Source organism: Psittacula echo, assembly GCF_963264785.1.
Source record: "Psittacula echo genome assembly, chromosome: 5".
Classification (NCBI taxonomy): Eukaryota; Metazoa; Chordata; class Aves; order Psittaciformes; family Psittacidae; genus Psittacula; species Psittacula echo.
Genome location: NC_137739.1, coordinates 69,293,782 through 69,437,960, shown reverse-complemented (window position 1 = coordinate 69,437,960; position 144,179 = coordinate 69,293,782). Strand labels below are relative to the sequence as shown.

General features: G+C 42.8%; 4 protein-coding genes across 15 annotated transcripts; 3 read left to right on the top strand and 1 right to left on the bottom strand.

The window, feature by feature from the left end:
• Positions 1–68,135: 68,135 nt before the first annotated feature.
• Positions 68,136–69,230, top strand: GPR132 (G protein-coupled receptor 132; the record flags this gene model as incomplete). Its single annotated transcript, XM_080618779.1, has 1 exon — positions 68,136–69,230. The coding sequence occupies one exon, from the start codon at positions 68,136–68,138 to the stop codon at positions 69,228–69,230; it is 1,095 nt and encodes a 364-aa protein (XP_080474905.1).
• Positions 69,231–83,391: 14,161 nt separating this feature from the next.
• Positions 83,392–94,432, top strand: CDCA4 (cell division cycle associated 4). 7 transcript variants are annotated; one of them, XM_080617514.1, is made up of 4 exons: positions 83,392–83,515; positions 87,982–88,062; positions 90,367–91,066; positions 92,864–94,432. In XM_080617514.1, the coding sequence occupies exons 2-4, from the start codon at positions 88,024–88,026 to the stop codon at positions 92,869–92,871; spliced, it is 747 nt and encodes a 248-aa protein (XP_080473640.1). In that variant the 5' UTR covers positions 83,392–83,515; positions 87,982–88,023; the 3' UTR covers positions 92,872–94,432. The 7 variants fall into 7 exon arrangements, with proteins under 7 accessions (XP_080473640.1, XP_080473634.1, XP_080473639.1 ...); XM_080617511.1 differs by lacking the exon at positions 92,864–94,432 and adding an exon at positions 90,045–90,213 and having other exon boundaries at positions 83,473–83,515; positions 90,367–92,648; XM_080617509.1 differs by lacking the exon at positions 92,864–94,432 and adding an exon at positions 89,945–90,213 and having other exon boundaries at positions 83,496–83,515; positions 90,367–92,648.
• Positions 94,433–101,584: 7,152 nt separating this feature from the next.
• Positions 101,585–115,781, top strand: LOC308222071 (SERTA domain-containing protein 2-like). 6 transcript variants are annotated; one of them, XM_080619599.1, is made up of 4 exons: positions 101,585–101,735; positions 104,018–104,172; positions 104,410–104,506; positions 112,166–115,781. In XM_080619599.1, exon 4 carries the CDS (start codon positions 112,170–112,172, stop codon positions 113,019–113,021), a length of 852 nt encoding a protein of 283 aa, XP_080475725.1. In that variant the 5' UTR covers positions 101,585–101,735; positions 104,018–104,172; positions 104,410–104,506; positions 112,166–112,169; the 3' UTR covers positions 113,022–115,781. The 6 variants fall into 6 exon arrangements, with proteins under 6 accessions (XP_080475725.1, XP_080475723.1, XP_080475724.1 ...); XM_080619597.1 differs by having other exon boundaries at positions 104,388–104,516; XM_080619598.1 differs by lacking the exon at positions 104,018–104,172 and having other exon boundaries at positions 104,410–104,516.
• A 5,678-nt stretch (positions 115,782–121,459) lies between these two features.
• CLBA1 (clathrin binding box of aftiphilin containing 1) lies at positions 121,460–130,448 on the bottom strand (the record flags this gene model as incomplete). The annotated part of the gene is made up of 5 exons (XM_080618229.1): positions 121,460–121,615; positions 123,046–123,156; positions 124,426–124,555; positions 126,417–126,565; positions 129,990–130,448. 5 exons carry the CDS (start codon positions 130,446–130,448, stop codon positions 121,460–121,462), a joined length of 1,005 nt encoding a protein of 334 aa, XP_080474355.1.
• Positions 130,449–144,179: the final 13,731 nt, after the last annotated feature.

The following is a 144,179-nucleotide window of genomic DNA, read 5'->3' as shown; positions in this document are numbered from 1 at the left end:
ATGACAATGGGTGTCCAGTAAGATGTGAAGCAATATGAATAACATTTAAATTATAATTTTGCTGTCCATGGGACATAGATACAAGTTAATACACCTTCTTTGACACTACAGTAGGATATATTTTGTCTTCAGAATATCCTAAGTGGAGTGTCTTCCTAGAATCTCTGCTGTTCCCATATGTTGGTTTTAAATATCAGATGAGATTTTCCAATTGGTTTCAACATCTTATGCTGTGCCCAGCTGATACAAATTGTCATAAGTCCATTATAGTATTGGAAACATGTCAGTCTATACCAGCTAAGATTACGGAACAGTTTTAGTTTAAAATATACTTAATGTCTTTTTAATCTTTTCTTGAACAATGCTAGTCACCTGTTTCATCTCAGTTTCTGTCCCCACTAAGGTGTATGGGTAAAAGTTAGCATCTTGGGGAAGACAAGAGAGAACAGGACCAGTTTCCACCCAATTTTTAAGGCAAATATCCTTTACACAGTCATGATAGTAGGGAGTAGGTTTCTGTAAGAACCTGTGGGATAGAAGAACATAATTTACCATGTTAAGTAGTTCTGAAAACAGCTAAATTCAAAGCATTGAAGCAAATCTTTTTGGCTTCAGCTCTGGTGCTGCTTAAATTATTCACTGTAAATATATGACCATACTGATTTAACACTTCTGCTGTTCTTTGTGATTTTGTTGAATGAGATGACCTTGATTTGCTGCCTGTTCAAAGCAGAGTTTTGCCTATTAAGCAATTTCTGATTGTTCACCTTGGGCTGCATAAAGATATTACTGATACACTCACATAATTCTTCCATTTGAAGTGCCAGTCTAGTTATATCAAAAAGAAGTACATGTACACACTGCTCTCATGCCCCCATGTAAAGTAGTGTTTTGGCAGGGCTTTGTACTTGCCTGCAGAAACCATGTGCTGGTGGTCCCTTCTATGTTTTCTTACTTCCACGCTCTGATGTTCCCCATGGGATGGGGGCCAGGGGACTGTCAGGGAATAACGATGTTTTGGGATGGAGCAGCTAACTGCCATGTGTTCTCCCCCACTATGGCTTCATTTTGCCCTGATGTCTTTGGGGTGGCTGCTGGTACCATGAATGAAACCAAGCATTATGAGCAGGGCTCTCAATGGGGACTGCAAGCTGGCCTAAACAGAGGCTGGAATGGAGCTTTCCCAAATGTGTGCCAGCTGCAGGAGTGGTCTTCCAGTATGGCAAAAAAACCACTTTCCACTTTCCCAGCTGAGCTCACCCCACCACTAGCCACTGCAGTATAAACTCACAGTGGGCTATATCCTGACATGCCACCAAGCTTGGCACTGCAGATATTTCCTATAGATTTGATGGGAAAGCGCAGCTCAGCTTCATGGGAGCTGCTCTTGTGTGCTCTGGTAACTTACAGATATCCATCACTGCTCTTTGGCTCCACAGCCAGCCACAGCCTGGACTGGAGCGAACATGCTCATCTGAGCTCTTCCTTAATATATTTATTAATTTAACAGGAAACACGGATAGTAACTGGCTATCTCTATAAAACCAGAAGGACTGAACATAAGGCAAATGTCAGGTGATTAAGCTGAAGCATGGATAAAGACAGGTGTTGTCAAAGTGGAAGGTGATTTACTCAACTAAATGTACCTCCTCCTCAGAGTTCAGTCATTGTGGGAAGGCTTCCATTTAGGTTGATTGTAATGGTTGTCCCCGGGTGGTATGATCCCTGAGCTTCAGCTGTGCAGCAGAAGGGGTTTATCACAGCTGTTGTTCACAGGGTCAACACTGGCCCCTTTCCTGAGGAAAATAATTACCCTTTTGGATGATTTCAGAGCGGTTCAGGGATCTGTGTTTGTCATAAACCCGCCTCGTGTACCCAGGCATCACCTTAGGCTTTCATGGAGCATCTTACTTCTTCCTTCTCCCATCTGGAGAAGTGCCTGCCACTTTGGGACTTTCCCTGCCTTCAGAAGGAAAAAAGTTGGACATTTTTTTGGTATTTTTTGTAAGTCAGAAAGCTTTAAATCTTTATCCCATTCTTGATATCTTTTAAAGCCTGGTTTGGACCATTCAGCTCAAGTCTGGGGTTTGTGTTAAGTGTGCTACTGAAACAGCTGACACACATCTCTGTCTCTATCTTTCAATACCCTCAGCTTGTCTGCCAAGCAGTGCACTTGCTGCTTTTCAGATTCGCTAGTGATATCTGAAATCATCTGAAGTGTGAGTGGGGAAGCAAAAAGGATGCCATTTGGAAACTGGTGATTTCAACACGAGCACATTACTGTGTTGCTTTTATGCAGCAACAAAATAAAGCTTAAAGGTCTCTGTGCGTGCCATTTTCAGTATGTTTGGGAAAATACATTTTTACATACATAAAGCAAAGCAAGCTCTAGAAGGATGCCAGCTCCCACCAGATAATATAGAAATGCTAATACCTGGAAAGAATAAGTTAAAACCCCAGAGCTGTGTGCAATAGTAAAATGCAGAGCACAAATTTGAGTAGTAAAACTCCAAAGCAGCTTGAGGATGCCAGTGTGCAAGGTCACGCTGCTTTTAGCTGTCCAATTAAATGTCCTTCTTGTCAAAGTCAAGCTTTGGTAAGTTTTGGGCTGATTATCATGTCCAGAGGGTGCTTAGGCATGCTCCTTTTGACCTGAAGGAAGCATTGCTTGACAAGGGAAATTAAATATCAACCCAGACTCAAGTATGAGTGGTACCATTGGCATCTGTAACCCTGAAGATCAATGAAACTTCGAGCACTAACTGCATAAAATGCTCTTCCTCAAGGCCTGAATTGAGTCTATGAGACATTTAATCTTGATCCTATTTTGGTTTAAGACAGTTTGGTTGTGTTGCAGTCCTTGGCAATTCTGCCAGTTTCCACTAGTGGACACATCTCCTTGGCCATCGGTCTTCACAGTGTGTTGCACTCAGCAGCTGGCAAATATTCAGTGGTTTTGCTGTTGCTTGTGTTTCTCCTAATGGAACTCCTAAGTAAAGTAATTGCTAATTCACATTTTAATGAGCTCCTTATTATGGAGCTAATAGCCTGCATTATTTTGTGTGGTTCTAGCCATTAGCAGCTTGATGTTAAATGGCTTTAATTTGTTTTGATGCACATCTATTGACTTAGCACCTCAAAAAGTAAATAGTTCAGTGAAGATCTGATCAGGAACAAATTTGGGATATGCCCTTGAGGTCCTAAATGCAGGCAGCAACCCTCCCACTATCTGCTGTCTTTCAATTTGGCCTATTAAGACTTTCCTGAGACCCAGCAGGATGCATTTTTCCAATATGATGCTCCACAAAGTTGTCTCACCACTACCATAATTGGTGGCATGCTATCATAACTCAAAGGGCTGTTTTCAAAGCATCTCACTAGGTGTTCAACTCAAGGAATGAACTGATACTGGCACCTTGGGGAAAAAAAAAAAACAAATGAGATAAATCTGAAAAGGGACCTGAATGGGTGGGAGAGGAGAAGGACTAGTTCGCAGGGATTTCACACATAACTTCTGTTGCTATGTCAATCGCTCTGTCTGTCTGTACTTGCTCAGAGCAACAGCTTCATTCAGAGCTGCACACTTAGGCAATTTCGATACTTTTCATTTGGGAGTGTGGGGAACAAGCAACACAGATGTTTTCTCAAAAAAAAAAAAAGTGGTGTGTGGAGTGTGTGTTACAGAGAGAAGAAGAGTTTGCAAATATGCATTAGCTTTGTCCCTGCTCTCGCCAGGGTGTCATCTGGGGTGCGTTTGTGAATGCCACCCAGCACAGCCACAACCTGAATTTCAGCTAGAGCTTCTAGGAAGAGCCACGGTACAAATAAGCAAAAACGTTTGGGTCAGGAAAGCGAGAATTCAGGAATCACACCTTTCAGCATGTGGAAGAACTGCAAAAAATGTCTCTTTTATGTGCTTTCCAACTAGCAGGGTGGAAGAAAGTGTTGAATCACAGATATTGTCCTTGGTAAAACACCATCTCACCCACAAATTGCTTATAACACTAATAGAAACATGGCACGGATAAGAATCTGTGGAAAGAGTGAATAACTGGAAATGACATATTTATATATAGAATCATAGAGCAGTTAGGGTTGGAAAGGACCTTAAGATCATCCAGTTCCAACCCCCCGGCCATGGGCAGGGACACCTCACACTAAACCATGCCACCCAAGGCCTCATCCAACCTGGCCTTGAACACCGCCAAGGATGGAGCATTCACAACCTCCCTGGGCAACCCATTCCAGTGCCTCACCACCCTCTCAGTAAAGAATTTCTTCCTTGTATCCAATCTAAACTTCCCCTGTTTATGTTTAACCTGTTACCCCTTGTCCTGTCACTACAGTCACTAATATAGAGTCCCTCTCCAGCATCCTTGTAGGCCCCCTGCAGATACTGGAAGGCTGCTATGAGGTCTCCACGCAGCCTTCTCTTCTCCAGGCTGAACAGCCCCAACTTTCTCAGCCTATCTTCATATGGGAGGTGCTCCAGTCCCCTGATCATCCTCGTGGCCCTCCTCTGGACTTGTTCCAACAGTTCCATGTCCTTTTTATGTTGAGGACACCAGAACTGCACACAATACTCCAAGTGAGGTCTCACGAGAGCAGAGTAGAGGGGCAGGATCACCTCCTTCGACCTGCTGGTCACACTCCTCTTGATGCAGCCCAGCATACGGTTGGCTTTCTGGGCTGCGAGTGCACACTGAAGCTGGCTCATGTTTATTTTGTCATTAACCAACACCCCCAAGTCCTTCTCTGCAGGGCTGCTCTGAATCTCTTCTCTGCCCAACCTGTAGCCGTGCCTGGGATTGCTCCATCCCAGGTGTAGGACCTTGCACTTGGCATGGTGAAACTTCATCAGGTTGGCATCAGCCCACCTCACAAGCATGTCGAGGTCCCTCTGGATGGCATCCCTTCCCTCCAGCGTATCAACCGAACCACACAGCTTGGTGTCATCACCAAACTTGCTGAGGGTGCACTCAATCCCACTGTCCATGTCACCGACAAAGATGTTGAACAAGACCGGTCCCAACACCGGTCCCTGAGGGACACCACTCGTTACCGGTCTCCAGCCGGACATCGAGCCATTGACCACAACTCTTTGCGTGCAGCCATCCAGCCAGTTCCTTATCCACTGAGTGGTCCATCTATCAAATTGATGTCTCTCCAATTTAGAGACAAGGATGTCATGTGGGACAGTGTCGAACACTTTGCACAAGTCCAGGTAGATGACGTCAACTGCTCTACCCCTGTCCATCAGTTTCATAGCCCCATCATAGAAGGCCACCAAATTGGTCAGGCAGGATTTGCCCTTAGTGAAGCCATGCTAGCTGTCACCAACCACCTCCTTGTTTTTCATGTGTACATATATACATTCCATACTCTTGGCATTATATTATGGCAGCTCTGCTTCTGTGAGATCTGATTCTAGAGATCATGCTGTGCTCTAAACCTTGAGGATGTAGTCAGCCTGCAAGCTCTGCTTAATCATGGCCTTTCCAAATGTGGGAGCTGGTCAACATGTTCCCTCCAATAGGGTACCAGGTGCCTGACTTCCACTGACCTTGAGACAGGCCAAACTTCAGCTGTTTTTCATGATGCTGCATGCCCACAGAACAAGAGGGGTGCAGAGTTAAAGTCTAACCTGCAAGCAAGTAATATTGCTTCTGCAGAAAGTATTTTCACTGGAGTAGAACTGAAGAAAAGCTCCATACCTTTCCACACTCTTTTCACCGTGTGATTTCAGGAAACTGCTCCCTCGTGATGAAAAGTTCCTGCAATAATGCACCCTGCGGTGTTGGGTTTTAAGCTTTTACAGTGAACAAGATGTGTCCTGCTTAGAGAAGTGTACTCGCCAGGGCGCAGCTTGCCAAGTGCTAGGGTTCAGAGAACTGATTTTTTTTTTTTTTCTTTTCTAAATTGAGCTGGATCAAGTCTTTGTAAGAAAAGAGTATCTTGGCACAGACTGGATAGAAAACAGAGTTAATGCCAGTTGCGTGTTAACTTTTCAACTGGCATGTATTTTGTTGTTTAGAGCTGGTATTAGTGGGATGTGATCTCCCTGATGCCAGAGAGGTTAATGTAACTGTCACTACAATCATTTGGGTTAGGCAACACATATCTCAGTTTAAATCATGCTTCACATGTGGACTTAGAGTATTGAAAGTATTTAGGATTTCAATCCACACTTCCTCTTTCAAGTCAAGGCTTCTTTCAGGTTCTCTGAATACTTTTAAAGAAAATGAACTAAGTGGATGGAATGCTCGGTACAATTTCCAGCATGTAGAGCAGTGCAATCTCTACACGGCTCTGAGCATCACAACCAGCAAGCCTTGCTCTGAGCATGGACTGAGTGCTGTCATTCCCTAAATCCTCAGTGCCACAAGCTATGGTCTGGAGGATCTTCTGCTCCATTTCACTGCATCTTGTAGAAACGTTTTCTGGCCCCAGGTGCCCTGTAGTCTACTTTGATCTGAAAAAATATGAGGTGGATTCTCATGTTGCGGTTGCTGGTGTATGAAACACCATCAGGAAAGGAGCATCTCACTGGGGAAAGCTCCTATCGGAAAGCCCTGCTCAGAAAAACACCAGGCAATGCAGAGAAAGGTCCATTTTGTTGGGCCACATGGTTCTCCTGGTTTCTGCTGGATGGAGTCATGTGAATCTCCCACATTTTCAGCATCAGGATAGGCTTTTTTCCCAGCTATTGAAATGTTCCACTTAAATAAATGGGCTTCTGAGAGGGTTGCCTCCCCACTACAAGAGTGAGAAGTAGTAGGGCCTTTCTGAAGTGAACTGCCTGCAGTCATGTTTCTCTTTGAGAAAAATCTCACTTTTTCCAGAGGGCTCCCCCAGCCTGGAAGCCTGGAGATAAGGAAGTGAAGATAAAAACTGCACTGTGGGGCTGTTTGCATTGGAAGAGACAATAAAGTTGACGATAGTAAATGCTGAGTGTATGAGACTGAATGGATGGATGGAAAATCACTGAGATATTATATGCTGCTTTATCTTGAGAACTCAGCAAGCAAACGTGATTTCTAGCCCAGCATGATATGATACTAGCTGTGCTGCATCCTAAGATATATGGGAGAATGGCTGGCCTCTCCTGCATGTCACCCCATTGCTCTTCCTGGGGCTCTTTTCTGAGTGCTTCATGCCATGGACAGCGTGTGGCCTGGGGACTGGTGCATCCTCCATGGATCACCAGGCTGTCAGGAATCGTATCCTACCAGTGCCACCCCTGGGAAAGTCTCACAGCCTTGTTCCTCACCTCCCTTTGATTTTTATCTCAGCTCCTTTGGGGTTCTGAGCCTTCATCTGCCTGTCAGTCACTCAACATTAATTTATTTTCTTTAAGGCCTAGCAGCACTTCCCTTCCCACAGCCCTGTTGTGTAGATAAATAGGTAGTGCCTGAGGGTGTATACTACAAGCCTTTCTGACAAAGTAAACCTGAGGCCAGCACTGGGAGTTGGCCGCTGGGGCAGCAGAAAAGGAGACCGTGACGGTCTTAAAACAACATCCAAACCAACCAACAAATAAGTGAGACGCTCACCTACCCTCTGAAGCCTTCCTGATCGTCACCCAGTGCTCATGGCTGCCAGAGAAAGTCTTCAGGGAGCACTGAACTTATTGAATGGAGGTATAGGACTTTCTTTCCTCCAGCTTGTGGGTTGCTGTGTTGCACGAGTAATCTCTGAGACAGAGAGGAATTCTTAGATTCAGGATCCATTAAAACAGAAGGCTGTTGTAGCTGAGCTGGAATTAGGGTGGAGACTTCATCATTCTTTATTGTTTTAATCTTTCCCTTCTTGTCTCCTCCCCCCATTTCAGTGATTCCAAGCAGACTGTAGGGCAGGAGTGGGACCAGTTTGCATGTGAGGAGGCACATGCAAAGTCCAAAGAATGCACCCAGGGCCTTTCCAGGGAACTGATTGCAGCCTGTGGGTCATCTTTACCCAACCAAGGAGCCAGATCTCCTCTCAGCCCCCATGCAGGGCTCAGATCAGAAATGGAGAAACGGTTTGTGACCAGCTCAACAACAACCTGCATGCTTCTTTCCAAATTTCCTGCAGAAACATGTCAAGCACTACAGGGACTACAGTTTTGGTTTGCTCTAGACATGATACTTCAAAAGGAAAGATATTAGCCTTTGCAGGGCAGGGAGAATAGGAAGGGTGGAAATACACGCATGGGCTACATTCCGTTTGAATATAAAGCAACTGGGCCACCAGGAATTAACTTGCCCTACTGCCTTCTAATTTGAATCAGAATCTTTTCATTATTCTTTTTTTTTTTTTTCCACAGAAAGGCGCATGCTTTCCAGAGGTAAGAGCAGAGGTTTTCAGATGTGAGCCTCGTAGATTCAGGTGGGATTCCCAGTTTAACCTCTGGGGCTGGAGAAAAAAAGCCCCTGTTTCCAGGCTGCACTGAAAAATGGAGACAATTTAGTGTCTCCCAGCAGCATGCTGACCCTCTCTTTGCGTTGGTCGATGATGCAGAGCTTTCCTGTCCAACATGCTGTTTCTTCACAAGCCTGGAATCTGACAGGGCTTAAAAAAGGACAAACATTATACAGATGTGCCTTCCAGGCAGCATTCCCACATGAACTAGTGGAGCCCAAATTAGCCTGGATTTACACCAGCACAGTAGGTCAGCCCAGATGTGGGAACAGAGCTAAGCGTACACCCAGGAGCCCAGCTCCACTGCCCCAGTGTCTCTGCATGTCTTGGACCATCTCGGTATGAAAGGGATGTGGAAGGGTCCTGGACAGACCCTGTTGACACAGTCTTTCTGCAGCAGCTGCTGCCTCAGTTTCCCCATTCCCAGGGCAGTCTGCAAGGAGGCTTTGGCAGGGGTTGGTTAGTCCAGTGGTGTGTCCATGGGGAGGCTATCCTGCCACATCTCCCAGGTAACTGGAAGGCTGGGAGAGGGTCCCAAAACTTTGGCTATTACCCAAGGAGCAGTACTTGTACTCTAACATCTCACACCAGAGTTTCATGACCCATACGAGGGTGCTTGTCATTACAGGCTGCCCTGCATATTGATCCTGCACACTGGAGATATGCCTAACAGCTTTGTGATTGATATTCATATATGCACATAAATCTGACAGAGGTTACTGGGCTAGAGCCTTATCAGGCCAATGAGGCCAGCTGGTGTATGCCAGAAAATATGGCTATGTGTGACTAAGGCTGAAAATGTTACTGAGATCAAATTGTCTGTGACATTTTGTTGCATGTCACATTGTTCCTAATGCTGAGCAAACAACTGACTCTAAACCACCCAATCAACAGATGCAGCCACACTGTTGCTAACAAAGTCAACATGGGAATGGCAAGTGCTCTCCTGCTGGGTCCCAAATTAGTGCCAGGACAAGGACTGGCCATGCACAATTCACCTTGGGGAAGGACTCCCTCCACGAGGCTGGAGAGGAGACAAGCTCTGCCTTGCAGTTCACATACCCCCTAGTCTGGGCACGGCCAAATTATCCAGGAGCAATGTCCAGTACTCACAGATTAATTTCCTGTGACTCACGATACAATAATTCCTGCCGTAATTCATGGTATGACTCCTAGTGTTGTGCTTCTAGGATTCACCATCTGAAATCTGAGGAGAAATGCGAGGGCTTGATTGGATGTGTGGATTACAAGGTGTTTCCCAGGAATCTCATGGCCCAAGCAAGCATAGAAAGCGCCCAGTTCTCAACTACAAATGTTCTCAGCCCAGAAGTGTGGTGGGTTTCCTGTTCGTAGAGATCCCAGATGTTCGCTTTAAAATTCACTCCAGCCCAAATGTTCACACTGGTGAACTTGTTCACTGGACTGTTTCCAGAAAATGGATGCAAAAATGGGGCTGGAACACATGGAGGAAGTGACAGGCGATGGTGTGTTAGTTCACCACGGGTGAAACAAATGCACACAGACACTGTCTGGGACTTGAGCAGCCATGACTGGAAAACTTGTAGGAATCGAGTAATGGAGATGGTAGAGGAAATCCTGTCATTCATTGTTTTAGTCTTACTGATGTCACTTTTATGTCCCTTTTATCCCTTGTCTCATCCAAGGCTTCCAGAGGGAAAGTTGTGACTGACAGTCTTGGTCAGACAACCAGACATGACGTGCAAGAGGTCAATTCATTCTCTGTTTGTCAGAGAGGAAGAGATTTATTTGCTGTAGGTACATCCGGCTTTGACTTCTTTGCGATGCTCTTTGTTTATGCAAACCAGTCGGCTGAGGGCATGGAGGTCAAGATCTACATCCCAAGTAGGAAATTGGTGCTCAGAAATAGCAGCTCTGGGAGTTCACAAGATGAAGGTCCCTCCAGGCTCCCTCTCAAATGCACCCTGTGGAAGAGAAAACAAAACCCCTGTATAGAAATACAGGAGGGTGTATTTATGGCTTTAAATTGCAAAGCCAAGCTTTATCGTAACGCAACCAAATGATTTCAGGGCAGATACACAGAGGAGTTGATTGGGAACTATTAGTTACCCACATTTTTCAAATGGAAATTCCAAGCACTTTAGAACATATTGTGTGTTTTGATAAATTTTGCCATACCAGCCCCTTTTGCAAAAACATTTGGGGATCAACATGAGTCCCTGTTTGCTACTTAAACACAGAATAAAGGTCAGGTTTGTGCCCAAATGAACACAGACTCTTAATAAATCTTTTCAGGTGGCTTTCTTCTCTTGATCTGCAGTTATGTGGTAACCATCGGAGGTTTTTATGAGATGAAGGCTATCTCTGCGTCACATAGGACTGCTCTTTCTTTGCAAGTTACTTTCACTAGTTGTTTGCAGCCGTGGCTTCTTTCTTGTTTTCCTAACCCATTGCTGTTAAAAATTGAAAGTGGTTCAAGTCTCAGGTGAAATAACTCCCTCCGTTGACCCTGTTAATGACAGATCCATGTACTTGCCTTGCACTGAGTTCACGATTGGTTTCCTCGTGCTGCCACCTACAGAGCAAGCAACAGGTAGTGCCTGGGGATTATTAGCAGCCAGTTAATTCCAAATCCTCCTCTTAAATCTTCATGATCAGTACGTTCTCCAGCTCTGATAAACACTGGTGGCAGCTGGGACTGCTGATTTTCTGTCCCAAGACTGTCCTTCAAGTCATCACCGTAGGACTGTCAACCAAGATGGCTTTGCTGCAGGTCTGTGTCATGGGCTGCCTCAAAGTCAGGGAGGTTCAAGTCTCCAGCCATCTGACCAGAGATCAAGAGACAGGTCTAAGCTCTAGGAGCTTCAGGCCATCCAGCAAGTGATCTCCTCCTGCCTCATTCTCACATCATACTTTGATTCTTCATCCTTGTCGGCACCAGAGTTCTATCTCTCCTTCAGCCCCATGAGGCTCTGAAATACTCATGTGGCATCAGCAGTGATGATCTGTCTGGGATATTTTTATGCACATCAGTACTCCCATTGTACAGGGCACAAGGGAACTAGAGTCTCTGCACCTGAGCTGCTTCATGGCCTTAGTCACATCACTTTACCTCAGTGGCTGTCTAAGGCAGGGCAGAGCTGTGACGTACTCCTTTAAGGGAGGAAAAGGTTGCCTGGGGTGATCCTAAATCTTTCTGTTGATTTCAGTAGGTTCAGGGTTAAGTGTCCAGAGCCAAGTACTGTTCCTGCCAGAGCTCAAGAAATGGACAAAGAAATACCTTGAAACAACCAGGCTGACGGGAACCCATTTGCTTCTGGTGATACAGACATCGTGAAAAAAGTCCTTTAACTAATCCTGATGGTACTTAAACTGTCTGGAACCTCAAGATGCTGGGTGGGCCTTCTCTTTCAACAGAGGAGAAGAAAGTAGGCAGGGAATGTATTGATTTATAATGTGCTAACATCTTTAAAAACCTGATCCATCCTGAATGCTCTGAGGGTCCTTGTACAAAACCCTACACCGGATGACTCCATTTAGGTTAAAAATAAATGCTGTGTTTCTGTATGTGGTGCAAGCAAACTGCAGTTGGAAAGTCTGCATGCAAAGTGTATGCATTGGCCTGCAGAGGGGATTGCAGAGCAGGAAGCTTGTCACTGAGATGGCGCTGGTGCCGGGTGTTCCCCTGTGGCAGTGAGAAGGAAGCGCTCCAGCGTGATCGCCTTCTCCTTCCTGTTGTGTTTGCTCCCTGGGATGGCAGTGGGCAGGAAAGACCAAGGTCTTGTGCAAGGTTATAGGTTCAGCATGCACACCAGCCGCAGGGCACACAGTAAAGACTTCTGCAGACACGGAAAAGCCAGACTCTTTGGAAACTGCAGCAAGCACTGCCCATGATTTCTCCAGACCTGTGGGAAACAGGGGGATTAACATGTGCCAGCCCTCCTGGGGGTCCACATGGGTCTGGAGAACAGCTACACACTGCAGAGACAAGAGAAACATGCTGCTCCTGATGATTTGCATCATGCTGGAGGATCCTGTCCCTCTTCATGACTCTCCTGCACAAAGTGGCAGCCAGCAGCCTTCCTGCACCGTGGCCTTTCAGGAACCAAAGAGGGGTAGGGTTGAGCTACAGCTCATGGAACTGCATTGGGAAAAAATCCTACATGTCAGCATGCACAGACCAGGCACTGCCTGGGCCAGACGTAGCTCCTGGGACCTGCTGTGAGGCAGAGCTTTCACCCAGCTAATGGCCAAGCTGAGCTTGCCAAAGCAGGCAAAGATACAACCTGCAGCTCCCTCAACATGTTTGTGCAGTTCTTTGTGTTTCAGAGAGGAAAGAGGGCACTAGGCAATAACTCACATACCTGCACTGGATTGTGTAAAATGTGGCTGTGAGCACCCGCCTGCCATGTTGCTGCATGTGCATTGGTTTTATTACTCTCTGCCCCAACAGCGTGTACGCTGGTATTTTCAGGGTGGGGTTCATCAGAGGTTTCCATGATTTATTTCCTTTGTCTTTGCTGGGGTTTCTGAAGCTTCTGAAGAGGCTTTTGAGACTGTTAGAAGGAATCGTATTTTTGTGCCTCTGCCTGTTTTTCTAGATGAGGCTGTGTCCTAAGAGTCTTTGGCTTCAGAATAACTCTACCCACAAGGAAGAGAACTGTGAACACAGAATTTTTATGCTGATGAGGCAAGGTCTGTATGCCCTGTATTAGATCAGAAGCTACACTTGAATAGGACAGGAATTTGTTTTATTCCCAGTGGCTGACATCTAGTACTCTGCAGCAGCGAGCACTGGCCAAGGACTTATGGCCATCACGCAGGTTTTGCTGAAAGCCTTACTTGCACTGCATAGACAGCCAGCTGGCCTCTTGTATGGGATCCAGATCCATTGCAAAGGAGAGCCTAATGAGTTACAAAAGCCACTCTGACTCTTCAGTCTCAGTTACCAGAGTGCTTGCTCCTCCCTACACATCCCACATAGTGCCTTAATTCCCCTGTGCCACCTCCACTTCCCCGGGGTGATGGGGAGGCACCAAATCGCCTGCGACACTGAGTCAGCAACAGGCACTCATTGCTGCCTGTGGCTGGGGATAAAGGCAAACACTCCCCTTCTCCTGCAGAGGACATTCAGATTTACTGAAAAGGCGTGATTAACATTAACAGCGTGCACAGCTACCTGGAGGCTGCAAAAACCTGTAGGAAAAGATGCGATGAGAAGTGGCCTGCAGTGGAGGAAGCATCGCGTTGAGCTACTGCCCTCTGCTGCTGCACGGCCCGACCGAGGGAGATAGTCGGGGTGTGCATCCATTTCCAGCAAAACTCCTCACTGGAGGCGCCCAGGGGCTGCGGAGCCGATGCTGTTGGAGTCTGCCACCCTGCCTTGCCTAAGGACTGGGAAGTTTCTCCCAGGTTTTTACTCAGGATCAAAGTAAACAGATTTGTTTAGCTTGTCCTGAACACTCATTGTCAATGTAAGTAGCCTACGAGGAAGTAACTGCCATTTACCAAGATAAAAGGTTGCAATTTAATCCTAATTATCTCTTATCATGCTTTGCTGGCCTGACACGGGGCAAAATGAGTGCAGTGCTGCCAACAGGTGCTGTGCTGGTGCCCAGGGAGAGGAAGCATCTGGGCTCATCTGCAGTGTGGGCAGCCAGGGTCTGGTGTTTCAGTGTCCTCAAAGCCTTGTCATATGCATGGTACACCTGCACACTACACACCATCTCCATCAGTCATATATTAGTGTAACACGAAATTTTAAACAGATCTTTGATCTGTTCTGTTGTACTGATGAGTGTCTAAATGCTGCTTAAAAGCAGGAGGTATTTGTGAGAAGTAGTAGCATGAGGAATGAACTGCTTGATGAACACACAGAACAGGCAAGTGAGGTCCCACTTGGGTGCCTTCAGGCCAAAGTATGTACAAATGCATGGAGACAGATGACACAGAGAAGCCATTTCAGGGTGGGGATATAGGCAGTCCTGAATGACAGCAGGGTCTAGAGAGCAGTGTTGAGAACAAAAGTCTGGGAGGCACCTGAAGCACAACCTGGCTCCCTGGCTCCTGATTTTGTCCCTGATGATGGTAGGAAGTAGCATTCGTTTGGTTATACCCAGTTCCAGCTGAGCCGATTGAAACACAGAAAGCAACATTATAAAAGTAGGTGGCAAATAGATGTCACTTCCCTGCTGCCACAGCTTATCCTACCGCTGTCCATACCAAGGGGTGTGATGACACTTTATACCCTTCCTTCCTTGAGTAAACAAAATAGGACATGAGACCAGCTCAAGAAAATAAAGCTAATGCAGTCTCTCATATTTGACAATGTGCTTTAAGAGAAACGGTCTCTGCTCTGCCTCGTTCTAAACTGCACATCCACCTTTATAGACAAAATGATTTTTCATATGTTTTTGAGTAAGCTATAACCCTAGGTTCACATTTTCCTCTCTTTCTTGAAAGAAATGCTTAGGAATTTTACAAGCCATCTGTAAAAATGTGTCATCTTCAATGAGAATAACCTACTGAAATAGCAAACAGGTTTCGTAGAATAGAATAATTCAATTGGAAGGGACCAACAACAATCATCTAGTCCAACTACGTGTTAGATAGATAAGCAAGTGTTTTTACAGAGTTGTGTATAAATTCTTAAAATTACACAAAAATACATAAAATAGGATGGTTCTTTAGCAATACTGGGTGAAATTCCTGTCACTGCATCTTGAACAGAGTGTACGATTATGATCAGCACCCAAAAACAAAGATCACAGACTACATGCCTGATGCTGCTGCTCTTTTCACTCCAGAAACATTATGTCATAGATATACCATAATATTTTTTCAGCAAATTAGAAAAAAAGAAGGTTTTTTTAGTTAGCATATGAAATGCATTCTGTGCACTGCTACTATCAAAATTGTAACTGCATAATGAAACATAATGTGGGATGTAAAAATGGCGTTATGCTCTACGCAGGGAGCAGAATTTGATATGTCATGCTGGCTTACTAGGAATATCTATTTCACATTGGGCAAATTAAGAGGCAAGTAGTCATGTTATCCAGAAAGGTGTCAAGTCATACCCTGTCAAGAATATGCTTTTTAGGCCATACAGAAAAATGTTATATTTTGCAGTACATGTTTTAATTCAGAGAAGATAACAGCAGTCACATGCTTTAGACTAAAATGACAGGAGTTGGATGATTGCTAGAGGAGGCAGTCACAATCACACCAAATTGTAAACAAGCAGAAATTACCTGGCATTACACAGCCTAAATCTTGCTCTGCTCTGCTGCTTGGGGTGCTTCAATTCAGGGGTTAGGCTTGGCCAAAGGCTGGTGTTGCAGCCAGGTATAGTAACTGGAGTTGCCCAAGGTGTGAGATGTTTGGAGCTGCAGTTCCTGACTGATAGCTTTAACCAGCTTCCCTTTTGGCTAAAAACTGGGGAAATGGTTTCTCAGATATATGACTTAAAACCAGAACTTCCGTTGACCACTGCACAGAAGAACACACTAGTTAAACCTCAGAGCACCTGCCAAAAAAGACCAAAAGATCTGAGCTGGTGATTAAAAAACTATTTCCATTAAAAATAGTCTAGTTTCTGAATCAGGACGCTCCTGCTTTAGAAAAGAGATGCTGTGCATGGTGACAGATGTGCAGAGGAGCCTGCAGACCCAGTCACTGCCATCACCATCCACAACAACAAGCTGCAGGAAAGGGGTTTTTCCCATGGAGAGCAGGAATCTGAAAGTGGAGCTGCTCTGCACCCAGAAATGCCCCTTCACCTTCTGCAGTGACCCCAAGCACAGTGACATGCCTGAGCCTCCGTTCGGCAATACATCAAGCACCTGAGGAAGTCAAGGTGCAAGCTGGGACTTGTCTGTGCCAACAGCAGCCACCACAAACCCCACACCCTGGACACCAGAGATGCCTCCTACCCACAGTGCAGGCCACCTTCGGTGGTGGAGTTTCCAATGCCAAAATCCACTTGTAGTGCTTCATCCTGATTGCTCCTTGACCAATTAGCGAGCTTCCCAACAGGATGTCATGTCACATTATCTTTATTTGCACAGTGCTTCAAGTGCCAGAGAGCTAGCTGGGCAAAGCCAGACGCTGACTTCAAGGAACATTGGACAGTTTATCATCTGTTCTCTTAATATCCAGTTGCCTCATGAGTCATCACCTGACCTCTCTTCTCAGAGCCTGGACTCACAGGCAATCCCGTCACACCTCCTTTTTTGCATTTTTTTTTTTATATAGGGTTTTTTTTTTCCCCTCTTTCTTTTTTATTTTTGTGTGAGGGGCAAAAAAAGCCCAGCCCTTCCTATAGCTCTAACTACATCAGGCCAGGTTCATCCTGAATGTCCAAGCGGAAGTGCTTCCCAGGCTCTTGGACCCACCCTTCTAGTTCCACAGTGGTGGAGGAGATTTCTGCCAAGGGAAAGAAACTTTCAAATCTCATGAGAGCATCTTGCTTGGAAAAAGGGAGTCTCTGAGTCACAACACAGCTCCTTCTTCCCCTTTCCACAATATCCCAGCAAAAATGTTTCTCACAGCTTGCACCAGGCAACGTCAGTAAGGAGGCACAAGTACTGCAGTAACTGGCTCCCACCATCCACCAGTATAAAGTTGCTGGCCAGCAAGTGGAGTTTGTCCATTGGCTGCTCTGTAGAGCCCAGTATCCAGTGCTGTAGAACCAGCAGACCAGGAAACCTGCCCTAGGATGAGCTCACCTTGTCTCTGACTTAGCCCAGCCACAAACAGACAATAATGCACACAATAGTATACAATCTTGCTTTCGGAAGCAGCATGTGAACAGTCAGTGTCTTGTTATACTGATTGGTTTAGCATTGCATTTTGGCTGGTGCACAAAAGCCTTAGAGTCACACAAAGGAGCCAGTGTCACACTAGCTGCAGCTGAGCAACATTATGTAAGGCTAACGAAAGTAGAAGAGAGCATGGATTTCCATGAAGGCTGGGGCTGTCATCCCAGGGAGTCTATTAATGCTGCAGCTTCACTTTAACATCGTGAACGATTTGGGATCATTTTCTTGGCCCAACAGTCTCCACAAACTACAGTGTCTGCGGAAGGATGGTCCACATGACTGACAGGGTGTTACAAGCATGGGGAAATGGCATGCACACCAAGTATGTAATGAAATGTGTGTGTGTACATTCATTAAAGACACAGAAAAAGGGGTGAGACTCAGAAGTCAGGACAAAATGGAAGAGACTTTTGGAACTGGTGACCCTTGCTCACCTATTTCTGCACTGCAGTAGGGTAGTGTCGTGGTTTAAGCCCAGGCCGTAAATTAGAACCACGAAGTCCACTTGCCCCCCACACCTTTCTTCCCTCCGCTTCTGGAGGGATGGGGAGGAGAAGCGAAAGAATGCAACTCCCATGGGTTGAGATAAGAACAGTTTAATAACTAAGGTATAACACAAACCACTACTGCTACCACTAATAGTAATAATGATAAAGGAAATAACAAGGAAGAGAATACAACCGCTCACCAACCGGTACCTCGCCCCCCACCCCGCAGTGATCCAGCCCTTCCGGGCACTCTCAGTTCTACATCCTGGGCATGATGTGCTATGGTATGGAATACCTCTTTGGCTAGTTTGGGTCAGGTGTCCTGTCCCTGCTTCCTCCCGGCTTCTCCTCCTCCCTGGCAGAGCACGAGACTCACAAAGTCCTTGCTCAGGGTAAACATTCTGACCAGCAACTGAAAACATCGGCTTTATCAGTATTATTCCCAGGCCAAAAGTCAAAACACAGCACTGCACCAGTAGAAAAAATGACTGCTACTGCTAAACCAGGACAGGTAGATATAATTGTAGCAGCCAGCTCCAGCTCCATCAGCATTTGAATTATCTGGGATTCCCTGGTGTACCATCTCCACTAAAGCCTTTCCTTATCATTCCTGTTCACACTGGCTGTACTCTTCGAAGTCAATTTAACTGACCATTTGTTGAACTTCATCTTCTCCAACTGGACCAGAAACATTGTGTGTAGGTGCAGGAAACATGGAGAAGCAGTTCAAATTGCATTGTTTAACTCTGCTGAAGAAAGGAACCTGGCTGGTGATTACATGGAGCAAAACAATGCAGATGAGGCTTTCTAATTCTCTAGGAGTATAATTTCAGAGACACCAATCCTGGCCCTGAGTTGGTGTCCAGAGTTGGGAGAAGCAGAGAAGCATCTTGCAAGCATCCTGTACTCCTCTTCCAGGCTTTCTGCAGAGTACGAGGGTTTCCATGCAGTTTTCCTGGAGACCAGGTTCAAGCCAATGCATCAGTGCTCAGTGAAAAGATTTATTCACAAGCACGTGTCTTTCTCTACACTTCAATTCCTGGAACCTGACAGCAAATTGTGAAACAACTGCATATAAAACAGGTCACATCTGGGAAGAGAAGGAGAAATGAATTGTCACAAAATATATGTGAGAAAAGGAAGTCATTGCTCTTAGAAAATGGGGTATGTTGTCCCTCTGCAAACCCAAATGTGCTCTTTCCAGTTAAGGCACTTTAATAGCAATGGGGAATTGTCCTGTCTCATCTGCAGAGCAGCACCTTTGGACTTCTTTGTTAATGGAGCTGAGATTTCCTCATCCCCCAGTGATGACTGGAGTAGGTGGCCTGAGGAAAAATTCTTTATTCATGTGAAGACAACCCATCAGGTTCATTAAACTGCAGATTACATAGGCTGATGACAGAAAGAAATTAAATAAGGTTTTGTCTCTTTACTTCCTTATTTTTAATTGAATAATAGACAATTAATTTGATTGAAGCTAGTGATGTTACACAGTTTCCTAGGATATCATATTGAGAAATGTCTCATCCTGCAGGTTGTCCTGTCACTTCCTTGGCAATGATTTTGTGGCAGTGATTTTGAGGTGCATGAGGTGTTGCTCCTAGATTGCTACATCTTTTATTTTTTTGGAGGAGGTGGTGGAAAGTAAGCTTCTTATCATTATTCTGTATTTAAACCAGACCCAAGGGTGGTGAAAAAGCAAGCTAGTGTGAAACTGGGACAACTCCAGTGGAAGCAGGAAGGCAGACCTGGGCTGTTGAAATGAAGAAGGTTCAGGATGAGCATTGGCCTGTTCCTTGCACTCATGTCTATGTCAGCACTTGTGCATCTGTTGGGAAGTTTTCCTGGAGATATCAACTTGAAGGAAAACAGGCTGAGTGCTTTCCAGCCCACATCTGCAAAGCCCATGGGGGTGGGCAGATCCTCAAGGAAGACTGCCCAGTAAGTTACGGATGGGCAAAGCCACTTCCTTACCTCAGTGGCTCTGCCAGCACCATGCAGATGCCCAGGCTGATCAAATCTGGTGTGGAAATGAAGCACGAGCTCAGTGGAGAAGAAGCGTGGCAAGGTAGCTGCCCTCAACAAGTCTGGGTCCCTCCCCACCGCAGAATGTGGAATACTGTTTTGCTCCAAGCACACATAGTTTGTGTGGGTGTAGATTTACATTTTGTTAAGGAAAATGAAATAAGGGGACCAGTTTCAACTAGCCTGCAGTTTTATTATTTGCAAGAGCCCTTGCCTTCATGTGATGCTTTACGTAACAGCCTTAACACATCTGCAAAGTATGTAAAGCATTTCCACTGTTGGGGAAAAAGAAAAAAGGGGAGGAGATTTCTGAAAGGTACTGTATCTTCTGGGAGGACTTGAGGAGGAATTCTTAGCTCCCACCAGGCCAGAAAACAGCAAGGATCATGAGTCTGCTCTCTAGAGCCAACTTTTCCCAGGTTTATGAGACAGTAGACTGTATTTCTAGGGATGACCACAAAGCATACTTGGGAACATATTTGATAATAGCTTCAGTTCAGAAATAAAGTGCTAAAATAATGTGGCTGAGTAGGAATAAAAGGAAACTGGGACATGCATCCTGACCTCAGGGAGAAACAATGGTACCAGGAAGAACATGAAATTAAGAAACAGATAAGAGCTCAGGGAGCAGGAGAGATGTTGCCATGGGCAGTCTCTGAGAGGCTGCAGAGCCACAGAGAGCTGAGGGCTACACTTCTGTCTTACATCACCTCAAAGACGTGAACAAGCACACTCCTTTAATGCTTATTAGCACCCCATCTGATAGTGCAATGTATATACATGTAAGGCTGTGGGAAAAAAAAAAAAGGCAAAAAATGTTATGAATGCCTCCAAGGAGAATTGGAATGAATGAAAAATGTCTGAAGCTGTTCAAGTGCAAAGTCTAGTGAATCAGCCCATCCACTTTCTTTGGCTTCTGAGCCTGGGTGGACCCAAACCACAAAGAAAAGAGGAAACAAAGGTGGAGTAGACATCGAGAAAGATCTTTCTGAAACTTGGCATTAAAATGTAAGAGCTCCCAATCACTGCTCAGCCCACGCAATGTGAAGCAATTGGAAAGGACTGGAAAATCACTGCACAGTGACCTGAGATACAGGAGGTGTTTGTTTGTTTTTTTTCCCCAGGGGCTGCTTAAGACTTATATGACTTCTGAGGAACTGTTCCTCTTCCACTGAGATCTCTCTTAAAATGACCTAGAAAAAACACAAGAAACATAAAAGTTTGGTTCAATTCAGTAGTTCTTCTTCTGCTTGGCATTTAGTTGTCCTCATTTGAAGGTGTGTCACCAACAGTCTTCCCCATTTTTATGGAGTAAGTCTCAGGCTGCTAGACTCCTTCAAAACAGAAACTTGTAACCATGGTATACGGTTTCTATGTGCCCATCTTTTGGGCAGAATTCTGCAGGTACTTCTTACAATCAGCATGGCTTACAGCTGAAAGCAGATCACCATATGGGTCTATCTTGGTTCACCAGGTTGCAGGAGCATAAGACCGTCCAGCACCTTTCTGCCGGCTGCCGTTCTAAAATCCTAGTATAAATGTTAAAAAAGCAGTGTTATTCATGCCATGTATCACCTACATCCACAATCCCACTTGGAGCTCACCTTAGAAAAGTCAGACAGACAAATATGAAGTTGTAAATTAGCTTAGTTAGACATTCCTGCCTTCAAAAAAAAGGATTGGATACAGTATAGTCCTAGCTCCTTTACCAAATCAGCAGAAGGCAAGAAAAATTGGTACACTATTTCTTGTAGGCCCTTTGCTATAGCTCTGCTGCTGTGCCATTAGCCTGTTGTGCATAAGCCAGTAGTGGGGTGAAAGAAACCTGTTTGAAGAGATGGGAGGACAGCTGCCATCCTCTGAAATTCCTGCCAAGGGAACCATAGAACAGAATCATAGAATCATAGAATAGTTAGGGTTGGAAAGGACCTTAATATCATCTAGTTCCAACCCCCCTGCCATGGGCAGGGACACCTCACACTAAACCATGCCACCCAAGGCTTTGTCCAACCTGGCTTTGAACACCGCCAGGGATGGAGCATTCACAGCTTCCCTGGGCAACCCATTCCAGTGCCTCACCACCCTAACAGTAAAGAACTTGCTTGTTATATCCAATCTAAACTTCCTCTGTTTAATTTCTAACCCATTAGTTAAAACTTAATCCCATAAACCTCTCAGATGTGGTGCAGATGGAAGAGTTTATTCCCCTGCTCCCTACCAGGGTTGTAGCCGTTTGAAGAGGACAGACATTGCATTTTCCAGCAAATGAAGAGGGTGATACTTCCTCAATGGATTTCTTTAGATCCTCAATTCTGTCATATAAAACGCACGCCAAAACACCTTGCACTGCTGCCCCTATGACTGAATGTTGCTCTCTTCCTTTGTTTGCTTGAACATCTTCTTGGCGGGGATTCATTTACCAGGACCCTATCCTTCTCTTAGTTGTGTACTTGATTCATTCTCCTGTTTTATACTCTCCTTCTTCCTTCTGAAAAGTTTACCACTCAATAGAAACATTTCAGGTCTTTTTACTGTTGCACATTCCCACAGCATCTGATCCTCTTCCTTATCACTTTTCATTACTTATTGATATTTTTATACAATTCAGGACTCAGAGACCACTGCCAGAATCATATCCCAGTTGTGCCAGGCCCACAGGGAAAACTGCTCCATTCCTGGAAGTTTTCAAGGCCAGACTGGACAGGGCTTTGAGCAACCTGGTCTAGTGGAAGGTGTCCCTGCCTGTGGCAGGGGGTTAGAACTGGATGATCTTTAAAGTCCTTTCCAAACCAAACCATTCTATCATTCTATTGCTCTATCTGAGGGGTTTACAATTGAAATGGCCAAGACAAAAGGACACCTGGGGTGCAGAAGGACTGACCACTATGCTTGCACCCCTCATCAGGACCACACGAGTGTCTTCCTTGCCCCTGACTGTGGTTTCCCCTGCTTGCCGCAGTGTAATGAAGTGTGACATGAGCAATACCTCTTGATTCACAAGCAAGAACCAAGGAGCTGGCAGGAGTTCTCCCCCTCCACTGAACCACCATGCAGTACTGTCCTGGCCTGGAACTGGGTCAGGTCCTTCTCCATGGGAGCTCCATCCCAGCATGACGGTGGTGCCACCTATCCAGCTTTTGAAAATGATTTGCAGGACACGGTTTTTACCATTTGACCCCTGAGTTGCAGCCTTTCCCCACTGTGTTTATATATTATTCTTTTGCCAAACAAATGTCTATTTTTCTTCACTGAAAGGATAAAGACAAAAATTTGCCCCCAGAGAGAAAGGGGAACTTTTCTTGTCCTTTTTTTGCCCCTTCCTGTAATGCTGGCTCCAAGCCTGTTCTCTGTGTTTTACTTTCTTTCCTCTATATGTGTGAATTTTTTTTGATTTTTATTTCTTTTTTGCACAGTTCCAGAGGAAAAGGATTTCTCAGACTTAACATCCTGTTCACTTCTGCATACTTTTGAATGCATGTTAATAAAAGCTAGTTATTTATACACAGGAACAAAGTACATTCCTCTAAACCCTTGTGGCATAACTCTGCATGCTAACTTTTAAACTCTAGCAAGGTGAATCAAATGTATAATAGAGAGCTTTTATAGGGATTGAATACCCACTGTACATCAACACAGTCATACCCTTTCAAAATTCTCTTTGCTATCATGTCTTTGGGAATATGAAAGGAAAACCTTTCAACAGCCTCATTCCCTCTGACTCTAATCTTGATTGTGTTGAGAGGGATAGGTGCCAGATAACTGCATCGGTGGAAACAAAGATAAGAAAGCTGTGCATACCATAAACAGTTATATTGCTTGAATTATGTTCTTGGACAGATGCAGTGACAATAGCAGGACAGCTTTAATAGGGTGAGTGGTTAATTTACCTGCCTGGTGTCTTTCAAAGAGATCACGTTTCATTTCATTACTGGAAAATTCCTAAGGACCTAAAATGAATGAAGAATAAGTGCATTATCTTAAAATCACCCGTCTGACAATACAACACAGTGGGGATCTCACAAGGAAAGTTTAATTTAAATGATGCCTCTATGCAGCTGACAAAAGGGACTGGGGTTGAAAACAAGATGTCAAAGCAACCTCTCACCTGAAGAACAGAAGGATCCTTCAGAGAGGGTTTGGATGGTTTGGATCTATCTACTCTAGGAATATCTTTAAGACAAAAGATTGGTGCCCGAAGTGTAATTCAGTATATTTACTTTGATTTTCATCTTTTTTATATTCCCATCAAAGGACACATGGTGCTCCTCCAGTTCACAGCTGGTACATTGGTTTCAAAACCCACTCAACTACACTTTTAATCTTGATGGAAGCTTCTTCCACCTGCATGCCCCAAAAGTGCTTTACTGTATGCACAGCTGTGACTGCAGTTCCATCTGCTGTTCACCCACCTAAATGTTTGCTCTGGGCCTTCAGAAGAAAAAATCTACCCACAGAACAGTGTCTTCAGAGAGCACCAAGCCCCAGGTTTCCTGGAGCACATTCTGGTGAGACCATGTCATGGCTTCCAACTAGTATATTGTGGGAATGGAGCAAATACAGCACTTCAAAGTCCCAGCCTCTCAAGAGGACAGAGTCTGTAATGCCATCCCACCTCATTTGTAGACTTTCTGATCACTCAGTTTTTTTGTAGATCCTCTTTCTTTTACTATGCTGGTACAAATTGTGTCAGAAAGCCCTGGCAAAAGAGAGCAAAAAAAGTAGCCCTTCTTAACCTAGTTTACTTGACAGTTTCCATAACAACTTGACATAGCTATTTATATAGCAGGATAATATAATTTGTGTTTCATCATTTTAGAGCCTTTGTTGCCATATCAACCTCAGTGTCATGTAGCAGAGCACAGCCCCATTCAATTCTCTCTTGCTTGCTCAGAAAGAAACGTACCTCTCTATGAATTGAAATTCAGTTGGTTTCACAAGGACCCATGAGAGGCCTACATGTCACTTAAAGTACTGTTCCAGTCCTAATTTAAATGGGCTTGTGCCTATTGATCTATCTGCACCAGATGGGTGAGATCATCTGCAGTGAGAAACAAAGATGAGGACAGGGTGGGCAAGCAGACCAGCAGTGCCAGCAGATTGCTAATCTTTCTTGGGAAGAGAATAATCAGAGGGACATAGCAGCTACTGACTCTCTCTGTAATGGCTGCAGAAGCAAAAGCTTAATTTGCAATGTCAGAATTTCAAAAGCTTCCTGTTAGCATTCCTGGGTGTGCATTTTGGGAGAGAGATTTGTCAAGGAGTTCCAGCAAAAAGCAAGGTTAGGGTGCAGTGAAAGTCAAGATGGGCAGAAGACAACTGCCAGCGGAAAGACTGTGTTCCGAAAGGAAGGGAGGAACCTTCCATGTGCAGTCTCATGTTCTGCTCAGTCCTGGATTGATTCCCTGCAGTGCCAAACATTAAAAGGCAACCCGGAAGGAGACAGACATCATCAAAGGACAGCTCAGATGGGGATTAGGTGTCTCCCAATACCTCTGTTTGGAGGAAGCCACAGTGCTTGGACACCTGGTAAAGTCCTTACATCCAGGTGAAATGAATCTGGGCCTCAGTTCTCACTGATGCTTTTTTTCTGGTTCCTTGCTGGCTGGTCCAGCAAATACTCATCAATTGCATAGCTACTGTCTGTCTGGAGGATTTCAGCCTTGCAGACTCATGGCACCAAACCTTCCCTTCCAAGACAGAATATAATTAATTTTGAAATACTCACACAACGTGCAATCACAAGTATCTATAATCCACCTGACACCTTTGGCTGACTAAACAGCATCCAAATTACCTTTTAGCTGCTCTGCACTTTGTCACTCACACTTCCTCCTCCTGCTGGCAGTTGGCAGGGCTGTTGTCCATGCCCTGACATCCCACTGTCTCAATGTGCTGTGGTTTCTACTTTCCCAAGACACTCCTGTTCAAAATAGGTGTCCCCCGTCTCTCTTCCTTCTGAGAGCTGAAGGTGTCTACATATTCCCTGGAGCAGGCATCCATGTGGTGTAGCAAATTTCATACAGATAAGGAGACCAGTTGACAGAGTGCCAGTGATTTAACCTGGCTTTCACCAGCAGAAATGTACACAACAGCATTTCTAAGAAGCAGCATCAGTTCCAGATTTGCGTAAGTTGTATTGTTGTACTAGTTGTATTGTTCTATCTTGTCTTAATCATCTAACTATTTCTACAGGGTCTCCAGTGAGACTGAGAAGCGTGTTCACAGCTCCAGCATGGCTGGCTTTAGCTGCCCATGTCAGCAGATGAAAACCTCTGCCTCATGAACGTGTTTTGTCGAGCAGCTGTGCTGAATACAGACTCTTCCAGCTTTGTTAGTAGCAGACCTGTTATTTTAACTTGATGTTATACCAACCCCTTGGACTGGGGACAATGGAACTTACATGTTTAAATCTGCAGCACACTGAACTGTTTGGATCTGTATGATTCATTGTCAGACAGTACTATATCAGGCACTGCAGGCAAAATAAAATAGGCTGCATATGCATGATATATAAGTGTTTTACACATAAGCTGTATGAAATGCATCCTGCCCAACCACTGCTTGCAGAAGCCATAAATGAACACCATATATCATTTAAAGCATTATTGGTAGGATCTTGGGAAGTGCCAACCTGGTGCTTTTATCCACAACCCCAAATGGTACTAGGAACTCTCCTCTTGTCTGCAGGCTCTTGAAGGATGTCTGGCCGGCTACTGAAAGGAAATAGCTTTAGGTATGTTCTGGAAGAGGTCATTTGTATTAGTTTAGCTCTGAGAAACCTGGGAAGCCCTCGAAGTTTGAAACTTGCACTGCTCATATTCCTCCAGCATCTGCCTTGACTGGCTGGTGTTTCTGGGTTTCATTTCACTCCCCTGTCCCCTAACCCCTGCTTGATTTGCAGAATTCAAGAGGAAACTTCACATTTGGAAAACTGTATCCTGAAAACACCAGTCTTTGCAAGAAAATAATAATTCTGAAAGCTGTGACATATCCTAAAAGCTTGTGTCTCACCATACAAATGGACAATGTAAGACTTTCCTAGAATTATTTGCATTATTCAGACTGCATCTCCAGTCCTGGAACAGAAATAGCCCTAAGCAACACGTATGTGATTCTTCCTTTAGGATTCTCAGCCCAAACCAAATACCTCTTTCTTGAGACCAACCTGTCCTAGGAAAAGACTGAAGCAGTGACAAGCTACACTGCTAACACCCCTTTGAAATACTGAAATTCTCATTTCCATAATAGGATTTCTTCAAATTTCTTCTGCAAACTAAACAGAAGATGTCTGATAAAACCTTTAAGAGTTCCCTGATAATTCCCAGCCCATAAACAGGCTCCATCTCTACTACTGTTAAAATAGCATCTTTCTATCTGCAGGTTGCTTTGAGTATGAAATTGGAACTTACACTTGGTACCTCTTTTTGCACTTGTCTGCAGAAAATAATTCTCAATTTGCATTCGTATGACAGTGGTAGTCACCATTTTAAAGAGAAACCCATTTGTCTGAAAGCTGCAGCGAAATCACTGCATTACCCAGTCCCTCAAAGACAGACAGGTTTCTGCTCTGAGCATCTCTCATCACCACTATTTAATCCAGCTTCTCCCTTCTCCCAGCACTGCTCCAGCAGCTGTCCAACCTGACCTGCCTGGCCCTGACAGGAACTAAAAACCACCCCAGAGAAACTTTTCTTTGAAATCTAGCAGGACTGTAGCCCCTCTAACACCACAGACATACACAGCATGTGTTGTGCCACCTTTGCTGTGATAAGCCACTATATAGGGCTTTCCAGAGATATCAAGCCCTCCTTCTGTTGCTGATCCAAAATCTTGTGCATAAACCTCCCAGAGCTTGTGACAACCAAGGCAATTTTCTCACTGTCCTCCTTGGCCCTTTGATGTCTGTCCTCCTGCTGCACATCATCCCCAGCCCATGCAACAGGCAGAGATCTGTGGGCATCATCTCCCAGTGAGATCTGCACAGCTTTCACCAGCCAAAAGCGTAACCTGCTCTTTGCCCTTTGTATGTCAGGTGGAATCTATGTCTTTGGTTTTTCTACACCGAAAATAAAAAGGAAAATAAAATCCACACTCCAAATGCTGAGCCAGGGTCTGGTACTCTATAATGTGATCCATCCCATTTATTTTATAACACTTTAATGCCTCTCTCAGTTGTCTCACTGCACAGACTTCAGGCAGAGTGGAGCCATGTTACTTAGCAACTCACAGTACACATGACAAAATTAACCCAAACAGTTTTGTTTATTAACTCTTAATAAGGAGCAAACAAAACAGCAACCTGAGAGTTTCACAACAAGAATGTTTTCCATTTTGGGTGCATTATTAATATTACAGACAACAATGTTATCTTGGGTGCTCTGTGGGATTTTTCTTAGCCCTTTTGTAAAAACCTATTTGAAGCACAAAAGTCTTCCCCACCCTCTCTGATGCCTGATGTTTCTATAATGGAAAAAGTATATGTAATAATAGAAAAAATAAAAGACTACTGGAGCTAACGAGCTCTAGCTGGTGCCTGCTTGGCCCTATGAATTCCAGGTTTGGAGGCTGGAGATGTGAATGTACCCCCAGACTCTCTCCCAGAGTTTGGACAAATTGCAGGGGTGGGATTTTCAAACTGCTGTGATTTACTCCAGGCTCTTCAGAAAGTGTCAGCACATGTTTTGCTGCCCCTGTACCCCAACCCTTGAAATACAGTCCTGCTTCATAGAGATTTCATGAGGATACATGTATTAATGTGTGCAAGGCAGTACAGTCTTGATTTGAAAAGATATTTAAGTAGTTAATTCACACTGATTTCTGCAGCAATTAGGCATCTAAAGATCTGGTCTTCAGGTGCTCTGGAGATGTAAGCTAAACCTGTTCCTATGACGAATATTGAGGATGCCACTTGTGGAATATATTGGTTTATGTTCACCATAAAAAGGGACTTGATGTATTCTTTCTATGGTTCCTTTTATATGTAGTTAAAAAACAAACAAACAAACCAAACAAAAATAAAAAACTCACAAAAAACCTTTACTCTTCAAAACCATGTAAAACTTGCCAGGCTTTGCCAAAGGACGAGAGCCCATTGCCTTGCTGTCTCAGGGGATTTGAATGAAAGGCTCCTGCCAAGAATTTCAGCCCTAGGAGAGACTTCTGCAAGATTATTTCCAGATATGAAACCCTTTTCCTGCTGTGCTGCTGAGCCCTCCCTGTCCAACACTTCATGGTGACTGCTGATAATGAAAGTGCAGTGGCCTCCCTCGCAACCATTAATCACAACAGCTGATCCAGGCAGTCTTTTCCGGCTTTTATGGAAAAGAATGAGTGACTTGTATGTTCTTGTGAGAAACTACTTAGACACAAGATACAGCATCTATAGGGTTTTATGGAAGCAGAATGCAGATTCTTATCAGACTCCATTTATTTCACAAGCAATGACAAATGAATTCCTTGGAAACTTACTACCAGTAATCCCAGGGCACTGAGTGCTCGGCATTGAAACAACCTAGAGGCAGGATGGTCGGAGGCACGTACTCTAAGGGTCATGCTCTGCCTGGTGCCAACTGGTGGAAGAGTGGCAGGGAGGTGAGAGGAGAAGGGGGGGACTGGAAGGGAGCAGGAGGTGAGGGAGGAGGTTCATGTGTGCTTTTAGCTCTGCAGCTGAGCTCAGCCTCTTTGATGGGTTTCTGCCCAGATGCAAGTGAGGAGGTATGGGCTGAAAAGATGCCAATATACTCTCGCTTGATGCAATATAGTGTGAGTAAACAGAAAGGCTCTGAGAGCCTGACAAGATCTTTTATCTTATCCAGGCCATCCTCTGTCCTACACAAGAATTCTTCTTTTTTTTTTTTTTTTTGTACATTTTCCAGTATGCTAAACCTCAGTTAATGTAAGCATTTCCCTTAGGAAGTCTTTCACATGCGACTTACTTTGCCTGCCAGGAGGTCTTGCACAGACTGCAGCCAGAGCCCTGTTGCCAGGGGTTATTGGCAGAAAAAGAAAAGGAGGGAGGTTCAAATATATAGGGGATTCCTGCTAAAACTAGCTTGCAGCCTTGTTCCCCTCCCCACCCAAAAGTTTGGCTATCATCTTCTGAGGTTCCCTGAGCATAGTATATTCCCCCTTACATGAGCAATCAGTGCAGAGGGGAAATAGTCTGAGAAGACATGGAAGCAGTAAGTCAGCCTATGCATGCATATCAAGAGTAAGGCACATTCCCTTTCCTGCTGCCTACTCAGATTCTTTTGCTACACAGCCCATGGGCTCTTCACACTCTGCCTCAGCCTTTTCTGTGCACCCCCTTATAATGTTATTACTTGTAGATAGCCTAGAGCATATCAGGAAAAATCATCCTATCCTGCCACAAGGAATGGGCAAGGGCTTCCCCATTCCCCCCCCTAATCTGCCATCTTTATTCCACTATGGCCTTGGCACAGTCTTGTGCTTTGTTTTTAACTCCATTGAAAGCCAGGCCAGCTTTGTTCCTACACCTCAGGTGAGAACACAACCCTTCTTTCCCCCCGTCTTCTATCTAAGCTCCACAGCCTCTGTGGTCCTTGACATCAGAATGAAGACAGTCAAGTCTTCATAGTCAGGTCTGCTGCCTTTCGATAATAAAATGTTGGTAAAATCATTGAACCTCAAAAATCAAAAAGTGGGAGAATTCCAGCTTCTTCTTTCTAGGATTGACATGACAATGATGGCACAACATAGCACTGGTGACAACTGAAGAGTACACACTGACTTATCAAGAAGGTTGAGATTTTGACTCTGCTAAGGACACCAAGCAGACATCTCAACTGGTAGCCACTTAGCATACAGTGCTGATGCTGGAACATAGCAGGAACATCAAATCCTAGGAACTGTGGACCAAACCAATGACTGAAATTCCAACATCTCCTGGCCTCCATGACATATAAATGTGACCAACTGAGCCTTATGGAGCTATCCATCCATCCATTGCTAAAACTCTAGGAACAAGAAAGAGGCAAGCATGAGGCTCAGGACCTCAGCCCTGAGATCTGCTTCTGCTGGCTCTAGTGGGAACAGACTCCGAGAAGAGAAAGCTGAGTGAATAATTCATACCTGGTCCCCTTAATACACCTGGTCTGTTTTCTTGCTCATCTCCCTCACCATCCCCAGCAGAGAGGAGGAGGAGCAAGAGCAAAATATCCAGCTGCTGTTCTGCCACCCAATCAGTATCTGAGAAACGGAGAGGCAAGCTTTATCTAAAGTGTTGCTGAAGAAAGGGACAGAAAGGAGAGGAATTTCCCCAGGGTCCAAAATGCCTTGCCCCCTTCTAGTCACCAAGGTTTCTTTCCTTTCTATGCTTATTTTTTCCCTTTTCTCTGTGCACTTTCTCCAAAAGGAAATCTGAAAGCTGACATTACCTCAAAACCTCATTTTAAGCCTTCCTCATTCCCTGTTTCTACTGTTTTTCATCCACAGCTCCCTCAGTCACACCCATCTAACTCTGTGCCTTGCAGCAAGAAGACTTGGATAAACATGAAGGTAGATTTGAACTATTGCCTTTGATAGTTACAGGGTCTGCTTGTGAAAATAAGGCTTAATAAAAAGGTTTCCAAAGAAAGTTCATACAATCCAGGTCTCTCAAGGCTTAGACAGCAGCTACAGATGTGCCTCTCAGCCCAGCTCAGAGGGACGTTTGCAAGTGTGGTTCACATTCTTCTATCAAACCTGTCTTATAGAATTTGAGGACTGCTCGGATATTCAAGCCACCCTGAGCCCTTTTATGCTTCTGTTCATCACAAAACTGTTCAGGTGAAAGTGCCCTAGTGAAAAAGGCACCCCAGGAGACTGGGTAGATTATTCTCCTTCACCCCTTCCCCTTATTTTCCGTTCTTTGTTCCAGGGCACTGGTCAGCTCCAGGCTTACCATCCTCAGCCACGTGCACACTCAGCTGGGCCAAGATGGGGAATGAATCATTTGCAGTGGGAGATCATGATTGCAGGATTCTTATCTTGAAAACGAATGTGCACATCTTCAGGAGCCTGGTGGAGCAAAAAAATCTTGGCCAACTCAAGGACTCCCAAACAAGATTTCCACAGGTTCAAGTTTAGTTTCTTATTCATCATGATCTTCTTCACCAAAAAACCCCAACCCGAACAGTCTATATACCAATCTTTTCAACTGCAAAATATGCACACTGGGAATAGGGAGATGGGAAAATCCCTACCAGATCAGTAGCTCCAGGCAGGATGTCCTCTTTGTTGTGAGCTTCAAGGGTCATTCAGATTCCCCAGAGCTGGCAGGCCGCAGCCATTGGTATGAAACTGGATTACATGGGTAAGAATTCCTGATCTGGATGTCATTTGGCTGTGGCTGTTGCATACAAGCTAATGTTATGTAGACAACACTGAAAATCCAACTGGTTCTCTGAGAACTTAGAGCTTCTCAAGGCAAAATTAATTAAGAAGTAATGAACTGAGCTTTTGATACCACAGTGGAAGTGTTGCTGCAGGCATGAACATGAAGAGAAGGGTGCTTCTGACTGATTTTTAATTAGAATTTAATAGTGCCCTGAAGTCACATCTGTCATTAAAAGAAAAAGAAAGCTTACCTATGTGATGAACAACTCAAATTAGATTATATGCAAATAACTGGTCTGAGAGGTCTTTGGGGGGGGTAATAGAGACAGGACAGGTTAAATCCTTGACCCTTTACAGTTGATTTTTCTTTAACTGATCCATCAGTCAGTTTGTTTGCAATTAAACATTAGAATTAATAGAGTTTAAAGGAAGTACTGAAAAACCATGTGAAATGCAGACACCAAGGTCTTCAGCTGAGATAAATTAGCACAGCCCATTGATTTTAACTGCATTAACTACATTAACTATCTCACTGGAGTGTGCAGATCTTAACTGTATGCAGTATTTCCAAGTCACGCCCAGTCTCAAGTCCTTACAGTGAATAGCCTCTTACTCTCCAAGTTGTCCCATTAATTACATACAGCTCAGCATGCATAAGCCTGAGGAAATCTGCTTGTAGAGTCATCCATATTGCTCAAAAGACCTAGCTGGAAGACGGTGTGTGCTAGGGTAACTCTAAGGGTTCCTAGGGTGGCTTAGCCAAGGAGGTTTGTGTCTTTGAAACCTTTGCAGGTATGTTGCCACTATTGATAGCATCAAGAAACCCTGCTGAGAGTGAGCCCACAGGGTCTGGTCTAAGTTGCCATTAGAGGAGGCCAGCAAAAACTTTAGCTCACCCTGAGAAACAGCTTTTTTTTTTGCATGTAATAGAATATTTGTATAATGTAAATATAACTCACCTTCTTTGTCTGGAATGCTGTGCTTTTGCTGCACTTCTTTTAATGTCCACCTCAGGATGAACATCATGCAATGTCAAATAATAAAATTAAATAATGAATAAGATACTCTTCAAACAATCCTGCCTACCAGAGATTACCACTTAGCTGCTTTTCAAATGCATCTCAAACTCATCTCATTCAGAGGCACGATAAAGCTGCTAAGCTATTTAAAAAAAAAAGACAAGACTCCATCCTCATCCTATGTCTGGTGGTGATGGAGCTTTTCACACAGTTAAGCAGAAGGGAAAGCACCTGACAAGACACACAAAATCACACCTTCTGCTCAAGAAAAAGGGCACTTTAGTACCTAATGTAGGTGCCACACGTTGCTTTTCTCCACTCACTGTAGCAGAGCCTTGCAGTCCTGGATAATAAGTGACCTGAATCACTTACAGATCTCTTGCAGTCGTATGCTACAGCAGTTAGCTGTGAGTAGTGCCAGCAACAGGCTGGATACAGCCCATAAGCTCTGGTCTGCCATGCTCAGGAGTCTTGTCTGTACAGTTCTCTAGTCTTTACGACTTCATTGAGCATAGGGGAACAATAAAGAATTGGTTCTTTTTGTGGTTTGGGTTTTTTCCTTGCTTCTTTTTAATTACACAAGAATTTAAAGCTAGTGTAGAAAGACCACGCCAAGAAACTATATCTTTCCTTGCCATGTTAGTTAAGCCCTGATTCTGTGACTACTGAAAAGCAAGTTTGCACCTTCTCTTTGATACGACCATGACTTTCTGGGAAGTCATATTTACACACAGGAGGAAACTTTTTATTGCCATCCTGCCTGTCTATGGGACACAGCACAGGGAGAGTGAATTATGTAGCCTCAAATTCTAGGCCACAATAACCTGTTCACGTGACCCATAGCAGGTTGTGTTCAAAAAGACAATGGCTATCAAGGAGTGATGGAATGGGCAGGAAGAGAGTTTCAGGTCATAGGCAGGTAATCCATGCAGCACTGGGGAAGGTGCTAAAGGTTTACTATGTTTGATGGGATGCTGTGCATTTGGTTTGCTTCTGAAGCAGTGTGGTAGTAGGGTATCGTGCTTCATCTGGATGTGCAATATATGAAGTCTTTCTCCACTTTGAGTCCTATTGTACCATTTACCATCTGTAGTGAACACCCTACAAATGCATCTCTAGAGACACATTTTGCTATTGCAGCCATGGAATTTTCCACTCTGCCTTCAGATTTGGTGCCAAAATAGAGGCACTGACTTTCCTTCAGACCAACTCTGTCATCTCATAGAATAACAGAATCATAGAATCAACTAGGTTGGAAGAGAACTTTAAGGTCATCAAGTCCAACCATTACCCCAATGCCTGATCACCCTCTGTGTGAAGAAATTTTTCCTAATATCCAACCTAAACCTCCCCTGGCACAACTTGAGGCTGTTACCTCTTGTCCTATCACTTGTTTCTTGGGACAAGAGATCGACCCCCACCTCACTACAACCTCCTTTCAGGCAGTGGTAGAGAGCAACAAGGTCCCCCCTGAGCCTTCTCTTCTCCAGACTAAACAGCCCCAGTTCCCTCAGCCGTTCCTCATTTTACTTGTTCTCCAGACCCTTCACCAGCTTTGTTGACCTTTTCTGGGTTCACTCCAGAACCTCAGTGTCTTGTAGTGGAGGGCCCAGAACTGACGGATTTAAGGTGCCGCCTCACCAGTGCTTAAATTGTCTCCTATCAGCCCCAAACTTTCCTTGGTTGGCTGTTCATCTTAACCTTTGAGATCCCAGATCACTCCTACAACACTTCTCCCAGAAGTCTTTGACTGTTTTGTTCCTTATTCATGTAGCCTCACAAACCCTGCTATTTACCAAGGAAATATAGGGCATCTCAGCAAGCAGCACTGAGAGCAGCAGCATCTAAATGCCCAGGGTAGCTGAACTATCAAAGTGAGCCCTTTGGGTATGTAGGACACAGGTATAAATTTATGGGCTTTTTTTGTGTGGCAAGAACAGGTGGGAAAGCTCATGGGTAAATCATTCTCTTTTGGTGTTTATTGAGACCTCTCATCACTGGTTCGTACTTTCTCCTTAGCTCAGACATGATCCCAGAGAGAATGTATGGGGGCTTGATGAGTAGATAATGATAACAGTTCCTTGGCAATTACTCTGGTTTACCCCCAACATGATGCGTTTAGAGAGTGTCTAAAGTGGGTGCTGTTTCCAAGGGACAAATCAGCTCCTCAAGCAGTTTTATGGCTTTGTAATTTATTTACCAAGGCAAGCTAAGGTCAATCACACTATCTATTTCTTTTTTAATGAGGTGCTGTTTATATTTCACTCTCATGTTCTGGATGGATTGAGACACAAGGAGGTCAAATGACTTCTCCCTGAAGTCTCCAGGGCTTCCTTCGCTAAGTCATTCCACCTTTTGATGTGTTAAGCATCGGGCTTGACTTTAGGTCAGGAGAACTGCAAACACATTTATAGATGCTTAAAAACCTTCATAACAAGGAGGCTACATGACAGGCTTGGTCTTCTGTGTACTAGTGAGTTTTAACACCCGTGCAGCTCCATTTGCTTCAGCTGAATCTCACTACCAACTGAGGTGAAGTAAGGATATCCTTTTGGAAAGGTCTGCAGAGGAATATTCTTCATTAGCCCTATACTGACCTAGAAAAGTTCAGATACTCCCACTGGTTTCCAGGTCTGAAACAGAAGCTTCTAAACTTAGTCTGAAGTTTTCTGGTTTAGACCAGTCAAGGCCTGGCCATTTGCCTTTCTATCCAAATATACCAGAAGGGCTTATAAAAGATACTGACTCTCTTTCCACATGTTACCTCCACTTTAAAATTGGTCCAACAAAGTGGGGAATTGAGAGAGCCTTTGATGATGCATGGAAGTTAACTATTAAATATTCAGAGGCTTTTTTCAAAAAGATGCCCTTTTTCTTCTACCCTTTCCTTTTGCAAAATAAGCAAACCCAATCTAAGACTAAATAAAATCATCTCAGATGCTCTTGCACAACCAGGTCACTAAAACAGAGCATCAGGTGAAAAATAATAGAGGATGGTGTCAGTTATGGTTGTAAAACACAAAACCAGCACTCAGTGTGTGCTCTGGTGGTGCCTGTGGCCTTCAGACATGCATGATGCTCAGTGCTGCACAACAATAAACCAGCACAGCTCAGAGGCACACAGCACTTCAGGGATCTCCCAGCTCAGATTTGGGTGTCCAGCCCTCTGCCATAGGGTATAATTAAAATGAGGGGCTTAAGGTCATAAGAAATGAGCTAAGGCACAAGAAAAACCCATGGGAAACCCAGAAGATGTGACTATGTGTTTATATGCACTTGGGAAAGACATCACTTCTGGTGTCCCAGTGTGTGTCCTGGGAAGGTATCATGAAGGACTTACCCCAAGGCTTTGCTCTTTCACCAGCACCTGCCTTCAGCCAAGGCTGGAAACAGACATGGGCCTGGATGGACCCTTCTAACCCAGCTCATATTTCAGACTTTCTGTGAGGTAGCTCAGGTTCTTCCCACAAAGACGTCTCTGCTCTTACATCAGCAGTTAAGATGCTCGCAGGTTTTGCAGGTGGCTCTTTCCTTTCTCCTCTATTTCAAGGAAATGCTTAAATGAGCAGGCCCTGGATGGTCTTTGGGAAGGGGGGACTCAGTCTCTCCTGCTGGAGCTGGTCCAGTTTGTTCTGCTGGTTAGCTGTTCACTGGCGCAGAAACCTATAATGTGATTTTCCCACATCACACACATGAGTGTCCTGACTTTAGGGCTGGAGAGTCCATCTTCTTCTCTTGGTCCAGTGAATATTTAATTATTTATACAATATGGAACACTTTCAGCAGGAGACTTTGGGACCAAACCCCAGAGGATCTGTCAGTTGGATGCTCACAGCACTTTTTCAGGACGTGGGAGCTTCTTTATAAACCATAGTAAACAGACATTCAGTCAGTCATTTCCAACAGCCTGGGAGAGGGCTTAAACCAGTGGCATCTGTTTTCAGTGCAGATTACTGGCGCACTAGGAAAGCTTATGGGATATAGCCATTTACAGAGCTTCTTGTGCCCTGTAAATTCAGAGGATGAACTCTTAGTCAAATCAGGAGACAGGATGGGCTTCCTGATTGTTTCCATGGGCTGGGAAGTCATCAAGCAGGATTCAGGCATGATCATTTCAGCCAAGCCAAGATTTAGGCAGGTTTGCATATATCAGCATGTCAGAAATGTAAACACTGCAGTTAGGTGGGGCAGATGTCCCTGTGTGAAGAGTTAGGCTCAAAGAGGAAACTAGCTACCTACCTACCTTTATGGAGTTAATCTGCAATAACTTCCCAACATAAAGCTGCAGAAATGCTATTTAAGTGATTGAGAAAGTATAGTTAAAACAGAGAAGATGGAAAGATACAGAGGCATACACAATTATGACCTTCCTGCAGCACAGCCTTTGCTTAGGCTGTGTATCACAGGGAGAGATTTTATTAGAGCTCATTAAATTTTAAAGTCTTAATGGTCCCTTCTGTACCGAGTGGTTGGTACGAAAAGGAGAGCTTGACAAAGCATTAATGCAGCAGGAGGAAAGGCATCTTCCACTGCAGTAGTGTCTGTGGCTGGGAGGTAAGCGCCCACCAGCAGAGCATCTGCGGGATTAGCATGACATCGTCTGGTGAAAGCTGGTATGAGTCCTCCAGCTCAAGGCCGGAGCATCCGTGGGCTGGCAGGAGCAGAAGAGGGAAGAAGGAAAGGTTTGTAAGATGAATGAGCTGGTCCTGATGCCTTTCAGGAGAGTGTGGGAGTGTGATGGTCAGGAGCATAGGCAGGGCTGCAACTCAAATGGCCAGATCTACACTTTGTGTTAGTTGGTTCTGCCTGTTAGTCTAAACCTGCCTAATGCATCTAATGTTGCTTTTTCTTATTTCTTTTCCCTCATTTTCCCCACTCCTGGCTTTTTTTTTTAAACTTCAAAACTTTAGCAACTAGTTGACACGTTTTCTCTTTCCACTCATCTGACACCTCCAGCCATACTACACAGACCAGATGGAACATACACTGTCACGGGACAGTCCTGCTGGCTGTAAAAGGAATGGCCAGGAGCATGAGGAGTGAGTCACAGCAGAGCAATAAGGTTACTTTCAGGTGGATGCTCTGTGCATGACTTGAACTTTTGCATTTAGAAACAAAGAATGCATCTATATTATAGGGTCCTGCTATATTATAGCGGCACCAGGACTGAAATTTTCATAAAAACCCTAAGAATGTTGCATATCTGAACCTCAGCCTCCTTGGATGCTTAAGGCCTGAACACACTTGGGTCTCTGCCTCTCTGAGCTGTACACCCACAGCAGTAATCTGAAACTGTGTATGTTTGTATCCAGGTCAGGGAGATGGCATAAGAGCTCTTTTGCCTGACTCACCAACTTCCTTGCCAAGTGAGCATAAAATTTTCATGACACTGCAAAGTAGCTGATCCACAGCCTCCTAAATGTTGCTTCTCCAGAGATTTTATACCCAGGAAGCATCCTGAATAATTGATTTGTTTTTGGGATGTAGGATTATTTATTTATTCGTTAATTTGTGGTGGTGGTAGTGCTGGTGGTATAGGAAAAACATATTGACTGAGTTGAGGAGAACAAAATCTTGTGTGGGACAAGACCACCTACCAGTACGGTATAGAAAAAAACAGGAAAAAGCATGGGAATATGATCGAGGGTTGTGATTTTAAGCTTGTGCCTGGGCCAGGGGAGCAGTCTCCTACCTTGGAGATGGAGTCCCCACCAGTCCAAATTTGGTATAGGACTAGTGTCAATCACTCAGATGATGCTACTGTTCTTCAGGGATGCTGAAGATCTGTCTGAAAACCTTTTAATGGCATCTGAAAGTGACCTCCCAGAATCATTCATGGCTTTGTGGGGCTTTTTAAGTTTCTGTCCAGAATGTTCTTCCATCCTCCAAAGGCTAATAGGAAAGGCAAATGTCCCAAGCAGTGAATCTGAGTGTTATCTATCATTTTCAATGCACCTGGGGAGAATAACAAATGGCCTCAAAGTCCAAATGCTGGCACTGCTCTTTCCAATATTTTTTCACCATTGTCTCAAGCGACAGCCACAAAGCACACAAAACCTTTCTCTGTATCTCACTTTTGTCCTAATGCTAACAGGAGCCTTCCTGGCTTTGCTAATTGTACCCACAGTGTTTCAGGCATTTTCCCTGCCAAGACTGAGCAGTTACCAAGACCAAGGTCATCCAGCCCGGCGTTGCCAAGAGGAGCTCTAGCTGTGGGGAGTGGAGCAGGGAGACAGACTGACAACTTAGTGAGAACAGAGTCATGTCCCATGTCCTAAGGATGATGTCCATTCTGCGGAACCAGAACTCTACAAAGAGTCAGCCTGGGCCATTCCTGAATTCCTCTGGTATGAAATGTTCAGACGAAAAATCACCTATCAGTTAGAAGTACAAGGTACTTCAAAGCCACACGTTACAAGCTGAGTCTTGCTTTAACAGTCAGTGGGGCCCAGACTGGGTTGCTTTATTATTCAAATGCACTACATCTTAGTCACATTATTTTTTCAACATGGAAACAGTTACATTCCTTCTGCAAGCGAAGAGGTTGGATGTGCAGCCTGCACAGCCGAGGCATGTCTGAATTTGCCTCTTTTAAAGTCTTTGATAATTTTCCCTATCCCTGAGTAGCTCAAATAGTTTTACAATGAGTGACCCAGGAGAAAAAAAAGAAGCTATCTCTGCTTTGAAATGTTCCCTCCAGATGACTGAATTGTGCCACCTCTGAGTCCTCAGCATGAAAGTGTGCGAGCTCCCTTCAGTCATGCAAGAACAAGATCTCTGCATGAGCAGCAGGCATTTATCGAGGCAGCCAGCCTAACACAATACAGGCAAAACATAAATGAGCACCATCTAAGTGCTCTCACCCTGAGAGCATGCACGGGCTCCTCACCACCTCTGCAGGGTCTCTTTAGTAAACATTCAAGTAGAAAATTAAAAGCAGCCTGGTGTCAGCAGCAGGCAGCTCTGCTGAGCTGCTCCTGGCCCAGCGTGAGGCTTCCTCCCCAGTGGCTTCCTGGGTAAAGTTGTGCTCCTCCAACGGTGAGGGTCCGGGCTCTGGCCTTTGGACACATGGAAACAAATACAAGCCCATGAGGAAAGAAAGCACCTACATCTGAGAGGGGCTGCGGTCATTGTCCACTATCAGTAAAGAAGTGAAGTAGCAAAGCAGTAGAAAAGCAAAATTTTTACTTTTAGGAAGTAAAAATTAAATTTTTTACATTTAAGAATTAGAAGTTACGTTTCCTGTCAAACAAAGTGCTGCATTCAGAGCATCTCTCATGTAGCCTTTCGGACCTGGAGCTGTGACCCTGGTGAGGTGGCCAGGTAGTGACAGCCCTGGCTGTAGCAGTTAGGGTTCTGCACCTCCAGCCATCCAGGAGGTCCTGCCTGGGGACAGACAGACAGACACTTTCCCCGTAACGTGTGCTTTCCCAGTGACTTACTCTCTTTCCGGGTAGACAGACAGTCAGAGAAGAGCTAAAAAGCTTTATTTGCATTTTAGCGCTCCCCAAAAAGCCACCACAAAGCAGTGTTGATGTGTGCAGAGAGAGGACTTTCATCATGGCCTCAGGAAATTTCCTGAGTCAGGGGAAGGCACTGAAGTGCCATCAGGCAGAGAGGCAGAAAACCCTCAATGCCTCTGGCCATCACTAGGTCCCTCCTGGCTCGTTCCTGGTGGGGAACTCCTGGGTTCTCTCCCTTAAATCCCTGGAGTAGCTCCCCAGTGCCTTTTCTCACTTTGGGCAGTTGTTTTCAGCTCTCTAGTAACCATATCTTGTTTCAGAAAATTAGTGGCTTTGTGCTTCACCTCTCAGGACAACCTGCCTGCTCATCTGCCCATCACTCCTCCTGAGCTCCTCCCCACCGCTGTCATCTCCAAGGAGAAACTAGCAAAGCTGACAGTGAGTACAACTGACTTCATCCAGATCTTTCATGGTGAACCTTCAGCTCTGTATGCTGCAGGAGCTGGAATTTAATCCCTTGGTGTCTGTCTCACAAGTCATCTCTGCAGCCCTTACTAGTGAAGGTGTCACCACCATTTCCAGTCCCTCCCTGGCAAACTTGTTCCTGTTCCTTATCAGAGCAACCATTTCTCTGAGAAGAATATTTTCATCTGCATTGTTAGTCTGAGCTCTTTGTTACCGTGAACTCTGACATGTCCCACCACCAGCTCAAAGACTGAGATTCCTACAATAAACATCTCTTTCAGATCCATTCCCATTCCTGCTAATTCCCTCCTCCACCTCCATGCCAAATTCACTCTTCTTTTCTCCTTCAGTCTTATTCTCTCCCTGCACTCAGATTCAGTAACTTCTTTGTTTATAGCATCATCAAACTCTGGGGCTTTTCTCATCTTGCTCATAGTAAAATCTGCCCACATCTTTCTCACCATCCCCACCTTCAGTAGCATAAATCCCTCTCCCCTGACTTCCCATTCAAAATGCCACTGCTACAGAAAACCCCCTTGCCCTCCCTGCATCATCCCACTCTTCCTGTCTTTCTTTTTTGTGCCTCCTGTGACTGCAATACCTTCAAGTCTTGTCCTGATTTTCTAGACTTGGCAAAATGACAACTCTTTCCCATCCTTAGATTCCTTACTGCTCTCAGGAGGCTCCCTCCAGCCCACTACACTACCTAATGCAGCATTCATACTATGGGTCATGGGGTCTTAGCATCCATCTGCCTTGGCAGCACCTCTGCCTTTAAGCAGAAGGTGCCTTCATCTGGCTCAAGATTTCCATTATGTCCCTCCAGCCCATTCTAAGCTCTGCAACTGGGAGCAAGGTCATCTCCTCTACCTGGACAAGTTTTGGGTGGATTTATCTCCCTTACTATGGTGTGGGAGCTGGGAGACAGAAGCTGGGACTGTGCTGCTGGGCACTGTGCTGCAGCACAGTGCTGCTTGTAGCAGCTTGCAGCAGCTCTCAAAGTGGGTGGCTGTCTGGCTCGCATGTTTCTCACTTTCTTGAATACACATTCACTTGCTGTTACTGTCTCACACCCTCTTCCTTTCCTCCTCCTTGAAAGACAATCCCACCCCAACAGCTTGTCTTACAAGCACCTGCCCTTGACCTAGATACTACAGATGACATTTCATCTTTTATTACTGTAATAGTGATGCGACTCATGAGAGATTTAAAGTCAGTCTCAGAACTTGTCGATGTTTGTGTGAATATTGACAGATCAGCAAAACTGATACTGAAACCTCTTAAAACTGAATACTTTCTCATAAGCATTCAGGTCTTTCTTGTTCTCCAGCTACAGCTGTCATGAACTAACAGCCTTAACACAAGAAAAGATTTGTATGACTGATATTCTGATGCACCAAGGCAAAACAGAACACTTGGGAATATGCTGTATGCTGCCAGCACAATGGGAATGAGGCAGCCAGCTTTGCTTTTGCTTGTCTCCTGATCTTGAGGAAGAGGAGTAACATCAGAAACAGAAAAAGAAGTTACTGTCACACGCAGGTACCTCAGTTTTAGAGGGGGCCATACAGGGCTGGATAGACCAGCAACACTAATGACCTTGTTGAGAAAGCGTGCCCCACACAACTGTGCATGCAAACAGCAACTTGGCAAGACTGAACCATAAAAACCAGTAACCTGTAGTCATTTATATTGGTGTTAAAAAGGTCAGTAACAAATGAGAAGACCAAGGAGCTATGTTACATATGAAGGAATCTGACATAACTGATGCCATGAAAGCCTGGTGTGATAACTTTTCTGGTTACCGTAACAAAACTGTTGATTATGAAGGGCAGACTGAGGGTGGGTTTCTGTATCATCACTATGAGCCTGTGAGTTGCTGAGTCAAATTTACAAGATGCTGAGTAAAAGAGAGAGAATATCTGCAGAATGATCTCCTACAGACCGTCAAAGTCAGAAAGTAAAAAAAATTGGTTGTTCCTTAAACTCGTTATTCATTAAACCCTATCCAATCTGCGGAAAGAAAAGTTCTGTATGCATGGAGGACTTCAAAGTAGGAGACATATGCTAACGATGTACGCAGCCAATAGAAAAATAGCATTTAGGTGATCCAGGTGGCTTCTCTAACCTATCAGGTACTACACCCAAGGTGAGATCATTCATTATAACACACCATGGTGAACTCATTGTTGGTTACTCTCTGAAGACCAGCAATCATGATTGTGACCTGATTATTTGTAGTATAGACTGCCTTAAGCACTCAGCATTAAAAAAGTAAGCTCTCTAACTCAAGGAAAGTTATTATTCAGATTCATTGGTAGAAAAAATGTGGGTAGAAGAATCTGAATGAAAGTTCAGTCCTTTGGTGAAGTTATCAGATTTATCAGGTGGTCAAAAAGTCAGGATTTCCAAGTCAAGAGGTCAAACAAATCATGCCAAAAATCTCATCCTGGTCCAGTGAAAAAGTGAAGTAAACAATGTGGAATAGAAAAGCAATCTATCACAAAGGTGAAAAAGGGAAATGACTGACAATTAGTAAAAGATAGAAGTAACCAAGTATGAGAAATGAGTAAGTGAAATTAGAACCATCTGGAAATACTTTATAACAGAGCAAAAAGTATTTTAACATTTACCAAGAACAAAAGTAGCTTAATGATAGTGCAGGAATATCACTCAAGAGATAGTAAAATTAATAGCAATGTAAAAAAGAGAGTAATTAACTAATTGCCTGTATTCAGGAATAAGTCAGACTGCGTACATGTATAACATGGGGCTGTTGATGGATGTTTTTGCTTAGTAACATCAAGTGGATGATAAAAAAAGTTCTAGTAGGAAAAATATTTAAGGTGAGCACTCTGGCTAATCAGCACTCCTGAAAGACATGACAGAATGTCTCTCCTGCTCCCATTTGAAGAAGTGCTCATAGTGTTAATACTTCAAAAGGGTAAAGAGGATGAACTGGGTAAATACAGTTAAATAGAAGTCACAGATGCAAAAACTGTGACCTAAGGGTGGGAGTATAGCAAATGCTAATAGGTATCTCTCACAGAACAACATGGTTTATCTGCCAAACTGAGTTCCAGCTTTTGTGACCACCTTTCCACCATGTCTGGCCCAGACATGATGGATTCAGAATTTTCCAAGGCATTGGATGCTGTACCAGGAAACAAAAATGTGTCCTGTAGAACACTTGAAGTTATCCTATAACTGATGTGAGAGCTGGAGAAGTGAGAGATTTCAAATACAAATGAATGACCACAGCATGGGCTCCAAGTACAGCACTATAATGTAAGGAAATACAGCAGCTATGAGTGTGTATAGGGTGCTACATGTAGGCAGAGAAGCAGAGAAATTATTTAATCTTCGCATGTTCGTGCATAGCAGCAGAAAGATCAATGCTGAAATAGTCCCTGACCTGCTGACTCATGGAATCAGGGAGAGGTTTTGGGGGGAGGATATTGTGTGCTGCCTCTGTTACACTTCTTTTCCACAGGGACTGTTTTTAGCCACCATGGGAGCCTGGATCTTGAGCTAGACAGACCTTTGATCTCCCAGTAAAGCCACTGTTGTTATCTTATGTTGTCCACACACTTCCCATGTGTGCATTCTTCAGAGCAATCTCAGAAAAGGAAACCGTGAACTATCTGCAACAGCAACCTATAAAGACCAGAGCAAACACCATCCTGTGTGGAGCTCAGGACTCGCTCTGCTTTTTGGTCTTTTACTTGCTTTAGCTGTTATTCATCACGTTAAATCACTCCTCAGTCTCCTGTGACCTTGTGCAGGTTAATTGCACAAACAAACCATTTTGGTGAGTCCCTAGCTATCACCACAGCTTTTTGGCCTTGCCAGCTACTCTGTGGCCTTGAGCATGACCTGTGGCAGGGTGTGTGGCAGCAGTTGTGTGCTGGGCCCTGTGTCAGGATTTTCTCTCTGTTTGACCCACTATAGCTGTCAGTTAAAAGACAAAAATAGCCCTGGCACCGGGGACTGGGACTTCCTGCTGAGACCCAAGTTCCCCATGGCCAGCCCAGTTCCTCAATTGCTTTCCTTTTGAGATGTAACTGTATTTTCCATACAGTTCCACTCAGCTTGCTTTCAGTGGGAGTACAGACCTCACCCTCTTCCACCCCTCCTCTCTTTATCACATCTTTTCTCCAAAGCAACCAAGATGCTCATGGGAACTGACGAGGACAGACTGTTACCTGCCACCAGCTGGGGAGTCAAGGACTACGGCTGATGGATTGACATCTAATAGTGAAAAAGATAACAGCAAAGATAAAAAAAAAAAAAAGATAAAAGCAAATCTTGGGTACAGCAGCACTTTCTGGAAGGACCTGTTGATGTGAGGTGGCTGCACCCAGTATAGATCTGCTGTGCTGAGACTCTTGGGAGCATCTCCATGGGGGACCATGGTTTTAGCACATTTTCTTAGCCACACCAGTATTAGGTGCCTTGCTGCTCAGCACTAGGCACGTGGGAAGACTCTGCTGAAGATATGTATGGGCCACAGATGATAAAAATCATGATTTCTAAGGGAAGGAAACAGATTGTGGGTTAGATGTGGGCTAAATAGAAAGGGGGATTCATATTATGTGTCTGTTATTTCATGTTATGTGTCTGTTATTCTACTAAGAATGGCTTCCTGGAGTTACGCCTTTTTTGTGCCCTGAATTTACATGGAAAAAAAAATACCAGGAACTAAAGATTGCTTTACTTTAGGTGAGAAGGTTGAAATAGGTGTTTCTTATGTATTAAATAGGTGTATTCCCTGTATATAAATGATGCATTGGCTTCTGCTGAGTCCAGACACACTGAGCGTGGAAGAAAGGAGACAGTTTTCAGCAGTGCTCTCTGATAACTGGGACAGAATACCGTGGGAAGTGACCAAACACAGCTGGTGGGGTCTCGGTTCCTTGCATCTCTGGAGCGAGTCTGTGCATCTCCGCAGGATGTGCTTTAACCAGGTGAGATCTCTTCAGACTCAGTGCAGAGCAATGGGGTGAAAAGACAGTGAGACGCAGGGCTCAGTCTCAGCAACCATACACCAATGCCATCAGAAACCTCCCCAGCCAAAGACCTGGCCCACTTTTACACTTACTGGAAATCTAGAGGAGGTTTTGGGAGAAGGGGTTTCTTTAGGCTGGTTTTTCTTTTGAACCGTATAATAACACTACCCATGTCTAGTTGTGCACGCTCTTTAAAGATCTGGGATTCCCCCTCCTGATAGAAGTTACACAGCAGTCATACTTCCTTTAATCTCTATCAAGCTATTATTTCAACATACCACCTACACAGCCAGATGAAAAAGCACCAGTAAATGGGAACGGTTGTTGTTTTGGGGTTTTTTCCTTCTCAGAAAAAAAAACAACCACCCAAAAACAAAACTTAAAAACAAAGCTCAGAGTCCAGCTTCGCACGTAATAACTTTTCCATCTGGAAATTCCCTTAGGTAGACCGTAAACCCCCCTCAATTATGCTATAATAAAGTGAACTGAAATTCAGTAGCAGACATGGAAGTAGGGACTATTTGCAATCTGGTGGTTAACAAAAAAAAGGCCAAGAGCAGATAGAATCTGATTTTTCATTTTAGACTATTTAGAATTTCTTATTCAATGAAGTAATAATTCACCTTATAAAGTAAGTTGCATTTGAATATAGTTTTCATTTGATTTTGTGATTGAGCTTGATAAGGTTTTTAACTACAAGAGGTTCCTTCTCTTCATTCCAAATTAATGGATTAAATTTTGAAGAGTAAATACCACCTTTCTTCAAAAGGATTTTGGCATCAGAAGGTTATTATTTATTGTTTTCTTGTCCTACGAGCAGTGCTTCTAGTAAGACCTTCTCTAACAAGGAGATAAAAGATGGTGTCCTAACAGAAAACATTGTTTCTAGGAATAAGTGCCCAAATTTTAGATTACCATGGCACATAATTTGTTACAACAAGCCACTATCAGGGAACCATAGAACAATCAGAAAACACCAGATGTCTCTTTCAGAAATAATACTTCCACCTCCTCCTGTTTTTATACCTTTGGGTTGCTAAGAAGCTTTCTAAGGAAAGAGGCCCGGTATGCACCGTGTCCTTTTTTTTATTTTTTCTTTTTCTTTTAATATAATTTCAAAGCAAAAGAATAACCTGACACATCCCCAGCTGTCGTTCCAGCAGCCAGCAGACAGAAGCAAAGCACTTTTTAAATTGTGTTGCCATGTGCTAATAGGAACAGCTACTGGGAGCCTGATGCTGTTCTAACAGAGATCCACTTACTAAAGCGGGCCAGATGTAAATCCAAAGCTGTGCTCCAGTAATAAGATCTTGATTCATAAAGCATTTTAAGCACATGCTTCAGACTGGTACAAGCTGCAGTTCCGCAGGCAGCTGAGCCAACAAAGCAATTTGCTGCCAACCGCCTTTGTACCATCTCTGGCATTTGTTAGAGCCTTGGTTGGGCCAATTTTTCTCACTAAAGTGGCAGAAATGTATCACATTGTTTGTTTTTCAAAGGGAGTTACACCTTCCCCTCTGGATAGAAGCAGACTGAGATGCTGGCTAGCCCTACCTCCTGGAGCAGTGCCCTCAAGCAGTTATTGAGATGCCATGTTAAAAATTGCAGCTCACAGTGCTCTGGTTTCCCTTCCTGCTGCTTTTGCACAGTGCTTATGAGAAAGTGGGTCTGGTCCACACAGCAAGTGCCAATTGCAACAGTACAAATAGGAAATACTGCAAACTGGACTCAATAGAAACTGCTGGGGAGCAAACTGAGAGCACAAGTGGCTGTTTTCATATGGAACAAAATGTATGGAGCGTGAATAGGCTGAGGTGGGTAACAGGAGGCTAACGACCAACCCTGTGATTGCTGCTTTCTTGGTCTTTAAAGAAGTCCTGAGCAAAGGGACTGCCTGGCTGTATGTAGTTTATAAAATGTCATAGAGTCATAGATTCATAGATTCATACAATGGTTTGGGTTGGAAAGGACCTTAAAAGTCATGTAGTTCCAACCCCCCCACCTAGTCAAGGCAGTAGGAGTCTTGGCATTTATTTCTGTAGAATTGTGTGAATTTCACTATGTTGATTACATGTAGGTATCTCTAACTATATTTAATTTGTAATAATGCCTGAGTCTCATACAGTATGTTTTTGCCACTTCATCTCAAAATATCTTTAAAGGAAGCAGACATCACAGATGTCTTTTTAAATGGTGAACACAAAGATCAAGGCAGAAATGAAATTAATGAAAAGAGCCCACATGATCAGTCCAGAACTGAGTTGTATCTGTTTCCTTCCCATTATTTGGCCACATACCTTACCAAAGCTGGGGGAGAATTATCAAATATTTGCATTTCTCAAAGTGTTGAAGCCTGCAGGTTTGCCTGCCCTGAAGTTTCATTCAAAAACACCCTACATCCGGGTAACCTGGAGTACACAGAACTTTGTTGTGTCAAGGTCCACCTGCTTCCACTCAGCAAACTCACTCTAGAAAAGCTATCACTCTCACGCACTACAGACTGCAGGGCAAACAGACTTCCCATATATAGTCTCACATGTTAAAATGTGCCTGTACTACATCAGCACCAGGTGAAGCTACAATATTTTTCTTTCCATGGGTAGCTCTGTTTACAAAACGATCAAAGCTGCTAATGTCAGGAGGAAAGACAATGGAAGGGATGTCTTTTAATGTTAAAGAACCTTTCCAATTCATATGGTTGCTTCAAAAATGTATCTTCAAAAAATACATTCCTGGCACCAAGTAGGGCATGGAAATACTGTTTGGAAAATGAGGCTGCAAATGCATTGTTTAAGTGAATGGAAACTGCTGAACATAAGCCAAAATCCCAGGTGTCTATAGGAAGACCAATTTATAGGAAGATTTATTTATATTGAGAAAATTGTGCCAGAGCTCAAAAGTCAAGTGTTTTCACGGTGATTTCCAGTAGATTTTTCTGTTGTCTGTCCCATCTTTATGCTGCAGTAAGAGGATCTGAAAAACTGGCAGGAAGGCGGGGGGGGGGAAAGCTTGGATTTTTTCCCTTCAGTGTGTATACATACCTGGAAATCTCAAGGAGCTCCATACTTCAGTTTTCAGAGTGTATCAGGGAATTTATTTGAAAAAAGGTGAAGCAAAAAGGTGCCTACTAAATATTTCACTTTAATTGGAGGCTGAATGTCATGCCTTCATCAGGCACTTTCCTTTCCCCAAAACATTAAGCTGCTTGTGACAATACAACAGCAGAGACTGGAAGGGGCCTTTTACACCTACCAGCATCCCTCAAGACTCAGAGAAGATGCTTCAAGAAAGGTATTAGAGGTAACCATCTAACTCTGCAGAAGGTGGTTCCGTGGCCTGGCCACTGCAGAGTGGTATCATCACCCAGATCATCACCCACATATGAACCTCAGTTTCCCCAGTAGAGGCTAGCAACACAAGGAAAGTGGAGCAGAATGAAGAAATACGTAATTGTAAAGTAGAGCTGGTGTAGCTCTGTGAGCTCCCCCATTGAGGTACAGTCAGGTAGATCACAGAATGTCTAGCAAGGGTTCAAAAACTCAGCTGTGCAGAGAGGTTCTCCCTGATGTTCTTATAGAGACACATCCTGCTGGCAGGAGGTGCATCTCCCCTTGCTTGCTGAGGTTCATATCATGGCTGGGGTTCGCCTCATGTGATGTCATGCAGACCTCTGAGACCTTCTTGCAAAAGGAGCTTTTGAGAAAACCTGAGAAATGGAGCACAGGGGTGACAACTCTATCATCACACACCTGCTCTGCAGGCACTTCATTACATAGAGATATTGAAGTTCAGATCAGTGACTCAGGGTCCAGTTTGCTCTAGATTAGGTCTAGCATGCCCAGGATGATTCCAGCTGCATACAAGAGGGAATTCCCAGTGCAGGAGAACCTCAAGATCACGCAAGTTGCCCATCTTGTTAAAAAAATACAGGCATTCTGTTTTGAATCAGAGAACTCACATCCTAAGCGTCCATCTGTGATCACAGATCTCTACAACACAGAAAACCCAGGACATTGTGTCCTGTCCCAAATAAAATCTGCCAACCTGTTTTCTTGTCCTGTTGCCTTTTTCCTCCCCCTCCTCCTCCAACCTATTTCCTTTTCCTGAGATGCTTACATGGCAGGTCCTGTTCATGCACATCAGTAAATCAAACCATTTACAGAGTATTATTTTCAATGTTATCTCTGCTTTGCAAAACATTTCCTGCTTTCCTGTCTGCAGCATTTCTCTAAGGTGCCCCTCAGCAATGAAGTCCCAGCACAGATGTGCCAGGGCGCCTGCCAGTTCAGCAGCAGTTTCCCTTAGCAGCATACAAGCTTCCTAACACCACTCACCCTCCAACGACTTGATGCAGCTCTCCAAAGCAGAGTGTCAGAGTCTCTGCTGCTAAGACGTGTCAATGAGGCTCCCTGATTACAGCAGGAACTCATACAATGTAACCACCAGAGCCCCTTGAACCTCTGCTGCATCAGCTTGGCCAAGCATAGTGGCAGGGCAAACTGTTAGAGGTTAAAGGGAAAAAAAACAGGAATAAAAATCTATTTTGGATACATCGCAGAGGTCTTTGGGTGAGATTCGGTTGGTCAGAAATCCAGGTTTGTCCAAGGCACGCACTCTGTGCATGCCAATTCCCTATCATTCAGCCACTCACCTTACTGGGGATTTTGAACAGGAGGACAAATTTAATGCCTTTGTTTCCATGGTTTGACACAGTTTTTGTATTAATCTGAGATATAGTAACCAAAAAATAGAAGAGCAATGCAGTAGCATGGAGGTCTGGGTAGCCATATTAAAAAGTCATGCCTCCTCAGTAAATCATCCCCTTAATGCGTATGAAATACTGAACTTCATCACCTTTTGGCTCTCTCACAGAAGCCTCCCCAGTTAAAAATGAAGTGAGGCTTGAAATTACAGCGCTGTGTGTAGAAGGTGCAAAACCAGCTTAAATTCCTGTATGTTTGCACCATAGGAGAAACCTTGCTGCTCAGGAGCATAGAGCATGCTATAGATGTGTAATTGGTTCTTCCTTATGAGTTTGCTAAGGTTAAACCACTTTAGGTGTTGGCCCAGCACTGCTGCTACTTTTGAAGTTGGTAAAAAAAATCAGAAACGGGTATTCTTCGAACCACACCTTTTCTTCCACTGCGCACTAACAACTGTAACCTCTGTAACAATGTGGGTGTTAGTTTCCTAGTATAAGGAGGGGTATTTATAAAAAGAAAGCCAGACTTATCTGTCAAAAGGCTGTGACTGGGGCAAGCGTGGCACAAGTGCCAGAGAGGTTCCAGGAGTGCAGAGTGGCAGCCGGGGAGCCAGGCAGTGATTGGCATCTGCCATCCAACTCTAATCACGGTTTTCAATCACCTTTTATTCTGACTGTTCAGGAGGATCAAAAGAAAGACGTGGATGGGCTGGGATGTTTAGGGGCTGTGCATGTGCAGAGATGGAGTTTGAAGCACAGAGCCAAATCCGCTGTGGCTGCAGCACTCTCCCTCAGCTTCAGCTGTGGGTGTATTGCTGGCAGCAGGCCTCCTAGAAAGGCTGTTGGATATGACATAGATGTGTATTCCAATTTGCCCCAGGGACCCCAGCATACAGACTGGCACCTTGCTATACAGACTGTTACCATACAGAAGACAAATCTGTTGTTGCCCCACAGAAGTCAAGTAGAGTCAGAGATCTCTCAGATGCACTGTGTGAACAACGGCTGTGCTATGCCAGGGAGTTCCTGACAAGACACATATTAATCCCAGTGCATGAAGCGGTAGGACTGTCACACGATAGGACTTTTCTCTTTGGGGTGAGAGACCTTTCTCTGAAGAGGGCATGATCAGTCACATATTTGACTTAACAGCTTTCCATCCCTGAGCAGACAGAACATCACCGGATAGTAAAAACTGAGGATGACCAGATTTCTACACACTACTCACAAACGCAGGCACATCAAAAGCAGGACTTTAAAGCACAGATGTGAGATGCAGGCATCTATGCAGCCTGACAAGCCAGAAGGAATCTGTGTCATCCTGCCCAGCACAGCATGCATCACATGTAGAAAAGCCGGTGCATCAAAAATCTTAGCAGCTGCATTTCTGCATTTGATTTCCAGCAGCAGAACAGGAAAGTTTCTGCATTCTCTGCAGACTGTGTGCTGTAAACTTGATATGCATGTGAAGCCAGAAAGCTGTGTGAGCTCTGTACTGGGTTCAGCTCAATGGTTTTGCCACCCAGCTGGCCTAAATGCCAGGGTGAGGTGGAACTACACTGCATGTGTAGGGGGAAGACTCTGCAGGTAAGCAGTTGCTGAGAGGAAGCTGAGCTCTGGTTTTAGCACAGAGTTCATCCCACACTATCTTGCTTGAGGGATCTAACCTGTGACTGATCCTGATATCAACTGCAAAAAACACCATGGGTGGTTTTTGTCCTTGTCCCAAATCAACATCATCACAGCCAGTCACAGATAAACCAAGTCTGAACCACAAGCTACTGAGACTCTCTCTTAGCCACAGTTGTGTATCATATCAGTGCAGGGGCACTTGTATAGTGCTCGGCCAGAAAAGTGCAGAGCTGAGTGGACTCCAGCCCTCAACACTTCTTAGCTGCTGGTCACTGCTGTCCTAGACAAACTCTTCAGCACTTTCCTGCCTTGCTTTTATCATTAAGCATCCTATACATGCAGCATAGAATCATAGAATCATAGAATAGTTAGGGTTGGAAAGGACCTTAAGATCATCCAGTTCCAACCCCCCTGCCATGGGCAGGGACACCCCACACTAAACCATGCCACCCAAGGCCTCATCCAACCTGGCCTTGAACACCGCCAGGGATGAAGCATTCCCCAGACATGTCTGCAGCTCAGTCCCGTTCAGTGTGCTGACAGGTAACAAGAGAAGAGCCAGATATTTGACTTTTTCCTACCAAACCCCATACTTTCAAGGACCTCATTTCATTTCCTCATTTTCCACACTGCAAAACTTAAAGCCCATACTTTTCCAAGAAGAATGGGCTTTAGTTGCTTACAAAAAAAAAGACACACAATTGTGCAAAAATTGTCTTCTTGGATAATCTTTTGCAGAGCTATTATGTGAGTGTGACTTTGTTCATTTGTACATGGACATAGAAGAGGCAGATGATCTGAGGTTTCTGCCATTCACAGGTTCTTGTTGGTCATGACCAGAGGAAGACAGCATTAATGGTATTTTCATGTGCAGTGGAACAGAGAAATGCCAAATATCCTACCAACTTTTCCCTTGACAGTTTTTAAATTAAAAAGGGGAGTGAAAAACTCAGTCTGAAAGTCTTTCAAAGACATTGGACCCCATCAGTCTTCCACAGGTATTTCTGTTTACTGGCCAGTAGTGCACAGGCATTTTCTCTCTCATAGTGCTGTGAAAATCCCCCCCAAAAGGTGTGTGTTATGCAGCAGTGAGCTAAAGAAATTTGGACTCTTTCCTCCCCTATTCTTTGGATGGTCTCTGAACCCCAGTAGGAAAATGATAACGAGTGCAGAGAATACATCTCATACGCAGCTTACCTTACTTAAATGTGCCACACTGAAGGTGACTATCTAAACAGAACCCAGCAGTTAAAAAGCAGAGGGAAAAATGTTCAAAATTACCCGATCTAAACTCATGGATGCTCAAAGAAACATTTCCATTTACTTCAATTGGATTTAGACAGAGGCCAGAGGGTTTCTGCCTTCTGCTATAAATGGTTCTTTATCTGATCTTTTTTTCTCCCTGGACATGACATCAGTGCAATACAACTCAGGCCAAAATTTATATTGCTGTACTGCTTGTATTATCTCTACTGAATGCAGACTAAACTTACTTGAAATGTTTGGTTTATTTTTGCCACCCACGGAAGCACTAACTCTGTTTTCATCTCCAGTCACAGAAGATCTTGTCAAAAGTTTCTGAAAGCATCTTCCAATGTGAAATCTTGGCATCAGTCTTCAGCTTGCTAGGGCAATGATTGTGGGTGATGCTGACTGGGGTGGTATTACTGACAGAAGCATGAAGCAGCAGTGACTCTAACTAGTAATGTTTTTCAGGTCTGTCTGGAAGATTCAAGGGCACAGAGATGTGTTGTCTTCCATTTCTCTATGGGGACCACACAGTTTTCAGTATTTCATCACAAAATCTAGTTGCAAACGCATACGTGTCTCTGAATAACCTAAACCCTATGTGAGTGTGTGCAAGTAAGCATCCCAGACAGCATAATCTGGCAGGTATTTCACTGTACAACTGACTACACCCAAATGGGAACTGTGGTCTGGTATATTAGAAATACCACAGAGGAGCCCACTGGTCTCTATGAAAACTCCAGTTCTACAGGATGGACAGCACTCTCCTCTTCTGTCCCACATCTCTGAATGAAGATTGGCCATCTACACAGAGAAATAGATCCTATCCATCTCAGAAACATTATTCTCACCCTTGTTTACAGTTTCCTTTTAGTTTTATGTTGATGCAGAGGAGTATAATGATGAAATCATGAGTTTGGAGCAGTGCACAGACTGGGTCCAGCACTATGTCCAGCCAGGCTGAGCTTGTACAAACAAAAATTTTACCTGTTCTTCTCTGCAAATGGAGGCTACTAAAGCTGCCTCCAGCCTCTTCTTTCCCAGTTCCTTATGGCTCTGAGAATGATTTTCTCTTCACAGACTCTTCCCCAGAAACCCTCTCCACCAGAACCGCACCAAAGTGACTTTTTCACCCCAGAATGAAAGTACACACTAAGCATTTCTTTAATTTTACAAAAGAAATATTTCACTTTCGATACAATTATCAAAAGTAAATTAAGTTTTCTGCTTGCTTTAGATTGCCACCAAGTTCCTCCCTGTCCTACCTCAGCTCCCAGCAACCTGCGAGCACTGACAGACCCTCATGGGGTGCTGCAAGCAACTCACCAGAGATGGAATTAGTAGAAGTTGACCAGGAAGTTGCCTTCATAAACCTGTTCATAACTGACTTTCAGAGTCATACATAGCATCTGCAATGACACACAAAACAGGTCTCACTAGCAACTTCTAGGCTGGCAATACAACATTGGGATCTTCTTCCTCCTTTGCCTAAAGCATGAGCTAGGGCACTTGCTAAAGCTCACAGGCTCCTTCATATCAGTGCTCTTTGCCATTAAGAAGCTCCTGCAAATGAACTCTTCTTCTCAAAGCTGCTCAAAACACTGTTTTATCTTCTTTAGCATTCTCAGCCTTTTCTGGCACGACTGGCACCAGAAGGTCTTTCCTTCATATCACCACCCCCTTCTATTGGGCTTTAATACAGTTCTTCATCCATTTAAATACCTAGCCATTTCATACATATTCAAGTGAATATATATGTAGCACCCAGAGCGGGTATTATCTCCACTGTACAAAGAACAAATAAGCATCTAAGGTGGGCATCCTGTTCTTGACAGGGCCTAGCAGCCCAAGTTCATTGGTCTTCTGTCCCTCCAGAGCACATTAACACAATGATGAAGGAGTATACCTGGAATAGGAGTCCAAGGGATGAAACTCCTGGTCACAAATGGCGTCTGGCAGTTACAACAGCTAAACCTACATTTTCTCACCCCTGCCACAAGTGACAGAATTTGAAATTAATCAATTCCCTTGTTAAGGCTTTCTTTTCTCTTAGCTAATCTTCTGACTGCACTGGTCAGCCTCGGCGTCCTCCATCAGCCATGGCTACGCCCTCCCAGCAAATAGCTCAAGCATACCTATGCATGTCTCCCACCTCTGCTGGCACAGCAAGAAAGATAGATTAAACGGAAGCTGAAGTCAAACAGCAACAGCCCAAAGTCCCCCCAGCCAGGCTGTGTTGTCTGATTTGGCACAGGGGGGCAGGAAGCATTGCCCTTCTCACGGGGCCACCTCCTAAAATGCAGCTGTGGTTGCTGAGCCACTGACTTGTGAAAAGCGGCAGCCACGTATGGCTGCTCAAGCCCACTGTGCAGGAGCATGGGTGCTATTTCATATCTGAAAGCAATACAGGGGACAGCATGAGAACAGGCTTGACTTTGCAGAACTGTTGAATAAACTCTGATACCCTGCATGCTCTGCTTGGTAGTAACATCTCAGTGCCTGGTTTGCATTTACACACAGATCCACCATCACAATGCATTTCTTTCTTCTGTCTTGCCGGTAATTCCACATTTTCCTGTTCTGACCATTTGGTTTTTCACCTTTCTTACTATCCTTCACTTCAAGAAACTAGTAAATAATTTCTTCTGCCTCTTTTCACTCTTTCAGTATATTTTCAGGTGCACATCTTCCCCAAAGACATTCCTTATCATAGATGTCTTTTTCCAGTCACTTTCTCAAATGATGGCAGGACTAAGATTTTCAAGGCTGGGGCATTCCAATCGCCCCTCTATCTATAACTGTGCACCTAACCACAAGTGACACACTTTGGGAACCTGATGAAGTCATCAGCAGACTACTTTCTTTCAGCTCACACTGCTTATGACTGTTCACGGTATCATTAGCAACTTCCTGCAGTGTTTACAGAGCAGCCTGTGGGTACAGCACGAGTTGGAGCCCTTCATCGACTCCTCTGCAAAACCCAGATTAAAAATAGGTAAGCAATTTCTGTCCCTGAGGCAAGGCATTATTTCTACTAAGCATTATTCTGCTTTGTTCTGCTTGATTACTACTTCTCTGTGCTGTGCTTTTGTGCTTCAGAAATGCAGGTTCTGTTGATATTTCACCATAGCCTAAACCTCCTGTGATTGATACAACAGACGTAAAGTGTTGTTGGGTCTGTATTAATTAGAGTTCATTGCAGTTGATGGAATCCTTGCTACCTGTTTTCCTTACGAATTCCCTTTCCTATAAAAAACGTGTTTCTCTCTTACAAATCAATTTTAGTTCCAGTTAGGGATAGATGATAATTAGGACTGAAGGATTTTGGCAGGATACAGGTGGCTGTTAGGTCAGATTTAACCACCCCTGCAAAGCATGAGACATGCTATGTTAGAAAAACAAATGCTGGGCTTCCTTTGGTAGACCATAAGGAGAATTCACAACCAGCCTTTCCTCTCATCCTTACTCTGCTGGAAAAGCAAGACAGATACTTTACTATGATGTTTACCTGCTGGTCTATAGTGACTAATTGGATACACTACATTTCTTCTTTTTCTCAGTCTTTTATTTACACACCAGTGCTTATCTTTGGCACTCATAAATGTGGAGTCTTTATTTAAGATTATTCTTTTTTTGTCAAATGTTTTGGGAGTCAACTTGTTCCTCTGAGACTTCAAAATACTGGGACCATGCTTGATGCTCTCCTCTGTAATCCAAAGACCTTGCTTTTAAATGAAAGCTAATACTTCTTTGCATTTAATGTAGCTGTTATTTCATGTAGTAGCTGCAGCTTTAAGGAGACCACAAATCTTGTCGTAAAGTCACAGACTAGTAACAATAATCATACCACACTGATAGGTAGCGAAAATGAATTAGTTTGGGTTCTTTCATTTGAGACTTTAAAGAAGCCTACTTTTGCTTTGAGATGTTCTGAGATCGGAGAGGATCCTTCCTATACCAAATAAGATTTAGCAAAGGGTGAACAGCCAGGCTGACCAGTTGGCTTGATCAAACTGAATTGTTTTCTCAATTTAGTTTTTCAAAGGGTCTTGTTGGTTGGTTTTCTTTTCCTTGTTACCTTCCCCATTTGTTTGAGTTTGTGTTGCAATAGAAAGCACTACAGATCATGGCTACTGACTTCTCTTGAATTTTTAACATAAAGTTTGCTACTCTGGCAAAGACCAAGGAGCATCTAGGCTTGGTTTTAACCCCCTCTTCCCATAATCCCATTTATATCGGCTGCTGCCCTTAAACCAGCAGTTCCTTAACTTCCAGCAACCTCATATGGGGAGGGGGGAGGGGAGGGAAAAAAAAACCCCACACACTAGCTCTGCTCTTTAGCACTCAATGGGCAAGGCTAATTTTCCTCTGAGGACTCTTCCACAGTTCTGTACACAGGACACTACCTTTAAACAGGTACTCAGTCTGAATTGAGCACCCCCTCTGTACAGCTTTCTGCCTGAATCTGCGACAGCTCTTTCAAGCTTAGCATTTCCCATGTCTCTTTGGGAGACGCTGATCTTCTAGCCTCATCATGATCACATAAACAGCATTGCTATCAAACTAGAAGTGCCTGAAGGCAGCGTTTCATCTATCTCAGGCTGCCCTGACAAAGCTCAGTCCCACTTCAGAACAGAAATGGAAATTTCACAGCTCTGTACAGAATGTTTTTGCCATCCCAGCCAGGCTTCTTTAATTTTGTATGCAAGAGGCTACAAAAGTGCATGTAAGCCAGTGGTTTTCAAACCAGAAAAGCTGGGAGTGCGGAAGTGGAGAGCAGTATTGTTGCAGTTACAAAGAGGGTCATGCCACTGTTCACATTAGCAGTTGTTGCTCCCAGTGCAGCAGAAATGTGGCTGGAGTGGCAGCTGCAGTAACTGCTGTGCCAAACAACATGACGACAGGTTTCTGTGGCTGCTTTATGACTTACTGCCTGTGCCTCTGGCCTGAGTTCAGCATAAGCTCAGGTTTTGCTTGCTTCTTCTTGATCCTCAGTGCAAACCTAATGTGCTTTCAGTGTGCCATGGGTTACAATTAGCAATGAGCAGTTCAGTGTAGTTCCACCTGGCATTTGTTTTATCTCTTTGACCCTTTTCCATCACTGCATAGACTCAACTGCCTGTTCAAAAGCTGCTGTCCTTACTGCTGCTGGCTCCAGGGTTGCTGTGCATGTCTCACATGTAGAGCTAGGACAGGTCTGGCAAGGTTTAGGAGACAGGACACCTCCTCACATCCTTCTGCCACGTTATTGCCTCCTGAGTGAAGATGTGACTCCCTGGGTGAAAATCACTGCTTTAAACTGAACCCCTGAAGGAATACTATTTTGACTTAGCCCTCCCTCTTGTACTGGACCTACAACAGAGCACTGGAAGAGGAGGGGGTGGTCAAGGATCCTCCCATACTGACAGAAATCCCATCATCTGTACAGCTACCTTCTGTAGAGCACATCAGACTTGACAGTCTGTCTCAGACTACAGCTACTTTGATCTCATCTGCCTTCATGAATCGAGGCTATTTTTAAAGCAGGATATTTAGTGCAGATAGATACTACCCAACACATCTAAGGTTCAGACATACAGCTGGCTGCTGCTGTTGGTGGAGCAGAGCATGTGACAAAAACATTCTACAAGAAACAAATATCTTGCTGTGGATCTGGAGTCCATAAACACCAAAGATTCAGTATTAAAACTGAAGTGGAAAGTGAAGTGGGTTGTATCAGTGCACAGTCGAGCAGAGGCTGACTGTAGCAAAAAGGTTTGACAGGAGTGAGAAATTCAGAAGAGGGTCTATCAGAAACAACACATGATTTTGGTATTCCTAAAGAAACACTCCTTGTAGAATATCTGATAGCTGGGATTTTTACATTAATGTCTTCCAGGCTAGACTCTAAGAGTACCAATGAAGAACGAGATGCCCATTGAGATAGACGTACTAATAGCTGAACGAGATTGCAGCTGAGGATTCAGACAAGACACTACAGGAGACTTAGCATTTATGAGTGGGCTTACAGAGACGTTAGAAACATGTAAGTGCAAAGAGGAATCTTTGAGCATCACAGTTTTTGTTGGTGTAACTAAGATCTTGAGGGGAAAACCCTACCACTATGTGAGCTGGCTAGCTATAGGAGGTGACCTAGAGGGCAAAAAAGGAAAACTTTTAGTTCTTATTTCTCCAACTGAGAACAAAACATAGGACAAGAAGGAACAAAGAAGTTTACTTTCATTTCATGGCAAATGGAAAAGGAGGAAACATTGGTGTCTGAGTTCAGAGCACTTACAAAGACTATCTTTAACTGCTCTGTTAAAAGTAGGGTTCTTTCACGTGCAGAAGTGTCATGGGTGCATTGTGGTTTTCACAAGTCTGCAGATCTCACCTGCTGAGACACATTCACTTTAGACAGAACAATTCTGAGGCAAAACTAGCTAGACCTCTCAGTGACAAACAATATGCCAGCGAGGCCAAGTCTGGCAGGTCACAAAATTATTTTGGCCATCTTTTTGCTCTGCTTTTCCTCAGCAATCTCTTTAGTATTGACGATGCTACCAGCAGCCGTGCAGCTCCATTGTCACAGGTGCTCCTGCACAGATTCACAAAGGCAGTGCCGAGACTAGTAGGTCCCCTGTAGGAGAGAGATCTTTAAGGTTCCTTCCAACCCAAGCCATCCTATGAACCTATGATTTGTGGATCTCTGGGACAGCAATGGTTTGGAAAACACTGATTGACTTGGGACAGAGGGAGAGAAAGCGTCAGTAGGAAGGTGAAAGGTAGGAGTGAACCATGGCAATGCAGAGACCACATATTGGGAAAGACAGGAGGTGACGGACTGGCAAGATGTGACCAAGCCAGCAATGGAGGACAGAGCCTGGGCAGGGCTCAGTAGCAGCAGGCCAACCACATGCAGGACACAACCCTTGACCATTAATAAAAACAAACCAATATAGGGACACAAACAGAACCATTCGCCAGTCACAATCCACAGCCAACTTAGAAATGAGTGAAGAAACTTACCACGAGGTAGGATAACTGCATGTTCACTAAAATATATACTCTTAACCCAGCTCTGCTACAATGACATTGCTCTGTTCATGTGTGGCAGCGATCAACTGAGATCTCCAGAGCTTCTGTGGGTCCAGGAGCACAGAGGTGCTGGGTGCCACTGAAGGGCTACCGTGAGCCATAGGTACATGGCTGTGCCATTCCCACGCTGACCATCTGGCTTACCTGAGAGGTGATGAGACCAAATGTTCACACCTCTGGACATGACATTCCTCCTAGCAGGAACAAGTCTCTCGCTTGGATATAGGGTGGCTGTGGCTATCCTTCACCCGCTCATACACGGACTTGAAGGCTTTACTTAGGCCTTGCATTGGTTCAAGTGTCACATGTGGCCAGCTGCTGACATCCACCAAAGGGAGGGAAGAGATATATGGCCTCAGTCCAGAAATCTCTAGCAACCCCAGGTGGACAGTTGCTGCCCTAGAGATGCTTTTGAGTCATGACTCGAAACAACTCTAGTACAGGCCATTCTGTGGCTCCAAGTGTGTTTCTAACTGCAGGTGCCAGAGGTTTGGCAGGAGTCTCTTGTCTGAAGGCCTGGATGGCTAAAGCCAAGAAGAAGGAGGAAACATGTCCATAAGTAGGTGCTGGGGAGATCCTGATCCTAAAGTCTAAAGGATTACTTTTTAAGGGTTACACCTGTGGGTTTGAATATAGGTCTTGGCGCTTCTTTGTTTAGCCACTTGAGGTCAGATTTCCCTTAAATCTAGCAGTTAGACACACACAGATCTAGCAGTGTGCCAGCATGGCCAGACCTCCTTGCTTTGTAAAAACAGCCTGCTCCCTGATACCCCATCATGCTCTTTCAGGAGTTCAGAGCAGTGCCAAACCTTGGTGTCAAATCTGCTGGCTCTCAGTTGTGCTCTGACCTCCAGAAGCATCCTGGGATGGGTCAGAGAAAATGTGCATCAGAATCCCTCCTCTCATCTCCTGCTTCCAAGACTTCATAGTTCCAACACAAGCCAGCAAGAAAGTCTTAGGTTTCCAAATGACCCAATCAAGTAACAGAAGACTTATTTTAATAGCCTCCACTGCCAAAGCTGCCAATCAAGCTGTGACAGCTTTAGGGAGGCATCAAGCATGAAGGCCTGTTGGTTGTGTGTGTGAAGGAGTGTGAAGAAGAGGAAGTGAATCAGCAGCACAGAAGTCTCCAGTCTTGGGGCTGCTCTTAGCTGTTCACTTTCACTGCTGCTGCTCCAAACCCTATGCTTTCCTCAGCCTCAGACTTGACAGGCTTAATAGTTAGCCCCTGATAGCTTCCTGGCCATGAAGCCATTCCTCTGTCTCCACGACCTTTTCTAGACAAGCTGGTAGGTACCAGGGAGTAAATCTGCCCTACAACAGCCACTCTCTGATGCTCTCAGGGAAGACTGAAAAACTTCGCTATGTCCAGAAGTCCCAAAATCATGAGTCATAGCCTCTGAAGCATAAGATTAAGGGAAAAAGTCCACCGGTACAGGGTGATTTTGCAGTCTATTTTTCACCTGTGAATTTCCCTTATCTACTGTATCTGACAGGTAGTTTACCTACTTCTAGATGTGTTGAATAAGATTGTTTTAAACCCTGCAGCAGGAGCTTTCTTTTACACATTTCTCTCTTATCCATCTGTCATTCTTGTCTCCTGTGCAGTCTCTCACCAGGTACTATAACACACATAATTTATGGAAGGACCACTATTTTAAGTCAGGTCCTTCGTCAACCCTGAATTATAACAATTCATTGCTCATTTTAGCAAAATAGTACCTTTAGTTGTACAATGTGGGAAGGGTGAAGTGGATGTGTGGATCTACACAAATGCCCACACATGGGTATTTAAAATCTCTAGTTGCTGAGAGTTCTCTATGAATCAGAAGATTAATCAAACACCTTCCTCTCATCAGAAATGATTGCTGACTTCCCCTTCTGAAAGGCAGACAAATATTTTTTTATGTAAAATTTCTTATGTCTGCAGTATAGAGTTAAATATTAAAGCTGTATAACTAATCCCAAGGTCTTGCCGCTTCCTTACAGCAGCTAATTTCAGCCTACAAATGCTCCATAACTTGTTTTAAGCAGGAGGCTGCCTAGATGTCTTTCTTGTTTCTCGAGAGTCTTCTCCACTGCTGCAGCAGCCAGGGAGCATTCAAAAGAGGGTAAAACTCAGGCAGAAGTCTAGCAAATACAAGAAAATTGTCACTCTCAGGAATCACATGTAATTTTTGTTTTTCCTGACTAGGCATTAAATCTGCTTTGTGCCATGTTTATTTGTCTCTACATTCAAATCCCATCAGTGTTTTCTTTACAATCAAGCTAGCATGAAGATAGATATTTTAAGATGGAGTTGTGCTCAGGCTGGATTCCCAGTATAGTTCTGTAACTTTAATCTACCCTTTTTTCTTTACAGAGTTTCAAAACAAAATAGTTTCAAAATACATATATTGTATTCTATTGTATTCTATTATTCAAATTTCAAAATGCATTGCTTCAAATCCCACTATCTTGTGTGTGTCTGCTGGGTAGACTAGGAAGAGCCATTGTTGCTTTTCCTTTGTATGCTGAGACTTGCTTATAGGAGTCGCCTTATCTACTAATTTGCTTATTTCTAATGGAAAACCAAAAATTTCAATCACAAAAACGAAAAAGCCAATTCTCTGACTTGCTGGGCTAATGGGTCATAATCTATTTTTATCCACAAAGATACCACAAATATTTTTCATACATTCAAGAGCAGCAGAACAAATAATCCACAGCAAATTTCTTACTTTTTATTAAAGTTAACAGACACAATTGCCAGTCGCCAGAAAGTTTAATTGTCCAAAAAGTTCACAGGCAAGTAACGTAGGTTCTGCATGAGAAGAGAATCCCAGGTTCATAAAAGGTGTGATATTACTGGTGATGAGTATTTTGTAGATGCTGTATCTCTCATATGTGGGAATCGATGTCTTACAGTACTAGATTTCAGTGGTCAGACCGACATCATGTTAGCACTCGTGTCAAATACTTACAGTGCTACATGCTACTAAGGAAAGCACACAAAACCCAAACACAAAAAAGTTTCGGGAGAAACTCAGATCCTGTCTCATTGAAGGTTAATTTATGCTTTAAAATATGTAGGTTGTTACCCTTTCCAAACAGCAGCGCTGGAAGGAAGGCGTGAAAGTATGGTTCATTTTCATATTAACCATTATAAGCATGGAGCTTTTAAAAATTATTCCTAATACCCACACAAACCCCTCAAAACTTTCAACTCTAACAATAATCCTTGGCATAGAAGGATGATCAGACAATTATTGGAGGATGAAAAATATATTAAATAATGTGTTGCGCTGATCTAATTACGCTCATGTTATGGCCCATTTAGAATTAAACTTGTCTAGGGATGTTAAGGATAACAGGAAGGGATTCTATAGGTACGCAGCAAATAAAAGACAGACTAGGGACAACGTAGGCCCCCCTGGAAGCTATCAGGAGAGCTGACTACCCTGGATTTGGAGAAGGCTGAGGTTCTTAATGACTTCTTTGCCTCGGTTTTCACTGGGAAAGGCTCTGACCGCACCACCCAAGTCTTGGAAGGCAGACACAGGTACTGTGAGAATGAAGACCTTGGGCCCACTGTAGGAGAGGATCTGGTTCAAGACCATCTTAAAAACCTAAATGTACACAAGTCCATGGGATCTGATGAAATCCATCCGTGGGTCCTGAAGGAGCTGGCGAATGAAGTTGCTAAGCCACTGGCCATCATATTTGAAAAATCATGGCAGTCAGGTGAAGTTCCCAACGACTGGAAAAAGGGAAATATAACCCCCATTTTCAAGAAGGGGAAAATGGATGACCTGGGGAATTACAGACCAATCAGTCTCATCTCTGTGCCTGGCAAAATCATGGAGCAGATACTTCTGGAAGGCATGCTAAGGCACATGAAAAACAAGGAGGTGGTTGGTGACAGCCAGCATGGCTTCACTAACGGCAAATCCTGCCTGACCAATTTGGTGGCCTTCTATGATGGGGCTACGAAATTGATGGACAGGGGCAGAGCAGTTGACGTCATCTACCTGGACTTGTGCAAAGCGTTTGACACTGTCCCACATGACATCCTTGTCTCTAAATTGGAGAGACATCAATTTGATGGGTGGACCACTCGGTGGATAAAGAACTGGCTGGATGGCTGCACGCAAAGAGTTGTGGTCAATGGCTCAATTTTTGGCTGGAGACCGGTAACGAGTGGTGTCTCTCAGGGATCGGTGTTGGGACCGGTCTTGTTCAACATCTTTGTCGGTGACATGGACAGTGGGATTGAGTGCACCCTCAGCAAGTTTGCCGATGACACCAACCTGTGTGGTTCGGTTGATACGCCGGAGGGAAGGGATGCCATCCAGAGGGACCTCGACATGCTTGTGAGGTGGGCTGATGCCAACCTGATGAAGTTTAACCATACCAAGTGCAAGGTCCTACACCTGGGTCGCAGCAATCCCAGGCACGGCTACAGGTTGGGCAGAGAAGAGATTCAGAGCAGCCCTGCAGAGAAGGACTTGGGGGTGTTGGTTGATGAGAAAATGAACATGAGCTGGCTTCAGTGTGCGCTCGCAGCCAAGAAAGCCAACTGTATCCTGGGCTGCTTCAAAAGGAACGTGACCAGCAGGTCGAAGGAGGTGATCCTGCCCCTCTACTCTGCTCTCGTGAGACCTCACTTGGAGTATTGTGTGCAGTTCTGGTGTCCTCAACATAAAAACAACATGGAACTGTTGGAACAAGTCCAGAGGAGGGTCATGAGGATGATCAGGGGACTGGAGCACCTTCCGTATGGAGACAGGCTGAGAAAGTTGGGGCTGCTCAGCGTGGAGAAGAGAGGGGTGCGTGGAGACCTCATAGCAGCCTTCCAGTATCTCAAGGGGGCCTACAAGGATGCTGGGGATGGACTCTTCATCAGGGACTGTAGTGACAGGACAAGGGGTAACAGGTTCAAACTTAAACAGGGGAAGTTTAGATTGGATATAAGGAAGAAATTCTTTACTGTGAGGGTGGTGAGGCACTGGAATGGGTTGCTCAGGGATGTTGTGAATGCTCCATCCTTGGTGGTGTTCAAGGCCAGGTTGGATGAGGCCTTGGGTGGCATGGTTTAGTGTGGGGTGTCCCTGCCCATGGCAGGGGGGTTGGAACTAGATGATCTTAAGGTCCTTTCCAACCCTAACTATTCTATGATTCTATGATTTCACTGTGTCTTTTTTCTTTTCTGTCCCCCCGTATCTCAGGTGAATCCACCCAAAGACTTTCAACCAGTTCTCTATTCAGATACTGTTCTTTTTTTGATTTCTCCCTCTTTTCCGTGTAACTATATCTTCAATTTTCTTTTCTACTTCTCCTAATAGGGGTACTTTTGTCACTGCAACTTCTCTATTGGAAATTGAAACAGTTTTTCATTAGCAGCTAATAGACTTATGGAGGAAAAAAAAAAAAAGAAAAAACAAACAAAAAAAATGCCTTTTGCTTTCCCCCTTGTTTTCATTTCCCTTTTTACCCCTCAGTGTTAGTGAAAACACTTCAGCTTCTTTGAGGAAGACCAGATATTATTGCAATTGGCCCAAATGAGCAGCAAGACCCATCACTCAAGTCTCTGCACCTGCCAGGACTCTTTCCTGCTTCATTCAGGGACCAAACTCCAGGAAAGATCTTTACATTCACTCTGAAGTTATAAGCTTAAGCTAACAGACTCACAAAAGCCACAGACTTTTCAGGCTTAGCAGTGGCATTTCAAGGCAAAAGAACTGAAGAGAGTGATGTGGCTAGAGCTGCTGCCCACCTCCATGTGACCCAAATGGCCAGATGCTTCAGCCAATCACTAAAACTGCTCATCACAAATATTAGCAGAAAATGAACCCTGAAATTGTGGGTTGGTGGTGGTGGTTGTTTTGGTTTTTTAATTAGCTGTGTAATTATTATTTATTTGAATGAGTATCTTGGATGCAGGATAGCCTGCTCCAGTCCCACACCAGTGTGGGTGCAACCCAGCAACAGAGTGCTCACAGATAACCAGCTGCCTCTTTAGATAAAGCAGTTATAAATGTTTAGATAAAACAGTCACAAATGCTCTATTTGAGAGGTGTGGGAATACATCCATCACGGCCCAGCCACCACAGAAGAAGACAGAACTTGCAATTTTCTGCTCTGAGCCAAATATCAAAACAGCAAACTCTAAAGGCCTGAGAAGATAAAAGTGTGTGTTCAGTCACAGAGCAGTAGTGTTACAGGGAGAAGTTTCATAAACGGTCATCTCAGTGCTGCTTTCTGGTATTCAGTTTGACAAGGAAACGTCTTGCAGGCCTCAGGAGCTGAGCAGAGAGAAGTGAAGCTCAGAAGTCGGGATGGATGCAGTGGCCAGGGCCAGAAGACTCTTCCCTGGGCAGGGAGAGAGCTAGGAGAAGGTGAGGTAGGGGAGCAAATGGATACCCCCCTCTCCTCCTTCCAGATATGAGGCTGGGACATGTTCCTGGATCCTTCCCAGGCTCCTGAGCTGACAGGCCAGACCTTCAGGAGAGTCATTCAGCTCATGCTTTTTCTCTCCAAGTGTAAATTCACACCTATGGCTGCACTTTGTCAGCTGGGGTTTTGAGCTTGGCAGCCAACAGTCATTTAAGCATGAAGGTCTCTGCAGATCAGCCTCCGCCCTGTGCCTTAGGCTGTATGCCAAAAGCCAAGGAAAGAAAAGCATGCTCCATGCAGGCAGCTTAAAAAGTCACAGGCATCTCCTTCCTGAGGCTCACTCATGGGTGCCAAGCACAGGAAGAAGACTTGGAGCAAAGCAGGAAGGAAGGAGGTAACAGGAGTCAAGAGAAACATTGGGAACCATGTGTCTACAGAAAAACTCTGCCACTTCCTTCCTGCCCTGCACCATTGTCAGCTGCACTGGGGGAAGCATGCCTTCACACAACAAGCACAAACAGCAGGCATAGGCAGTATGAGAGGCATAGGCAGAAAACAGAATATGCAGACAAACACAGGGTTAAGAGACATATGCAAAGTCTGGGAGAGGGGGAAAGAGTGAACCTTCAACCACTCTTGAAGGCTTTTTTCTTAAGGTGTCTGGCATAGACAGCCGCTGAGATGGCGTGTAACTGTGCAGTGTCCCTGCCACCATCTGCCTCATGTACGAGTTGTGGTCACCTGCTGTGCTTTACCATCGAAGAGGTCTTCAAGACTTCTATGGCATGCAGGTGTACAGCAGTTCTCACACTGGTCAAGCTCCACATGCCACATCCCAGGAGATGTCTGGGCAGAGAACTACTGATGACCCTGAAATCAAGCACCCTTTTTTATCCCCTCTACATAGCAGCTCAGTAGGTGGCCTGGAGTGCCTGTCTTAGATGCTTCCCCAAGACAAGCATCCCACTTGCTCCCCTGATGCCCTGTTGGCACCTAAGGGACTGTAACCTTTACTGACATACTTTTACGTGATGCAAATGCTAACTTTCCAACTTGTCTTCTGATTCTCAGGAAACACCAGCCGGAAAAATAATAATGGAAAACTGTACAGACACAAATAAGACATCCATTTGCACAGGAGTTCCCTACAAAGACAGCAAGACGCTTCTGGTTGCTGTTTACAGCATTGTTTTTGCCATAGGCCTTCCAGCGAATTGCTTAACTTCCCTGCTTACGTTCATACAAATCCAAAGGAATAAAGTCATTGCCATCTACATTTTCAGTTTATCATTGTGTGAGCTGACGTATTTAAGTACCTTGCCTCTCTGGATTCTCTACGTGCAAGATGACCACCAGTGGACTATGGGTGAAAAAGCTTGCAGAGTAACAGGATTCATCTTTTTCTGCAACATATACATCAGCATTCTGCTTTTGTGCTGCATTTCTGTGGATCGTTACGTGGCACTGGTGTATGCTCTGGAATCAAGGGGAAGAAGAGGACAGAAAAAGGCAATCATAATAGTGTTTTTTCTCTTTGCTGTGGTTGCAATAATCTATGTTCCAGTATTTTACATGGAAGATAATCCAGGTAGTAAGACCTGCTTTGAGACTTTGCCCCTTGACATAAAATTGGCTTCTTTCAGCTTTGCTAGATTCTTATTTGGATTTGCCATACCTTTCACAATCCTCATTTTCACAAACTATAAAATTTTCCAAAGTACTAAAACAAGCAGCAGTTTGACTTGTCGTCAAAAAGCCAAAGTGAAGTATCTGGCTATTGCCATCATTATAATTTTCCTAATGTGCTTTGCTCCCTACCATGTGGTACTCATAATAAGATCCATATACTTCATGTTTCATCAAAATTGCTCATGTCCATTTGAAGAAGACATCTATTCAGTTTTTACAGTGTTTCTGTGTTTAGCCACTGCAAACAGCATTGCTGATCCAATCATCTATGTGCTGGTTAGTGAAAACGTCAGAAAGGACTTTTATAGGAGTCTGAGAAGATGGAGATTGAACTCATCCAGGCTAAATTCATCCATTAATCACAAGAGTGACAGCATAAAATGGAAAATGTCAAGAGAATCACAGGAAGGAGGAGTAAGAGAAGAAAACAAAGAAACAACAGATTCATCTGACATTCAGAAAACCTGTAATAGCGGCCAAGACCAAGAAGGTGGAAGCTAGCAGTTAGCTGCTGGCACAAATAAGTTGTTCCCAACACCAGCTGCAGGATGCACACTGCAACATGCTACTTATATGCTGATGTCCGTAGGAAGTTTTGCCACAGCACATGGACTAGCAGCTCCTTGAGGATGCTATGGAAGAGATGCTTCTTATTTCTGCTTGTCTCCTACAATAAGGTTTGCCCACCAGTATCATTGGTGAAAACATTGCTTAGCTAAGGACATGTGGAATAAACAACATAATTTACTTTGACTCACACTGAAATCTTAAAAACTTATTTTGGGTCTGGTTCTTATTCATATGAATTCAGAACCAGTTTTCTCTTCTGAGCTGGACAAAAAAATATACCTGCTGAGGAGAACATGTAAGGCCCATTCTTGTGGTTGAAATGTTTAGTTCTTGAGGAGGTACATGTTCAGATTCTCATACACATACTCTGTTGTTAACGTTTGTGGTTAACCAGTGGAAAATATTAAAAATGAGGAAGTCTTTCAACACAAGCCTTGAAAACGTTCCTGAATACTTTAGTATGCAGCTTTATCTACCTTGCACATTCTGGGAAGAATTAGAGGGCAAAACAGTGGCCTGGTAACACAGAGCAACAGTACTTCTGTATTAGTCAAGATCTTGCACTGTCCTTAAAGTCTTAAAATGTACAGTTCTAATGCTTGATATTTTATAATTAGTAAATTTTTTGCAGTTAAACCTAGAATGCACAGAAGTATATAGAAAATTTTCACATTTCTAAGTGGAGTCAAGCACTTCTTATGCCATCTCCAAACATTTGTTGAACTTGTGTTTCATTTCTGCTTAATCTTTCATTTCTGGCTTCCCTTTTGGTATTGATCCAACTTTTGCTGTGTAGGAGTCTGCACAGAGTTAAGTGCCTTACTGACAAGGAAGGGCTGGCAGCATGGAGGACTGTCCCATTGCCCCACAGAGGGAACTCCCTCAAACCCACTGCTGGTGCACACAGCACTGTGCTGGGGCAGACTGTGTTGGTGCTGCTGCCACTTTCACTATGAATAAATTATCGATAGTAGTTTCCTGTGCCTTGAAACCAGCATTTAAAAAATAGGAATGATACAAAACTGGCAAGATTTATCTAAACAGCTTCTTCATATTTTCATGCCATCAAAGTAAAACAGATGAAAATCATGAATCAATTGCATGTGTATTTGAGTACGTTTGTAAAGTGTTTTACAGTATCATTCTACCTGTAATGTTTTATTTCTGTAATATTTTAAAATTCTTATTAATGTTCAAATTTCTGAATTGAATTAATATTAACCAATGTTAATGTAAATAGAATACTTGTTAATATGTTAAAATTTTCATAGATATTTCTATAGATTATGCTTTATTCTTATACACTTCAGGAAAAAGCATTGTGCTAAAATGGCATTTCCTCAGGTCATTATATTTATGACATATTTAATTTTTGTATTATTTAATTACTCCTCCGGTATCTACCTATGAAATGCTTGTGTCTGCAAAAGTAGTTCACATAATACTTACTAAGAGATTGTTTCTTGGAAAAATGTGAAATTCTGTTGTTATGCTAATTAACAAGTTCTGGTTTTCTATTTTCACATGCACCCCAGAAATCAAACTCTGCAAAGTGTCAAGGAGAGATCTACAAAGTGCTGAATACCTGTAACTTTGCTGAAAATCAAACTTTCCGTTGCTAAAAAATTCAGCAGCAGGCATTGCTTGTAACAGCGCCAGTGAGCGCTGGTGATTAATCTCTGGAGACGCATATGCAAACTGCCTTAACCTCTAGATTTTCATAGTCTAAATGTAAACTTTGATGAATAATAATGGTGAATTTACAAGAAACCAAAGGTACAGACTTCTGAACTGATCGAAATGATGCACATTGGATGTTCACCTCGATTCATTTAGAAATCTCTCTGATGTTTTTCCTCTGATAAAAAGTGAGTGTCTTCAGAGTAATCACTATTGGAGCCCCGGGCCATAGATGCAGGGGACAGGGATTAGAAGGGCCTGATGCAGAGTCTGTAATTCTTTTGCCTTGCCTAATTTATATGCTGTTCTAAATTACTATATCATTATGCATCTTAATGAAAATCCTTGGAGCTTGTTTGTTCAGATGCACTCTGAAACAAAATTCTTAGAAGTGACAAAGCCCTGAGCAGCCTAATCTAACTTGGATCATCTAATTAGATGATCTCTGGAGGTGCTGTCTGAACTAAAATATTCTGTGCCAGATTACTGCAGGGATTAGGGGTCAGGTACCAAGCAATGTATCCACATGGGAAAACTCCAAATTCTGACGTTTTTGGATAGACAGAAAAGCAGCTTTACATCTGAGTGGGGACATTGAGAAATGCTATTGCCACATTGTTAAAATATCCCATCAGATGAACCAACTGTTTCTCATCTGATGAATTCAAGCATGTGACCTGTTCTGTCACACAGTATCTGACTGCCTTACAGGCAAAAGAAAGGCCTCAGCACAGGGACACATGCTCGAGACGTAGCAAAGGACACTAACTCAGGTCTTAGCAGATCTGAAGGGTGGGTTGATTGTATGAGTCTTTCCATCCTTTTCTCCTGCAAAACATTACCAGTGAGAATGCAGAGGCTGCTTTGCGCTGTGAAGAAAGGTTCACCTACTACATCATATCTACAGTTCTCAACACAGCTATTTGGATCTGTTCCCTGGCTTCCTCAACTCAGCTTAAGCTATAAAATGACTTGGAGAGAGTACAGAACCAAGCCTAGGCCATGCTTCTCAATTTAGTCTTTAGACAGCCAGGTTTCCACACGTCAGGTTCAGGATGAGTAAAATCACTCACCAGTATCAGGGGGTGAGATTCGAAAATTTCACTCTCTTCCATATTTTATCATTTTCTCAGTTATGACTTCCATAATTTGATTTAAAGAATAGTGGGCTACTCAATAAATAAAACATTCTTTTCTTTTTACATGTGTCAGACATTCATAACATACCTGGGATATAACTGGATTGCTGATTATTTTGAGTGTGACTGTGAAGCATAAAGTGAATAATTTCTGCCTATGAACTACAGCTGGCCAAACTAGGTTTTGCAGACAATACATCTGTTTCATTTGTTTATTCATCAATTTTACATTATTTCTAAAGACTGCATTTTTTAAGTAATTGTTTTGGGTAACTCACTTATAAAACTCTATTCCTGCCTAAGAAATGCTTTCATGTTCAGCACTGAATTGTACTTCAGGAGGACAGTTACACAAAACAGGCAAAACCAGATACAAATGAACTCAGACTCTCTATGCATGACAAAGTTTCCTCTGCAGTTGGTGGCCCTGTAGCTGATCTCATTTATTCTCTGATATCATGTACAACTCAATGCCAAATTTCTGTTGGCTAGTGAGTGATGAAACCTAACTCAGAACGAGGCTTTCAAAAAACATCCACAATCTAAAGGCTTTTCTTCGTGAGCATGCTGTCATCCTACAGATCACACTGGGGGATAATCTTTTAGGAAACATCCTTTATACAATGAAATGATGCCAAAGTTGTATCACAGGCCAGAATATGTGTCTTGTTTTCAAATCAGCACAAGCTAAAGGTAGCAAATAAGGGTAGGGGGGATTGCATCAGAGAGGTGCAATCATTTTTTTAACCTCTTTGCTGTGCAGGCAAGCATACAGGTGGCAGCATCCCCAAAGCTGGATCTTCCAGCATGCCTTCTGCAACTAGTGTCTAGAGGATGTGATACCTACCAGTGCTCTCCATCTCACCCCGCTGTGCCTCCTTTCCCCTGCACAATTAACTTGTGCACAGGAGAGGAAGCTTCTCACGATGTATTCGCACCAGGGATGTAGCATGGCCTCATCATGCAATCTTCAAGTGAAAGGAAAGTGAGCCATAAAAAAGAGAAATCTGTTATCCCAGATTAGACTATTATTAATAACAGATGTTAGTTGCTGCCATCATGAGCTATTGGTAAGAAAAAGTAGGACTCTAAATTCACTGTCTCATCAGTAATTCAGATCACTGAAAAAACTTTTAGGGTTTTAACCCTCCTACTCCTGTAAGAAATGCTCAGAGACAACAAATCAAAAACCAGCCTTGCAGACTGCTGCAGTCTGCTGAGGATAGATGATAAGCTGTGTGGTAAGAAATTCACAAAACATCACATGAAAATCATCTACATGAGGAGCCTCAAAATAAGCCTTCTCGGTATGCCATGAAATGATCCATCCTGTTCTGCAGTCTCAGTCTGTGACAGGGCCCACGCATTTCAGCCCATGATCACAGAGAATCCCCTGCATGTTCAAAGGTCTGTCTTGAAATAGTTTCATGAGGGAAGTGAAGAATCAAATTGAAGAGAGATACTGTGGGAAAGAGTGCTGTGTGATACACAAAGTTCTGAAAAGCCTTGTAAACTTAAAGTCACAGATGTTCTGAATGAGTATGCAAATATCCAAGTGTCCAGAAAGTTACTTAGAAATGCCTCAGCTGTATCACAGTCCCCCATCTGTAAAATGGGACACTTCTTCCCTTGAGCATTGTCTGTCTTCTTGGTTTAAAATACAAGCCTTTGCAGGAGATACTAGAAAGAGTGAGCAGTGTGTCATGTGCATATTCAGAGCTTACTGCAATGGAGCAATGAAAGGCATGGAGGCAAATAGAAAGTATGAAACCTCAAATTCTAATGATTCCGCACTTTCAGGGGCAGATTCAAAGCACCTTAATTTTTTCCCCTTAAGCCTGGGGCATCACAAAAGAAAAAAAAAAAAAAGGCAAATTTTCATTTTAACTTTGGGTCTCCTTTTGGTAACATGAGCACTAAGCCTCTGTGGACTTCACTGGGATTTTTCCTCACTGGGATATTTTGGTGTTTGGAGGTGTTCTTGTGCTTACAAAAGGTAAAAGTTAGTTCAGACTAGAAATGCTCAGGGCCAAGTGCGCACAAGGTTCGTAGTACATCTCCAGGTACGGGAGAGGCTACAGTCAGTAACACTAACAGCATTTGGTGTTGCAACTTGGGTATACAGTAAGCCACCAGTAATAATCTCTAAAATCCTTAGTGCTTTGAGATCTATCAATGCAGACACTGTCTTTCAAGCTCCTCACTTCCTGGCACTATTCACATGTGCTGGGAAGCACTTTCTTAGCACCAGGTTTCTGGAATGGTTTTCTGACAGTGTGAGCCTGATATGCTTGAGGCAGCAGCACTATTGCTTGCTTATTTGATTAATTTCAGGGGGTAGGGGTACTTTTCTCAAATGTAATCAAGAAGAGTAGGTTCACACTACCTACTACACGTAGTTTTCATTATTGTATGTTTGACATTTATAGGTGACTTGACAAAATGCTGGGTAAAGGACATTTAATGAGGTAATAAAAAAAACCCTGTAATTTTCCATTTAGCTGCATGTATGGTTCCTATCTACCTCTAATTCTTTCATTCAAATCTTTCCTAAAATAAGGCTTAGGCAAACAGACAGTCTATAGCTGTCAGTGGAATGGTGCACTTAACTGCACTGTTCGCAGTGATAGCTGTGTCTGGAAGATAACAAATGCACAACCCTCAAACTAAACTCAAAACTAGATGCAGCAATATGTAAAACAGAAAGAAAATGTACATTAAATAACAAGGGAACTCAGGAGTATGACTAACTTCCTGCTGTCTTGACTATTACTGCGGGAATGGCCTGTCAACAAAAGGCAGGAGATTCTACACAGGCAAAGTACAAATCTGAAGTTTCTATCAGAAACAAGTAAAAAGGGGGCGAATGTGGAACTTCCTTTGTACACACCAGTATGAAGCAGATACTGACAGAATGTAATGTAATAATAGAAAGGGAAACTAAAAGTCAGCAGGTAACTTCAGTATTCACAAAAGCAGAATTCAAACACGTGTGATTTTACAACTCAGCAAGGGGCTTTCCCTAATAGGAGGCTGAGTAGACTCTGCTTGCTTCATTCAAGGATGATTCACTCCCTCTTCTGACCTCTTCTGACCAGAAATGATCCCTTCTAATGAGAGGTGAAAAGCTGGAAATTATATTAAATATTTGTCTTTTTGCTTTCTTAGCATTCAATTTCAGATACTAGAACAGTTTCTTAGTCAAATCCCAAGATTAAAAATAACACTCTGCAAAGAAAAAAAAACTCTCTGGAGTTACTGAATACCATTACAAAGAAATCTACGTGAAGTTAAACCAGAGCTGTGAAACTAGCTGTGGAAAATGAAATGCGAATCTGAACTTTTTTTGCTGGTCCATAGTTTCAGATCATAATGACTTCAAACCTTCACAATTTGGAGAAAAAAATCTCTTGTATTTTTATGTAGAAATGTAGCTTGGACATATTCTTCCATGATGTAAAGCAATACTAATGTATCATCCTGACTTGTCCATGCTTCAGTATCATGTCTAATTGACTAGCATGAAGAAAAGCTTTCATGAAAGCAACAAATCAATGAAACATTCAACACATCAGTCAACTATGGGTTGTGAGTCTTCTGCCTCTATTCTGAATCATGCAGCAGAAGTTTCATTTCAGAAATTATCCTGAGAGATCAATTCCCTTTTGCTATACTTCCAGCTTTTGTTTTGGATAAATTTCTTTGTGCTTTCCAGTGTAATTCAATCTTGATCACATTTAAGTCAGGGGATGACGTTTTTCCCACGAGTTTAATGTAGTCACAAGAGGGCACCAGACTCTACCGTATTTCTCCTGCTGCCAATGGACTTCACAATGGAAGAAAAAAAATCAGTCTCTCTTGTATCTCTTAAGTGCACAGCCTGTAATCATAAATTTGTAAGACATTGTGCTGCTAGGTAAATCAGTCTGTACAGATGATTTGTGTGTATTTATGCTCATGCTTACCATACAAGCAGCTGCTGAGGCAGACACAAGGCTGGGTTTTAATATCTATCCAGCTATGACAGAAATATGCAACTTTTTTCAAAAGCTGGCTACAAACACAGAAAAACAAGAAGCAAAAAAAAAAAACAGAAGTGAAAGCAAGCAAGAAGAATCATGGAAGGAAAAGGAGAAAGAGAATACCCTTGCATTACACAATAAAAAATAGAGGATGATGGAACTTGCAGGGATCTGTTCATGATTCCCTGGAAAGGATGCAAGTGTCAGGGCTGCATAAACATACCATTTAAGGCATTCAGCCCCTGTGGTAACTAAACACCCAGCAAATTCTAACCAATTCTTTCAGGAGTCCCACTTTGCCTCCCTGTCTCAGCTAACCACTCTCCACATGGTCCTACACCACTGCTCACTGCAGCACAGGGGACTTTCTCCCAAGTCTATTGGCATTTAGTGCTATTTGTTAGCCAGATAAAGTAAGGCCAATTAAACATTTATTATTCCATTAACATTAGACATGTTGAAATGATTGCTGGGAAACCACTGGCTACTGACAGAGCACCAGGAGGCATGAGTTAACATTCCCTTATTGCTCTAAAAGTCAAAGCTGTCATTCCCATCATGGTACAGGATGAGAACAAGAACAAGAACAGTTCACAGCCTGTTACGTATGTTCGTATTCATGCTTCTAATTGGGCTAACCCTTTAACCAGATCAGGCAGGCAAGCATTAGCAATCATTCTCTTAGGAAAAAATACAGTAAAAAAATCACATTTTTAATATTCTTTTTTGCATCTTAGTTTACCTAATTATGCTCACTTTTGGATACAGTACGTTTTCCAGTTTAACCTATCAATTCACCAGACTCTAAAACATAATTTGGAAACAACCCAAACAGTCCAACAAGCCATCACAGCCTTCACTTATTCTTCCAGGGAGCACAGAGGGTCATTTTAACTTGCAGATAAAGAGTTAACTTCTATAACCAGCATATTTCTCTAACCAATGCTTAATTTTATTCAATAGAAAATCACATTTCTCTTTTGGAAAATGTAGAACAACTAATGCTGTCAACAGCTGTTACCAAAGTCACAACCACCAGAATTAAACTACTGCATAAGAAACTCAGTGTTCTTATTTTTCTACTTTTTCCTTCTATTTTTCATGGTCCAAATGCTTAACAACTTTAAGGCAAGCCTAAAAATAAATAACTGATCTACATACTCCTAAAAGTTTTGGTAGCTTTAACTGTGCTTTTGAACTATAACTCTCCAGTTTGCCACTACAGCAGAGATTTGTTTCCCACTGGTATTGTAATTTTCAGTGACACGGCTTCTAGAAAAAGCACAGTGCCTTCCAAAAAGCTGGTTTCAAGACTCAAACACTGTAATATGAAAAGATGCAGAACAGCAGAGGTGTAAGCCTCAAATCTGGCCTAAAAAATCTGAAAGCCACACTCTAATGTATGTTCAAGGATATCTGAAAAAGGAATTATTCATTAACTTCTTCAGCTTGCAACCGCTTCAGGCTATTTTGTTCTTCCAGTATCTGCAGTTTTCAAAGAAAGGTAGAGCTGGTGGGGGGAAAAGGATCTTCACATGTAGAGCACAAACACATTCATCAGAAACAGACTATGCTGAGACGAAAATATGGTACTTAGCTTGCTGCAAAGAAAGGAATACCTCATGTAGTGACAGGTTGCACATGTTTTTTGAGCTTGTGGGTGCTATTTAACAGTAGATGCTTAGTTGCTATAGCAACTGTCATACCCTATGGTATTTATGCTTAGATATGGAACACATTTTAAGCAGCAACAGACAACATGGCATTCAAGTGTCCAAAATGTATGTTTAGAAGAAAATCCTTGTTATGAAGGAAGCAGGTGTGTTCCTGTAGTTATTATAAAACCTTTGTAATAATGCAACACTTCTGCAACAACAAAACAATCCTGCCCCTTATAAACATAAACGCAACTACCATGATGATCCAGAAGAGGGCTTAGAAGCCTTAAAATAAAACCTCAAACAACATTCAGCACTTTAAAATCCCTCTTAGCTGACTGCTACTGCATAATCTGAAGACTTCTGCTGCCTGGTATAGTGCATGGTGCTTTGCCACTAGAGGTTTCTATTGTGGTTTAGCATCTCACTAGGTACCGCTTTTAAAGTCTTCCTCTCATCTGGGCTTTGTTCCTACTACAGATGTCCACTACCAACACAAACGCACGTACTGGCTGTTGGCCCCTGCCTGCCAGCACACATACACATTATGTGGCTTCATGACTGGAATTTCTCAAGCATGCTTTGTGTCCCTTTGGCTTTTTCAGCTTTGTATATCAACCACCATGGAGAACACTTACTCCAAATTATCTGGCAACAGTAAATCTTGCTGAAAACACTCCTATTTTTATTTTGCACATCTAAGTGGTTGAGGAGCATAAATAAATATTGTAATATGAGAGCACTCTTTCTTTCTGGTTCTTTCCACCATAAGAGGAAATACGGTCAACAACTTCTACAGCTGCCTGTGAAGAGTCCTTAACTCCAATACATCCACTTTAGCCAGGTAGGCTAAAAGTTTGAGGACTAGTACAAGTCTAATAGCTTTCCTGTGTCTTTTTTCCACTCTATTTCCTTCAGTCAAAACGTATTAATACCTCTTCTTAGCAATTTATTATCGGTTCCATAAAGTTAGTAACTGACTTGGATAAACACCATGTTGGTGGTTTTAGCTCACAGAGTTTCTTAATTTGTGCGAGTTCTTAAAAAAGACTTGTTTCTTAGTTCATGTCACTTTCAATCCCTTTGGCCTCCTAGCAGATAGATCAGATGACCACAGCCATAAAACCTAAGGCCTGAGGCTGGTGGCCTGAGGCAGACAGATTTCTGCCTAAGAACAGATTTTCTTTGCCATTGCTGTATTGACAGCCACATACCCTCCCTCCCATCACCTGTTTATTGCTGCTTTTAGGTTTTTCGCTAGCACAAACACCCAGCTCAGCCAATATAGCCAGCCAACTGCTGCCATATTCAGACATGTATTATCTGGTGTGGATTAGTTGGAGTAATGAGTGCTCTGACTATGCTATTCTCATTTTGTAAGCCACTAACATCTGATGCCAGCATCATTATCATCCAACATCAAGCTACAGTTAGCCCACAAATGCTCACTCTCTTACTATGAATGCTTCGGTTTGTTTTACACGCATCAGATGCCTGCTGTTCTTTGTTCAACCCCCTCCTACAGGTAGAGCAACAGCCTTACCAGGCTCAGAACAGTGAAGGAGAAGCTTATCCTCACTGAAGGCTGAGCAGAACTTCCAGCTATCATTGGTGGTCCACACATTAACAAGCTGTAACAATATAAAACCACTTTCTCTTCAATTCAGTGCACCATGACTGCAGACCTCACACAATTAAGTTGTATCCTGTACCTGCCTTACAGGGCCCACCTGAGCTGCTACAACAGGCTTACTTCTTAGGGAACAGCCACATTTAATTACCCTCCTTAGCTTTTCTTCCATCTGCTCCTGGATTTTTTTAGGCTAGCTCTGCAGCAGGAATGTGCTTGTCTGCAGAAGCACTCAGGCCTGTTTCATAATGCTGCCTATCTCACAAGTAATCAGAATTTGCCAGGTTGGGCTCAAAGGAAATGCTACATTATGAGTGGGCCTCCTGCCCTACTCTGGAGCCAAATTAAAAAGACAAACATATCTTAAGTACTTTAATCAAACAGTAATTACCAGAGAAACAATACAGACTCAGAGCAAGTCCACGTTGCCTTTAGCAGGCAGAGGCAAGCAAGCTCTGTCCCCGTTCTGAACCAGCAGGATCAGAGCCAAAACTTCCAAATCTCACGCAGTCCCGCCAGTACAGCACAGAGCTTGAGCTAACACACCTTGTCTCTCAATAAGATTCACTAGCCAGAGTACAACACTGCACTGACGACAGCTCATGGCTTCCAGTTCAGGGCTGAGTCATGCCTAGTTCCTAGTTCTTTATTTTTGTCTTTCAAAAGCACAGTTCCAGCCCTGCTCCTGGGCCATTGTGTTTGTATTAATTTCTGTGGTTTTATAAACACTGTCCAACTCTGAACCTGCCTTCCCGGCACTGCTGATGTGCGAAAGTCTGGCCAGCTCAGCAGGGGCTGAGCAGCTCTGAGAAAGGAGCAGCAAAGCTCCAGAGGCATCAAGCACAGCCCAGTACAGGCTTGCTCCAGAAGGGAAGGAAGGGGGCTGGGAGCACTGGCTGCTTTCCAATGAGCATGGCACGCAGGTCACACCACCCAGTACCAGCCACTGCCGGAGGAAGAGGCAGGCCGCGGCTCCCGGCGAGGAGGCTCTGCCAGCACAGGCAGGCTGTGGGATGGGGAGAGCCCGAGCTGGCTGCCAGCACAGCTTGCGCAGCCGCTGCTGCTCAGCTGTGGCGAAGGCAGCATGGCTGGAGCCTGGGTGAACATGCAGCTCTCACAGATTGAAGCTGGATCTGTCCCTCATCCACCCCGAGCACAAGCTAACCATGGCCCTGCCAAGGGAAAGGGCTCAGGGTAGCTGCTCCACCTGACTCAGTCCTCTAGCTATGCAGCAGAGGCTTCATTCAGCTCAAATAAGCCCCACCATGTGCTAAGGATGGATCTGCACCTAGGACCCTCTCAGAGAGGTCAAGGCAATGCCTGCTCCTGTTAAACTAGCCCTGTACCTCCTGTTTTCAGACAACAAGGACATCCCATTCACCCCTCTTTGACAATCACACTTTTATAAAGGCTGCCAGTTCTTTTGAATCCCCTTGGGATTGCCACTTGCTCTGGAGATTTTGCTGGGTGCCACTAGTGATCCATCTTCCTATGAGAGATCTGCTGAGCTGATTTACATCATTTTCTTCCCCATCACCTGTATTACTCATTTCATCAGCAAGCAGGTTGCTCTGCACTGTCTCACTAGGTGCAGTGCCTCTCAGTTGTCTAGGAGCTTTGAATAAACATTCTGAATCACTTTTTGATTTAAAAGTCTCCTGCCATTTCTGACCAGTAATTTCCCTTTTTGTGTGTGTGTGTGAGTGTGTGTGCAGCTATTGTCTTCATTTCAGTTTCCCCTATCAAGTTGCTTGGCAGACGTTTCTTTTTAGTTCTGCTCCATGCTTTGCCTCTAGAACTTCAACACAGGCATTGGTTCTGCTTTTGCTTGCAGATTATCTTAGCTGTGAGAGTTTCATGCACTGAGGTAGCTTTCTCAAAATATATGCTTAGGAAATTACCAGGTTTTCACCTGTTTTAACTCTGGTGTTAAAATTGTTTACCAAAATCAGTAGGAGGATGAAAAATTTTAGTGCATAGCTAAAATTTGATCTTTGTCACATTGTGTTTACAATTAGATTAAATTATTTATAACACTTTTAGTCTTACAAGAGATTGTTTGCTTTCTAGGGCTGCATTGTTTTGCATAGGTCTGCCCAGATTTTTCCATTTTGACTTTTCAAGTTTTGTTTCTCACATGTGAGATGTGGGAGGTTTTTTCCTCCTGAGAATAATCAAATCTTATCATACCTCGACAAGACAGTTTCGCAGCTTTTCAAAGAAGACAGAGTGCTGAGAACCTTTCACAATTTTTCTTTCAATGGTTGAATCAGAAACGTAGATGATACAGGTTTTAAGCCATCAGAGATCCTCTTGTTTCACTGGAGAATTTATTGTGAGAAAAAAAAAATCCAACAACCCACAACAAAAACAAAAATTACAAGACCCCCTCACTCTGTGTGTGTGTGTATATATATGTATATAAAGGTAAAGAAAGGGTAATTATATACCTTACTATATAGATGATGCTATCACTAGAAAGAGCAATACCAATGAATTCTTCTAGCTGAGCACCTCCAGGGAACACCCCACGCACTGCTTCAAAAGGGAAGTCCAGAAAGGCTAAAGTTTCTTGCAGGAGCTGTTGTGGGATTACCTCTTTGTACTCTTTGCAACGAAACTAGAAGCCAATGTCAAGCTGAATAGAGCATGAGAACATCTCTCTTTGTGGTATTGTTCTTTCAAAGTTTTGACTCATATTTTTGCACCATGATGGCATAGGCCCACTGCAAGAAACTGTGAGGGGAACTTACCCAAGGGGAAAACACTGCAGTTCACAACCTGTACTGTCCCAAAAGCAGATCGCGCTTTGCTATGGAAGTGTTAATCCCCTCCTGCTTTCCCGTATCACGCTACTGCTCGGTTGTTTTACAGCCTTTCCTACTGAACTTCACCCACAAGACCAGCTGATCCCTTTTCCCCATTTTCTTTCCCTCCCCGCCCCACCGCTAACAGCACACACCTCCCACCGGCCTGAGGCTGCTGCAGCAGCTGCCGTGTTCCTGCGGCTACGTCCTGGCCCCACTCCTTTCTGGCTACTTCGGAGACAGCGGCACGTAGCTGCAAGAGCGGGAATGCGACTGAGGAACGCTCGCTCAGACTAAGTACTTGCAGATGTGCAGCAGCATCGAGCTGGAGGTCACAACAGCGTCCAAAGCATTTGGGGGGTGGAGAAGGTGTTCTGGCCTTTTTTTGTTTTGGTTGGGTTTGTTGTTATGTTTGATTGGGTTTTTTTCGTTCAGCAGGGCGGTTGGAGAGGCAGATTCCTGAAGGGTGGAAAGCCTTAGCCTTTCCCTTTGCCCCAAGGAAGCGGCTTCCCCGTGCTCTGGCTCTGAGACCTGGGAGGCCAGGCCCAAACAGGAAATGCCACAAGCCTTGCTAATGGAGTCATGAGGCTTGGCACCCCCCGCGGGGCGGGAGCTCCAGGGGAGGAGGCGGCCGTGTTTGGAGCTGGGGGCTCTCGGCCTGGAAGGAAGTGGCACCCGACAGCAGAAAACAGCCAGGCCCAGCGGGAAAGACGGCGCCCCCCCGCCCTCACGTCACGCCTGCAGCTCCCTAGGCGCCCCGTGGGCTGCAGCAGGGCAAGGCCTAAACCTGTTCCCGCCGGAGCCCGTGGCCTGCAGCCCAGACACGCCGCAGGGCCTTGGCCGCAGTTTGAAATCAGGGCTGCTCCGCCTCGCCCCCCGCCTCCGCCTGCCGCCAGCCTCTCACGGCCGAGGGGAAGAGCTCGGGCGCCATGGCAACCCGAGCCTCCCGTAGGCGGGGCCTGGGGGCGGGAAAGCCCGGGAGCCATGGCAACCGCGCCGCCAATCGCAGTGCCGACCGGCGGCTGCATGGTTTGGCGACAGCCAATAGCAACCGCCGTTTCCTTGCAGGCTTGGCTTCCGGGGAGGGCCCGCCTCTCAGAGAGTAGACGGGGGAGGAAACGAGTTCCTTTGTGGGCTTTGACAATAAAATGGCGGGCGGGGGGAGGCGGGGCCAACCGTGGAGTTCAGCCACGCCTCCCCCCCTGAAGCGCGCAGCGGTCGGTGAGGCGAGAGCGGGGGTTTCTGCGCTGGTAGGCGGCGGCGACAGCAGTGGCGAGGCGGTGAGTAGGTAGGCTAGGCTGGGTAGGGCGCGGCGCGGTGTCCTGGGCCCACCTGCCTTACCCGGGGCTCAGTGTGGGGCCGGCACGGGCGGGGAGCCGGTGCCGGCGGAACCCGCGGAGGAGGGAGTCGATTCAAAATGGCGGCGGGCCGTTTGCCGGGAGCGCGGGACGATGAGTAACCGCCGCCTGGGGCCGTTCCCGGCCGGGGCTGGGACTGGTGAGCCAAGGGAGCCTGTTTCCTTTCGGACGCCGGGCACTCCTCTTCTCTACTCGGAATCTTCCTAAGCTGGTGCACACGCACCGCCCGCGTTTCCACCTTCGGGCGCCTGTCCGGCGCCGCTGCCCGCCACCGCTGGTGTGCTGTGATTGCGGACCTCCCCCCGCACCCCGGGCGAACGCATCGCGGCTTGATCCCGCCTCGTCCGCTGCCGCGTTCCCTCCTCAGCCAGCGTGCGCTGGGGCTCGCTGCCCGTCTCGGCCGCGCCCGGCGGCACGCCTTTCCCCTCCGGCTCTGGCGGGCCGGCCTCCCCCACCACCCCCCCCAGCGTCCCGGCCTCGGGCGCCTGCATTTCGACGAAGTTTCTGCCCCTCGCACCGTCTGCCGTCGCCCTAGTTTCCTAGCCTGCCCTTCCTCTGGAGCTAGTGCTCCTTCCCGAAGCCGTCGTGTCCTGCATAGGTACCTGCTAGCCCCCTATACTGGGGTTGGAGAGAGACACCCAACCCCCGTGCTTTATAGGAGCTCTAGGTGCTTTTGTTCAAGTCCGAATATGGATGTTTCTGACCCTATTAGCCCTCTGCTGTGTCTGTAGCCCAGCTTAGAACTGAACATCACCATACATACACATGCCTAAAGAGGAGTACCTGGCCTTCCATCTTCTTTTCACTATTACACGTAGCTTTGACTTCTTCGCACAATCATTATAAAGGCTCAGTTTTGGACTGACGATTAGAGTGGTAGAAAGAACACCTTCTTATATTCCCTTGCTAACTATCATCACAGTATTTGTGGCTGTACAAAAAGAAACAGCACTCTGCTTAAGTGAACCTCCAGCACTAGCCGAGGTATCTCTTGTCTGCTTTCTCATAAAGATGAACATTGTAAAATTTCCTCGTACTCCAACTCTTGGGAAATTACTTTTTCTATTAAGCGCTCAAGTGTATCTTTGGCAGCATATTAGCACACGACTCTGAACTGAGTGCAAATCTGGAATGTTTAAGTTGATGCTTTAGTAAGAATTGGATCCAATTTCAAGCAGCTTCTTTGTAAAGCAGACTGGGAAATTGTCAATCGCAAAAGCAAAGCTTTTAATGAATTCCATAATACTGCGCTTCTAATACTCATTTTTCCCTACTGTATTATGCTTCGGATAGCTGTTGTCTCCTTGACAGCTTTTTTTGTACAGCTATTTCAAACAGTGGTTAAGTTTAACACACTTGGTTTGGGCTCTTGACACTCTGATAACAGTGGAAGAAGGGAGATGATACAGCTAGTCTAGATATTGCCTCTTGGACAGAGACAGATGCTGCTTGAAATTAGCGGTGGATTTTGAATACCATGACTCTAAAGCAGCAGCAGCAGTCTTGCTGTCATGTACCAAGAAGCTTTACACAATGGCTAATGCCTTTTTGAGTATGTTAATACGTAAATCAATAGAGAAATGTACTTACATTTTAATTAATTAGGCTTTAAATTTAGCATTCTCTTGAGATGAGTGCTTATTGGCGATAGTGCAGCAAAGTCTGGGGGAGGTCATTTATTTGCAAGATTTTAATTGCATCTTATAATGGCTATGAAGTTAATTTATTTTTTTTTTTTTTAACTGTGAACTTGGGTTCTGAGGTACACTGGTATGCCAGTTAATAGAATCTGAGGAGATAATTGCTGTGATGGGAATAATCTTTAAGTTTATGCTAACAGAAGTCCACATGGTTTATTTATTGCTCTAGGGAAGAACCTCGAATCATATGCAGCAGGCCTTACATGTTATTAAATTCCATGGGAAAACTGTTTCCTTCTTTAATGTGTTAATAGACTACACACTGATCTGGACTGCCAACATCCGCTGTCTTCAAGTTTATGGATGTGATAATGGCTCTTTTACCAATAACTTGTGCTTTCCATCAACAGTCCCCTCCTGTCTCAGTCTCCTATTCTGGGAGGTGAACAGCTAAAGCGTCTTCCTCTAAAATCGTCAGATATACAAAATAGCATCAGAAGATATTTTTAAGTTATTTTTCTCATGACTGCATCATCTTTATCTGTAGTTGTTGACGGGAGGGGAGGTTGTTCAGTTGAGGTTTTTAAACAAAGCTTATTCCCATGTCACCTACCCTAAAGTAGAAATTTCGGGATTCAGTTACCATGTAAAGGCTCTCAAAGAGATTGCACTTCAGGTCTAGAATGTTCTGAAAGCATAACCACAACTTTTATACCATCATCAAGGTGAAATACGTTTATTGATTTGATATCTTGGTGTCTCACTGGAGAGTGGTGGTTCAGATGCCTCATGACCCTGTCTTGAATATTGCTGTGAGTTTCTTTGCAGATGAGGATGAGACTATGGGTTGGTTAAAATACAGTTTCCATGACATAACAGCATTTCAGTCTGAATATTTTGGGATTAAATAAAAGTATTTTGGCTGGTTTGGGTTATTTTATGAGGGTTTGTTTGTTTGTTTTGTGGGGGTGTCCTCGTTGTGGTATTTTAACAAGTGTGCAGCTTCTTGAAGAAAACATGTTTTCTGTGCCTCCTCACCCCCGACCAAGCCCCTTGTCAACCATTTACTCACCTCAGATCTGAGAGCACTCACTCTTCAAAAACAATTTACTACTAGAAAACAAAAACAAGTGCAAGGCCCTACACCTGGGTCAGAGCAATCCCAGGCACAGCTACAGATTGGACAGAGAAGAGATTCAGAGCAGCCCTATGGAGAAGGACTTGGGGGTGCTGGTTGATGAGAAATATAACATGAGCCAGCAGTGTATGCTTGCAGCCAAGAAAGCCAATCATATCCTGGGCTGCATCAAAAGGAGCATGACCAGCAGGTCGAAGGAGGTGATCCTGCCCCCCTACTTTGCTCTCGTGAGACCTCATTTGGAGTATTGTGTACAGTTCTGGTGTCCTCACATAAAAAGGACATGGAGCTGTTGGAACAAGTCCAGAGGAGGGTCATGAGGATGATCAGGGGACTGGAGCACCTCCCGTATGAAGATAGGCTGAGAAAGTTGGGGCTGTTCAGCCTGAAGAAGAGAAGGCTGCGTGGAGACCTCATAGCAGCTTTCCAGTATCTGAAGGGGGGTTATAAGGATGCTGGGGAGGGACTCTTCATTAGGGACTGTAGTGATAGGACAGGGGGTAATGGGATAAAACTTAAACAGGGGAAGTTTAGATTGGATGTAAGGAAGAAGTTCTTTACTGTGAGGGTGGTGAGGCACTGGAATGGGTTGCTCAGGGCGGTTGTGAATGCTCCATCCCTGGTGGTGTTCAAGGCCAGGTTGGATGAGGCATGGGTGACATGGTTTAGTGTGAGGTGTCCCTGCCCATGGCAGGGGGGTTGGAACTGGATGATCTTAAGGTCCTTTCCAACCCTAACTGTTCTATAATTCTATGTCCATGTGCATCCTCTTTACTTGTTTCTTTTCTAGGTATGTACTTCAGTTGCAGACACTGAACTGTCTTGTACTGTACAGACATATCTAGAGAAGTATCTGAATTGCTTTCATATTTTATTGTATAAGCTTTTGTAGCCTGTTGAAACAGTTTTGTTTTTTTTTTTTTGTTTGTTTCACTATTTAAAGGAATTGTTGCATGTGTTTGGTAATTGTACTTGGTATATCAAATCTTATTTTGTCTTAAATGTGTTTTAAAAACTCAGCCTTCATAGTTACAATATTTTAATTACTGTCAGTACTTTCATTATTGTCATATTTCAACGTAAAACTTAGTCATAAAGTTTCTGTGCTGGTAAAGGAAAATTCTCCCTGGTTTTGCTATGTTTCAGTTTTGTATTTGTGTGTTCTTGCTCTTTTTCTTTAGATGCTACAGAGAGACATAGGTTTGTACAACAGAGGTGAATACTGCATAGTTTTGTGATGAAAGTAATGAGGACTTGCTTTCAGTATGCGTTTGAGTGTGTTTAAATTTTTCAGATGATCGCTAAAGATTTTGTTTGCTCTTTAAATAGCAAAGATGTAGGGATAAGGAAGAGGCTGGTCTGAAGGTCAGGGTAATAACCTGGGACTAGACAAGCAGTTTCTTTCTCCTATTGCAAATTTTTGGGATATTGTTGGGTGAACCACCTTTGTGCTGTAGCTGTAAATTTGGTTTAATAGTACTACTCAAGTTTGTAGGAGTGTTGTGAAGGTAGTGCAGTTGAAGGGAGGTGTGTAAGATCTGGAAATGGGAAACTATTTTCTCCTGCATCTCCTATACTTGCCTGACATCTTGCTTCCTGGTACTTGGTAGGTGGTGCTCTGACTTTTACTGTATGGACTCTTGCTCAGTAGCATGGGAGAAGAGGAAGGACTACATCAAACGCAATTACTGGTATGTAATACTTGCTTCTTAAATGAAGCTGTAATCTAATATTTTGTGTGGTCTCAGGAACAGGGTGACAACTGTTTTTATGATGAGAGTTACTGATTGCAGGTGTTACAGCAAAAAATTCCAGTGAGTCCTGTGGAAGGAGTATCTTTCAGAATCCATAAACATTTTTTTCCCCTGCTTGTACACACACCCAAGTGTGTGTGATGTATTAGGTTTTCAGGTTTTCTGCTGTGTTCTGTTCTTCTGTTGGTGTGTCTTAGAAGGCATTTAAATGCCAAACGGTAGATGTATGAGAACCAGCTTAATATTCAAAGTGTTAATTATTCTTCACAAGAATATAAGTTGTAATAAAAGAAGCTTCAAACTCTGCACAAAGTGTTTAATTTTTGATGACATAATCATACAGTCAATTAGTAGTGCCAAAAGATGTCTCTAGAGGTGAAGTTTTACATGGGGGGAGGTCTGTGTGTTTAGAAATTACTGTATGTATGACTTTGGGAAAATTAAATGGGATGTCCTCCAGTAGGAGGGTAGCTGGAAAAGGCACTATCAAGTAAAAATTTGGGCTGTATTTAATGGGAGTAATGCAAATAGGTTAGGTTACAGAATAAAAAAGGAAAAGAAATTTCCAAAGCATTTAATGTATTGGTAAATCAGGGATAGGTTTTGAGAAGTCTATGAAAAATGACCGTAAGACCAAGTCTATATTGTAGTCTCTGCATATTATGATGTCTGCATATTATGATTTCTAAGAAGTTTTGTACCTTTAGTAGAAAGAATCTTCAAGAGTCAGAAGATCCAAAAAAGGTTTATCCATGGATATATACAGCAATATAAGAAGCATTGTACAGAGTCAGAACAAATGTTTATCTAGCTGCTGTGCTATCACCAGGTTTTCAGAGTAGATAAGTATTTAATGTATTTTGAAAGGAACGATGTTGTTGCACTTCGGTGGATTTTTAGTGACTGAAAAAGCTGAAAGAGCTCTCTGAAAATATGTGGAACATACCATAGCAACCAGAAAAGCAAGGCAGAGGTTAGGGCTTACCAAGGGAAATGGAAAATTATACAGAAAGACACTGCAATAGTATTTTGGGTTTATCAGCTTTTAGTTGAAAAACTTTGGCTTGTTTGGGTCACTGCATTTAAAAAAAAAAAAAAAATCCCCAAATACTGGCCAAAGAGGAATTCTAAGCAGTGAAGACTTAGAAGGAACATAACAAAGGTGAATAAATGTAAAGATCAACTCCTAGCTTCATTTTCAGCCTAATTTTTAGAAGACTAAAAGAAGTGAGGTCTACTACATTAAAAAAAAAAATAAATTAAAAAACACTGTATTTCAAGAGATCATCTGCTGTATGTGCATGGGGTAGTGTTGTCAAAATTAGTGCAGATCAGAACAAGACCTGGAGGCTAGGGCTTCACAGTCATACCTTGGGAAATTCAGCAAGTGATTTTTAGGTGAGGTGTAAATAATGAGAAGCCTGCGTGCACCCCACTTTCTAGCTGGTGAACTTAAAACTAGGAATACAGGATTTTTGCTTTATTATAGTCGACTGTGAAAGAAGTACCGAAGTCCATAGAGAGGATGGCTGTGCCTGTCCCTATCCATTTGCACAATTCATGTCAGAATTACACAGTTAATTTACTCACCTGAGTAAGGGAACCAGAAGGACTGCTTTAGGCACCTCAGTTGAATGTCTCAAGTTCTGTGGAACAAACCTAGATCTTACTCTCTCTGTAGAGAAAATAAGTTAACCTTTTCAAGTATGCTGCACATGCTGTTTTTTTCCATGTTCCTCTGTTAGGCATGTTGATGTTCTGGAGAGGTCAAATATTTTGAAGATGGTGTGCCAGGCTGTATTTTTATTTCCAAAATTAGAGGTTATGCATGCCAGTAGAAACTCAGGAGGAGTGAGGAAAAGCTGCCTCTCCAATAAGTGAAATACAGCCGTTGAGATGTTTGCTTCTGTGCGAAGCAGTGGCTCCTGAGTTCCATGAAGTGTGGAGCTTAATGGGAGCCAGGAGCTGGGAGCCCCTGCCACTCTCTGATGCCATGACTTGTGGACCTGCTCACCCCTGGTTCCCGAGTGCCGTCTTTGGGACCCAGTCCTGACCCCTCTTGTACCACACTGGCCATTCTGTAACCTGGTATGACAATTCTCATGTTTCTATCTTAACAAAATTTGCTGTTTAAGATAAGTTTTTTATGTTTTGTTTTTCAGTCCTTCCTTACCCCCTCTTGAGCTGTTCGCTTTGTACAAGAATATTTTATTTTTTTTTTTTTTTTTTTTTTTTTGACAGGACACGATGTTTGTGCGAGGATTAAAGAGAAAATGTTTTGATGGTGAAGAAGACATTGAAGGAACTCTGGCTGGTATTAAGGCTATTCCTTCATATAATCTTCAGCGGCAGTCACTTTTAGATATGTCCTTGGTTAAACTTCAGCTGTGTCACATGCTGGTTGAACCTAACCTTTGTCGTTCGGTACTTATAGCCAACACGGTACGGCAGATCCAAGAGGAAATGACTCAAGATGGGACTTGGCAGATGATAAACACACAGAGTACAGGGCAGGCATCCTTGGATCGTCTTGTTTCAACAGATATCCTTTGTCGTTCATCTAGGGAACAAGCTGAGGGAAAGCATGTTCCAGGCTATAGTACTTTCAATAAAGACTTTGAGGGTGATCAGGCACAAGATAATTCAGAAACTATGTCAACAGTCTCTTCAGTGCAAGCTCCGAGAAACCTGCAGAGCAATGTGTGGGAAATGGAGAACCCACAAGAAAATAAAGGAAACTTTCAAAAATCATTAGATCAAATATTTGAGACACTGGAGAATAAAAGTCCTAATTCTGTTGAAGATCTGTTTTCAGAAGTTGACAACTCTTACTATGATCTTGATACTATGTTAACAGGCATGATGAGCAACACAAAAATGGGACACTGTGATGGGCTGGAAACATTTTCTTCTCCAACAACTACAGCTTCTAACTCTAATTGTAAATCTGATCTTAATGAGCTTGATCATATTGTGGAAATCCTTGTTGAATCCTGAAACTCCTTATCTAGGAGATAAAAGTCTGTTAATGGGAAGAAAAGACATGAAAGCTGTTTCCACAGTTCTATCAAATCTGCACGTGTATTTTACAAATATCTATATATTATATAGATATATATATTAAAAAGCACTTCATATTGCAAAATAGTGTTAACTCTTAAAGTTAACTTGCAACTTGTAGTGTAATAAGCCAATCTATTGTCCATTGAACTGTAAGTACATACGGTAAATGTGTTTTAAGTTTTTGGTCCAAGGCTCTTGAAATTGGGATCCTTTTACCAATCATTTTAGCCTTTGATGGAGGATATGCTCAGTGAGAGGGATTCTCACATCTTTTTCTTACACTTTGTCCAGTAAAAATGGTAATAAATGGAGACAAGTTGGATAACTGGTTTCCTATTTTCTGCCAGTCTCCACTTTGTTATATCACAAAACTCCTACCATATCTGCTGCTTCTGTTCTAAGTTGCTACATGGCTCTTAAAGAGCAGTATGCAATAGTTCCTGTTATCCTAGCTAGCTTATTCTGGGTTTTGCTACAATTTTTACTTCAAAAATAGTTTTAAAGTGTTTATTGGTGTTTAGATTTTTTCAGGTATTTTCCTAAAATATATTTTTACTACAGATGTTATGTCAGCTGCTAACTTAGTAACTTTTGATCATACCTGCAGTTGATGTATTTTTTGAAAGGTTTTCAAAAAGGGATTTTTTTTTTTACTGTGAGCTACTCAGTGTAGTTCAGTTAAGTGTATATAACTGTAAATACATGATTTTATACTTTACATTAAAATGTAAGAGCTGTTTTCATTATTCTGTTTTATAGAGTAGTACTTTACTAAATTGAGAATTGTACAATTATGCTTTTCACACCCCATATACGTCAGTATCATTAGAAGAGCTTTGATCCAGCTGGGTACAGTTAATTCACTTCAGACCATTCTTTTTGTTAGCTGTAAACCTAAATTACATAGGTTTTTATTTATGTATATTTATATGTAAATGTCATCAAGTGAATTGTTTTATCAATGAGGTCTACCGTCAAATATTTGCTCATATGGGTTAGCTCTCTTGCACTACTTACTACAAAAAGTATTACTAATGGCCTTTAACTCTCAACTGATGTCATGATGTCTTGTCGTAATTAATATGCTTCACTCTTACCAAGGGTTTCCTCTTGACTTATTTTAATAACAAAAGATAATGCAACATGGGACAGTATTTTTTCTTCAAGTACTCACATTCATTGTAAAGTATATATAATTAAGCTAAAGCTTATGAGACATTTTCAGGGAAAAGGGATAGGTCATGCACAGTGTATGGTTTTGTTCTAGAATGACAAATGTTTACCTTCACAAACTGGTACGGGGGAAGATCCCCAAAATAAAAGTGAGGTAGACAAGAAGGGGTGAAAAAGGTTCTTTTTTTCTGGAATGTGTTAGTGTTCACTGTGCTAACACAGGGGAAGACAACTGCTAGTAACTTAGTAGTTTTCTGTAGTCTTGAACTAAGCAAGTTGCAGAACATGGAGGGTAACTTTCTGCATCTGACAGACTTTTCCTTCTAACAAGTGACCTTACTTCCTACACATGATCCTCTTCCTATTCTCAAACCCCTAAAAAGGGGAGGGTGGGGGCAAGGGGCATGAAGGACATTTGGGGCCCCTAACATGAGAAGGATGTAGACGTGTTGGAACATCTCCAAAGGAGGGTCATAAAAATGTGAGAGATATATATGTTTAGTATCCTAGGCTGCATCCAACGAGGCGTGACCAGCAGGTCCAAGGAGGTGATCCTGCCTCTCTGCTCTCATGAGACCCCACTTGGAGTACTGTGTACAGTTCTACACATTCCTCAATCTAAGAAGGACATGGAGCTGTTGCACAAGTCCAGAGGAGGGCCATAAGCATGATCGGGGACTGCAGCACCTCCCATATGAAGACAGACTGAGAAAGTTGGGACTGATCAGCCTGGAGAAGAGAAGGCTGTGTGGAGACCTCATAGCAGCTTTCCAGTATCTGAAGGGGGCCTACAGGGATGCTGGAGAGGGATTCTATCAGGGACTGTAGTGACAGGACAAGGGGTAATGGGTTCAAACTTAAACAGGGGAAATTTAGGTTGGATATAAGAAAATTCTTTATTGTGAGGGTGGTGAGACACTGGATAGGTTGCCCAGGGAAGTTGTAAATGCTCCATCCCTGGCAGTGTTCAAGGCCAGGTTGGACAGGGCTTTGAGCAACCTGGTCTAATGGCAGGTTGGAACAAGATGATCTTAAGATCCCTTCCAACTCAGACCATTCTATGACTCTATGACATTTCAGTGTCACCTCCACAAAAGGAGACTGCTGAACGTACAGTTTCAACAAGAACTGTAGAAGCATCTGGTTTGGGAAAAAATGGTATCACTTTGCTAAATGTTTCAGACTTGCTAGTTGAATGCATATTGACTCAGTCGAATGACACCACACAACTGGTGTGAGTCTTCAGTGAATTTGAACATGTTTCTTGTGTTACATCAGATCATCTGTAGTTGCTGTAGTAGTTGAATGTTGCTTCCTCAATTAAAGCTTGATTAATAACTTCATATTAAAGGATGAAATACCATATAGACACTTGCCAGTTCAGTCCATGTGATGTGGCTGGGACCAAAGAAGCAAGACTATATTACATGTTTTAATTAATAGAGATACCACTCAACTGAAAGGTGCTGCATTCATACATGCTGCTTCAGGATGACACAAATATTAATGTGAACTGTCATATCTCACAGTGAAATAACAGTCTGTTTTATTTGGCAGTGTTTGTTGCAGCAATAGATATTCCTTCAAAATATTTTTCTTGATGCTTCTCTGTGTGTGAATAGGTCCATTGAATCGGGCAGCAGATGCCTTAAGGTAAAGCAGAAAGCCAGGCAGTTTCAAGGTTTGTAAAGGGAACATCAGTATTGAGTTGAATAACTAAATATCTTGTCCTTCTGGGAAAGTTCCCAAAATCTGCTCTGAACTGTGGTTGAAAATGCATAGGTCTGAACAGCTGTGGATGTTGCTCTCTGTCCCTCCTCACTCTCTTTTTTCATTCAATGAGCAATTGCATGGTAAGGAATTTAAAAAGATGCTCTCCCCTGCTTTCTTAGCGTGCATCAATCTCATGTTACAGGTAGGAATTTGTTTAATTTATCTGTAACTTTTAAATTATGTGGGAAATGCACGTGGGGGTGTGTGTATAAGTACATATCATGTATCTTGCTGTATGACGCATCTAGCCAGTTGCATTTCTTTGCTGAGGAAGCTGTCCCTGGTTAGGGCAATTTGTAGAGACTACTTGGCTTAACAGGAAAAGGATTAGGTAAGTATGCATTTATGTAGTTCAGCATTTAAACAGAAATATATATCCTGTTTTATTATGTTCTTAAAACTTATGCCAAACCTCATGTGCTTTCACATGCCTGGTATCTTGGCTCAGGCCGTCAGCAGGTATAATAATTTGTATTGCTGAAACTTGCAGTGTCACTGTTCAGAACTGATGTGTGCCTGGAACTGGTCTGACTTTGCAAGGACTGGTCAGTGCAAAATTGGCTTGTCTCCCTACAGCTTTCTTGGCATGCTTCAGTCTAATTCAGCTGCTCATGCTGGGTAGCTGCACTTCTGTGTTAGTTTGGGGTTTTGTGTGTGCTTTGTGTGGGTTTTTTTGGGGGAGGGAGGAGGAGGGAGTAGGATGTTTGTTCATTTAAAAAAAAACAACCCACTTTATTTTTCTACCTTGCATTGTCGTTTTTTTTTTGCTAGTCCAAAGAGGTCTTAGTTACATATGCATCACTTAAAGGTTAATATACTATACTTCCCCTCTATGTATTCCTCTAAGGTGCTGAGAGACATCAGAAATAATAGGATGTCTGTAAGATGGTGAATTTTAAATTACTTATTTTGTGAACTGTTACTACAAATGGTGAGAGATACTTGCTGGTGGTGATATAATTAACTTCTACATATAAATGGGCAATAATGTAACCTCTGCTAAATTAGGAAAGGCTTCTGTCAGATTTTGCTACCACTTCTAGCATCCTTTTTTCTTTTATGTTCTCCTAGGGAAAAGAATCATGAAACTTGCAGGGCATTTAACACTGTGTCTGAAACAAGGCTGTTGGTCTGAATGACGGAACTCAGCTGCAGACTTGCACAAAAGAAAGTACTTTAAAGCAAATAGCTAACATCAAATCTGCTTCCTTTTCAGGTAACCTTGAATATTTGTCCCTTCTGCCTCTGTGCCTGTGGGTTTATTTCTCCTTCTCCTTTGCCAGAATATGCAGAATACATCAAGCTTCTGAAGCTTGGGCTTTCTGCAAATGCGAAAACCGTGAGAACCAGGCTGCATTAACACTTGTGCACATGAAAGCTTGTCTGCTTATTGCTTCCCTGTTTCTTTGGTGTTTGCTGGTTGGCTTTTTTTAATCCCTACTCTCTTCCATAGCTCTGTAAGTTTATCTAGCAGATGTTGCCTGTGTCTATGAATGTAGCCTTATTTGCTTAAAGGACAGATTTGGTAAATGAGAAGAGGGAGTTCTTTCTCTGGATGAAAAGCTCCATTCCAGACTGCCTCAGAGGTGCAGCAGTGAGGGGGTCCAGCCTTGAGCAGGTTAGGAATTCATGTGTGAGCCTTACACCCAAGCCAGGAATTACCTGTTTTCAAAGCTGTACTTAGACTGTTTTTGAAGTCTCAGGTATGTCTAAACTTCTTTAGTAGGCATTTTAAAAAACACTATTCCAAATTGACTGATAGTATAGTTTTATATTGTAATTATCCAACTACTACAGATGTCTTGTGCGTCAGATTATTGATTTGAGTGTATGACTGCTTTACAGTTATGCAACTTATTACATGTTCCCATCTAACAAAACAAACTTGTGTAAAAAGCTAGGATGAAAAAAAGAATCCACTTATTTACTGACATCTAGGACAAGACAAATAAAAATGCTTTCAAAAGTGACATCTGTTCAAAGTGAAAGTATGATTATGTCTTAGGCCTACGATGTATAGTCCCTTATGCAAAAAATCATGACCGATCATGACAAAGTTTGATTGCTCATCAACTCAAATGAGTGTGATTTCACACTATGTGACTAATACTAAAAGTACAAAAACACCGAGTTCCAAAGAAATTAAATACACATTTTAGGAACATATGTATTTTTGTTAATTTGGCTTATTCAGCTATAAGCTTTCACAAGGACTGTCTAAACTCCTTTTGGTTTCTCTTGCAAAGCTGACAGTTAGTTAAGATAAATTTTCCTGTTTTTTCAAGGAACTTACACAAAGAGATGAAATCCTGCTGAATTATTTAAATTGTCAGAAAAGAGATTTACTTCAGATGCAGTGATTTGAGGGGTTTTTTAAGCCAGTGAAAAATACTAAAAATTTCATTTTCTGATATGGTTCTCTTAATTTTGTATGGTAGATTTTTTTAAAAAACAATTACTCCTTTGCTTAACCAAGATTCCCCCAAAATGAGTGGTTTATGACCTGAAGAGTTACTGTGTTGATGCACAACCAGTGTTGTCAGCAGGAAAATATAATGGTAGAGGCAACTTTCCATTGCAGGGAGAACATTCAGTAATTTCAATGGTTATCTTTTTAGGGAAAAACAATTAAAGATGCAGGTGATTACGTGACTTCTTGCAAAAACAGAAATAAAAAGAAATGGTATCCACGTGTGCTTTTTGGAAGTCCCCTAAGAGCATGTGGGAACTGGCAAGTACATACAAAAGTACATGCAATAGTAAAATCCTACAACAAAGAAGCAGTATATTGTATTTTTCTTGCGCCAATTATAGATGAGGTTTTGAGATCAAGACAGTGTAATGTAACTTTAACCTCAGGTTGTGAAAGTTTTCAGAGCAGGACTTCTGAAGGGAAAAGCAGGTATGTTGCCAAAACCAAAAAAAAACCAACAAGAAAACCCCAAAACAATCCCCCAAAACCCCAAAAGAGTTTTAATACTCAGAGGAGAAAAACAGTACTTACAACAAAGTTGCTTTTCAGTGTCAGAGATCATCACTGAGAGATGTGCTGCATATAAAAAGTACTGGATGTTGGGATTTTTTTTTGTTGACCTGTGAGCTCACTGAAGTTTAAGATAAAATGGTTGAATGGTTATTTGTTTTAATTGAAGCCTAGTAACATTTGGTTTGCTTGAAAGGTATAGGGAGAAAGTGTTTTTTCTTGTAAATTGCCATTCTTTTGACAAAATAGAATAATGGCTTATTTAATGTCCTGACAAATATCCAGTAATGTGGGCTTGGGTTTTTTTCAAATTACCATCTTGAGTCATAGCTTTTTTTAAACTTGAATAAATGTGGGATTAGTTAGTAGTTCACAAAAGCTTCACCACCAAAAAGAGGTGGAAAAACTAACCAAGCTTTAGTGCAGCAGGCGCTACCCTTTCTGACTTCGCTGTCAAAGTATGGCACACATGATCGTTCTGTGTAGCTAATTTCAACCAAATCTGGCAGATCTCACAGCAACTACATTTTTAGATATTTTTTTTTTTGTGTGTGGAGATCAGAAGAAAACTGCATTCTGTACTGATATCCAGTAATCCAGATAAGAGAGAGACATCTCTTAAGTTTCCAGGCATGAGACCAGCTTCAATTACAGCTCATACCTTAGACACAGAGGCAATTAATCACAGGCATAAATCCATAGGAAAGCAGTCTTCATTAGTTCCTGTGTTCCTGGAACCGTGTTTTTGAATAGATGCCTGCTATAAAGGTAAGTGGAAGTAGGAGACCTCCAGTAACCCTTTCGGATGAGTTATATAGAGACCCTGATTGGTTTGAGGGTTCAATTTTTTCTGGTTCATGTGAAATTTGCTGCAAAAGCAAAAAAGGCTGCTCATGAGAATGGTATGCTGGCCTGCTGTGGCAAGTATTGTCATACTGAAAGACCATGTTTAAATCATAAAAAAAAATCATATTGTCAAGTCTGCTGTTTGCCTCCAGGTTAGTTTCAGACAAAATGAGAAAGCATGAAAGACTCCTGGAACATGACCACATTTAAGAAAGTAAGGGCTTTTTAAAGCAAGTTTTTGTCAGGGAAGACCTTATATGTGAGCTCAGACCTCTGAATTCTTAAGCCTGTGAGACAAAACATGGCTCCTCTAGCTTAAGATGTGAGTTGCATGGGACATAAACATTGCTAAACAGAACTAGATTCCAGCTCTCTTCACAGAGAGGGTGCTCAGGCATTGGAACAGGTTTCCAAAGGAAGTGGTGGAATCACCGTCCCTGGAAATGTTCAGAAACCATGTAGAATCATAGAATCATAGAATAGTTAGGGTTGGAAAGGACCTTAAGATCATCTAGTTCCAACCCCCCTGCCATGGGCAGGGACACCTCACACTAAACCATGTCACCCATGCCTCATCCAACCTGGCCTTGAACACCACCAGAGATGAAGCATTCACAACTTCCCTGGGCAACCCATTCCAGTGCCTCACCACCCTTACAGTAAAGAATTTCTTCCTTACATCCAATCTAAACTTCCCCTGTTTAAGTTTGAACTCGTTACCCTTTGTCCTATCACTACAGTCCCTGATGAATAGTCCCTCCCCAGCATCCTTATAACCCCCCTTCAGATACTGGAAGGCTGCTATGAGGTCTCCACGCAGCCTTCTCTTCTCCAGGCTGAACAGCCCCAACTTTCTCAGCCTGTCTTCATACGGGAGGTGCTCCAGCCCCCGGATCATGCTCATGGCCTTCCTCCAACAGTTCCATGTCCTTTTTATGTTGAGGACACCAGAACTGCACACAATACTCCAAGTGAGGTCTCACGAGAGCAGAGTAGAGGGGCAGGATCACCTCCTTGGACCTGCTGGTCACACTCCTTCTGATGCAGCCCAGGATATGGTTGGCTTTCTGGGCTGCGAGTGCACACTGCCGGCTCATGTTCATTTTCTCATCCACCAACACCCCCAAGTCCTTCTCCACAGGACTGCTCTGAATCTCTTCTCTGCCCAACCTGTAGCTGTGCCTAGGATTGCTCCAACCCAGGTGTAGGACCTTGCACTTAGCGTGGTTTGACTTCATAAGGTTGGCATCAGCCCACCTCACAAGCATGTCAAGGTCCCTCTGGATGGCATTCCTTCCCTCCAGTGTGTAGACAAGGCCCTCAGCGATACGGTTTAGTGATGGTGTTGGCAGTGCTGGGGTAATGGTTGGACTTGATGATCTTTAAGGTCTTTTCCAACCTAGTCAATTATGCAATTCTATTCTATGATTCTATGAATCCCACCATTGACATGAGCAAAAAAGTGACAAAAACCCTTGCAAATAACCAGTATACCTTCTATTAACTTCTCAAAATGTGAGGCCATAAATCCAAAGTTCTGATGCGTGTATTTAAACAAGTCAGTGTTAATTTTTTCCATACATCTTGTCAGAGCATCTATGAAACAGAACTGACATTTCTAGAAATGCCTGCTGTAGAAGGCAAAAGCCCCAATTTCTACTACACAAACAAAAAATTGGTTACAGAAGAGCTGACCACGTTAGGTTAATAACTTAAGGAAGAGCAGGGAAAGTAGGGTGACTGGTTTTGTGTCTTTCTGTGAGGTCAGCTGAACAGGGGGAGAACAGCAGGGTGGCTCTGGTACTGCATTAACGCACTGAGGCTGTACAGAGGAACGAATTGTCCCCTGTACCAGCACTAGGACGTTGATTGGACATCGTGTGCTTTTGTCCAGTGGGGATCAACTCTAGAAAACCTAATTTTTGCTCAAGTTATTAAAATACTTTGTTGGTGCTGCTGGTTAAATTATCCCTTTATATACTGCATTAGACATAATCATTCCAGGTCTCTCTCTTCAACATCAGCTCCCTTTGTATGCCTCTCTTGTCTATTCCTTGGAGATAATCCCTAGCATATGGCAGGGGTCGGTCCTATTGCATTCCTCGTGTTTGGCCCTGCTTGGCTTGAGCAGAGAATCCTGAACATCTTGGAGTTACTCTTCCACTTGCACCACAGTATATGGTGGGAAGGGAGGGGGTACAAGGGCAGGGATATTCGATTCACTCTTCCCCCATAGCGCTGCCACCGGTCCCCTGCTCACGTTTGGTGAGCAGATGGACCGTGGGGATAGGGGTGTCACCCTTCAGCCGTTCCGGGAGGCACCCTTCCCGCCGGCACAGCCCGGCAGCGCGTCAAAAAGGATTCATTAATGCCTCTCATGGCAGCACTCGCTCCCCTTCTGTGCTTTGTGACCCCGGCAGCGCGGTCGGAGCACAGCTGTGGCCAGGAACCAGCGGCGGGCGGCACACTGCAGCAGAAAGGAGGCCCCACAGAGAAGGTCCCTCTCCTCCAGCTATGTATCCTGCGGGCTCGGCTGCGGCTTCCTGCGCCTCTGCACTTCGCCCCTTCCCGTGGGCTGAGCACGCTCCTACCCCTTCACATGCCTCTCCTACCAGGACACAACGGTTAAAATCCGTTGAACCTGAAGGGTTTCAAAGTGGTCTTTCATCGAAGTCGCAGTTTCTCTCCAGCCAACAACTGAAGTGTTCCTGTGGTACTTACAATAACAGTGTACAACCTGTGTGTGCATTTGGCCTGTGCTCACATCAGGCGTGGGAAGGACGTGCCTGCATAAATGTGCCCCAGTTTTGTTTTCGCTATTTTACCGGTTAATCTAAGCTCGTTCCAGGGAGCCACGCAGGGTTTTGGGGACCCACCAGGCTTCCCGTGTCAGGCTCCGGCAAAGGCTCTGAATCGATCTTTACAAACGGTTCGTTTTAGATTTTGAAATCCGTTTGCACAACCACTTGTGCCGATGTAACTCGCTTACGCAAATACCCGTAGAAAGCAAACACAGGAGGTTTGAACGTGGCCCAAACTGCCTCATCTTTAAAGGATAAGGCGCTCTGGTGAGCGTGGAAGATTGTGCAATGTTTGAGGTGGGCCAGCGCCGCCTGACAGACGTGTGCGTGCGCCGTTTCCCGAACGCCCTGCACACGGCAGCAGCACGGATGGCGCTTCACGGGCCACCCTATTTGTAATGCGGCAGTTCTGGTCAGAGACCGACCCTGAGTTTAAGCCAAAACAAGGAGAGCGGGTGGCCGGACCGGGCCGGGCCCCCACGCCCGCAGCAGCTCGCATCCAGCGGACACCCTCTCCCTTCCCCCGCCGCGCGGGCGGGGCCCCCTCCCGGACCGGGAGCGCCTCCACGGCGGTGCCCGTCTTCCGATTGGGGGAAGCCCGCGCGCGGCCCCGCCCGCCCTGGCTCTCCCGGCTTTCTCATTGGGCTGTGCCGCGGGGCCAGTCGGACCTCAACCCCCTCCTCCCCGGCTGGCCCGCCAGTGAGAAAATGGTTGCTGGGCAGGTTGAAAGGGCCGCTGGCCAATGGGAAGGCGGCCAGCTGGCGGGCGCGGTGCACGCAGCGCCCCCTGCCCGCGCTGTGGGTGCCGCGGGCGGAGGGAAGGGCGGAGCGGACGCTGCCGGGGCCCGGCGGGGGTGGCGCTGCCTCCGCCTCCTCCCGGTCGGAGTCCCAGCCCCGCCGAAGGGAGCTTGGCCGGTTGGTTAAGGAGGGCACGGCGGGCTGCGGAGGAACGAGGGTTTCCACAGCTCCCAGGTGTGGCGCCGGGCAGGGTCGGGTCGGTCCAGGCTGGGTGGTGGCTCGGGGGGAGGCGCCGTGAGGATCAGGGGGCGGGAGGGAAGCCCCGACCCTCCGCGGCCGTGGGGCTGGCGAGCCTGCGTGCGGGGAGACGGCACGGTGTGCGGGGGAGGGCAGCAGCCGCCGCGGAGGGACCGCTGGGCCCGGCGGGGGGCGTCGGGATCCCCCGAGGGAGCAGGGGGCCCTGCCCGGGGTGGGGGCAGGGCGCGGGCGGGGGCCCGGCGGAGTGACGGGACGGGGAGCGGGGCAGGTGGGGAGGGATGGCAAGAGGGGGAGTGTGGCACGGTGGGCCCGGAGGAGGAGGGACGGCGGGGAGAGAAGTGTGGGGGCAGCGCGGCCGGGGCTGGGGAGGCCGGGGAGCAGGGCGTTGGGAGCGGGGACTACGGTAGAAGTTGTTAGCGCCGTTATAATTAGCTTGGCCGGGGTCTCTGGTAAGCTGGGGAGGAGGAAGGGGGAGGAGTGTAACTTTTCGCAGCTCGGGAAGCCCAAGGTTGTCTCTGGTTACTGCTGCCCGCTGCTGCGGGGGGGGGGGGGGGGAAGAGGCGCTGGCGGCCGCTGCAGGAAGTACCAACTAGTCTCCTTCCACAAAGGCCAAATGGTGGCAGGCTCCCTTGGGCTTCATTAGTACGTGTGCACTCGCAGGAGTGGCTGCAGGAAGGGTGGCAGGAAGGAGGCTTTCCCTGAATCGCAGCTTTTTAATTTTGACACTCGTGACCGCTGCCTCTATGGTAGCTACGATTCGCTTCGCTGCAGTTAGGCTTTTAATAGCTGGTTTTGTTCGACTCGATAAAGGTATATGTTAGTCTGGCCTGCAAGTAGGTGGGTAAGACTGGAAGTGCATTAGCTTGGCCTCTTCTATGCATGTCGTAAATTCATCTCACTAATAGATGCAGTTAATAATGTCTGCCCTAGATAGGCCTGGAATTTTTCAAACTGTGTTGGAACAGTTCATTTCCAGACACAGAGGTAAGAGCCCTGTGCAGTAGTTTTCTGTTTTGTTTCAGGACGAATGAAATCATAGTGGAAAAATCATAACCTCAGTAGTTAATTTTTCAAGAGTCCTTTAAAGTATGTAATAAAGGAATTAAATTTGGTAACTTCTTGGACTTCTAGCAAAAGGTTGGACTTCTAACATACAATCAACACAATTAGAACGCTTGTTAGCTTCTTCAGAATTCTGTAGTACTAAAAAGACTTAACATTCTAAAACGATGTTTTATGTTGGTTGCGTAGAAAATGCAGTGAACGTGCAACTGCCCCCTGTGACCTAACAAGTACACTTTAATAAACCTCAGTACTGACCTTCTGAAGACCTGCTGTTTCAAAGCAGATAGGTTGTGAATCTTCATTTGTGTATTTGGTTTTATTTTTTTCATTCACAAATAGCATGGATCTCCTTATGATGGGAAAAAAGTTAGCTTCTAGAAGGAGAAGGGAGATATTACTGTGTTTATTGCTGTGGGTTAGGTTTGGCCTTCTTAGGTCATGGGCATTTTACTGCTGTTTTACTGCATCTTTACAGTTCCAAGATTCTGTAAGCGGAGGAGCCCTTTGCTAGCATCAGGCTATGAGTTGCTATGTAAGATGAACTGTGTTCGTTTACTTGTCCATCAATTCAAATGTAAGACCACCTTTCACTGTGTATTGTGTTAAGATCTGTAAAATAACTTATGAACTCCTAATCCTTGATCGCGAAGGACTGTATTTATCTGGATAAGTAATGATCCTTGCTCTTGTGGTAAATTGGTGAAGTAATTGGTTTGTGGTAGTTGAGGGGCAGGTGTCTTTGTATATGTGTATTGTACACAAACAAACCTTACATACAATCCAGACAGTAGGCTCTTAGTTTATATAAGGGCTTTAATTCTTGGAATTAAAAAACTTTGCTTCTTTAGGTGGAGTTGAGACCTCAAGAGCATGGATCATGCAGTTCCCTCCGCATCTCATAGTCGAGTCCATAGTTCACTGTCACTTCAGCCTTTTCACATTTTCTAGCATTTCCAGTGCCTTGATCTAATCCATGCAGTTCCTACCCAAACTGCAGATGCTGCTTTATCAGGGTTTTGATGAAAATTATGTGACACTGAATATTATATGCAATCATAGCATATCCTGCCAGCTGTCTTCTTATATTAGCTTTGTGTATGCTGAAACTAGAAAAATAGGGAATTTAAGAAAAATCAAACTCCTTTTGCAGCCTGTAAATGCTAGGGGTAATTCTAAGATGTATTTCTTTACAGTTCATGGTATTGTCTCTACTGGTATGTGATTACTGAGATGACTCCAACAGTAAATGGGTGTTCAGTAACCTGAAGAAGTATCAATGCAAGTTCTTATCCTAAAGCCTAACACTTAGAGGATCAGCGTTCTATTCTGTAGTATTCATTTATGAAAGGTAATTTCCATGGTTTATATGTTCATAGGTGAAACTATTAGGTCGTCTTATTTCTGTGTATTCATGAACTTCAGTTTTTCTTACACAGTTTAACTGTTTTAATAGGATTTAGCACAAATTGTTTAAAAAGTTTGCTTAATAGTTCTGGTAAAAACAAAAAACAAATAATCACATGGTAATGAAATACTGGGTTTTTTGTTCTTTTTCCCCTTAAGTCACATCATCCTGCCTTGGTAGGTGGCTTGGCCTCGTGAATAGTTCAAGACTATTGGATGACTACACTTTATGCAAACCCTGGAATCTTCCTGCCTGGACTCCTTTCTGTTTTCTAAGGGTAACTACTTGTATGTTCATATGAAACAATACCTTATGTGCATAATGCAAGTTCTGATAATCAGCTGTAGATGTTATTTTTGTAGGTTAGGATGGTAAACGGAAAAATAAAAATGAGGTATGTAATATAAAGTGAAGTGCTTTAGGCTTACTGAATAGGATAAGCTCTTTGATTTGTATATTCTGAATTTACCTTTCCCCCCCCCCCTTTATTATAAAGTATTATAATGTTACAAAGAGCATAATATTGCCATCAGATCATACCTATTGGAAATTTGGTATCCAAGGCCACGGTCTTACAGTGAGGTCCACTGCTCAGTTGCTGAAATTTGAAGTCCTGTCTTGTGAGGAGAAGGCACTTTGGATACTGAAGAAAAGTGGTGTGCTACTCTGTTAGAGAAAATTTAAAGTGATTTCTGATTTGGGTGTTGAAAATTATTTACCTAAATATCCCATACAGAGAGCTAGAGTAAATGCAGAGTACTTAATTAATGGTCTGATTTTTCTGTTACAGTATGGGCGTACTGATCTGATGTAGTTAATATGTTAAAAGTTTTATCATTAATGGATCTTTATTCAGATCACTGTAACCCTAAAATACATGCCACTGTTATGTAGGTGAATACTTCCAGTATCTCTGTATTTGAAGTAAATACATACCGTTAAGAAAAAGGGTTGAGAACTGTTCAGTTGAGTAGAACAAGCTTTGAAGAGGTGTATCATTGTGTTTGTAGTTCTAATGATCATCTCTCTCTCCAGTGAAATACTTCAGTGGAACTGTGGTGGTTTGATTCTTGTTGTTTGGGTTCCTTCATGTTGTCATTTAATTACAGTTTAGTTTTACTATGGGAGTTCCTAGATTTAGTAACTCTTCATCATGTGTTAGCTTTTGCTAACTACTATTGAACCTTGGTTTAAATGATTCTGGTCCCTTCTTCCACTAAAAAAAAAAATCTGCTAAGCAAACTCATACTAAAATATATACCTGTGGGTTTTATTTGTAAATGTGGAGCTAAATACACAAGCGTAGATGGGGAGAGGAAGGAGAAGAATGATAGTGATTTTGTTTGTTTTCTTTCAAGGATGAAATTTTTTTTCTACCTAAGTAGAGAAAAAAAACTTAAGACTGGTGCTGCCTGAGCTGTGGTTATATTAGCTGCTTGTGATAGATACTAGTGCTGAGAATACGGTTCATTTACTGTTGTAAAGAGCCCATAACCACTTCTTTTAGTGTGTGGAAGTTCCACATCCTAAAAGAGGAGTTTCTTCTCCAGACTTAAGTGTTGTGCTCTGAAATCTAGCTGCGTTAGTGTGTAAAGCAAAGCTCTTACTACCAGTGCTTTATGAAGTAAAATGGGAGCAAGGAATTTAGGAAGATGTCCTTTAAGTGCAGGAATTTTAGAGATCCCAGTAGACATAACATAAACAGGTTTGGGAGGGGGGGTTTTCAAACTAGCTTTTAAATCAAGGTAAAACTTAAACTGCAAATGCTTTGTAAACATCATTTCAGCTCCTAAAATACTGGGGGGTGATACACACTTATTCTCTGCTTCCACAAATAGTGAAGTGACAGTGGGAAGGTTATGAATTCCAGACTAATTCTGTGCTAGACTCAGTCTTCCTCTCATTCCGCTTCTCTGCTTAACAAATACTGTTCAGCCTACATGTTGGGTACAACCATACGTGTGAGGATTTTTTTGTGTGTGGTTTTGGGGTTTGCTTTCTGTGAGCATATGTGGGTTATTCTGTTTTGTTGTGAAGTCTGAACAGTGGCATATCTCGATTCTGTGTTCCAGTTGCTTTATTAGTAACAGACTTAATGTGTATTATAGGTTGGGATTGGTGATCAAAAAGTTAACATTAATTCTGCCTTCTTTGAGCAGCTGTTTTCTGGTCGTTTGTGACTCCTGTAAAGAAGTCGTTGCATAGGAGTTTAGGTATGGGAGTAAGCTAGTAGGACTGCACTCCTCCCTTATGCACACTTTTAGTCACTCATGCCTTCTTCAGTGGTTACTCATCTTGGCTAAACTGGGGCAGGGCTGGAGGGGGGTGGGGAGGCAGTGGACTTGAACACTTTTCGGTGTGTTTTAAAGCGTCTTCAGGCCCAACTTCCTTTTTTCTTTTTTTCCTGTAGTGTTTTCTAAGGTGTTTAATCCTCCTTCCTTCACTTCGTCTTAATATTTGCTAACAGTCAAGATGTGATGTTATATGGGGATTCTCAGCACTTGCTGAGGACACCAGATCAGATGCACTGTTCTGTACAGTCTGACAGCTTACTGTGTTATGTAAGTCATGTCTAAGTGATCAGTGCTAAGTCTGGATGGGAGGAAAGGATTTATACTATGTCTGCTAACCATATCTTCAGCTGTACCCTTTTCTTGTGCAGCTGCTTATACATGGAAAATATATTATATACATATTATACTAGTCAAGAGCCAGTCCACAACTTAATAAAAACTACTAAAGAAGTTGTGCTGCCTAAGCCAAAGTCTATGTCAGGTAGGGGAAAGATTATCATTAAAAATAGTATATGACATACATCAGGTAATTTTGAGAAATAACGATAACTATTAGGACATTTGTCTTCCTTTGCACTTCCCACAGATAGGTGCATGCTTGTGAAATGTGTGTCCTTGGAAAAGAGGAGAGCAGTAAATTAGGTTTTCAGCAGGCTTCGGTCAGTCACTAACACAAGTGTATAATCCAAAGAGACTTCTGTTTGGTTTTACTGTTATGCGGCTTCTACAGTTAGGAGCCAAAGGAAACTTTGAAAGGGAATTACCCAAATTACAATAGCAAGAAGTCTCTAATTTTGATTTTAATACAGAAATTGTATTACTGAAAACTAGACAGGCAGCTTTCACTCATGAAGTGCTTACACCTGTTCAAATCCAGTATTTCTGTCATACAGGGAAAGTAAGTTTTCCCTTTGAGACAGTCTTAGGCTGGAAAATGCAACAGTGTGGCTGTATGAAAAGGATCAAGCAAGTCTGAATTTAATAACATCTTAAACAGAAAAGTCAGAATGGGCCACAATCAGTAAAATTATTTTGACCTGTGTTGTGTAGTGCAGGCCAAGTACCTTACTGATGATCTCGCTATTTAAACATATTCTGTAATGGTAAATTAATCATTCTTGTGTAGTTGACTAGCTTGTTATGTGTATGAAAAGTTCACGTTCAGACAATGCTGTGCCATTTGAATTTTTTATACTCATTACTTTTGAAGTTTTTCTCTACTGAAAATTAAAGCTCTGTGTGGTTCAGAGTTCTAAACATTGTTTAACTTGCTCTTAAAACCTTTTTTGGAAGGTGAGGAAGAGGAAATTAAGTAGTAGTTTGCCCAAATAGAAGTAATCGAGGGGTTTCACATGCTGCATACTTTTTTGTGACTGTTTCCAGATGTACTTCCTAACCATGTGTCAGTGGCAGCTGCACTGGACAATCAGGCCCTGTGACAGATGGAGCTGTGTTTTTTCCCTCTGAAATGGTGGCATGAGTCCTGTATTGTCCATAACGCACTTCTTGGTAGCGTGGAATGTTTCTTCTGAGTAACTGCACTCTCTGACCAGGCCTGTTTGTTTGGTATTGTGTGTGGATTTGCCAACCCAGGGTTGTGCCTCTTCCCTCCAAGTTTTTTCAAACCCTGTGTAGGATTACAGTGCATGGTGCTTCTTCCCATCTTAGCAGGGAGGAGTTTCTGTGAAATGTCCTCCATAAAACTGGAAGGAACTGAGGAACATGGTGTTACAGGCAGAATTTCTGCACACAGACTCCTTTTTAGTTCAGTGACATGATCTACGTGAATTTGGTGCTCCTAAATGCTGAGTTCACTTTGCTTCCTTTTCTCTGTGTCTGCAGCGTAATTGTAATTAAAAAAGCATTCTGCCATAAATGGTTTGTGGCTCAGTTTGCATTACTATAACAAGAGAATATGAGAAAATGCCAGAAAAAAATTACGGAGGTGTGGTGTTCCTCATTGTTCTTGGGTTTTTAATGACAAAAGATTCTAAAATAGAGCATCTGAACTCAAAAAAATTCGGTTGTTGAACTTTAAGAAAGAGTTCAGGAGAAGGGTGACTTACAGCTTATTATTGAACAGCTGTGTATAGACCTCACATTTGAAGTTGGCATAAACTTAATTTTTATTGAGTTTATTTACTTACAAATTGTAGTTATCAGGTTGGCATGTTTTGAAATCGTGTTACTTGATCCAATTTTTTCATGATCTGAGTAGGTTCCTGGAATTAGGCTGGAGTAAGGAGATTGCAGTTTCTAGACACTCTTTGTGTTTTATTATGCCTGATTTATGCTTCTTTGAACTGGCTGTGCCGTTCTCTCAGCTGATTGGAAGGACTGGCAACTGTGCAGCAGTTATTTTGTCTGGGCATGCTACCATGGATTTTTGTGTGGACTTGCATTTGTTTTCTTTAGTACCAAAAATTGAAGTGGAGAAGTACTTCATAATAATGTGACCAACATCCTACATTGCAAAGTAAGCTATCAGAAGAATGCATTTGACTGCTGTATGAATTTTGGATTTGGGAAGTATGTGTTAATATATAATGCTACAAAATGGCAAGTTACTTAAAAAATACAGAGCAGGTTGTTAAGGATATGACCCTGTCAGAAATTCTCGTGTTAGAAAATAAAGCGAAAGGCCTGATAAAATGCAGATTAGCTGGTAACAAAGGGGCTTTGTATCTTTTGTAGGTCAGCAGCTGAGTGTTTGACAAGAACAGAAATTTAATGTCTCCTGTAGCAACCATGACACTAGTAATTTTTAAATGCACTGTACCAGTGGTACTCTGGCTTTCATTAGCCTGTTCCAAATTTTTTATGTAACTTCTGAAGTCATCTTGCTTCTGGAGGGAGACTTAGGAATCCTTGCAATTAGGTAGAAATCATACTAAACAGACAGAATTTTTACAACATAAGCTAGGACTGTGTGCATTTAGAACAAAATATATCTTTTGACATCTAGAGAGTGGGAAGTCTGTTAAGTAGAAATATCTGAAGTTGAAGCAAATAATGTTTCTTGCACTTCATTTTTGTAGTTCAAAGTGCTGTCATGCTCAAGCTTTGTTACATGTTTCTAGAATGCTCTGGGACAAATTTTATGAAGAAAATTTGAGGAATGAAAAGGAGGGTGTCTGCATATGTGAGGATGAAATGTTTAGCTTGATTAGACTGCTGTATGAATTTAAAAGTTAAGCATTTCATTTTAAGTCGTTTTTGTGAAATTATATATCCTTGCATATCATAGTTGCTTGCTTTGTAAGCTTGCTTTACAGAATTTAAATACTAGCACATTTTTTGGATGTTAGAAATTAACAGTATTTGTTTAATTAACATAGATAAGTCTGTTATTTCATGTGTCTTATGAAGTGTAAATATGTATTTTAAAATATATTAAAAGCAATGACTTGTCAAAACCAGGCGTTCTGAATGTATAACATGTCAGAATTGCTTTTTGCTGTACGGTGTTAATTTTGTTCCCTTATGAGTGTGAATTTTTGTCTGCTTAAAGTAGTAGGGGGGAAAAAAAGAAGCTAAAATAAGAAAAGCCAAATGTGCAGTATGTGGGAGCAGTGGTGCTTAGTGACCAAATAGACATTTTGATGTATGTTTCTATTGGTTACAGTAATGGTATGGGGTGGTGCCTTGGGCAGTGCACAACATTTAAATGCTACTGAAAATGGAGAGTTGTTGATTTTATTGTGAGTTTTCTGTGATTTACAGACACTGTCTTTGATATGAGTTGGTATATTTAGCAATCCTGCATAATCGTGATTTTCCATAGATTGTGTCTAAAATTACCAGTTGCGGACAGTGTTGTCAATAGTTTGACTGAGATGCTTGACATGCACTGCCCGCCAAAATACTTCCTGTTATTATATTTGGTGTCTGAACTTTGTGTTCAGCTTTCTGATTTTGTTTGTTTGAGTACTTGGTACTGTCTGATTCTGTTTGCTCTGAACAGGGTGCTGGAATGGGGGAGTAGTGCGTGGTAGGTGTGGTAAGATCACCCAGGTGAACAGGCACATCTAGACACCTTATGATGTTTAAAAATGCAGCACTGGTAAAATTACAATGAAAGCTTTTTTGTTTCGTTTTAATAGTGAACATGTAGTAAACTGAACTATAGGCCAGACTGCTACTACCTGTTATATATAAATACATTTTTATGACAAATTTAATTTTATCCAGCTATGTCTGCCTCCCCCTTTCTTTACCCTTCTCTCCCCCCGCCCCCAAGTGGGTATGCTCAAGAAGTCTTAAGCTTCTCTAGCAAGTGTCTGTTTTTACTTGTGTACTCTATGGAGCAGAACTCCTTCCTCCAGAGGAGCTGAGTTCTCCAACAGTGTTGTCTAGGCAGATGGATGTAGCCATGGAGCCCTGCTGTGCTTCCTGCAAATCTGGAGAAATCCCAAAAGCAAAAGAGGCTTTATCCTGTTGCCTCCTCCTTGTCCCCAAAAGTGTAGCAACAGGCTAGCAGCTGGCAGCTGCGGCAATCAGCTGAGCTATTGCTGGCAGTATCCAGTGCTCACATGAAAAGGAAGTTGGGAGGCCCTCTGCAGCATGCAGGGTCTGGATCATTGTGTGTGAAGGATCTGCCCTTAATCTGCCATTGGATGTCTGAGTTACAACTGCTTCATTTTTTTTTCAGTAGTTTGGGTCACATGTATTTTAGGTGTGTGTGCATATAGGTTTTTTGTAACACAGTGTTCTAGACTTACCATATTTCAGTGCAAAAGCACACAAAGCAGACTGAAAGCAGCTACATTCTATTTCTTTTCTTTTAGCTATTTACCAAAATTGGTTGCTTGTAAAATGCCATTTGATAGTCTGCTGCTGGATATCCTTAGCATTAAGTCAGTAGCAGGTTGTGAACCAGCAACCATGAGCATTGATCATCATTCTGTGAGCTCTGTGGCCCAGCCAAATTTCCTTCCTCATTTAGATAAACTACCAAGCTATGGAATGGATATAAGGATCCCATGGGAGGCCCTCTTGCTGGCCTGGCTGTGTAGTTCAACTGTAGTAAAACAACTTTAAGTTACCAGCAAGGGAGAGAAATTAGTTTTGTAGAAGTTTCTCAGAGACACACTGGGCAAGACCCTCAGAGAGATAAAAATGGGTGTTGAAACTAGCTTCAAAGTCTTACCTACTGGACCTAGGAATGAATGTTAAAATTAAAATGTTGAAATAGTCTGTACAGTTATTATAATCCTTAGTATAAGCATTTGTTTATTTCATGTGGACATTCAGATGTTTCTCATTAATGAATTTGTTTGCTACATAATTTAAAGAAGAGGCTAAAAAGCTCACCTGGTAAAGATTTTGAACAGTTAAATTCATTTTCTCATAGTACAGTTAAAATTAAACGTGCAGCCTAAAACATAAAAGTATATAGCTTTTTTTACAAAACAGCTACTATTTATTTTCATGTTTTCTTACAAAAAATAAATTGCTCCAAAATAATAGAGCTGGAAAGTGCATCTTCTCAATGAAATTCTTTCAGTAATCTGTGGCATTAGAGTCTAAGTTAATCAGTCATTAGTGTACATTGTGCACCACAGACTTTTCAAAAGTATCTGTTGAGATCTTGCAGAAGCGATAGTCTTGCTCAAGATTAATTCATAATTTCTGTCTTTCAGGTTCATGTTGGGGAGAGGTCTAAAACGCAAGCTGAGTGACTATGAGGAGAACGTGGCTGGCCTCTCGAGTGCCTTTGATTCCAGTCGAAATCTGCCATACCCGCTTAAGAGGCAGTTGGTGCTTAATATGTGCCTCACCAAGTTACAGACATACAAAATGCTGGTGGAACCAAACCTGCACCGCTCTGTCCTCATAGCCAACACAGTACGGCAAATTCAAGAGGAAATGAGACAGGAGAGTAATCAGCAGCCAGTTAATGTCTGTCCTGGCATTACTCCTAGTTCTCACAGCTACACAGGGATGGAATCATCTGGGATTTCTCTCCAGTTGCCTTCAGGTATTAGTCAGCAAGAGTCTAACTGTTGCGACTTGCGGTCTGTAGAAGACCCAATTGAAAATAGCCTGCTGATAGTTTCAGATGATGATATGTCATCTGCTATTTCATCTATTCTGAAAGATTTAGACTTTGTAGAAGATATAAGCCCACCTACTTGTCTGGTTCCTACTGGAGACGACCAGCCAAAGTTTCCAGAAAATACTGGTCTAAAACTAGAAGATGATAGACAGGATTTGAAGGGAGCTGAATGTGTGTTTGGTTCCTTTGAGATTTCAAATTCAACTAGTTACTTGAAGGATTTGGCGATAGATGACATTTTTGAAGATATTGACACTTCAATGTATGACTCAGACTTTTGTTGCCCTCCACTAATGCCGCTCAGACCACCATCTCTTGCTACAGAAGAACCGTTGAAAACCTTTCCATCTTGTAATTCTTCTTCAGCAAGCAACATTCAGATATGTAGAACAGATCTGAGTGAGTTGGACCACATCATGGAAATTCTCGTTGGATCCTGATACTTGTTTTACCCAAAGATACTTTCTAACTGCCACTTTTCGTTTGGTTTCAGGATAAAAGCCACTGGAAAAGTTGTAAAGAATTCTTTAAAACACAAACTGAAATAATTTGTCCATACTGGGATTTTCTAAGTAATTCCAAAACTTCAAAACCAAAAGAGTGGCAGATTAAGATATTATTTTTTTTTTTTTTAAGAAATATTTATTTATCAGAACTGTGCAATCATCATTTTCCTTCCAGGGCATATGTGGAACAATAGGCACATACCCTTATCACCCCTCATGCCTCTTTCAATAAACTTTTTTATGTGCAATTTTTAATTTGTCAGAAGAAATTTACATGCAAAATGAATTTCATATGAGATGATCTTTTACAAAGCCTCCACTTTATTTTTAATATCAGAGTCTATGCCAAGTTGGCATCCGTCAAGTTGCGTAGTTGGATTGTGTGGATTGCAGATGCGTTACTAGAGATGGTATATTTTAAAAATGAGACACACTGCTTTCTTTTGGTCAGAAAAGCAGATCAAGACACTTATCAACGAAGTCTCTTGCATTTTCTAAAGCATTCAGAACTATTTATTTTTGTAAATTTTATAGTCTTTCTACATTTTAGTATGTTATTTCATCATAGTTCAAATATAATGGACTTCTAGTTGGATGTGTTTAGCACTACCTCTGAGCTGAAATGCTTTAACTCTTTCCAGTGCTTCGTCTAAGATTGCAGATCTTTTTGTTTCTATATTTTTCTGGGGGAAAGTACTTCTAACTCGTTAAGCTGACCTTTTGGCAGTGACCTAGCTAATTTGTGAAATCAAGGGTATTCAATGTTTAAAAACTTCTAAGTATTTACAAATGTAATTTATACGTAGATTGTGCAATTTAACATTTTTCTGTCAGTATTACGTGCTTAGATTTTGAATAATCTTGGCGTTCTTTAAATTAAAACTTATTATGTACAGGTAGCTTTTTAATCTGTTTTGGAAAACACTGTCCTTCAACCTGCTTTCACTACAAAGTTTGAGATGATTTTTATGTGCAATATTATTTAAAAAGATACACATTTGTAAACCTGGCATTGTGGAAAGAAACGCTTCAGACTTAAAACTTCTAGCACCTTTGGAGGATACTGAAGAGAGTCAACATTGCTGTATCCTTTAAGAAACAAAGTTGAGAACACTTCTTACTACGCCAGTGCTTACTGCTTTGAATACTCCTGAAATACTCATGGATGCATGGTGAGTCAGTGCTGATGACTAAGTACCATCGTGCCGCTGTGTTGGTACCACGGAGCTCAGGGTCTGACCGCTCAGGCACAGCGCCGGGGCTGGGGCCTGCATGGGCTTTGGAACATCATAGTGGCAGCTGCTGCTGCTGCAGCCTGGCCCGGGGAAGGAGGGTGCGTTGGATGGCAGGCGTGTATATAAGTATGTATAAGCGCACGTGTCAACTGAAGATGAGATTTGCAGTGAGAACTATTTTTCCGTAAGGCAGTTTGGATACTGTGTTTCAGCTTGAACTGAGGTCTGTATTGATCCTTGCTATTGTCTTCTGAATTACACACTTGCACATTAGTTTTTGGGTTTGTTTTTTAATTTTATTTTTTAATTATAAAACCTTCACTTCGTTCTTGAAAGCTGCAGCACCTGTCTTGTAAAAAACTTTGCAGTTGTAAAAGCTTTGCTTTGGTTTGTTGTTTGGGGTTTGTTTTTCTGTTGTTCTGCTGAGACTTTTCATGAATGGGGCATGGGCAGAGATAAAAACTGTTGCCTGTGTGTTGCATCTCACAGAAGTTGAAATCCTGGCCCTGCTGAAGGGACCAGGGTGTCACAGAGTTATTTCTAGTCTTAACTGATGCTGTGGCACACCTACCCTGTGCAAAGATCTCTATTTTTTACTGTGACTATTTTGGTTAACAGTTAGCTGCCGTTACAGTTTGGTATCCCAAACCAATGGAGAAGCAGTTCGGGTCACATCCTCGCAGCCATCTGGGTTGTTTAGCAGCCGAAGGATATAAATGTATTTATACGCATATAATGTATTGATTCTAATATAAAACTTCTGATCTAAAGTATTTTGAATTGCTGGATAAAGGGATTTGTTTGAAGAGTGTATAAATAGTTCTTGAAGAGGTACAGCTTCAGAATGTACACAGATTGTGCATTGTGTATAGACTACTCTGGCTTTTCCTCAGCCTCTACTTTTGTATTAAAGATATGACTGAATAAATCCTTGAAATATTAAGGGCCTTCTGCACTGTGATGAAACAGAGTTGTGGTTAAAAATGTCTTTAAATTCAGTGATGAGTGATAGAAAGACAGCATCCAATTTCTTTTTGCATTTGAAAATAGGGAATGTTACTATGCAGTAAAGATATTTTGGTATGAAAATTGTATCATGTAGCAAATAGTGAACACTTACTAAATCCACAGACTCATCTTGCAGCCCCTACAGAAACATGAGAGGAGACAGCTTGTTCTTCAGCATTCACATGCTGAAGGTTTCTGTATACTTTGGAAAAAGAATAAATTGTCGGTAAACGTTTTATCAACAATTCAGAATGCATTTGTTGTTGAAGTGCTTGCTACAGAGCTCTGTTTCTAATTGGTTGCTTGCATCACAGTGCCAAGACCATAAGTTGGTGTGTAATGCAGTTCGGTTATGTACAGAATTATGTGCAAAGGGAAGTTTAATTTTTAAATATGCACAAATTAATTTTAAAATCCTTCCGTGTAAAATGAAGTTAGAGGCTAGTTGTGGTGGACCTATTTATTGTATGTTTGGAAATAAAAGCCACAGTTTTGCAGTTTAACCATTTATATTCTGAAGCCTTCCATATTTTAAAACCAAACCAGAAAAACATGGTACCTTGCCACACTTCATTTAGTCTTTCACTCATGAAGATGTAATGTGTTCCCTAGGTTGTTGCTGTTGTACACACACCCACACCCCACTTCATTTCTCGCCAGAAAGACTAGATACCTTACACAGCTTCTCTGTTATGGAAATCAGGCATGCCAGCCACCATGTCTTCCACCTAAGACAAAAAGATAGATTCCTTTATGAAAGTACTTTATATTAATAGTGCTGCAGTTTGAGCTCGGTGCCTCTGAAGAGGAACACTGAATGAAGAAATCCCTGGGCAATTGCACCCTTACAGTCAAAGTTCCCCACCCCTCATGTGCTACTTCACGCCAATAGTAATATTACGGCCTGGGGTCTTTTTGCTTTTTATTAGTTTGATTTGTTTGCTGTCTCATTACTAAGCAGCTGCCAAGTTGTCATCTTCTTACACACTGTCAGCATCCTCCTGGGTTGGTTTTGGCCAGTTCTGTATTTTACCATTTGGTCTGTTGTAATATGGCTGTTGCAGTTCATATACCACAATCTATAGGCTTTGCCTACTTCACCCGCTAGTATTTAAGCTGCTTCCTATGTCTGCTGTAGCTGTTACTAATGTTAGTGCTGTTAGCTCTAAGTTTCTACTAACTTCTTCTACAACATCGCATTCCTTTATGTGTCCTGTCCCCCTAGAACAAGGGGTGGCTGATGGGGTTGGGGATTCCTGCTATGAACACATGCCATGTTTGCTAGCACTTAACTGTCCTCTGGTTGCTGTCTTGACTGCCCTGCATAGTCTTCCCAGCCCATGCCATTCACAGTGTTGCTTCAGGAGTTGCTGTGCTTGAAACCAAGTAGTGGTACAAGTATCCTTGCTGCATATAACATTGACACTTCAGACTCATGTAATTGTCTGTCTAGAACAAAAATACTGCTGCTCGGTTCTAGTGGAAGGGTGTTTGGTGCTGCTACACCAGCAGATTACACCAGCACCTTCAGGTTTAAAGGTTTCCACCCTGTTGCAGACCTCTAAAATGAGGTCCTGACTCTTGTGCAATGAACTTAATTTTGTTGACAAGGCTGCACTGGCTGCTACTTACTGACTAGGAATTCTTACCTTTGTCCTGGAGCCTGCTGACTGCAGCATGAAACGTCTAGGTCTAGAAGTAACTTCACAGACACCTGGTTTTAGCTGTGAGGTGGTTACCATCATGGTGGCAGCCCTGTCACTGTCTGCATTACTGGAGTGGGACATTGCAATACAGACCTGCGCTTGTACTGGTGGATCTTGAAGTTCAGCAAGATATAAATGCTGTCTTGCAAAGGTATGCTGCAGTTTAGTCTTCTGAGAAACTATTTTTTAAGTATTACTTCCAGGTTATGTTAAGACACTTTAAAGATGGTGTACAAGTTCATAGATTTTTATCCATTTTAGCCAGACTGAAAGATCTGAACTTAAAAGCCTGCTGAGCAGCACAGCCCAGTGCAATGCTGGTTTAAAACATGGCTGGCTAGGGAGATGCAGGCGCTGCCTGAAGTGCTGCATCAGCTGTTCAATATACTGGAAGGGACACTTAAAAAGGTTCACTTTCCAGCTCAAGCAAGAGTAAAATACATGAAAGAAAATAACCTACTCACTAGTTCTGCGAGGAAGATGAGTTATACTTAGTTGCAAAAGTAATTTTGAGTTATTAAAAACCAACATTAGAAGTGAATAATTAAGCTATTAAGATGCATAAGTGTCTATAAATAAGGGGTTATTAAAGCAGATGTTAGGGGAGGATGGAAGATTAGTATTTGCCAGGCATTCACAGGTATCTTGCCTTGCTGGAAGAATTAAAAAATGCTGCACATGCATTCTATGTGTTTTTCGATGGTTAGGACCCATCCATCCCAGCAGAGCAGTAAGATGGGTTAGCTGAGCTTTGGCTGTGCTGTGGGATGACAGTTCTGGAGGTTCTTGCCCCTATTTCTGCAGAAGGTGCTCTGTGGCTGAAGTGAGCTTGTTGCATCTGCTGCTGGAGTGCGTTGTGTGTCAGCCCTCCAGAGTGGATCTGGTAGGTTAAACTCGATCCACAGAGAAGTTTGAGGTTTAAGAATAAACTTTAATGCAACTCATTTTTAGCCAAACTCCCTCTGCCATCCTAACTGGAGTAGGAGTGCTACAGAAAGTCCTCCCATTTTTGAATGGGATGATTATTGCAACAGATCTTCACTATTAAAAAGATCAGAGTGCTTTTAAATCCTGTAAGGGCTCTGAACTTTGAAAAGAATGTTTCAGCTTTAACAAAGTGTTTGTTTTTCACTGAGTCTTCTGCTTATCTCAAACCAATGGTGGGCTTATGGCCCACTTAAATCATCCTAGGCTCTGGAATGCCTTTTTTTTTTTTTTTTTTTTTTTTTGTTAATAAAATTCTACATATTACTTGGACTTTTTACTAGTAAGTCCACAAACACTGGCAATATGCTGTTTCTTAAACTTCTTTGTTATACGTTTGGACAGAATGTGCATTGAGGTATTTTCAGTCTTTCACAGAGTAGTCCTTTTTTTTGCCTTACAGTATTCTTTCTACAAAGGAAACATGTCAGTAATTACACTGCTGATTTGAACTTCTTAAAACTTTATTCTGTGGGTATATTTTGCCCCTAATCTCGATGGAAGAAAAAGGTATTTCTGTTTAACTGTGCTGTCTGAAACTCACCTTGCTTTAGTTTTCACCTTTTCCCAATCCTAAGCAAATGTCAGAAGCCTGTGATATTTGCTTTCTGCAAACACGGAGTAGAGTAACAAGTTTAGTTCATCAAAACTCAGCGTTTTACAGTGAAGAGCTCACAACTAAGATGAGAAATAATGAAATCTGTACCTTAAAAAAAACCTAAAGTACAAAGATTTATTTCCTCCATGCACCGCTTTCACGGGATAAGCACCTGCTGCTTCTCTGCAGCCGTGTGTCAGGAGCGCGGGCGTGCTGCAGTTGCTGGTGTGCTTGGCTGAGTGCCGGGGAAGGCAGGAACAAGGAAGTGACTAAAGGAAATGAATAGCCAGCACTTGTGCAACACGCTCCGGAGGGGTTTCCGGCACCCCTTGTTTCCCAGGATAACCGCGGAAGGCAAGGCTACTTCATGCTATGCAACACGCCTGAAAATGGGCGGCTTCGATTTGTTTTGTCCCCCCCGAGCATGCTCTCTTGTCAGTTAAAAGAAACTGCAGTTTTTCCTTTGTGAGGATCCCCAAATACACAGATTGTGCCCAAATTCAGGTGAGGGCTGGAGGGATGCCAGGGTACTGCAACCATTAAGCCAAGTTGAATTCCTTTGTAATTTAGATCTGCTAGTCTCTTTCTTTGAAGAGCTGAACTAGTTTACCTCAGACTGAGGTCTCTCCTTCTGCAGCCAGTGCTCACAGACAGGAAGGGCTCAGGTGGCCCGAAGCATCTGTCCAAAGCAGAAGGACCTGAACTGTGGACCCTGTCACCTGTGTAACCCCAGTTGTTTTTTTTTTCCCTACTGAATCATAAAGGGCTGAAACCCTTGTTTCCTCCCAATCTGCACCTTGGACAGAGCTGAAAAGCCTGCTGCTACAATGGAAAGCTGATGTATTTGCCCTTCTCCAGGGGTAACAGTGCAAAACACTCTTCAATAGCTTCATCTGCTGTTCGCAAAAGCGAACTTGAACACTCAGAAGAAAGGAGGACCTCCATGCCCCAGTGCATCAGCTGGTGCCTTATGTGCCACAAACAACTCCCTTCGGCCCTTCCAGAGGGCCCTGCTTGACTGAAAGCAGAAATGTGGGATTTTATTCTTATAATCGATTTCCATAATGTTTATTACCAACCTCAACTACCCCTTCACCAGTTGGCCATTTACTATTTTGTAAGTTCATGACTACAGCCTATTTAATACATGTTTAACTGCTCTGAAAGACCTAAATGGGGCCTACAAGAAAGTTGAAGAGCAGCTTTTTACAAGGGCATGTAGTGACAGGACATGGGGAATGGCTTTAAACTGAAAGAGAGTAGGTTAGATATTAAGAAGTTCTTTACTGTGAGACACTGGCACAGGTTGCCCAGAGAAGCTGTGGCTGCCCCATCCCTGGCAGTGTTCAAGGCCAGGTTGGATGGGACTTTGAGCAACCTGGTCTAGTGGAAGGTGTCTCTGCCCATGGCAGGGGAGTTGGAACTGGATAATCTTAAGGTCCTTTCCAACCCAAACCATTCTGTGATTCTATGAATTGAAAATGAACTCAAATCCAGCATTAAGTGAAAAAGCTGATTCTGCTCTTGCAACCACACTGAATTTTTCGGTCTGGCACTGCAGAACTCCCCCTAGGGCCAGAGAAGCTGCTCAGACACTTTCAAATAATGCTTTCCCAAATGGCTTGTTACCGTTTACTGAGTAACTAATACACCATTCATCCCCTGCGAATAGCACTGAGCCATCATAAACATTACTAAAGTCGTAAGTTATTATAGCAAATGTAATTTCACTGCTGAACAGTTTACTAGATTAAGGGTTGGAGTCTGCCAGTGCTTTACAGTATTTTTAATTCTAAAAACAGAATAGGCACATCATTAAATAATTAACTGACTTAGTTTTGGAATATCCAGGTTTATTCCCTGCTTTTAATACATAAAATACCATTTAGGAACTCTTTAAAAACCATATAAAACTCTCACATTCAGAATGGCCAAAGGAGTAAATAGGTTAGTAACCTGTGTAAAAGTTATTATCAGTGAGTAAATAAAGCTGGTGCAGTTGGCAAGGAAGCACCATGGATTACATGGGCGAAGGTGAAGGGCATCCCCTCTGGCACCCAAGCACACAGGAAGATGGGCAACATAGTTGATAGTTACTATAAAATTTCAGAAAAGCAGCGATTTGCAGCCTTGTGCAGTGCAAGTTCCAAGCTACACCCCTGCTAGGCTATAACAAGTGTGGCTGTGTGGGGTGGAGGTGTTTGGTACCTGAATAAATCCAAGAAGTACTGTTAATGTCAGCTTCAGAGAGGCAATTTATTTCAGTTAGAAACCTATGCCAGAGCAAAACGTTTCACTGACTCTACCCAAATCACCACAGCAGGCTTTATCAGAAGTTAAAACAGTTTTGTTCTAAAGCTCAGTGAAAGCCACCTTATATAGGTGGCTCCTCTTATTGTGTTAAGCAGTGGAGAAGTAACAGATCTCTGCTGATCCAAACTAGACCAAATAGAAGGAGTGATAGTGACAAGGCACACCTTACAATGCACCTGAGCTGTATTTAGGTTTTGGCAGGAAAAGGAGGTTTTTGATCAGAGGCATTAAGGCCTGAAAGATCAGTAGTTCAGGTTCACTGCAGTATCCTTAAAGCGTGACTGCAGTGGGATTTACTTTAAGAGACATGACTGCAGCAAAACTTTGTAAGGCATAATTACACCTCTGACTTCACAACTAAATGTCTTCTAGTAATGTGGCTTTAGGAACCTCACATACAGTAATATGTCAGTTTCCTAAAGGACACATGTAATCTACAGTACCATGCCAGTAGCAAAATGAAAGTAAATTGCATTCAGTTCAAAAAGAAAACAAAATAATTAAAAAGTGCATTTGGTTCAAACATCACTACTGAAAAAATTTCATTTTTAGGTTGCATGCAGCGAAAATGTGCTTCTTCCTTGGGGTTGTGGTATACTGCATGTTTCCATTTGATGATGTGGTTTTCAAAAAGAGGTCACAGGTGAAAAGATGACCGCGTCTGGAATCTGGTGATACAGAAAGCTGAGTGAAAAAGAAAAACTAAGTTAATTGTTTCCATCCTACAGTAAATTAATCACTTTTCATATTTCAATCTAATTTTTACACAGTTTTCATAAAAATAAAATTAGCATTTAAAAAAGGACATAACTAGGAAGATAAATAGAAATTGTTCTAATGATTTAACTTACTTAGAAGTAGAAATGGCAACATATGCTTCCTCATGAGCTTTACTTTGAGACACCAAGCTGCAGAGCTTGTTCTTCTCCTTCAGAGGCTACTCTAGGAAAATACTGTCCATTTACCTCAACTTTGTATCATGCATCTTTTTATTCTTTCTCCTTCTTTATCTACTTTGAACCACTTCTCCTTTGCCTAAACCCTGCCTCTGTATTTTACACATTTCAAGTATGTCAGCTACTGGGAACCCATCCTCATGTACTCATTGAAAAAGCAAAACTGAATTACGAAGGAATAAGCTAGACAATCTCTTTCAGCTTTCTTTCTAAGTCTCCAGACTAACATCTCTTATGTACAAGGTTCCCAGAATAGTTACACATCTTCATTATCTGATGCAGTAAACAGAATAAAACAGAGCAATGAAAGTGCACCTCAAACTATGCATCTCCACAGCAACACCAGTTGCTTTAGGTTATTTTCCTGAACTGAAGAAGGGACCTTGACTTAAGAATATTCATCCAAAATACTGTTAAAAACAGAATGTAACTGATTCTATCTTTTTTTACCACAACAGGGAATGATAATATTCCTTCCAACTTGCATTGCTTTAGCAAGAAAGAAATGAAGCTTATTACATCCTCTTTGACCAACAATATAAATGCACTAATGACAAAGCACTTCATTTCTCTCTGTTTTGTGACACAGCTTCAAAACAGTAATGTTCTCAAATCCTTACAGTTACAACATCAATTTTGCTTTCCTCTTGAAGTAACTCCTGTTTTCTCCCTGAGTGAACCAACTAAATCTGAATCATTCCGAATATCTGAATTGCAAGTCTGAATGTGATTTCTCCCGTACCATGTATTTTAGGATTAGGTTAAACCATCTTTCTCAGTGACCAACGTGTTGGTACTTCCATATACATGCTGATCTTCCTTTGTCATCAGAGCATCCCGACTACTTTTTATATATTGCTGCTGTCTCTCAACCAACAAATAATTTGTCCTGAAGTCCAGCTCATGAAACAAATAACCTTATATTTCAGCATCCCCCATATTATGTTGCTCTGCATTTGGTACCTTATATTGTAGCTCTTCTGAAGCTGTCAGACATGTTTCAAAGAGCAAAAAGCAACTCCACATCCAAACAATTACATTGGGACCAAACAATTACATTAGGACACTTGACAGAACAGTGGGCTAGAACAGCAGAGAGGAACATGTGAAATACACTCTGTGGTTCTTTGAAGTGCTTACTTTCAGAGCAATACTTACCTTGGTCTGGATCAGTGCTTTGCAGTCATTAATACTGAATCCATCAAATCTGAAGTCCTCAGTATCTTTAACATTTGATTCCTCAAAAATATCCTGGCTCTCTGAAAAGTCCTAATAAAATATAATTTACACTTTCTTTATGAATTCCTATCTAATCTCAAAGCACATAGCCTAAAGAGAACTTCCTCTCAAAGTAAGAATAACCACTAAATTCTACCTTTTGAAGCTGTGTTTTGATTTATCATGTGCCCTCCTTGCATTAAAACAATTTTATGCCAGAGTAAGTTCTACACACATGAATTTAATTGACTTAAATTACATAAAAAAGCCATTTCCAAATAAAATTAGCCTTAAACTACTCCAGAAAAAAAGCTGAGAAATACATCTTCATCAGTATTGTTAAAAGCAATACAATTTTCCTGTACCAGAAAAGAAGTAATGACCTCAGTTTAAGCTGCCTGGGCATTACTTTAATGCCAGTGTATCTATGAGAAAGGAACAGAAGGGGAGTTTAACTACGTTGGAGAAATGTCTCCCATTCTCTCCTGTTAAGCGACAGTTCCAAAAAAGTGACTTTCAAGTGCAGAATAGATTCTACACCTTCAGCACTGTCATTCTGTTTGCATATAACTTGCATGAAAGATCAAGTATGTCCATAAAATCAGAATTTAATGCAGGACTCCTGACCCATGCTTCAGCAATCAAATTATCAATTGAGACAGTTACTTCCATATATGACTAATTCATCCCAACTAAATAACCAGGTTGAATACCAAACCATGTATGATATACCTTGATCTGCTCAAAAAAAGGAGATTAAACAGAAACATTTATTTTTGAGATATTTTCAGTATGTTGGTTTGGTCTCAATTCAATTTAAAACAGACCCTTCCCTCAAGCCTTGCAAAAACAAACAGAATAATCTGAGGAAAAAGGAACACACTTTCAGTTCATATACAGTAAAAACATCCAGTAATTACTTTAACAACCTCTCTGATTCAAATCTGATTTTCACTTACTGGAAAGATGTTAGAGGCTAACAATTTTCTCATCCTCTGAGCAAAAAAGAAAACATCACACACATATTTGAAAGCTAATTCTACATCCTATACTAAAGCTGAACATACCACCCAGCAACAGGGCACTACATAGTGGAGACTTCAATGGAAAGATGATCAAAATTTGATCCTGCACAACTTCATAGTTCCTTACACATAATGATGAGCAGACACTAGAGTATCACTTTAAAAGGTTCTCTCTAAAAAAACTTGCAACCCAGATCTAGTTTCTTATGCATCTATCCCCATGCATAGCTTACAGAAAATAAGACTCATAACAAAATGTTTATGCTGACATCCTAGCAAACCATTGTTCAATTACCTTTTGATTTGCATCTATTCCAAGAACACTCAAGAGGTTTTCTTGGCAATGAGATTTACTCCAGGGATGTCTTAATCTGGGAGCATTATAAAAGTCTCCAAGTGTTCTCCATATGTTTCCAGAATCAGTGCTAGGAAAGAAAACACCATTTGAGGTTGTAAGGTGTACAAAGTTTCCAGTGAACATATACAACTTCATTATTTTCACTACATACAGCCATACTAGCTTACTTTGATCTAAAAAGCAACTTCTCTTAAAACTCATTCTACATCCATTCAAATTATCTACCCAATGCACTAATAAGCTTTTGTGACAATTAACGGAAACAGTAAGTCAACATAACTGTACATTTGCGCTTCTCAGATAAGAAGTTCACTAGAAGCATATTTAAGAGATTGTTACATGCCAACAGCTTGCATTATGCAGTTTCTTCTGTGACATGTGGGTAGGGTTCACTCCTATTATTTCTGCACTCTGCATCTTCTGTCTCTCAAAACTTTCTCCTTCCTATCAGTCACGTGTCTCCACTGTGGCAGCCCAGTGCTCTGGTGGGTGACCTGCATCTGCCCTGGCCATGCAGGTACTACAAAACAAGCCAAGGGCACATGCTACTGAAACAGGGAGAATTAGAGTTCCCACTACACAGTACTTTGGATTCTTATATTGCATTCATCCCATACAAATCCAGTTGCTTTTTGCTTAGGACAGGATGCAATTATGACTAATCTTCATTATTGACCACAGTAGACCAAGGCTTTTATATCTGTAGCTGGTACTCTGCTATAATACTGCAGTCCTATTTCATAGGAACATAGACTGGTTTGGGTTGGAAGGACTGTAAAGATCATCCAGTTCCAACCCCCTGCCATGGGCAGGGACACCTTCCACTAGACCATGTTGCTCAAAGCCCTGTGAAACTTGGCCATGAACACTGCCAGGGATGGACATCCACACCTTCTCTGGGCAACCTGTGCCAGTGCCTCACCACCCTCACAGGGAAGAATCTTTTTGTAATATCTAAACTAAATCTACCCTCTTTCAGCTTAAAGACATTCCCTCTTGTACTATTGCTACATGCCCTTGTAAAAAGTTCAGCTTTTTTGTAGCCCTGCTTTAGGTACTGGAAGGCTGCTCTAAGGTCTCCCCAGAGACCTTTTACATACATATATTTCTCCACAAGTCTGAGGCTAATTAAAAAATAACACATACCTAAGAAACTTGCTGAAAGGATGCCCACATTAGATGTTTTAACTACATTTCTTGTGATTCTTACGACATTTCTAAAGTATAGTTTGACCCAGCTTTCTAGATACAAAACCTCAAATATATACAGAAATAACTACAGTACTGTTCAGCAATTATAATACTGCTAAGAAGCTACTGATCCTCAAAAAAGATATTACAAGTCTAAAAGGATTTCTGCAGTCCTAAGAGAAAGCTAAGTTAATGGTACTAATTGCTACTAACATAACCCAAGGAAAGAAGCCAGATGCACCACAGATTCTTAAGCACATGTGGTTAAACATGAGAAGCTACCATCAGGTAAAATTGGGCAGGGTATAAAAAAACCCAAGCAAGTGGGTTTCCAGCAGAAGCAGCAGCAATGCTCCTGCCTCAGATGATTGAGAAATAAGTCAGATGTGTGGTAAAGAAAGGACAAGCAAACAGGAAGAACAGGTTGCCTGTTGGGTGTTCTGGCATTCCAGAGTCTTAGTCATAAGAAGGCACATCACAAGCAGGAAAAACACTAAGAAGAAATTGTTAATTTCATATATTCCCTTCCCTGTTTTTCAATGGCTAAACCTCAATCCTTTTCCTTTAAAAATACAATACAAAACTGGCAAGATCTATCTGCTGAAAAGCACAGTGATTAAAAAGATTTTTAAGTTCACCTGCAAGTCCCACTGATTTTTGAAGTACAAAATAAACAGTGTAATTGCTGAGGAACTTTGTAAGTAGTATTTTTTTAACTGTTGATCTAAGCTCATTACCAAAGTTGATTCTTCGTAAGTTCAGGAATCCCAACATCTTCATTTTCTGTATCAAGTACTTGATCTAAGCTTCTTATGCTCTCGTTGGACTGTGATACAAAGACTTCTGGAAAGCTCAACTTAAACATATCCTCATAGCTCTGGCTCACCTAGAAAAACAGAGTTTTATTAGATATGTTACACAGGCCATTCGCACAGTTCATGAAAGACTTAGTCCAAAGGCTACAATGTTTCTAGAGATTGTATTATTGTTTTTAAATTTTGTATTGCTATTAATGGCACAAAAGGAATTAGCACATAGTTCATTGTTCTGAGTATTTACCTCTAATTAGAATTAGAAGAGGAGAAGCAAGAGTCCAAGAGTTTCTAATGAACCCTGGTCTCCAGCTTCCCAGCTCCTAAATTGTACATTGGTTTGCCTGTTGGCACTCAAGACTCCTTCTTCTGCTCAGCTAATTCAGTCGAGGTCAAAACTGATGCATACATAAATTCAAAAGTTTGGTTTGCTAACCTAGTATTCAAACACACCTAATTCAGTCAAATGTAACATATTACTAAATGCTATAGTTACTAACGTGTAAGTCTGCTTAGAGGCTGGGGTGAGTATGTCTCTGCATGCTTGCATTCACACCAAACTTTTTCTAGCCTATACTAAAAATCAGAGACAGAGTTATATATTTTTTTCCTCCTCCAGCAGTCATGAGGAGTAGGTTTGGAGGACTGAACATAGTCACATGAGTGATCCAAACAGGCCTATGATAAGTAACAGGGTTATCTGAAGTGTAAGAAATACACATACTAGGAAAAATGTGCATAATCTACATCCTATCCTAAAGGAATGTTATCATGCCATCTGGTCCAGAGTGGCACATTTGTCCTATTCCTTCAAAGAAGAAATTAGTGCAATTTTCTGAATTGAATTAATTGGCTTCAACATCCTGCACAGGGACTGCAATCCAAGAGTAGCAATGTTGTGTGAAAACTAGAGAATAAAACCAGTCAGTTTGTTTTCTTTATCTAGCAATCAACAATTAAAACTGAAAAACATAAGTATGGATGCTCCATATTTTGACAATTTCATTTAATTGTAACTCAAACAGCTGAAATAAGTGGAGGTATTTCCACAGGTTCATTATACTGAACTCAAACAAGTGCAGTAAATACTGAGAGGGTATTGATTTAATCTAATGATAAGGGGTCAAAATCAACAGAGCTGGTAGAAGGCTTCTGTACTTCTGAGCATGCTTCTAGAAATAAAACCGGTGCCCCACACTGCTCCCTCCTCAAGTAAGGCCCGGCTAAACTGCCTACCCTGATGGGCAACTGCTGGGTCATTCAAAGACTCCTGGGTAAAATCTTTTGAATCTTGCCCAAAATGTCATAATACTTTAAACTGATTTATAAATTATCTCAGTAGACTTAACTTGCATCAGGGGTACTATATGGCAGAGAAAGATGTCTTGACAAGGAGAATTCTGTGAAGCACACTTGCTAAAGCATACATGGAGAGTCATGGTCAAGAAAAAAAAAACAACTTCCAAGTAGGTATCAAAACCTGAATGGAATTGGAGCTAAGGACAAATCAGGTAGCTGCTCTTGGCTTTGGTGTGTGAAATTACAGCCACTTAAGTGTGAACTGAGGGAAGCACAGGTCTGCCTCATTTGTAAAGTCTTCTTAGAGCCTGTAATGCTACTCTGACATGCATACAAGTCACTGGCTTACAGTTTAGCCAAGTCAGAAAATATGCAAGTTTCTTATTACCTTTATTACTTTCTACTTCAGCGGGTGTTTCTAAAACACAATTTGGGTATATTTCCATCTACCTTGTAGCTTTAATTATAGAAATAGGAATGCACAAATTTCACAATGGTGCTTTTTGACTAAATCCTCTATATCCTACCATATCAGAATACTCCAGTGCACTTTCACAAAGGCCAGTATTTAAAGAACACATGAAAAATCCTTAAAGTTATTTGACCATGTAGGCAAAATATGCAGGTACTGCCAGGAAATTAATGGTTGCTTTCATCTTAAAACACATGATTCTGGTCCACACTGACATTTAATTAACTGAAGCATTACATATTGAAGGTCAGACCTCTGACCTCAGATTATCTCTAGAGGTCTCTTCCAACCTATCTGGACTTTTTTCTGTTGATCATACAGAAAACAGAGCCCTAACCCGAAGATTTTATGGCCTCAAATAAACAATACAGAAAGCACAGGCATGAAGGACAAGCTACACTTATATCCTACACCCAAAGAAATCTTCAACAGCTCTGCAGATATTTTTCCACCCTGAGACAAGAAAAGCCAACTTGAAACTCTAGGCACTGGTAACTTACTTAGCTTATACTGGACATTTCCTTTTGCCTTTAATAAATGCAAAAATAAATCAAAGGCTTCTGGAAAGAAAGCAATTCTATTTCAGCTCTAGTTGTTACATACTCTCTCTTTTCAACATAAGACTTCTTGTCACCAGTTTCCAGCATTACAAATAATTCAAATTCTCTGTTGGTGCAATCCCATAACCAGGTACCTTGTGATCTCCACTCTGCCAGTGCTGGACAGTTTACCCCATGTGCATCTTTGTGCTTTCCTTATTAACACCTCTGTCATAGATAAAGTTCCCAGGCAAGAGCAAGACAGACCTTCCCCAGAAAACTCTCAGTTCTGTACACATACTAAAACCCATCTTGCAGACTACAAGTAGTAAGCTGTTATTGCTCCTCATGAACACCATGGAAGCCTTAAGTCATTGCTCTTTTTCGAATGTTTTAGTTTAAGATAAAAGTAGAAGGAGGGTGTTTTGTTTTGTATATTTGTATTTTACTTTTGTTATTTTGTATCGCTTTGCTGATGCCTGTTTGGCAAACGTGGAAACACATCAATTGCAACACGGTATAACTCTTAACCTTAACCTTTTAACCCTTAACCTTAACCTTTTTTTTGTGATAAGGACACATTATAGTATTCATTCAGATTATTAGTTCTAACGTTGTATGACAGAATGTAACATCCTATGCTAAAAAGAAAAGAATTGTACTAAATTACTTTTGTTCACCTTTTTGTCATTAACTTCCACCTGCAATCAGTCTAAAATTCCAAAAAGACCACTAGATTATTCAGGCAGTATATTAAGTAACAGAAGTTATTGTTTTTGCAAATTTCTAACTCAGTGTTATGTTGCTTTACTTCAATCAGCTTGCAAGCACTTTCTGACCTTCCTTTTTTGTCACTGATTTTTTGTTTCCTATGCTCATTCTAATCTAGCTTTTAAATTGTATGAGCATCAGGGCAAGGTTGTTTCTATGTGCTTACTTATTCCTAGTGCCTAGAAGCAAAGTAGTACATTACATTCTTTAAAGCTTTGCAGCAGGATAACTTAAGTATTTGTGAAACACTATAAAGAAGTTGCTTTTCTTCCACCCGAGTTAGCCGTAAAGTACTTTGACAGTTTCTCTCCCTGTACAACATTATTCTTTACAGAGGAGACATTCAGATACAAATCTTGAGATGTAGGAAGCAGTAACACAAACATTTCTGTTCTTTGGTTTACTGTTAGCACATACCTCATTTAGAGAGCTTGAAGCCTCCTGTATCACACTGTGTAGAGATGGCTCAGAATAAAAGTGATCAGCATCAGTGCTACAGTGTCCACTGCTTAATTCTCTATCAACTCCAGAAGTTTCTGTTGACTTCACCAAAACTTCAAGATTTTGACTGAATCTCTCTGACTCACCCAAGGACTCCTCAAAGCCTTCAAAATCACCCCAGGAACCACTGGGTTCTGAGGTACTGTAACTGCTTTCAGAACACGCTTCACAACTTCTCTCTTTGCTATTCACTACAGGGAGGCTTTGCTGCATGACTTCAAGATTAGTACTTTCTTTGTTAATTGTCCTTCCATTCAAGTTATAGTCACCTTCATCCAGAGACGTACCACTTACTTCAACTACCAGGTCTTTTAGAGACATTTGGTGCGATGTGTCTGTATCAGTAAGACTTTGTCCTAGTGACAGGTTCTGCATCTTTAAGAAAAATTGACTTGTTGAAATCTGCACTGCAAAAAAAAGGCTACTGAAGTGCAGTTGCATTAGGAATATGAATATTTCCAAAACAGAATCAAATTCCCCATTTCACCCCAAAGAACAATAACACTGCTAAATCAAAACAGGATGTCCTTCAGCCTCTCCTCCCGTAATCAGCATGTGCATGTTATTCTGTCTCATTTTCAATGTAGGTTATTAGCCTGCAAAGAAAGAATTATAAATAAATACTTCTGTGATAAGGGCTGTGTCAGAATAAAGAAAGATAACTGATAAGGAAGGAGAAAGAATGCTCAGGTTAAAATAAACACATTCCTGTATTACACAACTGAAAATTGCTGCAGGCAAAATGATTTAAAATTCACACTGAGCTATCTGCCCACACCACAAACAAGCCACGGAATTAGTGAACAGTATTCAGCAAACTCTTAACAGAAGTTGTTGGATATTGAGTACTGATTGACTATACAGGAAACAAACAAGAGTAATTATAGGCAGTATCTGACACTCATTAAATATTTTCTGTAACTATTACTTTTTACTGTAGCTGTTTCATCCACATCATGCGTACTCGAGCAGCGCTCTTTTTGCCTGCCAGGGCTTTTCCTGTCCGAGCGATTACTAAAGAGATGAACGTGCCTTGCAGCGACACGGGCACTGGCCGTTTAATCCTGTGAAAAACATAGTGCTGCAACTACTTAAGCAATTAAGATAGATTTTAAAAGTTCAGTTTGACATCTGTAAATTATACAGGCAATACTGCATTTATTATACGAGATTAATCACGTCTCCTCAAGCACTTTACGGGCTGAGAAGCTGTTCTGGGGAAGGGTTTGGAGTTTCACTAAAACCACTTTGGAAAGACCGTCTGCTATTAGGTGTTCTCCGTGTTTAACAGACCGAGTTAATCTGGGGTTTTTCTCCACAAAGTCCACCTCGAAGGTGGCTCAGGGCCGGCCGGGCACACCCCGGGATCCGGATGGACCCGAGCCCACCCTGCCGCGACGCGCAGGGCTCTGGAGGAGTCCGGGCTCGGAGCGAACAGCCAGGGCACGGGAGCACGAGGCCAGGGCGGCCGAGAGCCCGTCCCCAACCCGGCCGAGTCTGCACCCAAGAGAAGAGGCTCCTCCACCCGGGTTTCCCACTGCCCGGGCTGAGCGCTGGCACCTGCGCCCCGCGCAGCAGCACGGCGGGCCCCTCACCCCACGGCGCCCGGGCAGCGGAAAACCCGGACAGGCTGCGGGGGAACCTGAGCCGCCGCCGGGACACCCGCGGAGCCTGAGGTACGCAGCCGTTGGGCCGCACCACCGCCGGTGAGGAAGCCGCCTTACCGCCGATTCCGAGCCCGGCCCGCGCCGCGTCGCGCAGGCAGGTCGCCAGGGGCGGGGCCTAGGCGTGCCGGGCAGGGCGGCAGAGCCGCTACCGGCCGGGGCGGGTACTCGCGGGGCGGAGCAGCGCCCCCAGGCCCTGTCGGCGGGCAGAGGGGACAGCTCCTCCTGTGGGACCGGTCTCCGCGGGCATGCTCGGCATCCGCCCTGCCCGGGGAGCAGCCAGGGGCCGCGGGGCTGCAGCTCCTCCTCAGCGTTCTCGCAGCCTCGTCCGGCTGCGGCCTCTGCGGAGGCCCCGTTGTCCCCCCCGCTCTCTGTTTCGACAAGTACTTCCCCGGCTCTCCGGCCTTGTCCTTGGGCCTCGGTCACTGCGGTTGGTGTCACCGGCACCTCCCTTGGGTTAAAACTGCCCTGTTGCCTTCAGCCAGAAGTCAGCTCCCACCCTTCAGGGAGAGACTGACTTCAAACCCCTGATGTGAAAAGTATTCACGTTTTTCCAGGTTCTTCTTTCCAGCCTCGGGTGACATAGTCCAGGGTGAAGCATCCCTGCCCATGGCAGGGGGTTTGGAACTGAATGAATTTAAGGTCCTTTCCTACCCAAACCATTCTATGATTCTATTATTACAAAATTCCAGGGTACAGACTAAAAAGAGTAACAATCCACCAGTAACATAACCTCATGGTAAAATGGTAGGAACATGCCACCAAAAGTTGCTCAGGATCTGATCTTCCTCTCTTCCTCCTTTTACTCCCCAAGGTGCTGAGGCACTTGTAGCAGGTAAATGCAGAAGCTGTGTGTCCGGTCGCTGTGTTGGGGTCACCCCGCAGCTGGGAGTGACCATCTCTTCTTGCCTGCCTCTTGAGGAGCAGAGGTATGGGCTGGAGGTGTCTTGCCCGAGGCTGGCTGCTTCTGCACCTGGGGGCAGAGCGAAAGAGGTCAAAGAAATATCCTCAGCCTTCTTGTCCTCAGGGCTCGGTTAAACATCTGGATAGTCCCAGGCAACGGGGAGAGTTGTAAAAGCAAGGGAAAAGGTTTTCTGGAGCAAGGCCCGAAGTAAAAAGCTTTTTCTATTCATTACAGGACATATGTTTCCCAGCCCAGGAGCAGATACATGCACTCCCACAGATCTGACTCTCATTCCAGGCTGTAGTGCTTTATCTGAGGGTGAGAGGCTGAATTTGGGAGCAATACGCAGAGGCAGAGCCAAAGAAACTCACTGGCAAGTTTCTGACAGATTTTTACAACTCGTTTTCGTTCTCTTTGGAGCAGTTTCTTACCCTCCAAGGCCATCCTGTGGCAGCCTGCAGCTCTGAGGATGTCCGACCAGCTCAGCGGGACTATGATTCAGCCCGAAAGCATGTGACACTTGTTGAGGTAGCGTCATCACCCTACAGTAAGTTGGCGCTGCGGGGACGTCAGGGGTTTCAGCTCTCTTTTCAGTTGTGAAGGGAGCTCAGCATTGTTTCAGCTACCGAGATTGTTTTACATTTTCACCTTTGTCTTCTCAAACAAAAAGGCTACAGACTGTGCAAAGGCTGAGATGCAGCTCTCCAGACTTTGTACCCTGCTCTCCATGCTTTATACCCTGAGGGGAAAGGCTGTGCGGGTTTTGCAAACCTGTCTCTGTCCTGCCAAGTTCAAACTGTTTTTGCAGTAGCTCAAGCAGAGTGATGGGAAAGCAGAGAGCATCAGAAACTGCCACAGGCTTTAGAAACCTCAGTGCAGGAAACTGAAACTGTAGTGCATTCTTCCCAGGGTAACATCAGTAACTTTCTTAAGGACTTGCCACATAATGGTATTAATGGTATTTATTCCTCTCCCCAGCACACCCTATAACCCACGTTGGGAAAAACAAGTTGCTAACCCTGAGTCCATGCGGAGGAGGCAATGAGCTGCACTGTCTGGGAGATGTACCTACTGCTGCCTCCACTCTAGGGCAAACGTAGCTGAAACCCCACAGAACCATCTCTAGAAGAATCTGCGCTGGTGTGTTTTGTGCAGGTTTTCAAATCAGAAGGGGTCAGCATGAGGTACAGCCCCCCTGTAAACTGGATCTCATCCGCTCTCCTCTGAATTCACTTCTCGTGACTCAGACCAGGTGAGTGAGTGTGACAGCTACTGCTGGGATCCCTAATTCCTGTTTTAAATGACACCCTGCCATAGACTGAGTAGTTGAAGTGAAATGCGCGATCACAGTTGGATTAAAGATTTTTGCCTCTGAAATATATTGGGGGAAAAAAAAAAGATGCTATCTGTTTGAGGCCATCCCCAATGTCTTTACAATTTTGTTTGACACATACCAGGCCTTAGGTTTTACCCCATAATTAATGCATTAAAACAATTTTTTTTTTATGAAGTATGATTTTTATTTTTCTAAAACAACCCAGTCTTTATTTCAAAGGTAAATATGGTAAAAGCTTCAAATATGGACTACAAGGTTATATTTAGACACTTAAATGTATACATCTACTAGAACACAACCTCACTACTCAAAAATTCACCAATGAAAACAACTGAATTGACTGAACACTCATTTGCAGCTGCTATTACTCCTGCCACCATTCCTACTGGAAAGTTACTTGAGTTGAGTGTTATATGCTCTAGAATTACTCTTTTTTTTTCATTTTGTCCTTTGGAAGAATTCCAATTTGCAATTAAAATATTCAACAGGATAACTGATAAGTATTTACTCTGAGAGCAAATCAGCACCACACTACTGTAATATGAATTATATGTTTGTGAAAGATCTGGTCCTGAATTACTGAATTCTGTGGTTCCCCTGTAAATAATATGGATGGCTTTTTATTTCCTTCATTTACTTTCTTGGAAAAATGTTATAAACAAGCAGTACTTTTGTATACAAAATTTTTAGGTTGTTTTTCAATTGAAATATTAAGCAAGATTAACTTGCTATTTACATGAAACATTTTCTTTAATTCATATTAAATATTTGGGTGCCTTTTCTTGTAAAAATAATGAATTACATTTAGCTAAACTGACTTAAGATGCTACTTAGAAAGTGAAAGTAAACATGTTTTCAGAGTCGATAAATGAGTTTGATTGACTCAAAGCGACTTTTTGTTAGATGAGCTGTCTTCTAAGTGGATGATTAATAATTTTTTCTCACCATGAGTGTCCAGATTTTAGAAGTGCAGGACATCAGCGATATTTTCATTTCCATAGTAATAGTGCTTAGCTTTTTTAAAAAAAACCAGTGCAGATACCAGGTTTAGCACTGATTTAAGTGACTACTTATGACTTAAATTTGAAAATGCCATTGATTATTCCATTAAACTCCCTCCTGGAGACACAGTGGTTTTCACCATACCTTCCAGCTTTCCTTTGCTGTTGGTACAGATGGTTTGAAAGAAAGGTCAGTAAAATCAATCATCTTTTCCCTGAGTTAGATATGAGAACAGCAGCACTTCTGGGCAAATTTTCGTTCCTCCCGGTATATGGCAGCTGTGGATTTCCAGGACCCCCTCTGAAATATTGCTCTGCGTGCTAACACAGGGTGATGGGAATCACCGGCGTTAATGAGTCACTTGCAGCAGCTGGCAGTGCCTGGGATGAAAGATGAACCAGAATCTTCCCAACAGTAGATGGCAGCTCTCCCTTGTCTCTCGTGCACACAATATTGTCAGTCCTCTTGAGCAGGGGAGTGATTCAACCGTTCAACACACTACATGAAAAAGGTATTGGACCACCTGCTTAATGCCCTGACCACAGAAAAGACATTTCACATGACCCCTATATTGATGGGCTGTCAGTGTAGAAAGACCTGCCCATAAAAAGGCAATATCCTTTGCCAGGAGGAATAAGATATACTTTAGGTCCCTCTCTTTTTTGTCTCAGGTGTGGAAGATAAGGAAGCTGTAATCCACCTCTCAAAAAAAGCTAACGTGCAAGAGGTGTGTGTGCCCTTGGCTCAGTTGGAATTGAGGTTGTTCAGAGAGTTGGGGTTGTTCAGCCTGGAGAAGACTTGGAGAAATCTTATAAAAGCTTCCAGTACCCAAAGGGGCCTACAATAAATCTGGAGAGAGGCTTTTCACAAGGGCATGTAGTGACAGGACAAGGGGGAATGGCTTTAAACTGACAGAGGAGAGATTAATTTAGACATTAGGAAGAAATTCTTCACTATTAGAGTGTTGAGGCACTGGCACAGGTTGCCCAGAGAAGCTGTGGCTGCTCCATCCCTGGCAGTGTTCAAGGCCAGGTTGGATGGGGCTTTGAGCAACTTGGTCCAGTGGAATGTTGGGGGGGTTGGAACTAGATGACCTTTGAGGTCCCTTCCAACCCAGACCGTTCTATGATTCTCTGGTTCAGTGGCTACCTTTAGCAGTTTTTTCTAGCCCAGTAATGTGGTTTTGAAGCAAATCTCATGTTTGCTTCTATGACTAGCCTGGTTCTCAGAGTGATTTTGAGGAGCACAAACTAGGTGTCTTCTGGGGAAAGGCAGTAAAATGCCATTCCAGTCTGGCATTTCATGGAAACATCATCTTCCAAATGCATATGTGGGCTGCACTACTTTAAGATCCTACAGCATGTTACATAGCACGAGCTTCAAAAAAACTCTCAAATTCTCAAAAAAAATAATTCAGAGCTTCCACAAGATCCTGAAATTGTTCTTGTGCTAAATGCAAAGGGCGAAGTGCCATAAGCACCTTCCTATTTGCCAGGTTCTGCCAGCATTCAACCCTTCACCGCCATCATTCACAGACACTTCTAGTTTGAAATAATTTCCTGTCTTTAGCTGCTTTCCCCTCTGTTATAGTCTCACTTGCTGAACACCTCATTTCTATTATCAGATCTTTTTCTTACTATCTGTCTGCCAACTGTTCCTTCCTCTGCCTTTAGCCTCCCAAAAACTAAGAGAGTTGTAACCTGGGCCCCTTGTGGGAGTGATAGTGCTTGTTATTTTGTGAGAAGATCATGAGAGGCAGATGGGAGGGATAAAGGTTTCCTGGGTAGCAAGAGTAATTTGCTGGCAGAAGCAGGAGGTTGCTAATGTCGCGACTGCTCTTGGTATGAGAGCACTGGCAAGCAGAGGTCCACAGATTTCAGGAGAATAAAGGTCATCTTCTTGAAGTCCCATTACACTTCACTGAGAGCATGGCAGACGTGTACCTCTTATGTAAGTACAACATAGCAGCTGCTGCTCACATGGGCTCTCTCACCATGGTAAAGAACCTGGAGAAATGACAGTGCTTTGACATGGCTCCAGGATTCCTATTCTTGTATCCCAAAAAAGATCCCTTCAAAGTACCTTTTTTACCACCTCCGCACCATAGCTTGCATCAACACCCCCTATGCATACTCCTGCACAGTACTGCTTTTCTGTAAGTGGAATTACAGCTTTGTGCTCAGGTCTGCAGAGAAGTGATAAATACCACCAGGCTGCCCAGAAGAGCTGGCATACTTCTAGAAGCAAACACAGGGGCTATGAGCTGCAGGAGAAATCATTCACACAGAAGCTACCTGAAACTATAAACAATGACAGGAAACTGCCTGCCCAGTCCTGACTCAGTATGAATGACTTTGCCTCAAAGCTGTGCAACAACCATGGTAATGTATGTGTAAAAAAATGGAAGAACAGCTCCTTCATTCATTCAGCAGGGATGACAGCTATTCCAGATGGCAGACTGTTACTTGGAAACACAGGCTCTGGGGGGGTGTCATGGCCCCACGACATTGTCTCCCTCCAGAGCCACCAAAATGCTGCACACACATCCTGCAGGTAGGCCTGTGACAGGAGCTGAAGAAGGAGGGAGTTCAGCACCTTCCAGTAACTGACATGCGAGTCCAGATCTTGGAGAGACTGTCTTGCACCAAATTATTTGCTACTATAGGCATAACCAATGGCCATCTGAAGATTTTGCTTCTCATGATCCATCTGGCCAAGGAAAGGATCCTCAGGACAGACAATTACACATCTGTTGATCTCTGAAACCTCCAACTCCTGGTTCTCTTGCTGCTGTTTTCTTCTCCTACTTAGATCTCTCCTTGCCCTGAGTGTAGTCGGAGCAGGTCTCCTTAAGGTACCCCTTCTGAACACAGGTGAAAGTGGGCCCTGAGATCCCTGGACCTGCTAAAGCTTGTAGAAGGATGCTACATATCCTACGACTTGAAAAAGGCAGTTGTTTGGCAGTTCTGTGTGTGGTACCACAGCTGAATTGTATTTGGTGCTTCACAGTCATCTACTTATACATGCTCCTTGCTCTATTATCATTTCCCATTAAGCTACTGTTCTATGTTGCTTTTTCTGGCAATCATTCAAAATTATCATTTACATGTATTGAATAGAAGTCCAACAGTCCCTGCTGCCCACATGGGTTTTTCAGATGCATAGACTTTAATTTACTGAAATCATGCCTTGTAATTTTTGCCAGTCACCTGCAAGCACTGTAAACTGCGTCTCCATAGCTGCAGTTTGCAGCTCATTAATCCTCTAGTTTAATGCCTGATTAGGTCCTAAATCCATCATTGTTAGTGAGATGTGGGTGTGGGGAGGGTAGGAAGATTTTATTCTCTTGGCTGAGAGCTAAGCTGCTAGAGGTACACCCGACTGGTGCTGTATGAGTCTATTACTTAGCTTGCCTGGAAATTTTGTCAGTGCTGTTCAGTGAGAGGTCAGACACTCCACTAGAAGAAGTGTTGTGCTTCATTTGTAAGTCACAGCACTTGAGACTTAACAAACCTCTAGGAAAAAAATCAAATAAATCATTAGCATAAAAATATTTTTAAAACCTCAAGTCTCCTCTTCAAGCAGCATTTGAAAGAACACTGAATCATAGTAATTAGCACTTTTGTAGCTTCTGAATTACAAGGATCTTGCTTCTTCATTCTCCAAATGAGCTTCACAAAGGCTCCAGCATAGGTGGAGCAGTGGTCACCACTGCACTTTGCACAGGAGGAATCATCACCACTCCATCTTGCACCGTGGAAACAGAATTAAAGATAAAGTTATCTATTCCCAAAAGAAGATACCAAGTCCCTGTTGGATGTCTTCATCTCCCAAGCCCCCTGAAATGAAATCAATTATCAGTAAAGAAATCATTCTACTGCTTAAATTGTAGCACTGCAGTATGAATGAAAAATACGTGCCATTCTTGCAAGAAAATAAAAACATAATTAAATGGCAAAAAGGCAGAATTAATGTGTTTTGAGTATATGTGCAAGGGACTTATCTGCCTCTCCCGCTGGACGGTGCCATGGCAAAGCATTATGACTATGTTACAGACAACAGGCAAGGGCTCAGCTGTTGAATAAAGTAGGTGACAGTTTCTGAAGCTGAAGTAAATGGCAAACTGAACTTCAAACCCTTGCCGTGCCCAAAGGGGCAGGGCAGGCTCTCAGCGCAAGCCCTTCTCTCCCACCTTCACTGCAAACATCCTGCATGTGCTCTCAGCTTGTTCCTTCCCATCACAGTCAAAAATACAGTGTGTACCACACTGACAAATGTTTTAGAAGTGTACATATGACATCATCATCATCATGGCTTGACTTCGCAAATGAAGATTTGGGAAGGGCTTTACCCATGCTTACTACAAGCGTGCTGATGACTAAAAAGGCCAATGTGGGATAGGCAAATCTGGTTGCAAAAAGCACAGTGAAAGGTCTCCTTGGGTGGTATAGGAGGGGTGCGATTCTTTCTACGTTGTCTTTTCTCCTCGAGACTAATTCTACATGTGTTCTCAAAGGAGATAACAGTGTTATGTATGGTGTGTCTCCAAGTCTCCCAATTGGAGGCCAAGGTGGACCACTGATGGTAGTCAATATGACCAAGGCTGAGGTATTTTTTCATATGGCATATGGATTGCATTTAAGCCTTATTCAACCACCTCCTTGAACCGTATTTCCAGATGCTCTTTGCAGTGTGCAGTTAGTAAGAAGGCAGGCCTTAACTTCAATTTCCATTCTAGTGGAAGCTGTCCCTGCTCCTGGCAGGGGAGTCGAAACTAAACGACCTTTAAGGTCCCTTCCAGTACAAGCCATTCTATGATTCTAGGATTCTATGATTTTGCCTGTATTGCAAGTGGCAAACTAAATACAACCAAATGGATCACAACATAGCCATTTTTTTAAAATGAGAAAACTGTTTAAACCCACAAGTTAAAGCTAACAGCCAGGAGCTAGATGGCAAAGGAGGCTGCTCTCCAGCTCCATGTAACACCATAAATCTAAGGCTGGACAATTTACAGAAAAGATCAAAAGAGGGCAGGCGAGAGCACACAACCAATCCCTCCTCTGCTAACGACGCTGAAGCGGAAAGAGGGCAGCATGTGTTTTATTTAATGGTTTATATTGCTCCATTGCTAAGGTTGCATTTCTGAGAGCAAAACAAATCAGCTGTAAAAGCAGAGAACCTCTGCTGCGGCAGCTGGGTCTGCCTTGGAAATTCAAAGTTTGGGTCTAGATCCAAACTCTCCTACAAATGCCCAAGGACTTGCATTTTAAGATTTAGATTTTATTCATTTCTATTTATGGTAAAAACCAAAACAAAACAGAAGAAGCTTAGCATGCATCTATTACCAGCTGGCCTAGGCTTCCTAAGCTATTGTAAATGAGGTTAGCAGGGCTCTGCAGAATGTTATCATAAGGTTGCAATTAGTGATAAGAATGATGCCACACACATTTTACATTAAAAGAAACAGTTGCAGTAAAAGGCTGTTCAATGGAGGCCACATCAAAGCATGGAGTTTGTGTAAATTAATAATACAGCAAAATATAAACTCCAGATGCATAGACACACTGATGGTTTACTTTTCTAAAAGGTTTTGTTGAGAAGTACGGCCACACCTCATACTAATTTTCCATTTTAAACATTATATAAAAGGGCACTACTTTATTATTAGCTTGAATACAGACATGATTTATAGAGATATGAATGTGTTAGGGAAAAACGAGTTATATGGATACAAACATGTCAAGGAAAGGCATTTTGTTAACCAAATCCCTCTTTAAAAGTAAATTTATTGAGCTATTAATTGAGCTATATTAGATTTTGTAAAATACTGACCCATTTACTAGTCCGTTTATTCACTGATTGCTCTCCACTTACAAGCTACTGAAGCTTTATAGGATGTTTAGAAGGAAAACCTTGCAAAATAAGGTGACTTGAAAACTTCAGATTTTTGAGCTTATAGCTAACACATGGAAGTTGTTCTCCCTGCAGTCAATGAGACAGCTTCATTAACTGTAATTAAAGATTGCCCATCAAAAGATTGCGTCTTCTCTTTTGAAATTATGACACCAAGGTTTCTATATTTAAATCAGTTCATATGTCAAAAATATTCTGAATACAAAGAGGACTAAACTGAATATAGTGGAGTGAATTTACTATACTAGGTCTTTGCCTTGTTTAATTTTTAATGTATTAATTTTGCATTTCTATACCGCATCTTTCAACATAGAATAACTGAGCTAAATTTAGTTCCATTTAATGCAAGCCCCACCGAATAGGTAAGAGGCATGAATATATTTGACAGCATATTCATGAAGGGCTGTAACAGCACAAAGCACTTTCTTGCAGTGAGTCCCAAAAGGTGGCTCGGAAGTCCATGACATCAGGTAGCAAAAGCATGCAGTCAACACATCTGGATCAGAACATCATGACAGCATTTGCTGAAGGGGTCCTTTGGAGCCACAGTCAGGTTCAAGCTGCTGTTTTCCAGGAAGAAACCTCATGGAGGACAGCAATATAGTCTTCCTAAGCAAGCCCTCAGTTGAGGCTGCTGGTGTATTGTGTGTGTGTTACAGTATTCTACTTACCCTGCTCCCCCAAAGGGGTAAATTATGCCTAGAAAGTCTCACTGCAGGACTGCTGAGTATTTGAAAGGCCATTAGTGAAGTGGGAAGAGAAAAGCACCAAAGCAGAGCCTGTGATAATAGGAAAAAGTAGCCAAGGTGGTTCCACAGGTTGAAAATGGTCTTTAGACACAGTGCTGACAAGGGAAACACCAGCTTAGCCAGAGAGCCACCGCAGTGGCAGCTCTCTGACTGGCAGTGGCTGCAGCTGAGCCATTGCTAAGTTCCAACAGCTCTTGGGCTGCACTATGGCTTCACTGTGAACACTTTGTGTCATGGCCATGGAAGCAGATAGCCAGGATGAGTGCTGCTCCTCTTGCAGCAGACATGAGGAACAGGCCCTCTTGACACCACACTGTGCACCCAAAGGATTGGTTGGGCTCCTGTCCACTCTCTGCCCTGTAAGTCTCAGGATGTTTGCTGGCAAAGATGACATTCATGTTATCCACTCTTGGTAGTGATCAGGCATGATGAGAAGTTCAGGCTCAGATCTGTTTTCAGTTAGGAGTGCAGGTGAGAGAGGCTAACCTGCTTGTCCTATAAGCCACATTCCTAGATTTGCCAGCCTCATTGCACATTCATCCAAAGTGCTGGGAGAACTCCTGCAGCCATCCTTCCATCCTACTGACAAACTGAACAAGGCTTCAGTTGGTACTGGGCAGCCTGATTACTTCAACTTGAACATGCATATTCAATCTGTTCCCCAAGCCTTACCCTGTGTCCCTCATGTGTTGGTGAACACTCAGGTGGGCTGATAGAGGTTCTTTCCTTTCTCACATGTGGGCATGAGGATAAAAATATGACTCCCTGTCACTTGCTCCACTTCTCAAGCTCAACTGTCAATGAGAGAATAGTTCAGCCAAAGGATTAAATGGATGATTTGTACCTCATTCCCCAGACAGCAGTTTGAAATTCAGAGCAGTCCATTAAGAAAGTTATCTGTTCTATCATGGTTTTGCTATTATTTTTACACTTTTCTTTAGCTATATCTCAAAAAAACCCCCTGCAGTCTTTGCTAATTTGGCTTCTTTTACTCCAAAGAATTCAGTATTCAGTGAACCAGACCAAATCACCGATTTCAAACGTCTGATCTGCAGCACAGTCTTGAATCAATTACAACTAGCAGAAACGTGTGAGTGCGGAAGTGCTGACTGGTTGTAGCACCATACCCCTTTCCATCTCTATGCTTTTCCCAGGATCTAAGGAGACTTCTTCAACAAGATACAGAGTCTGTGATTTTACAACACTGCTTCCTAGAGACCAGTTTGCTCGCCCTGCCCTGAAGTCTCTAAGAAGCAAAGCTCAGCCAGAAACCTGAGAACGGTGTGTCTGACTGGAGCACACTTGTTCTATGAGGAGGAACCTGGGGATACAATTTTCCTAAATTTTCTTCATGAATGGGTAGTTACCTTCCCAGCTGTTGGCTTCACTAGAACCAGTACGAATAAACCCACACAAAGTGTAACTGGCCGCTGCTATTGCAATTTAAAGCAGTTTCAGCCATCAGTGGATCATACTGCACGGCATCAGTTTTTCTTAGAGCTCTTCCCTGAGCAAGGGGATCATCATGGTTGAAGGAGCTACCTCCATGGCTGAAGGGGCTACCTCTGTTAAGTAGAGCCTGGGATCTGACCCTATAAGCATTTCCTATGAAGTTAACAAAGCGTTTTGTTCCTTGCATGAAGCAGATGGGAAGCACACAAGAGACTGTTATTAGGGTTGTGGCACCTTAATAGCTTTTTATGCTTGTGCACAACTTTCCCATAACAATGAGTTGCCAAGGTTCACCTGCTGATCCCAGTCACAAGCACTGTGTTTATAACAAATATGTTTGCGGTTATGGAGCTTTTCCCTAGAGTCTCAGCTGCTGGTACAGAGGGAGAAGCCTGTCTGTGTGTTTCACTAACAACTGTTCCTTCATTTTCTCGGATTCTCTACCAACTTTATCACGATTTTGAAACAACTAAGATCAGGAAATAGATTTACAAAGTTCATACTAAGCGATTCTTCCCTTTTCTTAAATAGCAAGTTACCCTAATATCATATATGCAATAATTGTATACGATAAACTCACACCCAGCTTTGGTTGTTCCAATTGATTCAACAGTTTTCCCCAATTAATGACAATAATTTTTATGTAATATAAACATTAATCAGATGATTTTATGGATTTGCAAGGTGAACTTTTAAATTAATTAATCCAGAATTTTACATTGCTGAGATGGATCCATAGCGCTGGAAGAGTAGATGTATATGCAGCAGTTTAAATAATCAGACTAAGTGATTCCCAGTGTGCATATCAAGTTGCAAAATAGTAATTGTAAGGAAAACACATGTTTGAAGAACACTTATTGTTTATTTTCCTATTATTTGAGTAATTTTGAAAAGCTTTTTTCAAGGCTATAGAGTGTTAAGTAAGAAATATGACAATATTTTCCCTTAGGGGGATTGTGTTCTTATCTGCTGACTTGCAAGGGGCATGGGGTGAAATGTCCAAGCTGTTCTAGCTGTCATAGCTACATAATACCACCTTGAAGTATGTTAATATTCTCTCTGAGCTGTTCCACTGCTCTCCAC

Bases quoted from the DNA above. Each gene is read 5' to 3' on its own strand.
- CDCA4 (XM_080617508.1), top strand. From the start codon at position 88,024: ATGGGAGAAGAGGAAGGACTACATCAAACGCAATTACTG. The intron at 88,063-90,366 runs GTATGTAATACT...TTTTTTTGACAG, and splicing joins TACATCAAACGCAATTACTG to GACACGATGTTTGTGCGAGG.
- LOC308222071 (XM_080619598.1), top strand. From the start codon at position 104,458: ATGCAAACCCTGGAATCTTCCTGCCTGGACTCCTTTCTGTTTTCTAAG. The intron at 104,517-112,165 runs GTATGTTCATAT...TCTGTCTTTCAG, and splicing joins TTTTCTAAGGGTAACTACTT to GTTCATGTTGGGGAGAGGTC.